Source organism: Adiantum capillus-veneris, chromosome 30, assembly GCF_014529385.1.
Source record: "Adiantum capillus-veneris isolate H3 chromosome 30, ASM1452938v2, whole genome shotgun sequence".
NCBI classification, from domain to species: Eukaryota; Viridiplantae; Streptophyta; class Polypodiopsida; order Polypodiales; family Pteridaceae; genus Adiantum; species Adiantum capillus-veneris.
In genome coordinates this window covers 11,650,634-11,794,812 of record NC_140960.1, presented here as the reverse complement: position 1 = coordinate 11,794,812, position 144,179 = coordinate 11,650,634, and the positions used below count along the sequence as shown (strand labels likewise).

Here is a 144,179-nt window from a genome sequence, read left to right as displayed (position 1 = left end):
CCCTCTCAAAGTATAAAGAAATACCGAAAGGGACGCCAATTTGGGGCCTATAGGTTGTCGGCGTCTGCTTGGGGCATTCTAGCTTCCGAGCCATGTGTGTACTTAAGTGTTAATCCCCGTTGCAGGTTACATTTGCAAAGTGCTCTGTGTGTGTGTCTAAAGTAAAGAATTTTGGATGAAAGCCAACGCCTACCACCCCACGGGCCGGTTTCACGTTATTTGGTGACGTTCAAGAACTATCCATCTTTGGATGCTAAATGGATGGAAGAGTCTGAATTGGTTGATTCACCTTAGCTATTGCAACTATATCTTGAAGCCTTTTAGATGGAACCCACAGTGACTTGACTTGATGTAGCTCTGTGGAGCAAGGTGAGAGCATGGTTCATGATGCTTAAAGGAGTAGTTAAGCAATTGTATCTACTCTTTCCATACAAAATTTGGCTAGAGAAGTTTGTGCTTGAGAGTACAACAGAAGACTTCTATGCGTGATATATATGTGGTAGCCAGGTTGATGGGATTGTCTACGCTACATTTCCGGAAGCACGTATATCTTGGATTTCCATCATAGAATATATGTGATATCAGGAGATATCAGTATGTATTATTGGCATGCAAGTGAGGTTGCTTGCAGTATTTCAAGGGTGGGGTATGTCACTAGGAGGTGTATTTTTTCTGTTGCCTTCTTTAAATATGTACTACATAGTTTTATTTATTTTATTTTTACTTGTATTCCCCGGAACCCTTGCATGGCTAGTGTGAAATGGCTGCGGTCGAACGGGTTTCCCACATCAAGAATCTAGGTCGGTCAGTCTGGGAGTGGTCGGGCCAATTAGCACCGAATTCTGATCAATATGGAAGCCTATGTGCGCCAAATGGAATTTGGGCCACTCGACAAGTCACAACTTTATAAGTTGGTGGGAACTAGGAAATTAAACCAAGGGGGCAAACTGGACACTTGGCAGGGCAACTTGCAGGACACGTCAACAAGAGGGGGCGCTCAAATCAGAGTGGAGACTGATTTTTGGATCAATGTGCATTTATAGTATGTGTGTGTGAGTAGTGGGTGCAAGTTCACAGTTTTAATGGAAAGCTTGCCTTCTCCTTTGTCTAATGTACTTGATGATTTGCTCTCGTGCAACTCTCTCCCCCCTCTGCACATATGGTAATGCCCCACTAGTTGGGTTGCTTAGCTGATCATGTACAGTTCTGGGGTTTTATGCACGTTTGCCAAGGCAAGAGCCTTCTGAATAAAAACCAAATTAGCTAATTGCTAATCCTCCACAGGTACGCACAATTCCATTGCGAAAGATTGCGAATTTGGAGAGTTTTCTCACGTGAACAGCAAGTTCAGCCCTTGACAGGTTTGGACAGCGTGGTGAGAGTTTGATTCAAGTTTTCGGATCGTCTATTTTCAATTAAATAAAGAAATACTGAAAGGGGCGCCAGTCCTTGGGGCCTATAGGGTGTCCGTCTTCGTGTGCACAATGATGATCTAGTCGTGGACGCATCTGTGCTCTCTTTTCCTTCTCTATGCTAGAGGAAGAGGAGCCATCGAAACTCTCTAAAGATGAAGAAAAATGGGGTTCATCCTCAAAACTAACAAATTTCTTGGATCCACTATAGCCTCCTCGAAAGCCGATTTCCGGCCTAGATAACTAGGGTAATGGTCTGATTTTCTTTTCTTCCGGGAGTGCTTTTTGCTTTCATCAATTGACTAATCTTTTGTTTGTTCTAGAGCTTCGTCAATCTCTTCTTGTGAGTACAATTTTTTCTTTTCTACACCTGGCTGTGCTTTTGTCTTCGACCTGAGAGGTGAATAGACGGCTTCTCACCATCTAGAGTGAACCTCGTCAGGTGGATAGTTACTTCACATAAAAGCTCAACTCCAAAAGTTGGCGTGCCATATGCGTCCCCTAATTTATAGAAAATCCGTACAGCTGCCACACCAGCAAATTTATCCGCAATTAACACTGATCTGTAGAGCCAGCCGCATCAGCATGTCACCGGATTTTTTGGAATTACTGCCACGTCATCCTTTTTGCAGTTTTTAGGGTTTTTCGGTTTTCGGCCCAACTGTCCAAGGTTGGGTTTTGAAACCCTAATGCCCTCTGAGGCCTTGCCACGTCACCAACTTGTGACACTCTTCGCATCAGCAAGGGGAGAGGAGGAAATTTCTATAAGGAGAGATTGACAATGCTGAAATTTACTGAATTTCCTGTTTTTTATGGTCAATAAATTAGTTGTAGAAATCAGCAAGTTTAATGCTTAGAATTTTGATTTTTTATACAAAATCAGCAAAAACAGTCCATCAAATTCTGATGTTCATTAGGAAATCAGTAAATTCAACGATTTATCACCTGCACATGTACGTAAGAAAAGAAATCAATAAATAAATGACGTTTCATCAACAATTGCATAAAATTAAGGCTAACCCATAGGTGTGCACATAGTCCATCATGTAGCCAAGCTGGCTTTGATACCATGAAACGAATACGAGAGAGAATCTCCTGGCTACCTAGACCGCCTATGGACATGTGTCAAACTAACCACCCGACCACAACGACCATCCGACAGCACCCCCTAGCTGGGGCCAATGTCCAAGGACATATGCACACCCATAAGACCGAGCATCCCATACCAGCCACCCTCACCTCCTTGAGGCTATCGTGGCGGGCTAACCATCGGCACTCTTGCCAGTGGACATTGTCGTCCCTTACAGATGATGCCTTGGCCTCCTTTTATAAGTGATAGATTACACTGGCCAAGTTCGCACCACGTCTGCCCTACACCCGCTTTTGTGTGATGGGGGCATAACATGCACCCTCTCACAGCCCGTGCCCTGCTTGTCATAGTGGTGCTGCATGCCACACTCCTTCAGCCCGTGCAGTGTCCTCGCTTTTGCGTAGCGCTATGAACTCCCCACTGCACCCAGGCCCCACAGGTCACACAGCCCTCCACTAGTGCTGCAAATCGTCGTACACAGCCTTCTACTTCCAGCTCCTTTCAGCAAGTCTTTAAGGTAGAGGTGCAGGTTTGTCGAGTCTGAGGCCTAATGTGTCCATGCATCAGTGATGTATTCGCTGAGTATACCTCGAGGGTTAGGGAATTTGCTGAGGTCTTCAAAACCCCTCTCTACTTTCGGATGCTTCTGGTTTAGATGTGACCCTGTCATTAGTGCCAGAGGCCTCTTATCAGACATGACATATCTGCGGTGGTGATATTCAGTGGTGTCAGGTTGGTGTTGGAACCTTACAAGTTCCACAAGCCACTACTTGGCAAGGAATTCCACTGGATCCCCATCTCCAGCTTTTGGGTTGCCTTTGGTGTGTGCATCGGAGGTGAGATAGCTCTGTAGCATGCATTCTGATGGATTATCCATTGAGATCAGGCTGTGTAGATACTTGGATTGATTCTTCACCCCTCTCTTGTTATCTTGTAAGTTGTCTGTAAGGTGGTGCACCACATCTTGGTTGTTTCTTAGACTGGTGATTCAGGATTCTTTTGAAGCTTGTTTGGCAAGGAGCTCCTCCAAGCATGGGGTGGCCAGCACTGCTCTTGATGGTCTTGCTAGACAGCTCAAAGTTGATGTCGCAAAGATCGTGCTATTTTGGAATGGCACTGGCTTGTGAAGCCCCTCTTGTCTCGTTGATGGTCATCTCAACAGCTATCATACAGCTGTATATGCCTTGGCACTGTTGATTTTACTAAACATAGTGGCAGGCTTTTCAAAATGGGCCTTTTCTGTCGCTGGTGGTCCTAGGGCCTTTCTTTCAAATCTTGAAGTACTATCCTTGTTTTAAAGGTTTGCTGGGACACTCCTGACATTCTCAGTTCGTATTTATTTTTCCCTGGCCATGCAGCTGTGGCTACTTGCCTATCCACTGGTTGTAGTTTCATATCATGTCTCTTTTGGGATTTACTTGTTGGTTGTACTGACTGACACCCCAACCCTACTTTTATGGCATAGGTGGTTCTATCCAAAGCTTTTGTCTATTGCTACGCTTACATCATGGTCGATCCTGCCCTGCATCTCAGGAGCCAGTGCAAATTCTATTGATTATGGTTTGTGTGCGTGCGCATGCACACACATGGCAGGGCACTGGTTTTTTTATTAAAGGAATTTAAGCTGTGTAGTTGTCCATAGAAATCTGTGAAGTAAAATGGCAAGGCAACTGTTGAGTCACTTTATGGATATTATATTGATCATGTTTGATATATTCCTGTCCTCTAAATGTGGTACTGATGGTTTTTGTTTTCATGTATCTCTTTTAGGTCTTGCAGCGGTGCCGCCTTCTGAAACGAAGAATTTCATGGTTTAAGAGCCTAAGAGTTTTTAAGTAGGACGTACTCTCATTTCTTGTGGCAACTATGAGTTTTAGCTGGTTAATAGGAGTTGTGTAGATAGTATCCTGAAAACTAATCTATGAGGTCCTGTAAGAAAATGTTTCGTCTCTACACAACCAATCCTAATCAAATAACGATTATTCACATTTGATACATTGGCCGAAGTAGGTACTGTTGGGCAAATATTAGCTTTTGCTGATTTTTCGGTTACATGCTTAAAATTGCACATGATGGCTCTATAGCAGGTGCAGATTTAGTTTTTGAAACTTATGGGGTCTCTTCTTTTCTGGGTGGCCCATATGCGGGAGAGGTGGATGCATGAGCTTGCAGGGAGTAATGTGTAAAATTTTGGGTGTTGAACTTTACTTTCTGCAAGTGTACGTGATGTTTAAAATCACCGTAATGCAGCAGGGACTCTATGAAGTGTGCTTTTTAATGGATCTCTGAGGTGCTGAAGAAGGATCTAAATCTCATGTGAACCACCCCCCTGCTCCCCCCCCCCCCTCAAAACACACACACATACACATACACATGAGTCCCTTCCCCTCACATACATCCTTGACTACATAAGGAAAAGGCCCCTTATAGAAGGACCTCAAGCACATACACACGAGTCCCTTCCCCTCACATACATCCTTGACTACATAACGAAAAGGCCCCTTATAGAAGGACCCTTGAGGTCACTTAAGGTTTAAACGGATTCCCCTTTATCTCCCTTTGCCCACAATTCGAACACCAAGGAAAACACCCACGGTGCCAGGAGAAATGAAGGTAAGGGAGTTCACTGGGGAGGAACTATACTACATTAAGGTTGTGGGGCAAGATAGGTCCACCTCTAGGCTACTATGAAAGCTTTTGGGCCCAAACACTCCCTCCACCCCCCTCCTACCTCCAATGGAACACAACCGCCGAGGTTTGATGCTCACATTGGTGGTGTGAGCACACTTAACGTGCCTCTCATCTCTCATCTTAAAGATCTTACCTCTTGCTTGTACACAGATTGCTGAAGTATGGGATGAGACCCTTGCAAGGTTTGTTGCCGGCTTGCTATTGTCCCCACCTATCATAGTAGACGACCAGATACAATTCAAAGCCTTCATTCAATGTACAAGAGGCTATCACACTTGGCTATCAACCACATGTTGTTACAATTGCATGGAGCCATTTATGGACAAAGCAATGCCATTCATATTGGCTTGGCTTGCTCCCCTGTATGGTGTAGCTTATATCTACATTCCCTTGAGTTTGATTACAATGGGAATCTCCTACACACCATTGAAGGAAGAAAACACCTTGCCCTTCTTGGCAACCTCAATACAGGTATTTTGAAGATGTCCCTTTGTGCTACCTACTTTTGGTCGAATTATTTTGTTAAACCACCCCCTTCTTTGTGTGTTCTACGGTCATAAACATTGCAAATTGAGGCAATGTTTCCGTTGTATATAAAAAATATCAATCAGCAATTCATGCTTAAATTCCACCTTTCCATTGTTGTAAAAACACTCTCAGCATATGGCATGCCAAGTGTCTATATACCTTTGCAACAGAAAGTTTTGTTGTCGCTTATGTCTACCTCAACCAATAAAAACCATAATAGCTTCTGCTTTATATTTTTAGAATGAAATTTATGTTTAAAAGATCTCTTGATTAATGGCCTTTTCATGCTTTCTTACCCTGTAAAGAGCAAAATATCTTGTTTTTTGAAAACCCCTTTTATTTACAAAGTCATAGAAAACCAACTCTCACTATTTCTAGAAAAGAGAGTCCCATTGCCATTGATGTCTTCACTTCATGTCTTACATCCTTTAGTCTAATTGATGTCTAACATAGTCCCGACTTAGATTTTTACTTCTCTTCTCTTTCTTGTATTGTTAATATACTCCACTTTATCAACAAATTAGCATCAAAATCTTACTTGCATCCAAATCAATCCATCACAACAATCTCTATCAAGAGGGTAGATAGGCTGGCATTAGCAAACCATGCAACTTGCATATAGCTCAAATTTGTGATTGACTTCAAAAGGTGCCAGGATCACAACCACCAAGCATTGGTTGTAGCCATAACCACAATCGCTAACATCAACCATAAACAAACATAAATGTACATGGTAGTATCCACAAGACCGTATACACACTGCACACAACCATGCAGATTCTCATAGTCAAGATATCAAAGCAATCAATAGAGACCTTTATAAAGAGCACATATCCAATCCCAAAATATTGCTCACAGCCTTTGACCAATGCAATGCCCATGCCTAATATGTACTACTGTGTTCTAGCTCATTGTCCCACTTGTCAATGGTATATAGCTACCTGTATCAATCACAACCTGTAACAACATGTGTGGGTCTTACGTTGCAATCCTGGTAGGTAGCTCTACTAAGTGGATGCCTTAGAGACCTCCATGTAGTGTGTGCGGTGCATGCGAAGTATGAGGGAGAAGAAGAGCAGCCCCACAGAGTGAGTGGAGCGTAGTGAGCGTAAACCTCACGGCTCCTTACTCTATTAGGCTTAAAGAATAAGGTTAGTGATGTGTTAGTTAACATAGTGGACATTCGGCCAGTTGGCCTGAACCCCAATAATCTCCCACTTGAAGGCCAACGTGGCCCAAGTGGCCTATATATACAACTTGTACAATCGTGAAACAAAATTGTGGAGGTAAGTTTTCCACAGACAACATGGTTGTGACTCTCTCTTGGATTGTTATTTCATATACTCACCAATACCATCTTGAGAAGGTGTGTATGGCGTAGTAAACTACCATCTAGTGCCTCTTTTGCCATATAAATTCTTGAACTTGTTGGAGACATACTCTCCACCGAGTGTACAAAGCCTTCAATTTCTTGCCTGACTCGCTTCGCTAATGTTACAAGGAATTTCTAAAACATAGCAAAAACTTCATCTTTCCTCTTCAAGCTGTAGACCCACACCTTTCGAGTAGAGCCATCTATGAATTTTAGGAAATATAATGCCCCCCTAGAGATGTATACAACATAGGTCCACATAGATCACTATGTACCAAGTCTAGAGGATTATAGTGTGTGATTGGGAAAGCGTGCTATGGTAGAGAGCTATTGTCTCCTTATTGAGCTTCCTAATGTAATGGCCCAAACTCTGATCCCTCTTCAAATCCAAAGGCCTGGATCCCTTCCCTCTCTCTAGAAAATTTTTAGGGTCCACAATATCCAATCTGTGAAAAAAATTTCTCAAATTAGTTGAAGGAAACAAATTTTCATCGGCCTAAACTTTGTGCTTCTAAAAAAACTGTTTTCCCTTAGGGTTTTCATCATCTTCAAAAGGATTCTAAATTAGAAAGAACCTCAAACTAATATGTACGTATCCAAAAAATATGCATTGGATTTTTCCCACAAGGTTCAACATAATTCCCTCTAGGCTGAAAGCAAGGGATGGTGGTACAAAATTGGTTGTCCTTGACATTACCTTTGAAAAATATTTGCAATGCTATTTATTGAATTCCCAAAAGAAATCATTTATCATATTGTATATCATTGGGTACATCTTGGAAAGAACATAAAAAAACAAACCCCGACATGGTTTGACACAAACTACAAAAAATTTATCGGTCCACACTTTTTCATTAGTACCAATAAGGTGGAAAAAAAATTGGTCCTTTTTTGTACCATCAAAACCTGTTTTCAACCTCTATTTTGGGTACTCTAGACTTTGTTTATACGGCATCAATTAGTTGCAAAAAAGGATAACACAAGCCATGTAGTGCCCTTCATGTTCTACGTAGCAGAAAAACAAGAAGACACAAGCCACCATCATATACTGAATTTCTAAAAAAAGAAATACAATATTAGAAGACCAATTACAACTCATTCGATACAATTACATGAGTGGACCAAGAGATTTGAGGGATACATCTCGATGTCACTCCTTGTTTAAGTCGTACAACGACAGTTGAACATAGAAAGCAGATCTTCATTTGTTAGCTTGCTCTGATGGATAAACATATTGTGGTTTGAATCTAAGCCAAAGTAGCAAAGGAAGATGACTTAAATATGCTTGCAGGCCATATAATACGGTTTGCTTTGTGCCACTCGATTTGCGAAGTCTCCACATGTACACATTGGGCTACTTGCGATACTCTCGCCTTGGACTTATGAAGCAAATGTTTCCATCATGAATTTCTCAAGCATGTTTGTGTTTCCAACAATGTGTTGCACAATCCGAGCTTCCATGGTTACTGCCGAGTCAATTCCATAGTTTCCTTAAGTGCAATTTTCTTTACTATGAAGCCTCCTGACTCCTTTTTCTACAACTCGGCAAACAACAGTCATGTTTGTTCCCTTTCCACTGGCCATATATTAGGCACTCTAGCTGGGCATTGAGTGATTGTGTTACAGATATCCTATGTGTGAGGCACACTATCATTGCAGAACCACATGAATTGTGCCTTTGAACTGCTACCATGAGCTCTTTCCCAAGTTCGAATACCCCAAAAGAATGGTGCAACAACACTTGCACCTGTGCTCTTCATATTCTTTTTCCATTTACCGAGATCCCAACCACCCTTGACATTGAATCCTACAATCTGTGATCCACACTATCATTGCAGAACCACACAAATTACGCCTGAAGACAGCAAGGAAAGAACCACAAGAAATGTCTCCATCTTCTAGTGTCTTGCTTTCCAAGAGCAGGTTAGTTAGCATTGTGCCATCACCACATGTTGCGACATCAAAAACTACAACTAAAAAGGGTGCGAAAGGAAAATAAAAACTGTAGGAGAGAGCCTCTTCTGAAGTTGTTGCTGATGTGAAGACTCTGAAGAAGAGGTCAATGACATGGAAATGGAGGCATACATGTCAACAGGGTGAATTTCCAATTAACAAAGATGTTACAGTTCGCCAAGATATGTTATCAAAACATCTTAAAAACTTGAAGGTACATAAGAGCATTTGAATGTAATGGAGCAATAATGGTTGCAAAGTGTGGGTCTTTTTAACATGTTTTGGACCATGCAAGAGGAGCATGAGAGTGTATTACCTTAGGTTCCACTCTGTCGATTGACTAAGTTGGAGAAATCAAGACTTGTTAGCTAGGACCCTAAGCGCCTAAAACCATTGGTCGGTACAATCTTGTTGGAGGGGTATTATGAGCCTAAGGGATGCTTTATATGATCTCTTCATGCACCAGATCATCCTTCTGTTTTGATGTAGACGATGACATCTTGCAAACATGGGATCCCTTGTGGCAAGCAACTAGCAATGAGTTCGAGGCCAAAATCAAAGACACTTGCTCGGCTGACTTGCCCGACAAAATGTTGTACACTTGGGATGGAAATCATAGGTTGGCTGCATGGATGGGAGTTTTGAAAGAGAGTAAGTTATATTGTTAATGGTATTGCATATGTGTTCATTGCCCTTATCATGTTCCTTTTCTTTGGTTTTAGGTGCTGCTTAGAGAGAGACATCAATCTACACCCAAGAGTTTGAGTTAAACTGGTGACAGTAGACTCTTCGAACGAGGCTAATCTGTTGAGCATTGTCATGCGTATATTGTCTATAGCTGGATGTAGGTAGATATTGATAAGAGATTTGAAAAGAAATCATGGTACAATGTTTCTATCGCTCTGATGTCACAAATTCTTCATCCTGTAAGTTGCATCAAAGTGTTACAATTTATAATTATACCATTTTATTTCTATCAAAGATTTGAAACAAGATTAGCACCATATGTGTGTAGAACAAGTATGCCCTTGCCCTAAAAAGATTATTGCAAAGAAGGATACAATTCTATCATCAGAGTTTCATGCCCAATACAAAAAGGCATTCTTTGAAACTAACGGGCCTTCCAAAAGAGTGACAAAACATGCATTGGCCATCGTTGATCTGGCCTTGGGAGATGACTGGTGGAGGTTAGTTGCATCCAATTCAATAATGGTATAAGAGAATATGCATGGGAATATAAATCAATATTGATCCATACGGGCGTCCATGCAAGACATTGTGCACAATCGAGTTGACCGACCCATCCAAAGTGGATGCATGAAGAACGATTGTACAGGTGGCTTGTGTAGACCTCCCCACAAGGAAAAAGATCTACTTTCTTCGGGCGATGGCTTCAAGTGATCCAGCAAACGTGGAGAGTTTAGACATTTCTCAAACTGGTAACTTGACTATCTTGCTGCCTTCCTGTTTTTTCACTAGTATGAAAATATTTGAAATATACAATGTGTAATTGAAACAGGAGAATTCACTCTCTTTCAAGATTGGTTGCGGATCGAGGTTTTGTGGTCGTCCATTGAAAAAGAGGCTAAAAATGTACATAGCTCTATCAAGAGTCTACATTTGAAAGCGATAACTAGTTTAGACCTTGACTCGTTCTTCAAGGATGCCAAAGATCAACACAGGGGCAATGCCTTTGCTTATGATCTTGGTCTAATGAAGAGTGGACCACAATCAGAGGTGAGCAAGGCATTGGCAAACATAGGAAAAAGATGTTTGTGCAGGTATGTACATAACATAGTTACATTAAGAATGTACACATTATTTTTTGGTGCTTAATATGCGTTACATTATGTCAGATGGTTATTTATATCCCAATTTGTATCCACATAGTACAAAACTAAAGCACGACATCAATGGTATTTAATTTTTCAAGGTAGAAATGAAGATGTGCATATTTAATGGCTAGTAGTTGAATGTGACAGTTCCAAAAATGATCAATGTTAGCCATGGAAAATTAAAGCGTAAGTACATATTAGGGTTACCACTTTAGATTGGTGTTGAGATATGTTTGAGGCAGATTCAATACCTAAATAACTTGGATCTTAATGCGGAGAAGAAGAAAGGTGGGCATCAATCCCAGACTAATCAGCCTAATGACATTAATTGTAACCAAAAAAGTTCTTTCTCTCCTAACTTTGACAGGAATAGGATTCAAAGTCAAACTTTCTTCAAGAGATGGATATTTGACAATTTTGTCATACCTTCTTAGTCCCATCGGAGCAACAATAGAAACAAATAGCAACATGTCAATCAAAATCATCCAACAAGTCAATGTTCTGTTCAACTTCCCAACGATAATAAAAAGGTGGTGCTTTAATTTTTTCCAGTTTGGTCACAATGTAGATAAGTGTCCAAACAACATTGCTAAGAACAATGGCCAACCCAATAGAGTAACATGTAATCCCAACTAGAGACCCTTCAACAACAGCCTCCCCAATGGTACAATAGTTAACCTCATTGAAGATGCTTTCCCTGATGAAAATGAGGTTGAAGCCAACTATAGTGAGGGATATGATCTCAAGTATGATGCCAATGAAAACCCTTCTTCAAGTATTTTTATATCTCCACACACTTTTCTTAAAGTGAAGGGCACATTCTAGAAGGAAGATTTCACAATTCTCTTAGATGATGGTAGTAGTCATGATTTCATTTTTGTACAATTGGCACATCAGCTCTCTCTTTTTTAATTCTCTTCTCTCCACAAAGTCAAGATTGTTTTTAATAATCAACATCTTAATTGTAAGACTCAAATTTGCATTGGTGAATTTTCTTGCACTTACATTTTTGGTAGCACCATTGCATGGTATTAGTATGAATTTGGGAATTTCTTTCTAGCATGAGTTTAACCCCCAAATAAACTACAAAACATGCACATTGAGGTCATCTCACACATGGCAAAATAGAACTTTCTCTATTCAAGCAATACTTACACTTTAAAAAAATTCACTTCTTACTCACACACAAGTCAAACGAACCATTAGAAAGCAAGGGAAAACATATCTAGTGCTTCTAAAATAACTCTCTACTAAAATTGAAACTCTACATCATTATTCTCATGATGTATTTCTCTAACAGTTTAAGAACTATTTCATGCATGATTTGCATCCTAAAATTCCACCTTCACACTTTGAAGATGATAAAATTGGCATTATCATGCGTAGTGAACCTCCCTGGAGCACTTTATTGCAGAAACCCAACTACACAAAGGAGATGCAAAACCAAATCATCAACTTACTTACTTGAGGACTTATAAGACCTAGTAGTTCACCATACAAGCTCTAGTACTTCTTGTTAAGAAGAAAAATAGAGCCTTTCATATGTGTATCCGCTACAAGGCCTTAAATAAAATCACCATTAAGAATAGATTTCCTATTCCCAGAGTCGATGATCTCCAAGAAAAGCTGAAAGAATAAACATTTTCACTAAAATTGGCCTATGATATGGGTATCATCAAGTCAAAATATTTAAAGAAGATGTTTACAAACATTGCATTTAGGACACAAAGTGAGCATTACAAATTTCTTATCATGTTGTTCGATTTGACAAATGCACCAGTGATACTTTTACATGTATGATGAACAAGAGCTTTATTGACCATCAAAATTTTGTCATTGTCGTTTTTTATGATACTCTCAGTTTTAGTGAATCTAAACAAGAGCATAAAAAACATTTAGTATGGGTATTTGAATTCCAAAAAATGATATTCTTCCAATTTAAATTTTAGTTTTGATATTCTTAGTTTTATTGAATCTAAACAAGATTATAAAAACAACAGTTTTATTGAACCTAAACAAGATTATAAAAAACATTTAGTATGGGTATTTGAATTCCAAAAAATGTTCATTCTTCCAATTTAAATTTCATTTTGTATTTGAATCCCAAAAGAAGTTCATTCTTCCAATTTAAAATTGAATATTTGTGACAAATTGTATAAGAAAGGGAATCCATGTTGACCTAGAGAAAATTGAAGCTATTCAATCATGGCCTAGACCCAAAAAGTATTTTCAGTTATTATAGGAATTTTGTTCATAATTTTGCTTATAAATCTCATTATTTGACTCTAATATTGAACAAAAACACTCCTTATGCATGGAATAATTTCCTATGCATCTTTGATTCATTAAAGATCACGTGTGAGATGTGTTTAACTCTTCAAGCTTTAGAGTGGTGTCAGAGATGATAAACCATCTCTTATTTGCACCATAGCCAATGAAGATTCATTTGTGTGACTTGGGGTCTAGCTTCTTTCTAAGCTTTATAGGCACATGTGAACAGTGAGAACGCCTCACACCCAAACACACATAATCTTTCATAATTAAGCCTCTTGCCTATCCAAAACACCTTCGGAATCTTATAGGAGGTCAATGGTGTACTAGGCGATCTATTGATTATATGCACCAATGTCATAATATCCACTACCCAAATCTATTCAGGTAAATTTTCCATAAATATCATGGAAGTGACTCTTTCTTGAATAACTCTATCACATGCACTCAAAAACTTTATTGTGACCAGGTGTGTACAGTATAGTAAATGGTCTTTTAATGCCTTGTTTGCTACAAAAATCCTTAAACTCAGTGGATACGTACTCTCCCCCATTTTCAATGTGCAAAGCTTTCAACTTATTCCATGATTGGTTCTCAACCATAGCTAGGAACTTTTGGAAGAAATTAAAGACTTAGTCATTCCTCTTCAAGAGGTGGACCCACACCTTTCAACTAGAGTCATCTATTGAAAGTCAGGAGTTATGATGGCCCCCTTCAAGGGCAAAGTGGTATGCCTACTCTATTTCTCGTAAATGCAATGCTCACATAATTTAAGATCAGCAAAGTTTAGCATAAGGATATAGCCCAAAGTTTCAAGCAAAAGAAAGGCGTGGACTTTGATGAGATTTTTTCTCCACTAGTTGAGATGACTACATTGTGTCTTGTGCTTGAACTAGTAGCCATTGAGGACATGAATTTGTCCTAAAGATAGCTTTCCTTTACGGGGATCTTGATGAGGATATCTACATGCAATAGCCAGAGGTTTTGAAGTCAAACTTGAGAAGCCTACAAGGGTACTTTTTGATGAAATATGAAGAAATTTTTGTTGAGGACCACACAATAGTGGTTTTAGAGATTTGAAAATTCTCTTGATAGTGTATAGAAGCAAAAAACAGTGCTTCTTGTGTGTGGGAAAATCAAATGAATTTTGGCTTGAAGGCTCTCAAGATTGTTATCACTATTATTACTTTAGGACATTTTATCAATTTTACTTATGTTTTATTTTTAAAAACCATTCAAAAGAAAAAATGCAAATAGAACTTCTCTTTATGATATTTTGAGAGTTTAAGTGAAAAGAAATCGCTTCGATTTTGGCTGTATGCAAGTAATAAAGAGAGAAATAGAATCCCATAATCATGTTTTCATACGCACTACCCTTTCTCAACAAGAATCACCTTCTTGACCCTCCATGAGGAAGATGATTTCTCTAGGAGTATCCTAAGCAGGTGACTGCTATTTTACCTCCCTTTCAAAATCAACGGAGCCATCAAAATCTCCATCAGAGCCAAGCTGCAAAAGATACATTTTCTCCCTTTTATGCTATTTTTCTCTCTTAATTATGGCACTGACTCTCTTGCTTACGTAGCTCATGCTCTCTTATCTTTCATATATATATCTTATTGTAATTCATGCTCCATGAGATGAATAAAGAGGCAGAAGGAAAATACTCAATCATATTGATTGAGGGAGATGGTTGGTACCCAATATTTTGTCTTCTGTTTTGATTCTTGTTTATGTTGTTCTCTTTATATGTTGAGATTATTCAATCAATTTTTTGTTGAATTTATTTTGATTAAATGAATTGAAGTTTTGTTGAAAGTGTTGGGAAGATATCAAGAAGCCAACATATCTAAAGCTCAAGAAAATGTAGAGAAAAGATTTGGATCTTCATTGCATGATTAGAGAAAATTAGTTGTAGAAGGAGATAAAGGAGATGAAGGCCTAGCATCAAAAGGCCAAAGATGATCTCAAGAGCAAGGGTGTAGCTATAGATGAAGATGTGTCACAAAATCCTCTAAAGGGTAGAGAGGGCATAGACATTCTTGAACTTAATACTCTCACTATTGACGATACATTAGATGAGCCTAAAGAACAATCAACTAAAGTAGAAACCAATACGGGTGCCATGGTCCCCACATTGAGCATTGAATATAAAAAGGATTTGTAGCAACCAACCCTCAAAAGAAGAGGATGAATAGTGGAAAGGAGCCATGGATTGGGAGCATAGATTCTACACTCGGTCAGTGTCCACATAGTCGCTCCAAAGCAAATTGAAAATTCATGGTGTAGTCCTCATTAACCTTTCCATTGATGAAATTTGAATATCTTAGTCCCAAGTATAGAATTGATCAAAAAATTGCAAGAGGGAAGAGCCAAAGCTAAGGATCCCAACAAAAATATCAAACCAAACCTAAGAGTGAGCCAGATCAAAAAACACCCCATGTACTATCTTCTTCTCATGCCCATATATTATGTATTTACCATCCTCTTTGGTGCATACATTTGAGAAAAGATTCTACATTGGATTCTTCACTTTGAGGACAGATGTATTGGGACTAGTGCTAAAGAATGTAAATACCACATTTGTGGCATACAACCATCATGCTCCCAAATCCCATAGCCAAAGAGTTCATGTCACTAAAGGATAAAAAGCTTCAAATTAAGTACCATGAAGTTCTAGAAAAGATACAAAGGAGAGAGAAGGCCCAAGATCCTTACCATTGGCTTGCTCCATGACCATCATCTAGCTGGACAACATGGACAAGGAGGCAAAACGGGTTAGTAGAAAAGCTAATAGATGTTTCCTAGTAAAAAGTTATGTGGCACCCTTTATACCTTTTGTGATTTTCCAATTAATTCATGATGACAACCAACCTTTAGTTTCCCACCCAACTTGTAAATTTTGCTTACTATTGATATAGTTATGAGCTATTGTCATTGAGTCAAGGATACAAGCTTTTAGATTGTATCTATCACTATAAGTGCTCTTGATCATCATGTTACCATATACATGTGGTAGTGATGTGTGTGAACACACTAGGACCGTCGGGGCATTTTTTCCCTCTTCAGGAGGTTTTTTCCCATGTGCATTGTATATACGCCCATCACTCTAGGGCTATCTATCATTCCATTGCACACTAAGTAACATACTCTCAGCTGTGTGTCTTGAGCTTCCTTTGTCTTCTCCAAGCTGTGTGCGTTTCTTTGCAACCCTAATTCCAAATCAGAGGAGGTTGCATCCTCCCAGGCTTAGTCGCCAACAGCTCCAGCACACGCTTGCTCACTTACTCTGATTTTAGTGAGCTTTGGCGAGCGTTCACAGGTTGATAAAATTTCGGGAGAGCTGTAGAGCTTAGTCTGCTCAAATTTTTTATTCGGGCTCATTTCGGCCTCCATTTCCACTACAGCCAGGTCTGCACGGGCAATTTCTTCATTATGTGCAAAATTTTTGTCAGCACCAATTACTGCATAACAGATCCCATACAGTTTGCTACGGGTTGTGCTATATAGCACGTGCTGATCTCACTCAATTTCTCCTCATTTTGGACAGTTTTTACATCAGGTGCATACATTTTCCATGGCTAACAACAACATAGATGTGTTCAAGATGTTTGCTATTGAGGACAGGTTTAATGGGGACAATTACCCTATGTGGGCTTACATGATGCAACATGTTCTTGTGTCAAAGGGCGTTTGGAATATTGTGCAGGGCATTGATGTACGTCCTGGTTTTAAGGATGTAGGAGATCTTAAGGATGTTGCAGGTCTTGCTGTAAGGCTTGTTGCTGTTAGAGTTGTTTGGCCTACCGCAGAACAAGCTCGTTGGGACATAAAGGATGCACGGGCGCATGTGTTGATTGTGTTGTTTGTAAAGTGCACCATTACTCCTCACATTCGTTCATTGAAATCTGCAAAACAGGCTTGGGATTTCTAGCAGGTCTTTACGCAAGCCGCGATGAGGCTAAAATTGCTTTGCTACGTAAAGAGCTGGAATCGAAGATTATGCATGAGGAAGATGATATGGAGACTTTCCTTGCTGGTGTCAAGGATATCAATGAGCAACTTATTTTTGCAGGTGAAGTTATTTCAGACAATTCCCTTGTGCAGACTGTTCTTGATGCCTTACCAAATTCTTACCAGACTTTTGCTAGTACTTGGAGACTTATGATCCAAGGAAATCCTGAAGTTGTCAAGTTTGATGCATTATGCACATTGCTATTGCAAGAGTCACTTTCCAAAAAAAACAGGACTAGGCTGCCGCATGCAGTTGAACAGGCTTTTATTGTTTCTCAAAGAAAGGGTGGTAACAACAATGCAGCCACTTCGTATGGTTCTGCTGCAAGTGGCAAAACTTCTGTTCTTAATGCTTCTGCAAGCAGCAATTTGTCTGGAAATTCTGGTAATAAGAGCAAAAGGAAGATGCGTTACCATTATTGTAAAGCTAATGATCACTTGATCAAGCAGTGTCCTAAGTTAAAGACCAAAGAGGCTAAGAAGAAAGAGGGTGGTTCCACTGCAAATGTTGCTTCCACTACAAATGCAGCCATTGTTGAGTCTTCTGTGAAAGGAGACTGTGATGTTGATATTGATGCAGAATGGGCTTTTAGTGCAGAGTGCACTTACAATCCTGTTATCCATGATGCATGCATGTCAGCTACTACAGATTCACATGTGTGGTATTTCGATAGTGGTGCTACAAAGCAATAACCTCACATCGTGGATTGTTCACCTCTGTTGAGTATGTCCCTCATGGGAATTCAGTCACTTGTGCCAACAATGCCTCTTATCCGGTTCAGGGAGTTGGAAAGATTGTGCGTATTGCTGCAAATGGCAGTTCTTTCACACTTGTTGATGCACTTCATGTAGCTAGGATCAAGAAGAATCTTTTGTCTGTATCTGCACTTGCTAGACTTGTATCTACACTTGCTAGACTTGGACTTGTAGTAAAGTTTGTGGATGACAGATGTACAGTTCATGATCTCAATTTTGGTGATGAAATCGTTGCATCTGGCCTTTTGTGTCGTGGGCTGTATAGGCTCACTTTGTATGACAAGTGTGGAAAAAATTTTGCAAATGCAGTTGCAGATTCAAGGGCTATTTCAGATGCAAAAGTGTGGCACGCATGTTTTGGGCATCTGAATTTTGCCAGCTTACTACGTTTGCAGAAATCTGATATGGTTGCTTATTTGCCACCTCTTGAAGCACCTGTAAAACATGTTTGTGAAGGTTGTATTTTGGGTAAGATGCAGCGTTCGAAGTTTCCAAAGGATGGTTCAGTTACGGCCACATGCAGGTTGTAGCTTGTGCATAGTGATGTTTGTGGGCCCATGCAAACTCCGTCCTTGGGCAATTACCTATACTTTTTGACTTTCATTGATGATTACTCCAAGCATGCATGGGTATTTTCTCTTAAAGCAAAGTCCGAAGTTTTTATGTGCTTCAAACAATTTTTGGCTATGGCTAAAAATGTATCGAAATGTACTGTGGGCACCCTCCATTCCGATCGAGGGGGGGATTCCATTCCAATCGAGGGGGGGAGTATATGTCTCATGAATTTAATGCATCTTTGGCTTGTGGAATAAGACACCAATGTACAGTGCCTTATACACCTCAACAAAATGGTGTTGCTGAGAGGAAAAACAGGTCACTTACGGAAATGGCATGATGTATGGTCAAAAGTTAAGCTTTGCCGCATTCTTTTTGGCTTGATGCCATCATGTGTGCCACTTATGTACTTAACAGGTGTCCTACAAAAGCTTTGCAATCTATTACTCCATATGAAAAGACCATATTAGGTAAAGTGGGAAAATCCCAATTCCCAGGTTGGACAACTTTCAATATATCATGTATAAAATATAGAGATTTTGTCAAAAATTTGAGTTTTCTTAAGGTCTCATTCCACTTTATGCACATACAATACACAATGAAAACAACTAAAATATCATGGTTTCAATCAATTGGATTATTAGGAGAGGAGTATATTGCATCCATTATCGTTGTCTATGTTCTAATGTCCTACCTACAACTTATCTCAACATGGAGAGCTTGGTTTCTAGGTCCACCACTTGTCCAAGTTAATGTAAAAGTGACTCAAGGTTCACAACTTGTGAAAGCAAGGATCCATTGAGGAATACAATCCACTTGGCTATTTTTCCTTAATTTATTGCATGTGACATTTAAGCAAGGTCCACTTCTAATCTATAACTTCTTAATTTGAGGCATGGGGCATACATAAAATATGTAGCATATGCTCTATTGCCTCATAGGAAGGTTGGTTTCAAGGTGCACTTATCCATGCTAGCCTATCTTGGAGAAATGATGGAGCTTTCTTCTCTCCTTGTTTCAATGGAGACTAGCTTGGACAAGTGGTGGACCTTTGCTTCTCTCTATGTTTCAATAGAGTTAGCTTGGACAAGTGGTGATCTTGGAACAAAACCCCCATGTAAAACATATCATGGGTATTCCAAGTGATTAGAAAGATTACCATTTAAGATATAACCTTATAGGTTGGACAACTAGATCTTGGCTTGGAGAAATGGTGGACCTTTGATTCTCTCCATGTTTCAATGGAGTCTATCTTGGAGAAATGGTGGAGCTTGCTTCTGTCCATGTTTCAATGGAGCCTAGCATGAACAGTTGGTGGACCTTTGCTTCTCTCTATGTTTCAATAGAGTTAGCTTAGACACGTGGTGGATCTTCAAAATAAACCAACTACTATCAATGTTGCCTAGCTTGGACAAGTGGTGGAGTGTTTCTCTACTCCATGTTTCAATGGATCTTAGCTTGGACAAGTGTTGGACCTTAAAACAAAAACCCCATGTACAACATAGAATGGATTTTCTAGATTTCAATGGAGTCTAGCTTTAACAAATGGTGGAGCTTGTCTTCATCCATGTTTCAATGAAACTAGCTTGGACAAGTGGTGGACCTTGTAACAAACCCTCCCATGTACAACATATCATTGGTTTTCTAAGTGATGGGAAGGAATACCATTCAAGATATAAACTTATAGCTTGGATAAGTAGTTGACTTTAAAACCAAATTCATCATAATACAATGAAATACAGGTCAGCCAATTCCTAAATCTTGAGACCAAACCTCCCATGCTATTAGAGATAATATATTGGATAAGTGGTGGACCTTCTATTATTTTCCCATGCCTAGTTTAGACAACCGGTACACTTTGCAGCTATAAAGGTTGGACAAGTTGTGGAGCCTTGTTTCTATCCATGTTTTAATGGATCCTAGCTTGGACAAGTGGTGGACCTTGGAAAAAAGCTTCCATGTACAACATATATGAGGTTTTCCATGTTTTAATGGAGCCTATCTTGGACAAATGGTGAAGCTTTCTTCTCTCCATGTTGATTTTGGAACTACCTTAGACAAGTGGTGGAGCTTTTCTTTTCTACTCTTCATAATACAATGAAGTATATGTTGGTTACATGGTGAATCTTAAGGCCAAACCTCCCATTTTACTAGAGATGATAGGTTGGACAAGTGGATCAACCTTCTATCATTTCTCCATGACTATATTGGACAATTAGTAGACATAACATCTCTCTATGTTGTCTAGAGATGAGCTTGGACAAGTGATGGACCCTGCTTCTCTCTCCCCTTGGTTTACTAGTTTGAAGACTCAGTATATATACTTTCTTAGATCTAGCTTGAACAAGTGGTGGACCTTGCATCCACAATCTTAATTCAGTATAAAAAAGTATATGAAAAAATAACATAGGAATCTTGGTTTGAAGGTCAAGCAATTAGGTTCCAAATGCACATAATAATATATTTTCCACCCATATTAAAAGAAAGTTAAATATGCAAATAATAATATATTTTCCAAATGCACATAATAATATATTTTCCACCCATATTAAAAGAAAGTTAAATATGTTATTACCAAATTGACAAAGGTAACGTCCAAGAATTATATCTTTCCATCTTGTCAGATCTAAATCTTCATCAAGGCGACATGCATGTATACATCAACTTTCAAGCCATTCAAGAATACATGCACTTAGATTCCATAGTTTTGTTTTCAAAGTCTTTTAGATTCTAAAACTCTTTCACATAAAGTATGTAATGACAAAATTCTTGAAGCAAACATTTGTGCCCAAGAAAAAGATCCCTCTCACATATTTAAAGTCCATGAATTCTCTGATCCACACTTACAAGTTTTATTTTGACATCAAACATCAATTCTTTCATAGTTCCAAATAAATGCAACCTCGATATGAATTGACAAAAAATGAATTTCTTTTACTATATGACCCAACATAGGCCCCAATCAAATAAAAAATGAGTCCCCAAAAATTTGGGTGCACTCTAGCAATACATCAGAGTCCCCTTACAATAGGATGCACTCCAATAGTACATTGAAGTCCCCTTAGAGTAGGGTGCACTCCATTCAAGTGTTCATAAAATTGACACACCTTTTATAAAAAAAAAAAAGACTATATCAAATTATACAAATGTTGAAAGATACACACTAGAATAAAAAAAGCATCTTATAGCCATATTTATTCAATGCTTTCGTGTTGACAAGTACACACCAAGGACATAATTTGTCTCAGAATCACTATACTGATTTACAATTGTGTTATATGTATAGACTCTCTTATCTCTTGCATACAACCATCCTACCAACCATGGAATTATGGTTCTCTGCAAGAAGTTTTGAAGTTGCTCGGAAGTTTGCCTCCACATCTTTGGAAATATAAGATATGTCCCTGGCATGTTCCACATCACCCTATATGGAGTGTCATCAAAAATTAAGGTATTGTTTGCATCCAAATCCTCAAATATCTTCCAAATATCACTCAGATTTTTGTGATAAACCCTTGTAAATCCTAACATGATATTTGGATTTTGGCAATTTTTGTTACTCATAAACACCTTGAACTTGGTATACTGCTCAGGAAAACACTTTTGTGTGATGCGTTGCACCCTTGTTAAGTTATAGCAACTCCATATCCATAGCTCAAAGTATTCAGCACAAAAATCCAAAAAACTTTGTGCGTCTGGTCGCACCACATGATAAACTTCATCTTTGTCCTCCACAAGTCGCATGTGTTGAGCCCAAGATGGCATAGAATCTCCATGTTTCATTTCAACTGTCTTGAGAAGTAACCCCTCTAGATCCAAGATAAGTACTCTTTTGATGTCCTTGAAAGCAAGTGGTAGGTGATAAGGAGGTGATTCATTCCTTGGACAAGGTCTTGGAGGAGGTTGGATGGGTAATTCAATAGTTTTCTTCAATTTATGCCAGCATATAGCCAATCCATTTTTCTGTAATGGTTCTGAAATTAAAGAACAAGAACACTTAATGCAAACACAACAATAGACATGATTTTTACATTGTCTACCCTAAGGTTTTATTAGATACCAAAATCCATCTATGATCTACTCATTAATAGAAAGAAAGTCAAATTAAAATCCTGACTCTTTTTTATGCTACACTCTCTCTTAGTCTCAATACCATGGAGTTCAACTAGATTTAAGTCAACTAATAACTACTACTTGTTGTTAAAGGTATGCTTGAAGTGTATAAGGCTTAACCAATGCTCTAGTGTAGAATGGGTATTTAGGTCTCAAGGTCTACCACTTATCCAAGCAAAGATCCATTTAGATATGGAAACCCAATTTTTCTTAATATAATGATATAGAGTGGACAAGTGGTGAATCCTGAGACCAAGCCACTCATGCTACTAGGGATAATAGGTTGGACAAGTGGTGGACCTTGAATGTAAACCCCCCATGTACAAAGTATTAGGGGTTTTGGGTATTTCAATGGACTCTAGCATCTTGGAAACATGGTGGAGCTTACTTCTCTCCATGTTTCAATGGAGTCTATCTTGGATAAATGGTGGAGCATCATTCTCTCCATGTTTCAATGGAGCCTACCTTGGACAAGTGGTGCATGTTTGTTTCTCTCTATGTTTGAACATATCTAGCTTGGACAAGTGGTGGACCTTGGAACAAAATCCCCATGTAAAACATATCATGGACATTACAAGTGGTGAGAAAAAATACCATTCAATATATAACCTTATAGGTTGGAAAAGTGGTGGACCTTAACACCCAATTATTATTAATATAATGACATAGAGTGGACAAGTGGTGAATCTTGCGACCAAACCTACTAGGAAAAGTTACGTTGGACAAGTGGTGGACCTTGAATGCAAACCCCCCATGTACAAAATATTACTAATGCTACTAGGAATAATTTGGTAATTAAGGTCCATGTTTCAATGGAGCCTAGCTTGGAAAAGTGGTGGACCTTTGTTTCTCTCTATGTTTCAATAGAATTTTCTTGGACAAGTGGTGAACCTTGGAACAAAAACCCCATGTAAAGCATGTCATGGGCATTACAAGTGGTGAGAAAAAATACCTTTCAAGGTATAACCTTATAGGCTGGACAAGTGGTGGACCTTAGCACCCAATTCCTCTTATTATAATGACATATAGTGGAAAAGTGGTGAATTGTGAGACCAAACCTACTAGGGATAATAGGTTGGAGAAATGGTTGACCTTGAATGTAAATCACCCATGTACAAAATATCATGGGTTTTGCGTATTTCAATGGAGCCTAGCATCTTGGAGACATGGTGGAACTTACTTCTCTCCATGTTTTAATGGAGCCTATCTAGGAGAAATGGTGGAGGTTCCTTCTCTCCATGTTTCAATGGAGCCTAGCTTGGACAAGTCGTGGACCTTTGTTTCTCTCTATGTTTGAATATGGTTAGCTTGGACAAGTGGTGGATCTTGGAATGAAACTCCCATGTAAAACATATCATGGGCATTTCAAGTGGCGAGAAAGGATACCATTTAAGATATAACCTTATAGGTTGGACAAGTGGTGGACTTTAACACAATATAATGACATAGAGTGTACAAGTGGTGAATCTTGAAACCAAACCACTCATGCTACTAGGGATAATAGGTTAAACAAGTGGTGGGCCTTGAAATAAAACCCCCTAGAGTGTTTCAATGGATCCTAGCTTGGAAACATGGTAAAGCTTGCTTCTCTCCATGTTTCAATGCAGCCTATCTTGGATAAATGGTGCAGCATCATTCTCTCCATGTTTCAATGGAGCCTAGCTTGGACAAGTGGTGGACCTTTGTTTCTCTCTATGTTTAAATAGAGTTATCTTGGAAAAGTGGTGGACCTTGGAACAAAAACCCCATGTAAAACATATCATGGGCATTACAAGTGGTGAGAAAAAATACCATTCAATATATAACCTTATAGGTTGGACAAGTGGTGGACCTTAACACCCAATTATTCTTAATATAATGACATAGAGTGGATAAGTGGTGAAATTGGGACCAAACCTACTAGGGAAATAGGTTGGACAAGTGGTGGACCTTGAATGTAAACGCCCCATGTACAAAATATCACTCATGCTACTAGAAATAATTTGGTATTAAGGTCCATGTTTCAATGCAGCCTAGCTTGGAAAAGTGGTGGACCTTTGTTTCTCTCTATGTTTCAATAGATTTATCTTGGATAAGTGGTGTACCTTGGAACAAAACCCCCATGTAAATCATGTCATGGGCATTACAAGTGGTGAGAAAAAATACCATTCAAGCTATAACATTATAGGTTGGACAAGTGGTGGACCTTAACACCTAATTCCTCTTAATATAATGACATAGAGTGGACAAGTGGTGAATCATGAGACCAAACCTACTAGGGATAATAGGTTGGACAAGTGGTGAACCTTGAATGTAACCCCCCATGTACAAAAAATTATGGGTATTGGGTATTTCAATGGAGCCTAGCAACTTGGAGACATGGTGGAGCTTATTTCTCTCCATGTTTCAATGGAGCCTATCTAGGAGAAACAGTGGAGGTTCCTTCTCTCCATGTTTCAATGAGCCTAGCTTGGACAAGTGGTGGACCTTTCTTTCTCTATATGTTTTAATAGAGTTAGCTTGGACAAGTGGTGGACCTTGGAATGAAACCCCCATGTAAAACATATCATGGGCATTTCAAGTGGTGAGAAAGGATACTATTTAAAATATAACCTTATAGGCTGGACAAGTGGTGGACTTTAACACATATTTCTTCTTAATATAATGACATAGAGTGTACAAGTGGTGAATCTTGAGACCAAACCACTCTTGCTACTAGGGATAATAGGTTGGACAAGTGGTGGACCTTGAATGTAAACCCCTCATGTACAAAATTATGGGTTTAGGGTATTTCAATGGAGCCTAGCTTGGAGACATGGTGGAGATTGCTTCTCTCAATGTTTCAATGGAACCTATCTTGGAGAAATGGTGGATCATCCTTCTCTCCATGTTTCAATGGAGCCTATCTTGGACAAGTGGTGGATGGAGTTAGCTTGGACAAGTGGTGGGTCTTGGAACAAAACCCCTTTGTAAAACATAGCATGGACATTACAAGTGATGAGGAAAAATATCATTCAAGATATAACCTTATAGGTTGGAAAAGTGGTGATGGACCTTGATAAGTGGTGAAGGATACCATTTAAGATATACCCTTATAGGTTGGACAAGTGGTGGACCTTAACACCCAGTTATTCTTAATATAATGACATAGAGTGGATAAGTGGTGAATCTTAAGACCAAATCACTCATGCTACTAGGTATAATACGTTAGAGAAGTGGTAGACCTTGAATGTAAACACCCCATGTACAAAATATCATGGTTTTAGGGTGTTTCAATGGAGCCTAGAATCTCGGAGACATGGTAGATCTTGATTCTTTCCATGTTTGAATGGCACCTATCTTGGAAAAATGATGGAGGTTACTTCTCTCCATACTTCAACGGAGCCTAGCTTTGACAAGTGGTGAACTTTGCTTCTCTCTATGTTTGAATAGAGTTAGCTTGGACAAGTGGTGGACCTTTGCTTCTCTCTATGTTTGAATAGAGTTAGCTTGGACAAGTGGTGGACCTTGGAATGAAACCCCCGTGTAAAACATATCATGGGCATTTCAAGTGGTGAGAAAGGATACCATTTAAGATATAACCTTATAGGTTGGACAAGTGGTGGACCTTAATACATAGTTCTTCTTAATATAATGACATAGAGTGTACAAGTGGTGTATCTTGAGACCAAACCACTCGTGCTACTAGGGATCCTAGCTTGGACAAGTGGTGGACCTTGGAAAAAAGTCCCCCTGTACAACATAGATGAGTTTTTTCATGTTTTAATGGAAGAGAGATTCGACAAATGGTGGAGCTTGCTTATCTCCATGTGGATTTTAGAACTAGCTTGGACAAGTGGTGGAGCTTTGCTTTTTTACTCTTCATAATACAATGATGTATAGGTTGGTTACATGGTGAATCTTAAGGCCAAACCTCCCATCTTACTAGAGATGATAGGTTGGACAAGTGGTCAACCTTCTATCATTTCTCCATGCCTATAATTAGACAATTAGTAGAACTAGCATCTTTCTATGTTGTCTAGAGCTGAGCTTGGACAAGTAGTGGACCTTGCTACTCTCTTCCCTTGGATTATTAGTTTGAAGACTCATTATATATACTTGCTTAGATCTATATAATTACTCATTAGTTAGGTTACAAGTGGGTATGTAATTTGTTAGCCTCAAGGGACTTTGAATATTGAATAGTAAGACCAAGTGCTGGTTTGAAGATCTTTTGCTTATCTAAACTAGACTCTAACTCAATAATAAGTTTCATAAGTTCCACGAATTGTCCTATCTAGGCTCCAAAAGAGTCTTAATTGGTTTGTGCTAGATTATAACTTCCTTGATGGGGTAGAATCCTAGAAAAATGAGGCACTATAAGTTTTACCTTAGCTCAAATGGATTTTTCACTTAAACTCGACTGCAATTTGGCTATCTAGTCTTTGTCTCGATGGAGTTTAACACTAGATACATAGTAGTGATATTTAAGCTTCATGTCTCTTCACTTGATCGAGATATGAGACCATACTTTCAAGGTCACCACTTGTCTTACCTAAAGACCAATGTGAGACATGGGAGCAAGAAAGCCATCCGATATTGTTTTAAGGACTATTACATAGGCAATCAATAACTTAAGTAAAGAAAAAAAACTTGGATCTTTCACAATTAATAACTTAAGTAAAGCCAAAAAGACTTGGATCTTTGACAGTTTTTTTCAAACTAAAAAAGCACAATCTCATGCTAACAAAACTATAAATCACAATTGAAAGGTTTGAACAAGAAAAAGATCAACAATCTTAATAAGAAGGATACTTTTCATTTCATTTGATGATTACAAACTAAAATAAAGTCTCTCAAGAAATTGATAAACAAAAAATGTAGGTGACTGCTTCATTATTTTGAGCAAAAATATCAAAATCTCTATTGATTGAGCTCCATCTAGTAGTATCCTTTGTAAGATCCTGCAAGAAGGAATAAAAAGAAAGATTTGTTAGATACCATGCACATGAGTGTTCAAGCATGTGTATCAAGAATATATGACATGTCACTAGTACCTTAGGGTTGCTTTCTATCCAGCCTTAGAAGATTGTTCTCAGCTTTCACCTTATTTATATAAGCCTTTGCTGTGGTTGCCTTCAAAACTCCTTTTGTGTTACAACCCAATTGCCTAGCTAAAGTGGTCAATTGTGACGCCTTCATGCTTTCAATGGGTGTACGCTCCTTTGCCAAGATCTCTTGTATTTGGGCTCTTCTCATTTCATTGCGGTGGCTTGTGTCACTTGCATCTTCAATGATAGTTTCATCTCTGTCACCTTTTGCAGGTGGTATTCTTCTTGTAAAGAACACCTTAGCTGACCAAACATCATTTTTCTGCTTCCAATACTCCATGATTTGTTTGTATTCACTATCATTTGTCACTATAGGTTGTCCATAACGATTAGAAGCAATTAAATCACGCACATCCCTTCTCTCATCAAGCTGAATCAAGTATGGCAGTAGCTCCTCCAAGAGCATATTGTCAACCATCTTCTCAGCATCAAATTGTGGTGGAAAAATGCAATTGTTTGCTGGTGAAATACATCCCTTGTAAGGAGAGTCATCAATAAGCACTGTTCTTTGTGGATCACATTCAAACCCCATGGCAATTTTGGCTAGAGGCTTGAACATTGCCTCAACGTTTGGATTGTCGGGTCTAAACAATTTTTGAGTTTGAGCGGTGTAGCAAACATCTTGCGACCAAATTGCAAAGAAAGGCAATGTATCCTCAGCTAAGTTGTTTAGTGCTGCAAGGATTTGATACACATTATTCCTAGTAGCTGTCGACCAAATTGCAACATTAAACCTTTGTAAAATAGTCTTCAAGAATTGGATGCAACCTGGCCTGAGTATAATATATCTTTTTGAATCCATTTGCACTGAGTTGTGGTGTGAGGATGGTTGAGGGGAACGTTTCAACAATAGACCATTTAAATCCAATATAATTGTAAGCATGGATTTCTCAACATCTACGCTACATGACGTAGTACCAATTGGCAATAGCTCGTGAGTGGACTTTTCAGTCTCTTTTGATGTATGTTGCATTTTTGAAGCATCGATTTCTTGGTTCTCATTATTGGAAGCTTGCTCAAGTTGCACAACACTAGACTCTAGTATAGAAATATCATCCATCTTGGGCACTTTAGAAACCATAGAATCTATGGATTCTATAGTTGTTGACTGAACCATAGGAGCGTTATCCATCCCAGTTTGTGAATCTAAGAAAACACACACACAAATGGTATCTCAAAACCACTAGAATTTTATTCACCATATTTATATGTAGAACTCCTAGTAAGAAATTTATTTAAGGTAAAGTCGTTGTTAGAATCCTTGCAACCATTTTCAGCATTCGTACACCAAACACCACTTGTCTAAAATACAATCTACTAACTCAACATTTTCCATCCTACACTTTATTAAAGATGAGTACTTAAAGTGAAAACTAAAAGCCACCCTTGTTGAGGAAACATGGATACAAGGTCCACCAAATGTCCAACCTAGACTACAAGAAAATAATTAGAGATTTGGCTTAGATTTGGATTCAAAGGCCACCACTTATTCAAGTAAGATAACTCCACTTGTTTAAGACAGTAATGTTTGAAGCCCCACCACTTGTCCAACCTAGACATTGATTAAATTTTGGTAAGATTTATCACAAATCTAGAGTAGAATCAAGATTCTATGGCCAAGGTAGTCAAATATGTTAGACAACACACAAAGCATAAGAGCACTCTAGATTCTCGTTGAGCATAAACTAAACAATAATCAAATGTTATATTCACTTGAGATTTCATCCATGAAAAATGAAAATGATGCATGTACTTGAGATTTCCATCCATGTACAATACTTTACAATGTCAAGTAAAGTTATAGTCAGCAAACAACTCTTCTCCTGCTTCAACTTGACAAATAGTCTCAATGCATACATGGCCATATTCTTCTGACTTGATGTGTGAAGAGGTGCATTTATGCCAAGGTGGCAAATTTGGATCAAATGTATAGCGTACGTTGGGACAGACATTTGTACTGTGAGAACTATTTATATAGCCCGACACGTTTCCTTCTTCTACACAACCAATAATGTATGATTGATCTTCCTCTTCTTCTATGTTTGGATCCTCTAGAAGAGAATATTTATAAGCTCTTGGAAATATTTTGCATATCTTTTTCCAGTCTTGAAATCTATACTTATGCCCTCCATAGTTTAGAATAGTCAAACCACTTTCCAGGGTAGTATGCACAAATAGCCCATAACCAGCTCCTTCAATACATGAAAGTCGCACTTCAAAATCCACACCGTTAATATGGAAAATTACATCTTTGGGAATAGGAAAAGTTGGTGTCCCAAAAGGATCTTCATGCCAATCATAGTGTGAAATACATCTAGATTTTATATCACTTAACTCCTTTGTGTCTGCAAAAAGAAGAAAATATTATGCATAAAATAATGACAATATCAAAGAAAGATATCATTATTTTATAGTCCAATAGGTCCATTGTATGGAAGACTTAGAGTGCCTCTTACATGGTGCCTCCAAGGTTTCCAAAAAATAAAATCATTGGAAAAAAAAGGCCACTGTGTCTCCAATCTATTGCCCATTTGAAGCATAGAGAGAACCAAGGTCCACCACTTGTCCAAGCTAGACATGGAGCATTGACACAAGATCCAACACTTATCCAAGAACCCTATAGTATATGTGGTAACATGGGATGCATTGATGCAACAAAAGTAGTCTAGCCTCCTCATCCATCTCTTTTTTCTTGTAGCCTAGAGGGATTAGTTTCAAGGTCTATCACTAGTCAAAAACTACACATAGAACATTGATACAAGGTTCCACCACATGTGAAACCTATCATCTCTAGTAGCATGGATGGTTTGATATCAAGGTTCATCGCGTGTCCTACCTATACTCTATTGTAGCATATAGATTCTGGTTTGGTGGTACTACACTTGTCCAAACTTGGCTTGTTGTTGATATCTGGAGGTAATCAAGGGTCCTCCACTTGTCCAAGTTAGGCATATAAAACAATTGCAAGGTCCACCATGTGTACAACATATGATTGATTATAGCATGCATGGTCTTATTTCATGGGCAACCATCTTCTCTCCAACATGTGTCCAACCTCGGCTCCATTGAAGCATGGAGAGAAGCAAGGTCCACCACTTATCAAAGCTATTATTTTCTCCCAGTGCTTTCAAAACCCATAATACGTTGTACATGGGGGGGGGGGATTCTTGTTTCAAGGTCCACCCCTTGGCTAAGATTGGATCCATTGAAACATAAAGAGAAGCAAGCTCTACCATTTGTCCAAGCTAGGAGCCATTGAAACATGAAAACCCCATAATATGTTGTATACGAGGGGTGTTTTTCAAGGTCTACCACTTGTCTAAGCTATGGTCCATTGGAACATGGAGAGAAGCAAAGCTCCACCACTTTTCTAAGCTAGGATCCATTGAAACATGGAGAGAAGCAAGCTCCATTGTTTGTCTAAGCTAGGCTCCATTGGAACAAGGAGAAAACAAGCTCCACCACTTGCCTATTATTGCATAGAGATTCTGGTTTGAAGGTCCACCACTTGTCCAACCTTGCCTTCATGTATGGAGATAATCAAGAGTGCAATGCTTCTCTAAGCTAGGGACATAAAAGAGTTTCAAGGTCCACTACATATACGATCTATGATGGGTTGTAGCATGGGAGGTTTCATTTTAAGGTTGACCACTTCTCCAGCTCCGCTTGTCCAACCTCAGATCCATTGAAGAATGGAGAATAAAGGTGTACCAACTCTCCAAAATAGGCAGGACAATCTCTATAAAACCCATGAATTGTTAATATATGCTATGCTGTGGAGTTTTGTTTGAAGTTCCACTCCTTATCCAAGCTACAATCCATTGAAGCATGGAACTAAGTAAGATATATCTCTAGTCCAAGATAGGATCCATTGAAACATAGAGAGAATCAAGGTCCACCACTTGTCCAAGCTATGCATGGGTAATTGATATAAGGACCACTACGTTTTCACCTATACTATGCTCTATCATGGATGGTTTCATATCCTACCAATTTTCCAACCTATTTAGTAGGTTGTATTATGGGGGTTTGGTTTCAAGGTACTTCACTTGTCTGAGGTGGGTTCCATTGAACCATGGAGAGAAACTATGTCTACCACTTGTCCGAAATATGCTCCTTTAAAACATAAAAACAAGGTCCACCACTTGTCCAAGCTAAAGTTTCTCTCCATTGAAGCATGGAGAGAAACAAGGTCTACCACCTGTCCAAAATATGCTCCATTGAAACATAAAAGCAAGGTCCACCACTTGTCCAAGCTAATATAACAAATGGGTGTTGGTTACAAGGTGTACCACACTTGTCTAAACTAGTCTTCATGCAAGGTCTACCACATGTCCAAGCTATATGAGCTTGTTTTGAAGGTCTACCACACCTCTTGAAATTAGGATCCATGTAAGGTCCACCTTTTGTCAAGCTATGCATTTAATGAGTACTAAAACTAAGTAAATTGCAGTACTTAAATACCTTTCCAAGCTCATTAAGATTTTGGTCTCTAAGGCCGGCCACCACCACATGTCTAATCTATGCTCTAATTGATTACTTATGCTATTTCTCTCAAAGTCCAAACATAAGCTCCCTTCTAGCAAGGTTAGTTTAAATTTAGGCTCCAGCACCTGTCTAAGCTAGGTTCAATTTATGAAGCATCACCATTTAACCATGCTACGATCTAATGTATCATATCAAGGGGGTATTGATAAAAGGTCCAAAACTTATTGAGTTCAAGCTCTTAAGTAATTAAGTCTTTGTGAGTATTAAATGTTTTAGTTTTAGTCTACAGATCCACCATTCAAAAACTCAAGTAATTTACTATTTACATTCAAACCTTGAATGCTTGAGATAAAAAATACAAGCTCAATCAATACTATATAAAGCAAAATCTAACATTAAGAGTATCAAATCAGTAACAAGAAACACTAACATGCACAAGAAACTCAAAACATACGTGTCTCCATTTCCAAAAAGTCCTCCATTGACAGAGGATGGTGTTGTTGTTGTTCTTCTTCTCTTTGTGGAGAGCACTCCTCTGTAACAGGCACAATGTCGCCTGATTGCGAAGTGGATTGTTGAAGTCCAGCCCATTTTTCTATATCTTCATGAGACTTAACAAAGTCTAGCAGCATGGTCTCCATGCTTTTTGCCTCCTCCACACTATCAATTAAGCAGATGACTTCTTTTTTCTGTTGTATTCCTTCTTGTGCAACCAAGGAGCCATCACCAAAAACATCAACAAGCTTGCGGTCTTCAAAACAATATGTACGAATGTAGTGCTTGACCAAAGCTCTTTTTTTGGCCTCCAAATATTGCAAATCTGACATATCGTTATCTGCTACTTGAAGAAGAGAACAATCAATTGGCATGGGATGTTCCTCTGATCTTCTTCTCAGGTCTTCAAATGCATTGCCTTGTCCCAAGAAGGCAATAACTGTTAGGAATTGAATTGCTCCTTTGCAAGGAGCTGATGGAAAGTGATGCAATGCACCACAACAATGGTAGCTCAAATTATCTCCCATGGCGTGAAAGGCACATTGCAATTTTGTGAAGTTAGTGAAATCCACAAATGCAAGAAAGACAAATCCAGGATCTGTTGACCCTCCAGCAATAGCCAAGATCCCATCCAAAGCATTGTTAAATGTCTCCTCACTCCACTTCAAATTGCCTCCAACGTTTTTTGTCATATCTAAAACACATAAGCCAATAGGCACTTTATTATTGAAGTGGCGCATCAAGTAGAGATTGCCTTCCATTTGTAGGCTCACCACATAGATTGACCATGGCAAATCTCTAGGCTCAGTTTTCTCCTTTTGAAGGTGAATTGCCCATTGCATGTATTTTATTGCTCCATCTGGAAAAGCCATTTTCTTTGTTCCACGCGTCAAACTAGATCTGATCCATTCCTCGCATAGCATTAAAATTGTTTTATAAACAACATCATTGATGTTATACATTTTGACCACCTCCTCCCAGTCTTTACATGGTGAAGACTCATTCAAATTGTTGAAGCCTTCAAGAAGTGCATCTTGAATCAATTTGTCTTGCTTCAACTGCTTGATTCGATCATACATGTCAGTTGCATCACCATCCTTTGCACTCTTTGACAGTAAAATCTTCTCATCTCTAATCTCTTCTTGAATAGTCTTTACCTCTGATTCCTCAAGGCCACAAAGATATCTAAATACAGTTGTTGGGGGTTTCTTATTCTCCTCTTCTAGATTTTCAATGATTTCTATCCAGCAATCATAAACTAAATCAGAGTAGGTGACCATGTGTGCCTGTTTAGCAATCCAACTTGCTGCTGCACTCATTCTTGCCAATCGAAGAAAACCCTGAAAAGAAATAGAGAAATAATTAAACTATTGAGCAAGATTTGTTAATTAAACACTATCAAAAAGACAAAGAAAATAACTTACATCCCATCCGGCACGAGATGCATGTCCCTCTGCAATTCCACTTGCTGCCTTTGGTGGTCGTCCTGAGAAGATCCATTGACTCCGTAAATGTCTCAATATTTGGCTGTAAGGTTGCTTGACATACAATGCCTGAGCCTCCTCATTTGCAATGGCAGATATAGCAGTTGCAACAAATGGAGGAGCATTCACAACAATGCGAGCCTTTCTAAATTTATACACGCTAATCAGTCTTTCAAAGATCTCTTTGTTGTTTTGTTCATTGTGAAGCAAAACTTTTGCAGCATAGATTGAATGCTGCCCATCAAGAATCCAATAATGATAATCTTTAATTTTTTGCTCCTCTACCTCTTCTACTGCCAAAGGAGTCCCCTTCTTTGATTTTGCATTTCGAACAGGCATCAAATATGCACATGCTGCAGGCTTGGTCGTACTCCGTGAAAATCCAAATAACACACTTTCAGCGTGTTTTTTATCCATAATACGTGCATTATAGTGATCAGGAGCAAGCCAACAATTTTGAATAGGGATATCAAATTCCCTATATTGGAAAGGAAAATAATTTATGTACTTATTCATTCCACCTGTATCTTTTTCTTGTCCTTTCATGGCCTCAGCTTCTAAAACATCTGGATCCACAATTCTCATCTTTGACATTGAACCCTCTGTTGATGAGGATGCCAAAGATGCCTTGTCTACATCCAAAATGGAGCTAGTTCGCTTAGCTTCTACTTTCTGCACTTTTGCTTGCTTCTTTGTGGATGGTGGTCGTGAAGCTTTCACCTTTTTTCGTTGTAGTGTGGCAATGATGGAGCTTTGAAGTTGATCTGCTGTGATATTTGGATTTGATTCTGCAAACTTCCATCCTCGAGAAAACATTGTCTCTTCTTTGTTTCTAGACATGCGCTCCAATGCATATGCTCCTGGAGATAGTTGAAATTCTAGATTCATTGGAACTAGAATGTCAATGCATTCCACCTCTGGATGACTATCAACTACAGAGACAGATGCTTCCACAACTTGTCCAACATCTTCAAACAAGCTGTCATTATCCTTTTTGGCAATAAATAGATGCACCTTATGAAATTGTGCACCCTCTATACCATGTATGTCCAAATACCATTTCCTAAGATCATTGCAAGTATAGTCAACTGAGACAGCAACCCTTGCAACCTGTTTTTTTGGAGCCATCTTTCCTGAAACAAAAAAAACCAAATGTTATTTTAACATATACTTTTTTGTAATGGATTAAGTTTGTGTGAATACAAGTTCCACCACTTGTTCAAGCTAGATCTAAGCAAGTATACATAGTGATCATTTAAGCTAGTAAACTAAGGGAAGGGAGAAGTAAGGTCCACCACTTGTCCAAGCTTAGCTCTAGACAACATGGAGAGATTGGAGGTCTACTAATTGTCTAATATAGGCTAACTATATTGAAACATAGAGAGAAGCAAAGGTCCACCACTTGTCCAATCTAGGGTCCATTGAAACATGGAGAGAAGGATGCTCCACCATTTGTCCAAAATAGGCTCCATTGAAACATGAAGAGAAACAAGATGCACCATGTCTTTGAGATGCTAGGCTCCATTGAAATACCTTAAACCCATGATATTTTGTATATGTGGGGTTTAAATTCAAGGTCCACCACTTGTCCAACCTATTATCCCTAGTAGCATGAGTGGTTTGGTCTCAAGATTCACCACTTTTCCACTCTATGTCATTATATTAAGAAGATCTGGGTGTTAAGGTCCACCACTTGTCCAACCTATAAGGCTATATCTTAAATGGTATTATTTACCACCACTTGGAATGCACATGATGGGTTTTACATAGGGGTACGGTTCCAAGGTCCACCACTTGTCCAAGCTAACTCTATTGAAACATAGAGAGAATCAAAGGTCCACCACTTGTCCAAGCTAGGCTCCATTGAAACATGGAGAGAAGGATGCTCCACCATTTGTCCAAGCCAGGTTTGATTGAAACATGAAGAGAAGCAAGCTGCACCATGTCTCCAAAATGCTAGGCTCCATTGAAATATCTTAAACCCATGATATTTCGTACATGGGGGGTTTACATTCAAGGTCCACCACTTGTCCAACCTATTATCACTAGTAGCATGAGTGGTTTGATGTCAAGATTCACCACTTTTCTACTCTATGTCATTATATTAAGAAGATCTGGGTGTTAAGGTCCACCACTTGTCCAACCTATAAGGCTATATCTTAAAGGGTATTCTTTCTCACCACTTGGAATGACCATGATAGGTTTTACATGGGGGTTTGGTTCCAAGTTCCACCACTTGTCCAAGCTAACTCTATTGAAACATAGAGAGAAGCAAAGGTCCACCACTTGTCTAAGCTAGGGTCCATTGAAACATGGAGAGAAGGATGCTCCACCATTTGTCCAAGATAGGCTCCATTGAAACATGAAGAGAAGCAAGCTGCACCATGTCTCCAAGATGCTAAGATCCATTGAAATACCTTAAACCCATGATATTTTGTACATGGGGAGTTTACATTCAAGGTCCACCACTTGTCCAACCTATTATCTCTAGTAGCATGAGTGGTTTGGTCTGAAGATTCACCACTTTTCCACTCTATGTCATTACGTTAAGAAGATCTGGGTGTTAAGGTCGACCACTTGTCCAACCTATAAGGGTATATCTTAAAGGGTATTCTTTCTCACCACTTGAAATGTCCATGATATGTTTTACATGGGGGTTTGGCTCCAAGGTCCACCACCTGTCCAAGCTAACTCTATTGAAACATAGAGAGAAACAAAGGTCCACCACTTGTCCAAGCTAGGCTCCATTGAAACATGGAGAGAAGGATCCTCTACCATTTGTCGAAGCTAACTCTATTGAAACATGGGGGGTTTACATTCAAGGTCCACCACTTGTCCAACCTATTAACGCTAGTAGCATGAGTGGTTTGGTCTCAAGATTCACCACTTTTTCACTCTGTCATTATATTAAGAATATTTGGGTGTTAAGGTCCACCACTTGTCCAACCTATAAGGCTATATCTTAAGGGTTATTCTTTCTCACCACTTGGAGTGACCAGCATAGGTTTTACATGGGGGTTTTGTTTCAAGGTCCACCACTTGTCCAAGCTAACTCTATTGAAACATAGAGAGAATCAAAGGTCCACCACTTGTCCAAGCTAGGGTCCATTGAAACATGGAGAGAAGGATGCTCCACCATTTGTCCAAGATACGCTCCATTGAAACATGAAGAGAAGCAAGCTACACCATGTCTCCAAGATGCTAGGCTCCATTGAAATACCTCAAACCCATGATATTTTGTACATGGGGGGTTTACATTCAAGGTCCACCACTTGTCCAACCTATTATCTCTAGTAGCATGAGTGGTTTGGTCTCAAGATTCACCATTTTTCCACTCTATGTCATTCTATTAAGAATATATGGGTGCTAAGGTCCACCACTTGTCCAACCTATAAGGCCATATCTTAAACTTTATTCTTTCTCACCACTTGGAGTTACCAAGATAGGTTTTACATGGGAGTTTGGTTCCAAGGCCCACCACTTGTCCAAGCTAACTCTATTGAAACATAGAGAGAAGCAAAGGTCCACCACTTGTCCAAGCTAGGCTCCATTGAAACATGGAGAGAAGGATGCTCCACCATTTGTCCAAGATAGGCTCCATTGAAACATGAAGGGAAGCAATCTGCACCATGTCTCCAAGATTCTAGGATCCATTGAAATACCTTAAACCCACGATATTGTTTACATGTGGGGTTTAACGTCAAGGTCAGTCACTTTTCCAAGCTATTATCCTAGTAGCATAGTGGTTGGGTCTCAAGATTTACCACTTTTCCACTCTATGTCGTTATATTATGAAGATCTAGGTTCTAAGGTCGACCACTTGTCCAACCTATAAGGCTAGATCTTAAAGGGTATTATTTCTCACCACTTGGAATGACCATGATATGTTTTACATGGGGGTTTGGTTTCAAGGTCCACCACTTGTCCAAGCTAACTCTATGGAAACATAGAGAGAAGCAAAGGTCCACCACTTGTCCAAGCTAGGCTCCACTGAGACATTTAGAGAAGGATGATCCCCCATTGGTGGAAGATAGGCTTCATTGAAACATGAAAAGAAGCAAGTTGCACCATGTCTCCAAGATTCTAGCATCCATTGAAATACCTTAAACCCACGATATTGTTTACATGTGGGGTTTAACGTCAAGGTCAGTCACTTTTCCAAGCTATTATCCCTAGTAGCATGAGTGGTTTGGTCTCAAGATTCACCACTTTTCCACTCTATGTCATTATATAAAGAAGATCTAGGTGTTAAGGTCGACCACTTGTCCAACCTATAAGCGTATATCTTAAAGGGTATTCTTTCTCACCACTTGAAATGTCCATGATATGTTTTACATAGGGGTTTGGTTCCAAGGTCCACCACTTATCCAAGCTAACTTTATTCTTCTCATAGAGAGAAGCAAAAGGTCCACCACTTGTCCAAGCTAGGCTCCATTGAAACATGGAGAGAAGGATGCTCCACCATTTGTCGAAGCTAACTCTATTGAAACATGGAAGGTTTACATTCAAGGTCCACCAGTTGTCCAACCTATTAACGCTAGTAGCATGAGGGGTTTGGTCTCAAGATTCACCACTTTTTCACTCTGTGTTATTATATTAAGAATATTTGGGTATTAAGGTCCACCACTTGTCCAACCTATAAGACTATATCTTAATGGTTATTCTTTCTGACCACTTGGAGTGACCATGAAAGGTTTTACATGGGGGGTTGGTTCCAAGGTCCACCACTTGTCCAAGCTAACTCTATTCAAACATAGAGAGAAGCAAAGGTCCACCACTTGTCTAAGCTAGGGTCTATTGAAACATGGAGAGAAGGATGCTCCACCATTTGTCCAAGATAGACTCCATTGAAACATGAAGAGAAGCAAGCTGCACCATATCTCCAAGATTCTAGACTCCATCGAAATACCTTAAACCCACGTTATTTTGTACATGGGGAGTTTACATTCAAGATCAACAATTTGTCCAACCTATTATCGCTAGTAGCATGAGTGGTTTGCTCTCAAGATTCACCACTTTTCCACTCTCTATCATTATATTAAGAATATTTGGGTGTTAAGGTCCACCACTTGTCCAACCTATAAGACTATATCTTAATGGTTATTCTTTCTCACCCCTTGAAAGACTATATCTTAATGGTTATCCCTAGCTATTATTGCTAGTAGCGTGAGTGGTTTGGTCTCAAGATTCACCACTTTTATTAAGAATATGTGGGTGTTAAGGTCCACCACTTGTCCAACCTATAAGGCTACATCTTAAAGGTTATTCTTTCTTACTACTTGGAGTGACCATGATAGGTTTTACATGGGGGTTTGGTTCCAAGGTCCACCACTTGTCCAAGCTAACTCTATTGAAACATAGAGAGAAGCAAAGGTCCACCCCTTGTCTAAGCTAGGGTCCATTGAAACATGGAGAGAAGGATGCTCCACCATTTGTCCAAGGTAGGCTCCATTGAAACATGAGGAGAATCAAGGTGCACCATGTCTCCAAGATGCTAGGCTCCATCGAAAAACATTAAACCCACGATATGTCGTAGATGAGGGGTTTACATTCAAGGTCCAACACTTGTCCAAGCTATTATTGGTAGTAGCCTGAGTGGTTTGGTCTCAAGATTCACCACTTTTTCCACTCTATGTCATTATATTAAGAATATGCGCGTGTTAAGGTCCACCACTTGTCCAACCTATAAGGCTACATCTTAAAGGTTATTCTTTATTACCACTTGGAGTGACCATGATAGGTTTTACATGGGGGTTTGGTTCCAAGGTCCACCACTTGTCCAAGCTAACTCTATTGAAACATAGAGAGAAACAAAGGTCCACCACTTGTCCAAGCTAGGGTCCATTGAAACATGGAGAGAAGGATGCTCCACCATTTGTCCAAGATAGGCTCCATTGAAACATGACGAGAAGCAAGCTGCACCATGTCTCCAAGATGCTAGGCTCCATCGAAATACATTAAACCCACGATATTTCGTAGATGAGGGGTTTACATTCAAGGTCCACCACTTGTCCAAGCTATTATTGCTAGTAGCCTGAGTGGTTTGGTCTCAAGATTCACCACTTTTATTAAGAATATGTGGGTGTTAAGGTCCACCACTTGTCCAACCTATAAGGCTACATCTTAAAGGTTATTCTTTCTTACTACTTGGAGTGACCATGATAGGTTTTACATGGGGGTTTGGTTCCAAGGTCCACCACTTGTCCAAGCTAACTCTATTGAAACATAGAGAGAAGCAAAGGTCCACCCCTTGTCTAAGCTAGGGTCCATTGAAACATGGAGAGAAGGATGCTCCACCATTTGTCCAAGGTAGGCTCCATTGAAACATGAGGAGAAGCAAGGTGCACCATGTCTCCAAGATGCTAGGCTCCATCGAAAAACATTAAACCCACGATATGTCGTAGATGAGGGGTTTACATTCAAGGTCCACCACTTGTCCAAGCTATTATTGCTAGTAGCCTGAGTGGTTTGGTCTCAAGATTCACCACTTTTCCACTCTATGTCATTATATTAAGAATATGCGCGTGTTAAGGTCCACCACTTGTCCAACCTATAAGGCTACATCTTAAAGGTTATTCTTTATTACCACTTGGAGTGACCATGATAGGTTTTACATGGGGGTTTGGTTCCAAGGTCCACCACTTGTCCAAGCTAACTCTATTGAAACATAGAGAGAAACAAAGGTCCACCACTTGTCCAAGCTAGGGTCCATTGAAACATGGAGAGAAGGATGCTCCACCATTTGTCCAAGATAGGCTCCATTGAAACATGACGAGAAGCAAGCTGCACCATGTCTCCAAGATGCTAGGCTCCATCGAAATACATTAAACCCACGATATTTCGTAGATGAGGGGTTTACATTCAAGGTCCACCACTTGTCCAAGCTATTATTGCTAGTAGCCTGAGTGGTTTGGTCTCAAGATTCACCACTTTTATTAAGAATATGTGGGTGTTAAGGTCCACCACTTGTCCAACCTATAAGGCTACATCTTAAAGGTTATTCTTTCTTACTACTTGGAGTGACCATGATAGGTTTTACATGGGGGTTTGGTTCCAAGGTCCACCACTTGTCCAAGCTAACTCTATTGAAACATAGAGAGAAGCAAAGGTCCACCCCTTGTCTAAGCTAGGGTCCATTGAAACATGGAGAGAAGGATGCTCCACCATTTGTCCAAGGTAGGCTCCATTGAAACATGAGGAGAAGCAAGGTGCACCATGTCTCCAAGATGCTAGGCTCCATCGAAAAACATTAAACCCACGATATGTCGTAGATGAGGGGTTTACATTCAAGGTCCACCACTTGTCCAAGCTATTATTGCTAGTAGCCTGAGTGGTTTGGTCTCAAGATTCACCACTTTTCCACTCTATGTCATTATATTAAGAATATGCGCGTGTTAAGGTCCACCACTTGTCCAACCTATAAGGCTACATCTTAAAGGTTATTCTTTATTACCACTTGGAGTGACCATGATAGGTTTTACATGGGGGTTTGGTTCCAAGGTCCACCACTTGTCCAAGCTAACTCTATTGAAACATAGAGAGAAACAAAGGTCCACCACTTGTCCAAGCTAGGGTCCATTGAAACATGGAGAGAAGGATGCTCCACCATTTGTCCAAGATAGGCTCCATTGAAACATGACGAGAAGCAAGCTGCACCATGTCTCCAAGATGCTAGGCTCCATCGAAATACATTAAACCCACGATATTTCGTAGATGAGGGGTTTACATTCAAGGTCCACCACTTGTCCAAGCTATTATTGCTAGTAGCCTGAGTGGTTTGGTCTCAAGATTCACCACTTTTATTAAGAATATGTGGGTGTTAAGGTCCACCACTTGTCCAACCTATAAGGCTACATCTTAAAGGTTATTCTTTCTTACTACTTGGAGTGACCATGATAGGTTTTACATGGGGGTTTGGTTCCAAGGTCCACCACTTGTCCAAGCTAACTCTATTGAAACATAGAGAGAAGCAAAGGTCCACCCCTTGTCTAAGCTAGGGTCCATTGAAACATGGAGAGAAGGATGCTCCACCATTTGTCCAAGGTAGGCTCCATTGAAACATGAGGAGAAGCAAGGTGCACCATGTCTCCAAGATGCTAGGCTCCATCGAAAAACATTAAACCCACGATATGTCGTAGATGAGGGGTTTACATTCAAGGTCCACCACTTGTCCAAGCTATTATTGCTAGTAGCCTGAGTGGTTTGGTCTCAAGATTCACCACTTTTCCACTCTATGTCATTATATTAAGAATATGCGCGTGTTAAGGTCCACCACTTGTCCAACCTATAAGGCTACATCTTTAAGGTTATTCTTTATTACCACTTGGAGTGACCATGATAGGTTTTACATGGGGGTTTGGTTCCAAGGTCCACCACTTGTCCAAGCTAACTCTATTGAAACATAGAGAGAAACAAAGGTCCACCACTTGTCCAAGCTAGGGTCCATTGAAACATGGAGAGAAGGATGCTCCACCATTTGTCCAAGATAGGCTCCATTGAAACATGACGAGAAGCAAGCTGCACCATGTCTCCAAGATGCTAGGCTCCATCGAAATACATTAAACCCACGATATTTCGTAGATGAGGGGTTTACATTCAAGGTCCACCACTTGTCCAAGCTATTATTGCTAGTAGCCTGAGTGGTTTGGTCTCAAGATTCACCACTTTTATTAAGAATATGTGGGTGTTAAGGTCCACCACTTGTCCAACCTATAAGGCTACATCTTAAAGGTTATTCTTTCTTACTACTTGGAGTGACCATGATAGGTTTTACATGGGGGTTTGGTTCCAAGGTCCACCACTTGTCCAAGCTAACTCTATTGAAACATAGAGAGAAGCAAAGGTCCACCCCTTGTCTAAGCTAGGGTCCATTGAAACATGGAGAGAAGGATGCTCCACCATTTGTCCAAGGTAGGCTCCATTGAAACATGAGGAGAATCAAGGTGCACCATGTCTCCAAGATGCTAGGCTCCATCGAAAAACATTAAACCCACGATATGTCGTAGATGAGGGGTTTACATTCAAGGTCCACCACTTGTCCAAGCTATTATTGCTAGTAGCCTGAGTGGTTTGGTCTCAAGATTCACCACTTTTCCACTCTATGTCATTAAATTAAGAATATGCGCGTGTTAAGGTCCACCACTTGTCCAACCTATAAGGCTATATCTTAAAGGTTATTCTTTCTCACCACTTGGAGTGACCATGATAGGTTTTAATGGGGGTTTGGTTCCAAGGTCCACCACTTGTCCAAGCTAACTCTATTGAAACATAGAGAGAAGCAAAGGTCCACCCCTTGTCTAAGCTAGGGTCCATTGAAACATGGAGAGAAGGATGCTCCACCATTTGTCCAAGGTAGGCTCCATTGAAACATGAGGAGAAGCAAGGTGCACCATGTCTCCAAGATGCTAGGCTCCATCGAAAAACATTAAACCCACGATATGTCGTAGATGAGGGGTTTACATTCAAGGTCCACCACTTGTCCAAGCTATTATTGCTAGTAGCCTGAGTGGTTTGGTCTCAAGATTCACCACTTTTCCACTCTATGTCATTAAATTAAGAATATGCGCGTGTTAAGGTCCACCACTTGTCCAACCTATAAGGCTATATCTTAAAGGTTATTCTTTCTCACCACTTGGAGTGACCATGATAGGTTTTACATGGGGGTTTGGTTCCAAGGTCCACCACTTGTCCAAGCTAACTCTATTGAAAATAGAGAGAAGCAAAGGTCCACCACTTGTCCAAGCTAGGGTCCATTGAAACATGGAGAGAAGGATGCTCCACCATTTGTCCAAGATAGGCTCCATTGAAACATGACGAGAAGCAAGCTGCACCATGTCTCCAAGATGCTAGGCTCCATCAAAATACATTAAACCCACGATATTTCGTAGATGAGGGGTTTACATTCAAGGTCCACCACTTGTCCAAGCTATTATTGCTAGTAGCCTGAGTGGTTTGGTCTCAAGATTCACCACTTTTATTAAGAATATGTGGGTGTTAAGGTCCACCACTTGTCCAACCTATAAGGCTACATCTTAAAGGTTATTCTTTCTTACTACTTGGAGTGACCATGATAGGTTTTACATGGGGGTTTGGTTCCAAGGTCCACCACTTGTCCAAGCTAACTCTATTGAAACATAGAGAGAAGCAAAGGTCCACCACTTGTCTAAGCTAGGGTCCATTGAAACATGGAGAGAAGGACGCTCCACCATTTGTGCAAGGTAGGCTCCATTGAAACATGAGGAGAATCAAGGTGCACCATGTCTCCAAGATGCTAGGCTCCATCGAAAAACATTAAACCCACGATATGTCGTAGATGAGGGGTTTACAGTCAAGGTCCACCACTTGTCCAAGCTATTATTGCTAGTAGCCTGAGTGGTTTGGTCTCAAGATTCACCACTTTTCCACTCTATGTCATTAAATTAAGAATATGTGGGTGTTAAGGTCCACCACTTGTCCAACCTATAAGGCTACATCTTAAAGGTTATTCTTTCTTACTACTTGGAGTGACCATGATAGGTTTTACATGGGGGTTTGGTTCCAAGGTCCACCACTTGTCCAAGCTAACTCTATTGAATAATAGAGAGAAGTAAAGGTCCACCACTTGTCCAAGCTAGGGTCCATTGAAACATGGAGAGAAGGATGCTCCACCATTTGTCCAAGATAGGCTCCATTGAAACATGAAGAGAAGCAAGATGCACGATGTCTCCAAGATGCTAGGCTCCATCGAAATACCTTAAACCCACGATATTTCGTAGATGGGGGGTTTACTTTCAAGGTCCACCACTTGTCCAAGCTATTATCGCTAGTAGCATGGTTTGGTCTCAAGATTCACCAGTTTTCCACTCTATGTCATTATATGAAGAATATCTGGGTGTTAAGGTCCACCACTTGTCCAACCTATAAGGCTATATTCTAAATGATATTTTTTTTGACCACTTGGAATGTGCATGATATGTTTTACATGGGGTTTTATTCCAAGGTCCACCACTTGTCCAAGCTAGATCTATTACATATATATTATACATACAATATTCAACTAGATTCCCTACCTATCATGTCCAGTAGCATGGATGCTCTAGCTTGAAGGTCCACCACTTGTCCAACCTATACTCTCTTATGTAAGGGAGATCTCGCTATAAATTCAAAACCTTCCCGCCTAAATTTAAAATATCCCTCCCAAATCTTAAATATCCCGCCTAAATTTTAAACTATCCCGCCCAAATTTTAAAATTCAAACTTTTTTATAAAAATTTAAATTTTACTACTTAAATTTAAAATATTCTACGCAAAATTGATTTTAAATTCAAGTTTACCACAAAAAGATATCATTATACCACCTAAATTCAAATATGCAAACCTCAAATCATTATATTGTACATAAATTCAAACAAATTCAAATTAACAAGCCTAAACTGATATTAGTTTGCATAGATATGAATTTATCACACCTAAATTATGTCACCATGTTAGAGAGAGTGGTTAGAGAATTTGAACAAGGTCCACCACTTGTCCAACCTAGATACCAAGAAGGATTGAGTGTACAAGGTATTGTTTGGAGGTCCTTATAGTCCATTGGTCTTAAGGTCCACCACTTGTGGTAAGGGTCACCAAAAAGTGTATATATTCATCCAAAGAAATACACGTATTTTTGGTCTACATGTCCTAGTTTAAACCATTTATGTCCATTAGGTGTATCACTAAACAACACTACTATTTTTGAGAAACAGAAGTTACAATCATATCTACAAATGGATTAGAGGAAAATCAGCTCAGCATACATCCAGAACTCGCTACAAGAATCGACTTTAACAGATCACGCAAGTAAGTCTTCCATTCAATTTTACTAGTATTACAATGTGTTAGTTATTTGTGATATTTATGTATGTATATATACTATGTGTGCATATCGTAATTAAGTGTAATTGTGTATCTGCATTATGTATGAGTATTACAATGAAATAACACAAATATACATACATACACATAGATAACACAGACGCACACATACATGAGCATGTATTTTCAAGAGAGAGATAGCAAATACAGAGATAGATAGATAGAGAGAGAGAGAGAGATAAATAACTGTTTTTTAGAGAGAGGAGAGAGAAAGATAACAGATTTCACTGTGTTTATGTATGTGGAAGAGAGGAAGACGATGTATGGGAATATGTGCACGTATTTTCAAGAGAGAGACAACAAGATAACAGATTTCATTGTGGTTATGTATGTGGAAGTGAGGAAGACGATGTGTGGGAATATGTGCATGTATTTTCAAGAGAGAGACAGCAAGATAACAGATTTCACTGTGGTTATGTATGTGGAAGAGAGGAAGACGATGTGTGGGAATATGTGTATGTGTGCGGGGATACGTTTAAACTATGTATCTCTGTCTTTTGACGAGAGAGTGTGTGTGCAAGAAGAGTTACAGAGAACCATCTTCTCTATATGGAGAAAGACAGAGAGTGAGAGAGAGAGAAATACCTGTTTTTTCTCTATTCGTGAGGTGTGCAATGTCTCCTGAGAAGACTGCCCGATCCTGCCCTTCTGGAAAGCGTTGTGTACGCTGCTGTTTCTTTGTCTTGTGCGCGAACTTTCAATCCTGTGCACTCCACCTGTGTGTTGTGTACGATGCCGAGCTTGCTCCTCTACGCGCGCGTATACTCCAACTGTGTGCGATCCGTGTGCGCTTTCTGTGTTTTTGCTGCTCGCCTGCTTTCTCTGTGTGCGTTTCTCGTGCGCTCTCTGTGTGCCTAATCTTGATAGGGTTTATTAGAATGCCACGTATGCTACAAGTCCATGTTTTATCATAGGATTAAAAAAAACAAAAGCAATATAAAAAATTAACCAATTCACACGGCCAAAATTAAAGAAATCATGGTTAAAATAAATCATGGTTAAATCATGGTTAAAATTAAAGAAATCATGGTTAAATCATGGTTAAAATTAAAGAAATCATGGTTAAAATAAAAATTCACACGGCCAAAATTAAAGAAATTCCCAGGACCCCGCTCAGAACAATATCCCAAAATCAACCTCCCAAGCCCGCCATCGAGAGCGCTATATTCCACATCCCCATCAAGAGCGCTACCCCCAAACCTCACGTGGAAGCGCTGCCTTGTCACCCCATTGTGGCATTGCCCTAAGACCCCGCATCTGGAGTGCTAAATGGGAACATTCTTCATTAGTGAAATTTTGAACATAAATTATATTAGCATATACTTAAATATAATACAAATATTAACATATTAGCTATACTACTAATTTACTATAGCAGTTCTAGATTATGTCCCATACTATATTTAAGGTGCCAAAGGTTTGGCCTTATGGTCCTAGATTTAGCCAAGTGGTCAACACATATAGGACCAAGTGCACACTGTGCCACAAAACTTGGCCACCACTTCACTTGCCAAAGTTTAGGCCACATGGTCAATCCTAACTTTCCAATGTTCTTATTATGTCACCTTTTGCCTCGTGGAAAACCTAGGCTTGTTTTCACATACTCAGGCACTTCAAGCCACAATAAATTGTCATTACTCTTCAACAACCCTTTTGTTCAAGTCTTTGAAAAAACATTGTTTAAGGCCACCCTAAACCATTTTCATTTAGGGGTGTCTAAAACTAGCTTTTTGGCAATTCGAGAAGAAAATGGTCAAAGTTTTATACTTAGTTTTAACCACTTGACCAATTCAAATATTGGAAAGCAAGGTCTTGTAATACTTTTCTTTGGACATCACACATTAAAACTAGGTCCCTCACTTGTCCAAGCTATGCTCTAATACAATAAAGGGCTTTTGGTTTCAAGATGCACCACTTTCCCAACCTTGATTCCATTAAAGAAGCTAGCTCTACTTAGACATTTAATAGCAAGGTCTTGCAGCAGTTCAGATTGAACATTTTCCATGGCAGCTAGGTCCACCACTTATCTAAGCTATGCTCTAATAGAGTAAGGGGGTTTTGGTTTCAAGATCCACCACTTGTCCAAACTTGATTTGGGAAGCAAGGTCCTATAATAGTTTGCTTTGGACATTCACCATTACAACTAAGTCCACCACTTCTCCAAGCTATGTTCTAATACACTAAGGAGGTTTTGGTTTCAAGGAGAACCACTTGTACGACTCTGTTTTTGGAAGTAAGGTCTTTACATAGTTCACCTTGGACCTTGGACATTGGATACTACAACTAAGCCCACCACTTGTCCAAGATATCCTCTATATATAGCCAAAGGGTTTGGGTTTCAAGATTCACCACTTTTCCAACCTTTCTTCCATTAAAGAAAGGAGGGGCTTTATAACTAGGTCCACCACTTGTCCAAGCTATGCTCTGATATGGAAAGGGGATTTTGGTTTCAAGGTCCACCACGTGTTCAACCTTGCAAGACTCAAGGGATACTTGGACATTGGAAAGCATAGTCCTATAGTAGTTGATAGGTGGCAGTGGGTATTACAACTAGGTCCAACCTATGCTCTCATATCGCAAAGAGGCTTTTCTTTCAAGGTCCACCACTTGTCCAACCTTGCTTCCATTAAAGAAATGAGGGGCTACGTAAACATTGGCAAGCAAGGTAGCAAGGTTCTAAGGTGTTTCACCTTGGATATTGGGCATTATAACTAGGTCCACCACTTGTCCAAGCTATGCTCTGATAAAGAAAGGGGATTTTCGTTTAAAGGTCCACCATGTGTTCAACCTTTCTAATATAGAAAGGGGATTTTGGTTTCAAGGTCCACCACGTGTTCAACCTTGCAAGACTCAAGGGATACTTGGACATTGGAAAGCATAGTCCTATAGTAGTTGATAGGTGGCAGTGGGTATTACAACTAGGTCCAACCTATGCTCTCATATCGCAAAGAGGCTTTGCTTTCAAGGTCCACCAATTGTCCAACCTTGCTTCCATTAAAGAAATGAGGGGCTACGTAAACATTGGCAAGCAAGGTAGCAAGGTTCTAAGGTGTTTCACCTTGGATATTGGGCATTATAACTAGGTCCACCACTTGTCCAAGCTATGCTCTGATAAAGAAAGGGGATTTTCGTTTAAAGGTCCACCATGTGTTCAACCTTTCTAATATAGAAAGGGGATTTTTGTTTCAAGGTCCACCACGTGTTCAACCTTGAAAGACTCAAGGGATACTTGGACATTGGAAAGCATAGTCTTATAGTAGTTGATAGGTGGCAGTGGGTATTAAAACTAGGTCCAACCTATGCTCTTATATAGCAAAGAGGCTTTAGTTTCAAGGTCCACCACTTGTCCAACCTTACTTCCATTAAAGAAATGAGGGGCTACGTAAACATTGGCAAGCAAGGTAGCAAAGTCCTAAGGTATTTCACCTTGGATATTGGGCATTATAACTAGGTCCACCACTTGTCCAAGCTATGCTCTGATATAGAAAGGGGATTTTTGTTTCAAGGTCCACCACGTGTTCAACCTTGAAAGACTCAAGGGATACTTGGACATTGGAAAGCATAGTCCTATAGTAGTTGATAGGTGGCAGTGGGTATTACAACTAGGTCCACCACTTGTCCAACCTATGCTCTCATATAGCAAAGAGGCTTTGGTTTCAAGGTCCACCACTTGTCCAACCTTGCTTCCATTAATATAGCAAGGAGGATTTGGTCTCAAGGTTCACCACTTGTCCAACCTATGCAAACCTTTTTCATGTTGTAGCATGATTTTTGGTTTGAAGAGTATTTTTCTATAACTATGGATTTAACAATGTAATCTTTTTACTTACAGGATGGACTTTGAATCTGGGGAGAAAGTACATATGATACTTGACAATGAAATCGTTGGTATTGGTTGTGTGTGTAGAACAGATCCAGATTCCACTTGTGGTGGTACAAAGATAGGGCTGGGAAATGTCTCCATACTAGTGGAGGAATGCTTGAAGGATGTGGTCCTACCTTTTCCTACAATGGATACTTCATCTCTCCAAGGCTCATTATGGAGTGTTGTTCGATGGTCAAAGCTTCTTTTGCAATCTTTTGTATTAAATGGGAACTTAATTGATCCACACGAAAGCTACAATGGTGATGAAGAACATGATCATTCTGATCCTCTAGTTACAGATGCAATACCTATGACAAGCCCAGAATTTGAAGCAATGATTCGAGAGTCTTGGAGAAATCAGAGGGTCCTTTTAAAAGATGACACAATGATGCAAACCATGAATGAAGGGACCATCTTATATGTATTTCCACATGATTATGTCAACTTTCAGGAACTTGGTCCTGATTGTGTGGGTGTGGGTATTGAAAGAGAAAATGCAAGCATTCATGATGTGGTTGAAGTGGGTAGCATCACTTTGCTAAAGTGGCCCATCAAGCAGACAACAATGTTGAATGGGAGCCCATTACAACGCTTTGTTCCTGTTGATGGCATGCATGCTACATATGAGGATGTATCCAACGATGGCAATGTTGGAAAAAAACTTGATGGGAGTAATGTTGTCCAGTTGTCAAGGAAGAGACGATACACTTTCATGAACAGGACTCAAAAATCAAAAGCAGCACCAGCTTCGACTTTTTACCTTTCAAACAAATCAATTCAAAGGGTATCATGCATTGATTGTTGTGCACAAAAATGCTGCCAATTTGCAGATCGTGATATGGTGACAAGGTTACGACAACAATTTTGGGGAGAGTCTCAAAAATCACGCACTAATTATGTTTATGATGTTCTTTCTATATGTTATCAGAAAGATGAGAAGTCACGATACCAATTCAGGCTAAATGGCTCTATTGTTTGTTGTAGAGCATGGTATGAGCTACATGGAATACCAAAGACATCATTTTATCGATACAAGGAGAACTTTGAAAATGGTGTGCGCCAATATGTACATGGGAACACATGTACATTGAGAAGGGGACTTCAACATACTAGTTTAGCAAGAGCACTACTAAACGAGTTTGTGGAAAATAACTCTGAGAAAATGCCACATAGAAGTAGAACACTGCTAGATGGCTCAAGAGAGACTCAATTGGTGATTCCATCAACATACAAACAAGTGGATATTTTATGTGAAATCAACACGACACTTGACCAAATGGGCTATGAGAAGAAGCTATCCCAATCTTCTTTTGGTAGAATTTGGAACAAAGAGTACCCACATGTCACTTTAACAAAGACGAGTGAGTTCTCTAAGTGCAATATTTGTAGCTCAATCAAGGCAAGGTTAGAAGCTAAACCTTCTCTTGAAGAGAGAGCTCTTCTCTTGAGGGAGAGAGAAGTTCACATGGCACAACAAAAGAGTTGCAGAAGCCTATATTATGCATGGCGCACGTATTCAGAAACTCAACCACAAAAATATGTATGCATAATCCATGATAAGATGGATCAAAAGAAGACTGCCATTCCTAGATTACGCATTGTTCCCAAGGGTGTGGATTCAGGATATAATCTGCAGGTGGCATTGATTGGCATGATCACTCATGGACATGGAGAAGGTCATTACGGACACTTTGTCTTGAATGGTTTGTGGCCAGCTGATCCAAATCTTACAATTGGCTCAATTGCTAATTGTTTACATAACCTCGAGAGGATAGATAAGCATCCTCTTGGTGATCTAGTAACAAATGGACTTCCAAGGAGCAATATTTCACTACTACATGCTTTGAACTCAAGGGATGCTTTGGACTACCATAACTTGAGTGATGGAAAAGAGCCCATTGTGCAGTCGTCAGAAATTGCAGAAGAGGAATTGGGGTCAACATTTCGCAGATTGCCAGAGAACTTGTTGCTACAATTGGATAATTGTGCAGGGGAAAACAAAAATCGATACTTATTTGCCTATTTGTCAATGCTTGTTGCAAGGGGTGTTTTCAAAACCATCCAGCTGGGATTTTTAATGGTTGGGCATACACATGAGGACATAGACGCCATGTTTAGTAGGTTTTCAGAGAAGTTGAGAGTTACACAAACCTATACTTTGCCACATTTGATGGATACATTACGAAACAGCTCATCTTCATCTCCAGCTCCATTTTTTCTCACAAAGATCCCTGATTTCAAGCAATATTGTGATGGCTATCTTTGTGATGGACAAGACATACTTGTTGGACATTCCAAACCGCTTCAGTTCAGGTTCTTTATGCAAGATGAGACACCAATGATGCAATATAAGGCACATGTAGGTGTATCAAGTTGGAGTGGAAGTATTCGCCTTTGGAAAACAGACACAGAAGGCAAGCCAATGTTACCACATGGAGATCCACCTCTAGTACAAATGGCGGAGTATGTCAAGGCCCACGAAGAAGTCATTTTGGGGCTAAAGAACTATATAAAATTTTGGAAAAATTTAGGGAATGGTTCAAGTATTCCGCGATATTATAGACCCGTGATAGATTATTGGAGTAAGGTAATTGAAGAGATTGGAAAAGCAATCATATCAGAGGGAGTCTTGTATGAAATGTTTTGGCCAAAAACTCAAGAATATTCTCATCTACAAAGCACTACAATGAATTTGCAACAAGGAGCAGAAAGATTCCTAGGCCTTGAAGAGTTGAATGATCATTTTTGTGGGCCTCAACGAGATAGGCCAAGGGAAGAGTTTGACCCTATGTCTGATGTGCACCAAGGTGACTTTCTTATGCTTGTTCCGAGTGACACAGAAATCTATCCAGTGTGGCTTGCAATGGCTTTATCTGACATTGATAATGAGCCTACATCACCAAACTACAGAAAACTCTTGATTCAATATTGGGCACCTTGCGCGAGAAAAAGTGGGATGACAGATACTCAAGCTTACAGTAATTGTTGGAAGGGTTATTGGGCTGTCAACTATAAGGACCCACAAGTGTGGGAAACTATAGATGCAATTGTTTGGTCCTGGAGACCCAACAAAGAAGGACCATTTTCTAGAATAAAGATTCCAGAAAGACATGCTCTAAAAGCCAAAGAAGGCCTCACTCGTGCACATCAGCCACACTTGGATCAAAGTTCAGATATGGTATCAAATGTGGAGTAGAATTATGTGGAGCTTCTATTGTGACTATACTAGTCAATTTGTAAACAAAATCTTTTTTGTATCTTCCTTTGTTTTATGTAATTTATAGTTATTATTCAAATCCATGTGTTGTACATCCTCTTGACTTTTGGTGTTTATCAACACCACAATCCTATGAGATTTTCACTTTATTTACTAGCCACACACCTCAATTTTTCCCACTTTAAGTGGAAAATTCCCAAATTACATGAATTCGGTCGATTTGGAGATTCCCATAATGTGAGATTTTTACCAAAATACCTAATATGGTCTTTGAAGCATAGCATGATAGAAAGCCTTCTATTGAGCACATGCGTGTTTTTGACTGTTTGGCATATGCTTTGGTGCCACAAACACAGCATAAAAAATTGGATGATAAGGCTGTCAAATGTATTTTTTGTTGGTTATAGTGCTGGAAGCAAAGGTTATAGGTTGTTTCATCCGCAATCAAAGTGTATTTTGGTTTCACGGGATGTAGTGTTTTTGGAAAATTCTATTCAGCCTTTGTTGTCATGTACTAGAGACAGTAACGTAAGCTCACATGACATTTATGACACTTTCTTGCCTCTTTTCAGTGGTGGAAGTTCGAATGTAAATTCCAATGAGGCAAATATACAGCCTATAGGGGTTTTTTTAGAAAATGTTACAAATCAGCCTATTACTGAGATGTACATGATGTATTTGATGAGGAAAGGGCTGAAAATGAGCATGCTAGAGGTATGCCAAAATGGTTGGTGCATACATTGCGTGACAGTAAATTGGATGCACCTTTGTCTAGTCGTACTCGTTCAGGCTCTTGCCATGCATCGTATGCATCAGAATAAATCAGGCTGCCACCATAAAAGATATGAATGTAATCCCAAAACTATACAAGATAAATGGAGGAATTGTAGCATGTCCTCCTTTGCTTGGTGCAGAATTGATGCAGCATGTGTTAGTTCTTGCTCACAAGTATACAATTATTTTTGTATTTTTTTTGAAACCCCATCTTTGGTACTCAAAGTTTCATTGATCCTTGCATGGCGATGCTTGCAAGTTGTGGTTCCTTCTGTGGTTATAGCAGAGGTTCTTCAACTTGTTGCTTGTAGAGAAAGTCACTTGGACAAAATGGTATGGTCCTAAATCTGGAGCATAGCTTTGTACGTTTTGATCCAAAGTGTCCCCTGTATTATCTCTTCCCCAAACTTCACATCTAGAAGCACATAAAATAGGCATTTACAAGCAACTCCATCTATTGTTAATCCATATAAAATTTATCTATTTTCTAGAATATGGAATTTTTGGTAGTCTTCATATTTATTCAAAATGGTTACTTTTCTTACGTAGTCATTTTAAAATAGGTAGTGTGGCATCCTCTCTACCTCCAATATCAACTAGTGCTCTTTTTGTATAGCTTGTAGATGAGATCACTATAATTTAGACATCCATTCATCATATAAGTATGCATCTAGCTGGATTTGGCACACGTTTGTAATTGATAGGAATTCTTGTTGTTGCAATTATTTTCACTTCAACATCTACAACATGTTACTTCTTTGAATTTGGCTCTCTAGATACATATAATCTATTTAGCATCTCATTAATTAGTGAAAAATGGAATTTTCATTTTTTGTCCTCTACATTCACTAATCAAGTTGGCCACGATATCCCCATCTAATGTGGCAAGCTTTATAGCCCCACTCGACAACATATTTTTGATTGCAAATGGTTCATTCCCCTTCTTTTTAAATTTTGGGATGTGCTACTTTAAGAAGTATACTAAACCTAGATCCTCTTTTTTGAACTCTTATGTAATCAAGTAAGAATTGAAAAATTTTGTTTTTGTTTCCAATTTTTAGTGTATATGTGAGCTATGGTTTCCACCCATTGCTCATCCAATTTTTCTAACTCTTCTAAAATGTTTGACAATTCATGCCCCATCCATTCCAATTGCTTTGCCACTCTCAAGGTTGGCCAAAAAAAAAATCCATTAGCAATATAACATCTAGTCAGTATACTAAATTTAATGGAGTCATGTTTGAATCAATCTTATATGCTACATTGTAAGCTCACAGTGAAAATTGCAACATCATGAATTGACTAATTTTAGTTAGGCTTAAGCTTAGTATTTTGCTGGTACGCTTGGCTTGACCATTAGTTTGTGTGCGATAGTGTGCCAACTTGATATGAATGACCATGAACTCATTTACCTTGTAAGTTATAAGAATCCAACTTGCTAATAAGTGACAAGGGAAGCCTTTTTACTTACTAGCTTGATTGGTAAGTCGTATCTGGTAAAGACACACTCATACAAAACCAAAGTTAGCAGGTGCATCATTCTTTCTCATGGATAATTCTTCAATACACTTCATCAAATAGTCCATGGATACGCTAATTTATTGAGCATGGATCTTGTATGATGGTGATTGAATGGGTCTCACAAAATCAATACTGTATTTGGAAAATTCTCTTGCCCCCATCATTGGTCTAAATGACATGTTATCTATTTCTTTGTGGGTTTTTTCCCTTTGGCACGTATCATAGCATTTAACATACTCTTTTGCATCTACAAAAAGATGAGGCCACCAAATTCTACATATCACGAGTGATTTAGCTATTGTATCATTTGAAAAGTGCCTTCATGCTAATCTAGCATGTGTTTGCTCTTAGATAGGAATATATCCTTAACTTGCCTATACATTATCTATAATCAAATAACATAACATTTTTTATCCTTAGTCTCAAAAGATCTCTATCTACATTTGCTCATTTCCTCAAAAAAGGTTTTACTTAAAAGGTATTCTACCAGATACTATTCCCATTTTGGTATCACTATGACTTGAAATAGTGTGGTAGGTGTGACTGGAGCTACCTCACGACATTGTTCACAATTCTCTACGTATTAAAGACATCATTGTTCATGGATGGGCAATACACACTACCATTTGAGTCTCTTACTAGTCTGATCTTTTGTAACATACAAACCTATCATAGTCTTATGATCTTGGTTCAAGTAGCAGCTTTGTTCCTATAGTTCTATACATAAGTGCAATATTCCATCGGGATTCTTCTTATACAATCTTCCTGTTAGCAGCTTGTACATTTTTTATTGCCCAACGATCTTAGGGTTCAATGGAATAAGGATTTCCAATATCAAATTGATTGAGCTATGGTCATGAGAGTCACAATGTTTTTTTATCATCTTGGTATCATCTCCATAGAGAATAGATAGGCATGGAGTACATCATCATCTATCCCTTTGGTGCTTCACCTAATGCAATCCAAAATAGGTGATTGGCTATAATATGTATAGATACCCTTCTTTACCACAATAGTAAATTCATGTTCCAACAATAGTATATACCATCTCACTATCTTGCTAGTATTACATGGTTTGTTTACTAAGTAGAGTAGAGCATGGTGGTCAGCAAAGAATGTAAACTTGTTTGCCAAAATGAATAGTTCCAAAAATTTATGCCCAAAACCTTCTCTCTCAAAGGTGGCATAATTTTTCTATGTCTCGAGGTTGAGCTAATGCACAACCAATGGCAAAGCTAGATGCATCTATATGCACAAAAGAGATTTTTTTCAATCTAGGGTCTTCAGTATTGGTGCTTGTCATAATAACTAATATCTAATTCTCCTGAATGATTTTCTCATGTTAAACTGATGATTCAATATGGGGAAGTGCCAGGGGAGAAAAGGCTAGAATATTGGTTAAGCTGGCAGACCGGCCATAGTAGGGATCCAAAGGAGGGAAAATAGGGATCCAAAGGGGGGGCCATTTGCAAAAGAGAAATGTGCAACAATGGGCTCCAAAGACCTTAGGGTTCAGCCCATTAAGACTTCCAAAATGCTAAGGTTCCAAAATTCAAAGGTAAGTCCAAATGGTCAAGTTTAGTGGAATTGGATGCTTTATGTGTGTAAAAAAAGTTCATGACTCCTACATAGGAGGGGGTGAGCCATGTAAGTAGGGGCTGAGAGAGAAACACACACACACACACACTCATAGGCTCCCTTTTACACAAAGGGAATGAGGGACACATGTCAACTCCCTAGCCCTAATGCCCACAAGGTGCACTCAAATCCTATTGGATGACCATGGAGGTGGACCAATGAGAATTAGGCTAGAGTAAACCTAGTTTAATTAATTTAAAAACACTTAAGAAAAAAAACAATAAGAATTAAGCTCTCTAGAAGACTATTGGACAGTCTCCCAAGGGGTCCAATGAGCATTCAGCAACCCAATGGCTTGCCTAATTCCTATTGGCAAGAAGGTCCAATGAGAGTTTAGTTGCATTAATTAATTACCTAAAGCTCTCACAAAAGGGGAAAGGGAGACACATGTCATAAGACTATCACTTATGCTTCTTAAATCCTATTCGCTAAGCATGCAGGGGTCCAATGGGAAGCCAGCAAGAGGAATTAGCAAGAGGGGTCGACCGAGAGAGAGAGAGAGAGAGAGGGGGGGGGGGGCTGATTTTTCAAAAGCATCATTCCACACACACTCACACAAGCTCATGTGTGAAGCAAGAAGACTCTCTCTCTCCTTCTCAAGCTTTAATGGAAAGCTCATCATCTACTCCAAGCTTGTGAGAAGGGAGGCCTACACCAACAACTCTTGGCTTTGTGATGCAAATCCAACCAAGAGCCAAGCTTCAATGCATGCTCATCTCCTCTACCTTGCTAATTACTAAGCTATGCTATGCTAATATGAGTGATTATGTGAGGATGTACTTCTTTCTCATAAGACTACTCCTTCTTCCTGTCAATCTACTCTCATACCCCGCTAGCTCTCACCATCTTCAAAGGTGCGTGAGGTCTTGGGTCTGAGACCATGAGGGAATCGATGTTGTGTTTTATAAGTGTTTTCTTAGTGCTTGAAGCTTCTATCTTCATTGCACTAGCTAGTTATTGAAGGAACACAAAGAATTGTATTGTAAAATTTCTCCCTTGATGGGGGAAACCTATAATACAAAGCCTTTTGGAGGGGGGACCGGCTCCATGTAAATCTAGTCCTCAACTGTTGTCAATAGCTTAATTTCTCTCTCTTTTTAAGTATTGTTCATGCCTATCGAACTAGGTGTTATGCTTTTTGTTGCTCTCTCCACCCAAGCACTCTTGTCATGCTCATTAGGAACATATTCTAATGAAATGCTCATTATGTTCATGTTATTTTCCGCTACACACAACTTACTAGGACATTAAATGTTACATTGGTATCAGAGCACAAGGTTTCTCTTTTCTTGCTCAAGAAGGGAGGTCCTCAAGCTAGTTATAAATGGTTGTTATTATTAATTGCAATTGAGTAAGTAGAATAGGGATTTTTCAGCCTTGCAGTGCGTTTGTCTTCGTGCAGATAACAAGGCATCGCCGTCGAGAGCTATGGTCTTAATAGTGAAGTCCTACAGGGCTTGCCTACATCTTAACCACTATTGAGCTATTAGAAGCTTGACAGGAGCTGGTGTTGTTTTGGTGTTGAAAGACCCTCTCTTCTATTCATTGCAATCAATGGTATTCGAGCCAAGGGTACAGTAGCTTGAGTGCTTTTCTAAAGGGGTAAAGAGGAGTAGCGACTAGGGCTTGAAGTGCCAAAGTACACCTAAATAATTTTACACCTAAAAGTTGTTAGAATGGTTGACAAAAGTAAAGATAGTGAAATTAATGTTGATAGTTTTGATTTTGCTAATGAGCAGGCTACTAATGATGCCCCTATGCTTGTTAACTCCCTTGTTTCTAGGCTTCAACAAGCCATGGGCAATCCATCCCTCCAAAGTGAAGTGCAACGGAAGCTTCATGCTCATGGGATTCTCTAAACTCCCCACCATGACAAGAGAGTACCTAGGAAGCCTCCTTGCGAGACTCCCAAAAGAGGCCTCTCTCTGATTCGGGAAGAAGAAGAGAATCCATACAAAGGGGTCAAAAATTTTCTTCTTGATGATGCATCTCCTTCCCAAAGGAGAACTCAAGAGCCCCCACCCAAGGAACAAGAAAGAAGTGAGTCTCCTGCCACCTCGGTGGAGATGGCTCCATGAAGACGGCGGGCTAAACGCTCTCCATCACCTCCTAAACGGAGAAGACCATCACACACTTCTCCACATCATAATTCAAAGAGGGATGACAAAAACCAAGAGAAGAAAAAGGCGAGAAAGAGGTCACCCTCTTCTCCATCTTCTTCATACTCTTCCTCTTATGAAGAAAGTGACGGTGCAAACAAGGAGGACCAAGGCAAGAAAAAGGCGAGAAAGAGGTCACCCTCTTCTCCATCTTCCTCAAATTCTTCATCTTTTGAAGAAAGCGATGGTGCAACTTTTGAACCATCAAAAAGAAGAGGCCATAGGAAATCCTATGCTGCATGGAAGAGGTCATCCAAGCTCAAGAAGTTCAAAGAGGGAGGAAAGAGTATCTCTTTCCTTACCTATGATGGCACCTTTGGTGCTAGGACAAAGTCTTGGCCTTTATCCAACAATTTGATGCGGCGTTTGGAGATGAGGGCTTCACGGAGTCCTCTAAGCTACGCCATGTAGCTATGCACTTTCAAAAGTCTGCCAGGCAATGGTGGTCTAGTAGCCTACGGGCCAACTGTGAAGCTCCACAAACATGGAAAGCTTTAAGAGCTTCCATCATGAAGCAGTTTTTGGCCACCAATGCCAAAGAAAAAGTACTCACCAAATGGCGAAGCGCGAAGCTTGAATCTCTCTCCCTACGGATCCATTCACAAATATGTAGACAAGTTTTGGGATTTACATCTCAAAGCCACTGTCTTCAAAAAGATGGATTTTGGAGAGAGAAAACAGTAATTTTGTGCAGGCTTAACTGAAGAAATGGCGGAGTATGTCAACTCCCAAAGGCCACACACCATATCTGTGGTTATACACCAGACTATGGTGGCTTCTCGAATCAATTTCCAAACAGGGGCTAAGAGAAATCCTAAGCCCACGGAAAACAAGGGTTCCAATGAGCCTAAGGGGAAGGACAATGTCCAAAAGTCTCCTAAGGGCAATTCCAATAACAACAAAGCTAAGGAGAAGGGAGTTTACAAAAGCAAAAATGAACTCTCTTTTGAAGAGCTTGAGCGTTATCGCAAGGATAACCACTGTTTCAAGTGTGGCGAGCAAGGGCATGCGTACCGCGCTTGTCCCCAAAAGAACACCCGCCATGAGCCTCCTAGAGCTACCTTGGCCGAAATCCAAGAAGAGGAAGCTCACCACAAAGGATCTCCTCTATGCCATGCTTGGGGAAAGGTAAGAGAACATGATGCTTTTATTCTCTTTGACCCTGGTTCTACTCACAATTTCATATCCACAAACTTGGCCACCAAGTTAGGTATCCAAGCCTATGAGATGGGAGATGTCCTACCCGTAGATGGTGCTTTCAAGGGGCAAAAAGCTTTAGTCAATCCCTTAATTGGGAAATTGAGGCTCCATGTCCAAATCTATGTGGACAAAGAGGGCTTCTTTATCTCTCCTCTCAAAAGCACAAGGATGTAATCCTAGGGGCACCATGGTTTGATCGCATGGCTGCCAATGTTAAATTCCCTGAAAGGAAAATCTACTTTAAGTACAGGGAAAAGGATGTGTACATAGATGCTAAGGAAATGGGTAACACCATACCCATTGTATATACGCAAGCTTTCAATAAGTCAATAAAGAGCTCTATTTCTGTGTACATAATTTTTGTTAAAGATTCTCAAAATGAACCTAATGCTTTAGCAAAAGAAAATACAAACAATCACAAGGAACTAGAGTTCTCTAATTTTCTCAAGGTATTTCAAGATGTTTATATTGATGACATCCCTTGTGAACTACCTCCTAAATGAGGCAATGATGACCAGGAAATTGAACTTCTTCCAGGAAGTTCACTGCCTAATAAACCTCCTTATAGAGTTTCTCAAGCTCAAGAAGAGGAGATTATGCGGCAAGTGCATGAGTTAGTTGAGAAGGGTATGGTTAGGCCTAGCTCATCTCCATTTTGCTTACCCGTGTTATTAGTGCAAAAGAAAGACGGCACATATCGTATGTGTGTCGACTATAGAGCACTAAATAGGATCACTATCAAGAATAGGTTTATCGTTCCACGGGTAGAAGACCTATTTGATAAGCTACAAGGGTCCACCTACTTCAGTAGGATTGACCTAAAAAGTGGCTATCATCAAATAAGGATAGTTGATCAAGATATTGTAAAGACTGCATTTTGCACTACGTTTGGTCTTTACAAATATATTGTCATGCCTTTTGGCTTGACCAATGCACCAGCCACATTCAACCGCTTGATGGAGAAGCTATTCATGCCTCACCGAACCTTTATTGGAGTGTTCTTTGATGATATTATCATCTACTCTAATTCACTAGACAAGCACAAGCAACACCTCCAGTAATATTTCAAGTCATAAGAGAGAATAAGCATTATGTTAATCAAAAGAGAAGTGAATTTTTTTGCAAGAGATTCAATATTTAGGTCACATTATCTCTCAAGATGGCATCCAAATGGATCCATCAAAGTTAGAGGTAATAAAAGGATGGCCTAAACAAGGGAATCTTCATGAACTAAGAAGCTTTATAGACACTTCATAGAAAAGTTATCACCAATAGTAGGACCATTACATGACCTAACAAAGAAAAACGTTAGGTATACATGGTCTGCCAAGGAGAACAATGCTTTTGAAAAGCTCAAAGAAAAGCTTATCTCTCAACCTGTGCTTACACTGTCGGATCTCTCAAAGCCATTTGAGGTCCAATGTGACGCTTGTGGTGATTGCCTTGGAGTTGTCTGCTCCAAGAAGGGCACGCCATAGCCTATGAAAGTTGAAGGCTCGAGCCTGTTGAGCAAGCTCTAGGCATATATGAAAAGGAACTCCTCACAATTCTACATGCCTTAAACTCATGGAAGCACTATTTATTGGGGACTCCTTTCATTTTGCGCGGACGGATCACCAAAGCATTAAGTACCTCATGACGCAGACCAAGCTCTCCAACAAACAAATGAGGTGGACAAATTTCTTTTTGCAATTTCATTTTCATATTGCTTACATTGCTGGCAAGCATAATCAAGTAGCCGATGCACTCTCAAGATGGCCGAGAGTGACCGCGGTTTTTATAGCAACTCACAATGATCTATATTCTATGATAGATGAGTATGCTATTGATCCCGATTTTAGAGATGTGATTTTAACCATTGCATTAGGGAAGAAAGAGGAACCATTTACTTTACAAGATGGTTATTTTCTCTATGGCAATAGACTATGTGTTACTAACTCACTACATGAGAAAGTAATGTATGAATCTCATGCTCCTCCTTATGCGGGGCATAGAGGGATTTAGTCTATCCTAAAGGGGATTGAAACATATTTCTATTGGCCTACCATTAAAGCAAACATACAAGAGTATGTTTCTAAATATGTGGTATGCCAAAGCACGAAGTTTGATAAAGGGAAGAAACCTGGATTGCTTCAACCTTTGCCAATCCCTAATTCACCATGGGAGAGCATATCCATGGATTTTTTCTTTGGATTGCCTAAGTTTATCCATGAAAATACGTGAATATGGATGATAGTAGACACATTTAGTAATGGCCAAAAATAGCCACATTTTGCAAACAATTGGTATGCTATTTTTATTCAAGTGCCCCCAATTATAGGCCATGGAGCCTCATTCTATCTCATAGAGAGTCCGTCAAAAGGCATTTCAGGCCCAATCAGGAGATGTGATGCAAGCTTGATCTCCACCATCAGATCGCCAGACAAAGTAGGGATAAACTAGGTATCAACGAGCATAGTGTACACCCACCATGCCATGTGATGCACGGTAGCACACTTGTAAGGCTTTGGCGTGGGTATTATGAGGTCATAGTAGGTTCACCCCATAGGAGACAAAGGTGATAAAATAGGGGCGAACTAGGGTAAAGTAGGGGTGCCATTTTTTCCCCGCTTGGAGAATTGGGACATTCCATATCAACTAGTGGTGATATGGGGTCATTGATCCCCCCTTAGACATCTTGTATGAGATAGTGGACTTTGATCATGGAGGAGGAGCAGACAGAGACACTAATAGTCGAGTTAGAAAGTGCAGCTCTCAAAGGCTAGATACACACCCCATCGCTTTTGAGGATGTATGAACAAGCACTACACGTAAATCATATATTTTTATAAGCTAGATAAGTTGCCATCAATAAATATGCATCTCTTGATGGCTTCTTTTTAAAAAAAATAAGTAGCAACTCTTAAGATAAGAAAACACTAACGGGAAAGGTCAACGAGGAAAGGAAGACTAAACGCACCCATAATGTGGAGGCTATTCTTTATTTTGTTTATACGTGACATGCAAAATCTTTTGTCTTTCCACTTTCACTAGGCTTTTCATTTCCTAGACTTACCCTTCATTTCTTCCATTTATGCATGGGAGATGGTTTGAAGGGCTTTTCCTTTTTTGGCTTTCTAAAAGAAGCATTAGAGTAGAGGTGAGTTGGGCATACTTTCAATATTTTCGGTGATTATTCACTTAGCTGAAATATTTAATATACTAAATTGGTGTTTTTGTATGCTCAAAAAGACCTTAAAGAACAAGAAATTAAGGAGTGAATTCATAGGGAATTGATATTCGTTTAAATACTGATGTGAACTATTTGACTCGATGAATTTTTTATAATATTTTTATTTGTGAAAGAGTGTTTTAATTAAGAGCCTTATAAAGATCTATTGTATCATATTATTTTATTATTTTTTATTCTTGTAGATTTACCTTTTCTTCTGCACTCAATTAAATGTTCTTTTATCTTAGTTTATGAATAGGTCATTTTATTTTGTTATTTTTATTTGATTTTTTTTCATTCTACTTTGTTTTACAATGTCAATGTGCATATTTCTTGTTGTACCTTTGTAATATATAAGACATTTTCTATTATGTGTATATAATGGACAATATAATTTTATATAAATGCACAACAGGTATTAATTTTAACACTCACTCCATAAATCTCTTTCCCTCTTAACTTCAGCAGCCTGCATGACTCTAGTAGCCTTGTTATTTCACCTTTCATTTCCAACTTGTAATGGCTTGATCTTTTTTGCATTCTATTATTTTAGAATGCCAAAGTGAAGCTTCACCTTGTTCCAAATTATGATCCAGCGGTCACATACTCCTATTGGCTTTATTAAAATTAAAAGGTATTACTGATGGTTTCAAAAAAATTAAAAGATATTCCTAATTCAAAGATTCCCTCAACAACAACAACGAATGATGCGTTAATCTATAGCCCATAGCCACGGACAATGACGAAACACTTAGATTTGCAACAGTGTTAACTATAAAAGACAGATGCAACATTGAGAGAGAGTAACTTTGAAGAGAAAAAAATCCTAAAGAGAAAATAAAAGAGAAAAAAAACACCTGTTTATATGGACACAAACATCTTTTGATTTTCTATCCTCATGCGTCTTTTAACTTTCCACTTTCATATGTCTGTTGACTTTCCACTTTCATCTTTCCACCTTCGTATGTCTATTGACTTTCCACTCTCATCTGTCTTTTCATTTCCTAAACTCATCCTTCACTTATGCACTTACTTATGCATTTAATATGTTTTGAGAGAATTTTTATTTTTTCTGAGATTGGAAAGACATAAGGGTCTTCTCTTGCGGAATCTATAAAATTCAAAAGCAAAATAGTTGTGCATGCTGACATGACAACCCCTTGTTTGCGCAGCTCTGCTTTGTGTCTCCATGCTCCGACCATCGTCTCGCAACTTCCTTGCCCTCTCCCTGGACACACAATGATGCCCACAATTGGCATGCCGCCTCTCTCTTCCTCTGCGCGAGGCTTCTCCCACGGTCCCCTCGCACTTGCCTTCCCCACTCCTGTCGGTCTGTTTGTTGCAAGCCCCTCACCGATGACACCAACCATTGGCCACTCCCTTGTCGGTTTGTCAATGTAAACATCCACCATTGGCCTGTGAATTTGCACGCTCTTGTTGAGTGACGCATGTGCAGCAGAGAGACATAGAGAGAGAAGAAAAAAACTCTGGACTACAAATTAGCTGCTCCGCAAGCTTGCAAGTGAAGTGGTTGCATCCACTCTCGAGTCTCTGCCTCACACCCTCCATGCACAACCCTTCTTGCACTATATTTATGCTTCGCTTCACTCTCTCCTCCCTTGCACAAATAGATGTAGGTATGTATCAGGGTCCTGCCTGAGAAACGCGAGAGAGAGAGAGAGAGAGAGAGAGAGAGAGAGAGAGAGAGAGAATGCATCCAGTAGGCCTGCCTGTCCTCCTCTATAGCACCCCATCTGCTACCCTGCCACAGTCTGCAGACAAATGTTGTCCCTCATGGTCTGTGCAGGCTTGCATCTCCGATATAACGGCACCCTCAACACAGGCACTTCTGGGCAATGGCATCCCGAGAGGCAACGATAGAGCAGCACCATAAGACCATCTCAATCCATGCCTGCACAGAGGGGGAGAGAGGCAAATGGTGCTACTCCAGGCCGGGCCTCTGTTGCAGACAAGCGACATGCAGAGAGAGAGAGAGAGAGAGAGAGAGAGAGAGAGAGACATGGTGTGGCTCGAGAGAGAGAGAGAGAGAGAGAGAGAGAGACATGGTGTGGCTCTAGTTCGCTTTCCGGGCCTCCTAGCGCCACACTATATATATATATATATATATATATATCTTCCATGACATTTTCCATATGAAGAAGATATTTCCCTTTCTTTTCATCTCTTTCCTCCACGTGCCGTCTCGGCCCTTTTATGCCTTCAAAGCCATGGAAGGTATCTACACGGATTCCACTTGATGGAGCACCTCAAAAAAGATTTGGCACACCTACTTTACTTACTAAAATTCATAACTTCAAAGATTCTCTCTAAGAAAATTGTACAAGGATGAGGCACAAGGAAACCTCGATGCCATGAGAGAGAGAGAGAGAGAGAGAGAGAGAGAGAGTGAGTGTGTGTGTGTGTGTGTGTGTGTGTGTGTGTGTGTTGTGTCACGGGCTCTCTATTGAGAGTGAGACGGGTGAACGTGCTCAACTGATCAACAGCTTGCACACATGCAACACAGACGGGCGTGTGTGTGTGGTGCATTTCTCGTGCTCTTAGAGGGCCTCATGATAAATAGTAAGCTGGTGTGCTTGTCGCTTTGCACACGTCAGCATAGAGCTCCCGTTTTTACGCAGACCTGTGGTCAAAAATATGCAAGGCCCACTCCCCTCCCGCTTTTTGTTGCCCTCCCATGAAATATCTCTTCTTCTCTCCTCCTCTCATGCTGAGGAATTGAGAGAGATTCGCAAAGCTGCTCCAAATCTCGTGACAATTGGAGTACTAATGGTGGAAGGATTGTTGGTTGTTTCCATGAATGCCAGGAACATCAAGAGAATCACACATGTTTTGAGTAGAGGCAGACAAAGTCCCTCTCGCATGAGATAATCTCAGCTCCTTCCATGTTGGGAAGCCTTGTCACGAAAACTTTTCCACCACTATCAAACTTTTCAATAGTAGCCTTGGTGAAACTTTGCTTGTAAAAAACTTCTCCAAAATCTTTCCCTCTATTTGGAATCTTGTCAACAAGAGAATTGAAAATCCCTAATTAATTATGTGGCATTTTCAGTTTTCGTAACTATTGTTACATTTTTAGCCAAAGTAAGCAAAAAGATTGATGAAAAAATAGTTAGTCAATACCGTCACTTAGACGCTAATGACACATTTAGAGGATAGTATAAACATAATCAAAGCATACATTATCTCACAACACAATTTAGCTGATGGGCACACAGGGTATCAAAGATCAAGGATAGGCAGGTATGAAGAGTGGGTACTCTCCTTTCGATCATTTACTCACACTCAAAAGGAGGATGGATGCATGGGCGCTAGTTGATTGCGAATGGTGGCGACGGCCCTGTCAGGTGCTGTCGACGGCAATGTCACAAAGTGATGACCTGGCATGTCCAATCGGACAAACCCAACAAAAAACTAACAAATTAAATGAATTTTAAAATTTGTTCCAACTTATGGGGTCCTATCCGATGGGGCCCAGGGGACACAAGAATTCTAAAGTAAAGCGAGCACACTTATTGCGTGGAGACTGTTGACATGGCAGGTAGTACAATTTTTTGCGATTCGCTCTGACGTGGCTGGTTGTACGGACGTCCGCGATTGGCAGTGCAATCTGCGCTAGCAGCGCTGGTGCTTTTGGAACTTGAAGCTTTTCATGAATTGCTTTGAGGCCTGAGAGCCTATATAAGAATTATGAGGGTCTCTCTTCCTCATATTGGCTTGGGAGCGTACTTCTCTCTCTTCTGAGTAGACAGAGGACCCTCGGAAATTGTACTTTGCTCAAAAATTGATATAAAAAGAAATACCAAAAGGGGCACCAGAATTTCGAAACAATACCTCTTAGAACGGAACAACGCCACGTCGTATCGTCTCTCTCAATTGTGATTAAGTCATTTTTAGTTTCTCTCACGTGTCTTGCAAGTTGCATCAGATTCTTCACTTGGGGTGTCCAAGTCTGTTACAATGGTATCAGAGCTCAAAAAGATTCTTCTTCTACAGAGGATCCAATCTTTTTTGTAGCACACACAACTTTCTGTGAAAGAATCTTCATGTTCCGACCCCGGATTTATTAGCCACTCCTACCCTTCATCCATCGCGCATCAGGCCCGCTCACGTCTTCATCGCTCTGTCTTAAAGGGTATCCACAATGAACCCTAGAATACACATGGGTTCTCGCGAAGAATCTAAAAGCGATAACACCTCTTAGGGAGGCGAAGAAAAGTTGAAATCCAGCACGGGAACAAAAGAAAAGAATGAAGATTTGGGCAAACTTTTGACAAAGAAGTTTTCCAAAGCGGAGTACATGCGTCAATTGTAGGTTAACATGTGTGTGAAAAGATGGATCAAGTACTTCAGAGACCCGAGATTTGTGAAATACAGGAAGAATTACCCAATTGATGAGATTCACTCGAGATGGCGTGATGCCATTGATTCTCCTCTCAGATCGAGAAAAAAGCTGAAAGGACAGAAAAGTGAAAGCTATACTTCCACGAAGGGCTAGACAAAGCTATTGATCAGAAGATGAATCAGATAATGAAAGGCTTGAATCTCTCTTGGATCTACCCTATTCTTACACAAAGATGTGCATGCGACGTCAACTTAATACGAAAGAGATGTCATCACAGATTGGCATCACTTGAGAATGACTAAGAAAGATACATTGGATGACTATTGCCAGAGGTTTTGGAATGCTTATTTGCCAGTATACTCGTTTCGAAAGATTAATTTGAGAAACCAGATTGAGCGGTTTTATTGTGGATTGCCAAAAGAGCTTCGAGAGTATTGTCTAAGCTAGAAGTCTCACTCTATTCAGAGACTTATAGGACATGATAAGCAAAGATTTGGAATGCATGCTGGCTTATTGACTTATCTTACAAACAGGATAGTATCCACCTCAACAAGGCAAGAGTCTGCCAGTGAAGAGAATGAATAACGGGGACCGGATGACAGCTCATCATAGGTTTCTCGAGAATCCGATGGTAGCACATCTGAAGGTTCCGATGAACTAAGGGAACCTGATGCAAGTTCATCAGAGGATTCCGGAGAACAAAGGGGATCATATGATTGTGCGCCTCAGGGTTCTAATGATTGAGACAGACGTGCCAATGGATAGGGAAGGCTAGCTACCCACAGGTTCGGGGACACAAGGAAAGATAGGAAAAGGGAATCAACTAGTAGATCAGAGAATTCCCTAGATCCATGTGAGGTGCCAAGAGCCTGAGGGGACACATGAAGCGAAAGAGAACAAGGAGATTCTTGTTCCAAAACAGATACTGGCTCACATGGAAAGGAAAGTGAAAGTTAAAGTGAACGGCAGTTCTTAGCTAAATTCAAGAACTATCTGGCATTGGATGCCAAGTGCATAGAGAGGGAGGACCTCGAAAATACTCCTCGGATACTGAATCTTTACCTTCAGGATTTCGGTCTAGCTTCGACTATTCTAAGAGATCCTGGAGATCAGCAAGGTTAAATCTGGTGCATACGAGACTGCAAAAGAGAAGTCACTACGCTCCTTTGTCACAGGTTACCCATATGGAATAAAGTCACTAATTTTCCTTTGGATTTCAAGGATACTAATGGACTGATAGTATTATTATGTATGACTTTATAAAAGAAGCAATTCGAGCAGGGAATTCCTGAAATGAATCTGATATATGTGTGTTGTCTTATGTAAGTATTGTTTGAGTGCATGTTTGAAAGACGTAATGATTGCAACATTTTGGTCTTTTGTTTCCAGAGAGAAGAGATAGACATGATAGTAACAAAATTTCGACAATCGAAACATCTCTCAAGATCTAGGATAGATCCAAATGTTATTGCTTAATACGTTATTGATTGATCATGATCCAATATCTCGATGGACGTAATGATGTGAATGTGATTTCAATGTTCATTGATTGTAGCAAGTGTTGGATATGTGTTGTTTAGTGCATCAATGCTTAGAGTCAATATCTATTGAGTTGGTTTCTGGCTTGTGTTTGATTTTGCAAGTGTAATCGAGGGCAATTAAAATTCCTTCAAGAGGGCCGTATGTCAAAATTTAAAATATCGACATACATAATCTCCTTACATGATGCTAGCGAATTTGGAGTCAATGAAAATTCCTCAACCACCCAAGCAGCTTCATGAGCCCCTCGATCATTGAACTTCAAGGAGTATTGCCTAGCTTGTTTCAATGTTCCATGCTTGAATCGATGCAAAACAATCTCTTTTGGATTTGTTACTTCAGTTTTATCAATTATCTTCACTTGCTCCTCGTTTGGAATGCTTCTTGGAGGATCACGCTAAAAAGTTTAAGCCAAACTACATGCCAACCATTATGCATTGTCTAAGAAGGTGGTAAACATAATTGCATAGGAACATTTTTCTTTCTGACGACAAAAAACGGGCCATACTTGAGAAATGTAAGTTTAAGATACCTCTTACCAACTTGCTTAATTTGCTACTTCATGATCCTTAAAACATCCAATCACCTTCCTTGAAAGAAACACCTTGTCGTTGGTTATTAGAATGCTTAGAATAGGATTCTTGAGCTTTGATAAGCTAAAGTTTAACACTCTCAAGTACATCCACTGGGATTTAACTTACAAAATTAGCAACATGAACTTTGAAAAGACCTTATCAACAGACTAAAATAATCGGCTAAAAGCTGCCTCATATGGAATCCGATCGATTGTACTTCGAAATGTATCATTTAAGATGACCTGAACCAACAGCCGATATTGTTTCCACTTAGATTGTCTATCATGAGCATATGACTTGACAGTATCAAATGTCAAAAGTTGTATTTTTCAGATTGCCAATAAGATTATGGACGAAATTCATGAAGCAAACAAATCAATTGTGTCAACATTAAGCAAGCCAAAAATGAATGAACTTTGTATCATAGTCAGACAATTGATTTGGGCAGACCACACAATAGATTCCAATGAGCCTTTCTTCATACTTTCAAAGACATCTATGCTTCAAAAATGGAATCCAACCTACTCCTAGGCTTTAAAGCTTATAGTAACTAAGAAAATTTTTTCCCATGTAAAGGATAAAAAGTAACCATAAGGAAAGCATAGGTATTGATATAGTTTAGTTGATAACTATATGAGAAGCTCCTTGATGATTGAATCATGGGAGACTCGGGGCTTGAAGCAACAAAACCATAACTTAAAGGTGTATAAAATTCCAATAACAATGTAGAATCCTCCCGATCAATTTCAAAGCCTCAAAATAATTGTTGTTAATTAAAGAGAAAAAAGCTTACAAACAGTGTAGCTAATACGGCTCTCTTAACATATGTTGGTGGTCATGGTTGGGGAGAAGACAAATTTTCAACCAACACCCCAGAAAAAGTGGTTGATTGAGGTAACACTACACATTGCTTAAGTCATAGCACGGTTACAATGCAAATGTAGGTGCAGGTCTATGCAAACCTTCTAAACAATGGCAAGAAAGCCCAATACACGTGCCAAGAAGTAGCTATGTCAAGTGTGAAGCAAGCGGTGTGTTTGACTGTAGGCGGAGAGGGCGCTCTGTGCCCATAGGGAATTCCTTTGAAAATTGATTATGAATATGAAGCCATGCCTCATGTTATCACCAAGAAGGCATACACCCCTTTGCCAAGTCAATCTAGTCTTTCTATGCACAACCAAGGCCATAGGTAAATTCGTGTAAATGGCCAAATCTGATGTGAGAATGCCTTGCTGTACACCATCAATTGCCAAAAAACTTGATACTGCCATTAGAGTTTGACAATTGCCAATTACGAAGATAAGATATGCAAAATGCTTTCAAAGAGAGATCAAAAAGATTTGAAGCACCCAAGTAGATTGGGTAAAGGTCTAATAAATACCTTGAAAATGTAACGGAGACAACTTCAAAATGTATCCACAAAGAATGAAGAGATTTAGCCACTCTTAACAATATAGAGCACATGCATACAGTCAAAATGAAATACAGGAACAATGCACACCTGCCTGTTGATTGTTTTCATTAACATCTCACCCAAACTTCTACACTCCATAGTGCATACAATAGTCCTCTACAAAAATCCGGTCACCACTTCAATTTGCGCAAAACTAACTTCATCTCTGATGCCTCACAGGCAAGGTGCACTGCTGTGGAATTAGGTCCCCCTTTAGTCCTAAGTAAACTGTCCAGGCATGAGTAGAGCAAGCAATCCTAACAGATTGCTTGATTAAGTAGTCAAACCCTTTCACCCACTGATCATACCGTGGTCCTCTCCACAACACAAGAGACTTTGGCTTACTCATGTGCAAAATCTCATCCCCACTCACAGAAGAACAACCCACTGTTAATGCCTCAAACACAAGATACACTCATGTAGAATATGAACCCCTTTTGGATCTAAAAGTGATAAAAGTGATAGAGCCATTGGATCATTTGATGAGATAAAACTCCAAGGTGACTGCATTACAAGACGCACAAAGTGGCTACCCTCTTTGTCCTTCCTTTCACACAAATGCAGACTTATCGGCTGTAACCTTGAGTAGCTGCAGCTGCAGCAACAACACCATTCGCTAGCATGTAGCTCCGAACAGAAAGTTGCTTAGTTGTCTCAATAATTTGCTCGTACCTGCAGAGTCGACATATCGACAGATATCTTTAGCTTGGAACCTGGGCAGCTTTTCTGAAAAGCTGGAACCTTACGAATTGACAGACCACCAAAAATGATTCACAGATGTAACTAATCAGACAGTACATAAGTAGAGTGACGTAGTACAAATAGAGTGATTTGGTAGTACAAATAGAGTGATGTGGTGCTTACACGTTGGTATGCTGAGTACCCATTACAACAGTCCCCATCTTAGAGTCGATCATGGCATCGAGACGGGCATTCCTAATCAGGTTGACAATCCACCGCTCTGCATCATCATAGTCCATGTTCAATTTTTCTGCAAGCATGCTGCATTTTCCCAGTAGAAAAGTTACAACCGTGATTCTTTGACAGCAATACCTCTTGTATAGAACTCTCACAGAAAAAAAAAAAGGTCAACAGCCATATATAAGACAAACTTTAGTACCAAGAATTTAATGTCACAGAATCAAAAGCTTGAAACAAGGATTTAGGAAAGACTGAGCAACGCTGCTGCCATCGCATGTATGATTTGCATACAGCCAATTGGTAGGTCATGTCCGTAATTCACCAAAGCTAGCACAGATTGTGTGACACTGTTCTGCGTATTCAAATGCCCCGGCTCTTTCTTTTCCAGCTAAAAGGAAGGTGGCAGCAATGACCTCTGCTGTTCAAGCCAGAGTCAAAAAAAAGATGCACAGGGGTGGGCAATGTATCTCACAGGTCGCCAAAATGGGTCAGACATTGTATAAACCCCCAGTGACACCGACACTTGGGAGAACTCTCTCTCTCTCTCTCTCTCTCTCTCTCTCTCTCTCTCTCTCTCTCTCTCTCTCTCTCAGTTCAATTGTTATTGAAGTGCTAAAAGTTTATTCGGTCTGTTCTCTTCTATTGGCACGTGGTGCCCGTCTTGTGACAGTGGTATTACAGCATCAGGCGTGTGCTTTTCTGAAAGCATACCTGTCCTACAAAAGAGCAGACAGAGCAAACCAGTGCTTTCAAAGGCTACTGGAATTTTATTTGAAGCATCTCCGTGCTCGAACCCCGAACTTATTAGCCACCCCCACCCTTACTTCATTGCGCATCGGGCGTGCTCCCGTCTTCACCACTCTGTCTTACAGGACATAAGCCATTAAGAACCCAAGACATGGCATGGATTCAGCAGAATATTTGCAATTTCTTTTTGTTTTGTTTTGTTTTCGGAGTCGGGTAGGGCACGCCCGGCCTCTCCCCTCATACACCAAAAAAGTATACAAGAAGAACGACCAAGACTATGCACCCAGAAACCGAAGGCATACGCTTTTGTCACTAGTTTCCTCTAGACTACGAGAGTTCAGAATTATCTACACTCTTAGGGCCATGACTAATCCCTTGAGAGACCCACTTCGACACTTGGATGTGGGCGTGATAACGACCAAGTACCTCTGTTCCGAGGCCCAGGTACTGCGGGACTTGCTTCGGTCTTCCCTTTGGAGTTGCCTCCTCTAGGTAGCTTATCGCTCACCTCACTAAACTGCCTTTGAAACCCGACAGTTTTCCCCTAGGAAATACCATACCCGCTTGGAAGGGCATCGGCTCACAAGTGGCGTCCGTTGAGGTTGGTGATGTCTCCCGTTTGCACCTCCCAACCCCTTTTAGGTGAAGTTGACCCCCCTGGGAGGGAATGGCACTTGGGCGCTCTTGTAGCTCATCTGGCTTCGCTTGGGGAGAATTACGTCATTTCCCCCGAAAGGGATCGGATTCAAAATAACAGCATAGGAAGGGGAGCATTATCTCCCCATCCGCCAATGCAGAGCACCCAAATACTGGGGTACAACTTCACCGAGGAACTTCGCCACAGACACATGCCCTGCGGTTCCGTCCCTCGAGTGCGGATCACGGCGTACCGAGAAGAGCATCCGCTTCCTGCGAGCCTCCCCACCAAGGAGGATAACGGTCCTTTCTTCAGGGTCCAACGAAGGGTCGATTACGTTGAAGGTGGAGTTGAATCAGTTTAGCCAGCGACCCCTAGCTTCATCTACCGCCGAAAAAGTCATCAGCAAATGCGAAAGCGAGCGACCCTCTAACTGGGAGCTTCGCGACATTCTTTCGCGGCATCCTCAGCAAAATCTTATGATGCGGCAAAGTTTTCAACAATTTTCCAATTACATGTTACCCCTCTGATGCCCCAGGTTATACCTACTCATCCGCCACCAGAAAGTACAAGAGCTTCCAACAGGCAACCTTCTCAACCGTCTGTTTCGATCAGGGGAGTCTTCAAGTATATGTTGCAGCCATCTGACCTTGATCCGGTGCAACCGTCGTTGCCCCCACCACCACCGCCACCAGGCTACAATGGTTGGAGTCCATATGGATACCCTTATTATCCGTACCCGAGATACACGCGTGACCAACCCGAAGATTTCAAGGATGGCGGCACAACAGTCAAATTTTACACTTTTTCCGGGGTGAAAGATCCGAAGAGAGCGTTGCAGTTCTTACAGCAATTCGACAACATCTATGCTTTGGGAAACTATACAGAAGAATCCAAGATTTCTCGAGCAGCAGGATTTCTTAAAGATAATGCTAATCAATGATGGAATTCAATCGCGACACAATAGCATGCTCCAAGGACCTGGCAAGCTTTCAAGATAGTATTTGCACACAGTTATATGACTTCTATGTTTGAAGTCTGGCAATTTCAAAATGCTTGCCACAGAGACCATGGACGACTATAACCAAAGGTTCTCGACATATACCCTTCCGGTATCCTTCTTTAGGTTCGTTCACTTGGAGGCCTAATGCGAGCGATACACAATGCATTGGACTACCATCACCATTGCAAGAATAATCTCTCTCCAAGCAAGTCTCCATCAGGCAAGAGCTTATGGACCATGCCGCGGTCGGCTACAAACTGATGAAGGGAAAGCTCGAGTTTTCCACAGAAGAACCTCCGGCCACTAACCACAACTCTCGGCAACAACGAACAAATTCTCAAGAGTCTCATGAAAGTCAACCGCAAAGGCCTCGTTTGACGCCTCAACAATGAGACACCTTATCACAAGAAGGCCGATACTTTGGATGCGTTTAAACACGGCATAACCATTCTAGTTGTCCCCATCGCACTGATATACCAACGGAGCAAACTCCCACACCGATGGTCGACAGAACCCCAGTGCCACCTCCAGCTAAGAGCTAGACCCTGCCACGTGACACATCCAACCCTACGTGTACGTGGACAAGCTACAACATGACTAGGTTCAGTTCAGTCAAGTCAGTTTAGAATAGGAAGTGATCTGGCACTTTTATGAGTCTATTCGCAGACCGTGCATGACCAATCACTTAGATTAGATGCATATCCTCCGGTTGTACACAGCATGAACATAAGCATTCCCACCAAAATCCATCAAAATCCATCAGGGGAATTTTCCTGTGTATTAAACCTATTTTCCCTATTTTTGATATTTTTCACTTATTATTTTTAAGTGACTTTTGTTCGAAAGTAGATAGGGCAAATTTGCTAAGTTTGTATATAAGCAAACCTAGCGTTAGCACTTTCTGGTAGAAGAGGCGGCAGGAACAGTTTGTTCAATAGGCAATTTCTCACCAATACTTCCCCCCGCGACAACTCTAGCGTTTTCACTCACGAGAAGGCCTAGCGTTTTTGCGTCAGATCAGCCAACGTTTTTGCACTTGCAGATTCCCGGCATAGGCAGACAACAGATCAGCCCTAGCCTTAGCAGATTCCCCAGAAGACAGCAGATTCCCAGCACTAGCGAATTTCCACCGCGTGAAGCAGAATTCAGCCTAGCGTTTTTAGTTGCACATCAGCCTCAGCGTTTTGCAATTCCATCGCAACAGATTCAACCCATAGACCAACGTCTTCAGTTTTCAGCAGTTAGAACCCGCAGAAGAACCACCGAACCTCGCAAATCTCACCTTCCCGCAGTAGATCCTCGCCGCACGGACACATCTTGCGAAGTTTCCAGATTCAGCCCGGAAAACGCAGATTTCAGCATCTGCGTTTTCAGCGCGTCGTCGTCGTACCTCGTCATCGACATCGTCACCGACAGAGTCAGAATTCAGCAGATAAAGATTTGCAGATTTCAGCCCTCAGCATTTTCAGTTTTCAGCCCGTCTCGTCGTCGTCCTCATCGTCGGCAAGTCCAAGCATTGTAGAGATTTGTGCAATCATAAGTAGACCGCTCTCGCCATAGAGAGTGGGGCCTTCGAAGGAGGGTTTGACAACATTCTGGTGTCGTATTCTTCTCTCTCTATCTCTCAATCTCAGCACCTTCATTCACAGTGTTCACCACTTTGTTTGTGTTCATTGCACTCTCTCACTAAAGGAACGGAAGGCTCTCCCTTCCGTAAGTAAAAGGAACCCTTGAGCACGGTTCGGAGCACTCATCTTGAGCAAAGTTCAACATTCACTTCCGTTGCACCTTACAGACCCACTCTTGGACTAGTACCTGATATCTATGGCATACGCCTTGAGAGTACAAATGAATTGTGTCAAGCATATGGCTTCAAAGCCCTAATTTTCTTTGACCCAGGAGCTACAGAGAACTTCATCCATCCAGAATTCTTGAAGTAGATGCACTTTGATTATGATGCAGAGGGTCGAGAAATTGAAGCCAAGCTAGCCACGGGGCAAACTCACAAAGTGGTACCGCTCATTGGTGCTCTTCCAGTGACTATTCAAGATTATCATGGAAAAGCCGATTAAAATCTTATCTTGAAAATCTCGGAAAACATCACGTGACACATCCAACCCTATGTGTCCGTGGACAAGCTACAGCATGATCAGGGTTCAGTCACTCCAGTCAGTGTAGATTAGAAGTGATATGGCACTTTTGTGAGTCTATTCATAGACCGTGCATGCCCAGTCACGTAGTGTAGATGCATATCCTCTGGTCGCACATAGCATGATCATCAGTATTCCCATAAGAATCCATTAGAATCAGTAAGGGGATTTTTCCAGTGCATTTAGCCTATTTTCCCTATTTTTCACATTTTCACTTATTATTTTTAAGTGACTTCCCAACAAAAGTAGGTAGGGCAATTTCGCTAAGTTAATATATAAGCAAACCCAAGTTAGCACTAACTGGCAGAAGAGGCAACAGGAGCTCCCGCTCAACAGGCACCTTCTCAGCAAGAACCTCATCAGTACCCTTGGCATTTTGGTTTTCCTCATCGCCCACACCCTCATTACCCTAGCGTTTTCTGTCCTAGCAGATTTCCACCGCATCAAGCAACAAGCCTTGGCGATCTCAGCATTTGCAGCGTCGCCGTCATTCCCAGATAGCCCAGCGTTTTACTAACGCTACAGCAGCCAGCCAGCGTTTTTGGTTTTCAGCCCTTTTGCAGCAGAAGGCTCGGCGTTTTCAGCATGCATTAGAAGCAGCAGATTCAGCCCCAGTCCCATGCAGAAGAACCTCATTTTCAGCCATTAAAAACGCAGCCAAAACAGTCATTTTCAGCCACCGAAACAGCCCCGAAATTCAGCAGTTAGAAAACCACAGATTTCAGCCCTAAGTCATCATCATCATCGCCGTCGTCATCACCGACATAGTCACAGGTTACATCAGTCTCATGCATCATCATTGTACCACTTTGTGCAATCATAAGTAGACTACTCTCGCTGACAAAAGTGGGGCCTTCGGAGGAGGGTTTTACAACGTCTCTGGTGTCGTATCTCTCTTCTCTCTATCTCTCTTTTAGTTGGTTAGGAGTGAATCCCGGGTACGGATAATAAGGGTATCCATATGGGCTCCAACCATTGTAGCTGAGTCGCGGGGTGGTGGGGGAGGTGGGGGCAAAGGCAGTTGAACACGGTCAGGGTCAAATGGTGCTGCACCATATACCTGAAGACTCCCCCGATCGGAACAGACGGCTAGGAAGGTTGCCGGTTGAAAGCTCTCATACTTTTTAATGTTGGAGGAAGAGGTATCACCTTGGGCATCAGAGGGCGTAACATGTAATTCCAAAACTGTTGAAAACTTTGAAGCATCGGAAGATTCTGCTAAGGATGCCGCGATAGAATGTCGCGAAGCTCGCCCAGGAGAAACTGCAAGTATTTTGTTGAATCATGAACGCCATGCCTTGGGTTCTTTATGGCTTATGCCCTGTAAGACAGAGCGGTGCAGACGGGAGCGCGCCCGATGCACGATGAAGTAAGGGTGGGAGTGGCTAATAAGTCCAAGGTCGGGACACGAAGATACTTCAAATAAAATTCCAATAGACTTTGAAAGCGTTGGTTTGCTCTATCTGCTCTTGGTGGGACCGGTATGCTTTCAGAAAAGCACACGCCAGAAGCTCTGATACAAATCTCAGACCATGATTGCCAACAACGTATTCACTAATCACATCTAGATCCATCCCTGGCCTCACTGATGTCAAATTGACTAATCCTTATTGCGATCATGTCTACAGAGATTTTTAAGACCAAAATGTTGCAGTCATTTCGTCAATCATTCCACTCAAGCAGTGTCATGTGCGAGTAATCATTTCCGAGGATCCCATTTCGAAGTACTTATTTCATAAAGTCATCCAGTAGAATACTCTGAGCACATCAGTATCCTTGAAGTCCAAAGGAAAATCAGTGACTTTATTCCATCCAGGTAATCTGTGACCAAGGAGAGCAGTAGCTCCCCTCTTGTGCAGTCCCACCTGCACCAAATTCAACCCGCTAACTTCCGCGAACTCTTAAAATAGCCAATGCTAGACCAAAAGCGTCATGGTAAAATTCCAAATTTGAGGAGTATCTACTAGGTCCTTGTCACAAGACGGGCACCACGTGCCAATAGAAAAGAACAAACAGAACAGACTTTAGCACTTCAATAACAATTGAAACTGAAAGAGAGAGCACACGCGACACGGAGTGGCGGAATTTGTCACAAGGCGGGCACCACGTGCCAATAGAAAAGAACAAACTGAACAGACTTTTAGCACTTCAATAACAACTGAACTGAAAGAGAGAGATGACACACGACACGGAGTGCCGGAATTCCACCCCAAAGAGTATTGGCCCCAAACCTTGGCACCCCTTTCGGTATTTCTTTATATTATTGCCGATTCACAAAGTACAACAGCCGAGGAGCACCGGCTCTGCAATCTGCGCGCTAAAAAGTGCCACAGAGGGCCCCCAAGGCTCGTATTTAAAGGCCCAAAGCCTAAAAGCAACAAATATGAAAAGCTGACCCCAAAAAATCACTTTCCTAAATTTTTGGGATTTCCCTAAAAATCCGCTGCGAATTCCAAGATGTCCGTACAGGTGCCACATCATCATATTTTGATGTGCAAAGTCTTTTGAGTGTGTTCTGCTTTACTTTTAATGCCTTTATGTCACTTGGGGCCCCATCGGACGGGGTCCCCATAAGTTGGTAGGACTTCTTCTTCTGTTGCTTGTTCTTCTTAGGGTTTCTAGAATTAGGGTTTGCAGGTTTTAGGGTTAGGGTTTACAGGTTTTAGGGTTAGGGTTTCCAAAATTAGGGTTTCAACAATTAGGGTTTCTAGTAGCAATTAGGGTTAGGGTTTTTGCTCTCGGGCAGCCACATCATCTATAAGTTGGCTCCATTCTTTAGGCTTTGACACGTCAGCAGTTTGTTACATATCCCCTTCTTGAAAGAGAGTAATCGTCCGCGATTACAGCATATCTGCATAACAACTCAAGTTAGCTCCGAGGGACAATCAGTTTGCTCTTTTAATTAAGGAGTTAGCTTCTCCTTTCTGCTCTTTTGATCAAGGAGTTAGCTGCTCCTATTGGTTGTTTTGATCAAGGAATTAGCTTCTCCTTTCGTCGAGATCGAAACTCTTGATATCCCTGCGTAGTAAAATTAGCCATCACACCCAGACCGTATTGATCTTCCTCGGGTGTCTTGATGCACTAAAATTACATACCCAGGAAATCTCATCCAATTAGGAATATTCAGTGGTTGGCACATCACAATGCAACACAAATGCTCACATATGCATGTTACAAGACATAGAAACATAAAGCCACCGATGAACACTCCTCCCGCATAACCTAACAAGGTCCGGGCCGGGAGATATTCAACGACTCCCTCATCACTCCTCCCGCATAACCTAAAAAGGTCCGGGCCAGCAAATATAGAGGCCTTTTACAACCAAACGTCCCCCAGACCGCAGCTTGCGTCGTTTGGAGGTGCTGAGAGTAACCACTGCTCAGACTTCTTAATACTCCTCCCGCATAACCATCTAGGTCCAGGCCGGGAAGTCACAACAACAATTATTTTACAAGCATACAACCAAACGCTCCCCAGGCATCGGCCTGCATCGTTCGGAGGTTTTCAAACATACAACGAAACGCTCCCCAGGCATCGGCCTACGTCGTTCCGAGGTTCAAACAATACCAAACAGCATTTCTCACTTCTCCACCCGGGAGTAAAATCACCAATCATTGAAACTAGTATCAAACCAAAGTCAAACAATTCAAATCGGCACCAAAACAGGTTCAAAACAGATACCATCCATTTCAAACAAATTCCAAACAGGATCACCAAACAAGATCAAACAAAACTCAAACTTAAAAAGCAATCTCGACATTAGTCGAGCTCAAAAAGTCAACTGACTTTCCATCTTGAAACCTGCACCAAAAATTAGGGTTAGGTTCCTTCCATGAGGTCGTAGCCGAGCACGGCATGGTCCATCAGCTCTTGGACAGACAGTGTTTCTTTGGCGGCGATGGTAGTCCCAAGAGATAGCAATCACACTAAACCTCCAAGGTCATCTGCTCATGAAGAGACATCTAATGGGAGATGTCGAGAAACTTCAAGTTATAATCTGCTAGGGTTTCCATGGCAAGCATTTCAGGATATCCCACTCTGCCAGAAGTGGCACTCCGAAGGAAGATGTCAGAAACCATATAGCTTCGGGCAAAAATTTTCTTGAAAGCTTGCCAAGTCCTTGGAAGTGTGCAGCTTGGTAGCTATAGACATCAACATCTGCATGGCACTGCTTCTGAGAAAAACAGTGACTGGAAACAAATCTGGGATCCTTCTTTTGCAAGTGATCTTAATGGCTTATGCCCTGTAAGACATGAGCGGTGAAGAAGGGAGGGCGCCCGATGCGCGATGATGTAAGGGTGGGAGTGGTTGATAAGTCCGGGTTGGAGGACAAAGATACCTCAAGTCAAAATCCAATAGCTTTGTCTGCTCTTTTGTAAGACCGGTATGCTTTCAGAAAAGCACATGCTTGATGTTCTGATACCACTGTCACAAGGCGGGCACCATGTGCCAATAGAAAAGAACAGACTGAACAGACTTTTAGCACTTCAATAACAACTGAACTGAAAGAGAGAGATGACACGCGACACGGAGTGGCGGAATTCCACCCCAGAGAGTATTGGCCCCAACCCTTGGCGCCCCTTTCGGTATTTCTTTATATTATTGCCGATTAACAAAGTACAACAGCTGAGGAGCACTAGCTCTGCAATCTACGCGCTAAAAAGTGCCACAGAGGGCCCCCAAGGCTCATATTTAAAGGCCCAAAGCCTAAAAGCATCAAATATGAAAAGCTAACCCCAAAAAATCACTTTCCAAAATTTTCGGGATTTCCCTAAAAATCCGCCGCAAAATCCGGGACGTCCATACAAGTGCCACATCATCATATTTTGATGTGCAAAGTCTTTTGAGTGTGTTCTGCTTTATTTTTAATGCCTTTATGTCACTTGGGACCCCATCGGACGGGGTCCCCATAAGTTGGTAGGACTTCTTCTGTTGCTTGTTCTTCTTAGGGTTTCTAGAATTAGGGTTTGCAGGTTTTAGGGTTAGGGTTTCTAGAATTAGGGTTTTTAAGTTTTAGGGTTAGGGTTTCCAAAATTAGGGTTTCAACAGTTAGGATTTTTGGCAGCAATTAGGGTTAGGGTTTTTGCTCTCGGGCAGCCACATCATCTGTAGTTGGCTCCATTCTTTAGGCTTTGACACGTCAGCAGTTTGTTACAGAATTCCACCCTAGAGAGTATTGGCCCCAAATCTTGGCACCCCTTTTGGTATTTCTTTATGTTATTTGAACTCGGTACAATGCCGGTACTTGCGCTCTGCACCTTCTCACTAAAGTGTGTCAACTGAGCCCTCTGCACTTATTTAAAGGTCCTTGGCCTTGAAAAGCAGTTTACATGAAAAGCTTGAAACTCAAAAGCAACTGGCTCAAAAGCACTAGCGCCAAAAGTTTCCAGTGCGTTTTGCGAAAATCCGTACTCCTGCCACGTCAGCACTGTCAGCACAAAATCTCGAAATCCGTATTGTTGCTACCACGTCATCAACTCCACGCAAATCTTTGTGTGTATGTGTGTGTCTTGCTTTATTTACTCTTTAAGTCCAATGGGCCTCATTGGACGAGGTCCCAAAAGTTGGTTGGAACTCTTCTTTAAAAATAGGCCACTCGGCAAGACTTTGTAAGTTGGTAAAACTTCTTTTCTTATGTTGCTTCACCTTCTTAGGGTTTAGCGAGATCTACAAGTTGGCTCCGTTCTTCAATGGCTTGACATGTCAGCAGTTTGTGACATCCCCCCTTCTTGAAAGAAAGTAATCGTCCGCGATTACAGCACATCTACAAAACAACTCAAGTTAGCTATAAAAAATTTTGAGGGACGATCAATAGGCTCTTATTGTTAAGGAGTTGGCTTCTTCTTTCAGCTCTTTTGTTAAAGAGTTGGCTTCTCCTTTCGTCCGGATCGGAACTCTTGATATTCCGACGTAGTAAAATTAGCCATCGCACCCAGACTGCACTGATCTTCCACGGGTGTCTCGATGCACTAAAATTACTACCAAGAATCTCATCCAATTACGAATATTCAATGGTTGGCACATCACAATGCAACATAAATGCTTGGTAACGACTGCTCAGACTTCTTAATACTCCCCTCGTAAATAACCCTCCAAGTCCGGGCTATGAGTAAAAACAACATTTTTCAATCATTCAATATTCCCCCACAGAGTGCCTAAGTGCCCTGCTCTTTGATATGACCGATATGCTTTTAGAAAAGCACACGCCTGATGCTCCGATACCATTGTCACAAGCTTGGGCACCCCAAGTCTAGAATCTGTCACGACACACGAGAGAGATTCACTTAAAATGCTTCACAACTTTAAAATCACAGTTCAATTTGGTCGACACGGCCCGACGTAGTTCCATGCCTCGAGAGAATGGCCCCAAAGACTGGTGCCCCTTTCGGTATTTCTTTTATATTGATCTTTGAGCAAAGTACAATTCCCGAAGGGTCCTCTGCTCTCACACTCTACGTCCAAAAGCTTTAAAAGGGGAGGCCCTTGGGCTCCTTTTATTATTACAAAGGGATGCCAAGCCGAGCCCCAAAAGCAGTAAACTCAAAAGCAATTGGTTCCCAAAAGCAACTAGCTCCAAACTCTGCCATAAAAAGACACCAACGCAAAAAGCGGATTTTCGTAAGTTTTACCACGTCAACATATTGTCAATGCGTTCTCCGTGCTGCCACGTCATCAGCCTGTCAGCGCCATTTGCGAATGTCCCTCTTGCTGCCACGTCATTATACTGCCCGTACTGTCTATCCACCACGTCAACAGCTCTGCCGCAAGTGGTCATCTACTGTTGTCTGGACAGGATTGCCACGTCATCATTTTGTGACAAACTCTGATGGTCTATAAAGACTAGTAAAGTTGGCTCCAAGTAGAAAATGTCGCCACTGTGTAAGAGCATGGGTAACTGCCAACACCTCTTTCTCATAGATCTGTGCAGCCAATTCAAGACGTGAAAACATCCTGCTCTTGTAAGCAATGACATGGCCTTCTTGCATTAAGACTGCTCCTAGGCTACGATCACAAGCATCACAATAAACTTCAAATGGCTTTTGCAAGTCTGGCAAGGCCAAAACTAGTCATGTTGTCAACTTTTCCTTGAGAGTCTGAAAGGCTGCAATCTCTTGGTCTCCAAGTAAAAGGAACTCTTTTCTAAGTCAGCATATGCAAGAGAGAAGTTATCTTTGCAAATTTCAGAATGAACCAAATATTCGTACAAACCAAAAGTTGTCCTGAAAGCTGTCTTGTAGACGTCTCTAAGAGCAATTCGGACCTGATGATATCCACTCTTCATATTAATTATGTTGATATAAGAGAACCCCTAAAGTCTCTCGAGCATATCATTGATCCTTGAGATAGGAAATTTATCCTTGATGGTGATTTTATTGAGAGCTCTATAGTCAATGCACATTCTCAAAGATCCATTTTTCTTTAGTACCAACAGCACCAGCGAACAAAAAGGTGAAGTGCTAGGTTGGATAAAACCCTTTTCAAGACCTTCTTTTACCTGGTTCATTATTTCTTCATTTTTTGCTCGGCTAACTCAATAAGGTGGCCAGTTTGGATGCGCGTTTGCCAAGGCAAGAGCCTTCTGAACAGGAACCGGATTAGCTAATTGCTAATCCCCCACAGGTACGCACAGTTCCATCACGAAAGATTGCGAGTTTGGAGAGTTTTCTCGTGTGAAAACTCGTCCAATTCACAAGGGAACTGTCCCATTGCGTGCGGGAGCCCTTGGGACACGCGTAGGCGTGTTCGCTCCGCTAAAAACGATCCGAAACAGGGAATTACAGCCTGCTGTGTTTTTCTGCAGGTTTAGGGTTTTGCACCTAAACTGCAAGGGAACATCGGGGGAGCCTCGTGAGAGCCTTGGGATGCGTGTACAGGCTTTTGGGCTCCCGCCAGTGAAAAACAGAGAATTACAGCCCGCTGAATTTCTGTGACAGCTCACCAGAAAGCTTCCAGATATCGAGGGAATCCGTCCTACACAGGTGTTTTTGACCTACAGGGGTTTTTGCGCCGTTATGCTGTCGAAATCCAGTCGAAAACCTGCGTTTTCAGCCCTCGCCAGGTTTGGACAGCTTTGTGAAAGCTTGTGCTAAGTGGTCGGATCGTCTACCTTAATTTGAATAAAGAAATACCGAAGGGGGCGCCAGTCTTTGGGGCCTACAGGGTGTCGGTCTCGTGTGCGCAGTGACATTCTAGTCGTTGGACGCAACTGTGTTCTCTTTCCTTCTCAGTGCTCTGTGTAAAGTTAACAGGTAATTGAAATAGTACCGCCCTCTACGTTGTATAGGCCAGTTAAATGGTTCCATCGACGGGATAGTCACTTTTTCTTCAAAAAGTGCAGCGTGGATTGTTGTGGGTGAAAGCAACACAGAGCTTGTCGATATGGCAGAGAAGAGAGACCAAGTACCTGAAGAGGGATCTTCCTCACATGGCACAGAGAAAATTCCTTCAACTCTTCAAGAAGAGGACAGGTTGTTTAGAACTCAACTGCGTTGTTGCATGGACATGTTTCAGCAGTTGGCTAACAACCCAAGGATGCAGGAATTCTTAAAGGCTCCGACACAGGGTTTTCAGCCTCCTACACAGGGCATGACTGAGCCGTTGCAAGAAAAGGAGATTTCCAATGCGCAGAGGACTCATGATGCTCGAGGGAAAGCCCATGTGGTTGAGCAACTAGCGGTGTCCAATGATCCAAAGCAACTTGCTTTAGCTGGACAGGAACCGTTTGTGAATGGTCAAGGGAGCAATGATTAGGCTATGCGTCAAACCCTTCCATCACCTAATACTTATCCTGGTTATTTTGGAGGTGGTTCAGTGTTTCAAGCTATGGCTGGACCTTCCACAGGTTATATGTCAAGGAATGTGTTCGGGACAATGCAAACAGGCATGGGTAACCCTATGTACTCGAACATGGGTGTCCAACCAGGTTTTCAGGGTGCCTATGGCCAGTTTCGAGTGCCTGGAACACAAATTGGTATGGCTGGTTTTTCGCAGCCATACGTACAAAATGCAGATATGACAGGGAAAACAGTTGATGCGAGTGTTGGAATGAACACTCATGGAGCACCACTGTTACAGGCACCTGTTTATGATAATGTGGCTCCTTTGAGTCAGCCTAAGGATTACAAGGAAGGTGGGCACGGAGTGAAGTTTGAAACTTTCAGAGGAACTGAGGACCAATTGAAGGCTTTGACCTTCATACAGCAGTTCGATGCACCTTATGTTGGAGGAAACTTCACGGAATCTTCAAAGATACGCAAGGCTGCCACTTTCTTGAAAGGGAATGCGCTCCAATGGTGGACCGCATTGTTGAACCAGGGTCAAGCCCCAACAACGTGGGTCCAATTCAAACAACTTTTTGCGCCTGCATGGTTGACAAACACTTTTGAAGTGGATGTGATGACGGAATGGCACGAGTTGAATGCTATGGTGGATACTTACAACAAAAAGATTACCCTTGTACATAGAGGAAAGACTCATGTCCTTGATGTAAAGCTTAAAGGCGAGTCTGTTCCAATTGTTTCTGCTTCTGCTATTTCATCTGTAATAAAGAATCATCTTTCTGTGTATGTGATCTTTGCAAAAGAAGTACCTCAAGTTGTATCTAATTTGTCTACCTTAGATAAAGACAGGTCAACTTTTTTGTGATTGTTTTTCGGACTCTTTGCCAGGGGAGTTACCTCCTGAGAGACCTGAGGATCATACTATAGATCTTGTGTCAGGTTCTAGTCCACCGAATAGACCACCATACAGGGTTAGTGCAGCCCAGCAGAAAGAGGTTATGGGTCAGGTCAACGAGCTTTTAGAGAAGGGGCTGATTCAGCCCAGTTCATCCCCTTTTTGTTCGCCTGTACTCTTAGTGCAAAAGAAGGATGGTTCATGGCGCATGTGCATTGACTATCGCGCCTTGAATAAGAATACCATCAAGAACAGGTTCCCCATACCGAGGATAGATGACATTCTTGATCGGCTTGAGGGAGCGTCATTGTTTACAAGAATAGACCTAAAGAGCGGGTATCATCAAATACGCATTAGACCAGAAGATGTCCATAGGACTGCGTTCAGGACAACATTTGGTCTCTATGAGTTTCTTGTCATGCCATTTGGTCTCACAAATGCTCCTGCCACATTTAATAGAATGACGGACATAATTTTTAGACCACATAAAAACAACATGGGTACCTTTTTGATGACATGATTGTCTACTCAAAGTCTGAAGAGGAGCATAGGGATCACTTGACCGCAGTTTTCAATGAGCTACGCAAGAATAGGCTACTCATTAATGCGAAGAAAAGTGAATTCTTTTTGCAAGAAATTCACTTCCTTGGGCACATTGTTTCAAAGGATGGGGTACGCATGGATCCCGCTAAAGTGGAACCAATTAGGTCATGGCCAGACTTGAAGTCCGTACATGACATTCGAAGCTTTCTAGGCTTATGTTCCTATTACAGGAGGTTCATCCGAAATTTTGCTGAGATTGCTTCTCCACTCCATGCACTGCAAGGAAAAGGAGTTACTTTCAAGTGGACAGCCAAGGAAATTTTAGCGTTCAAACACTTGAAAGAGAAGCTGACTTCAGATCCGGTAATTATTTTGCCAGATCTTTCTAAACCTTTTGTGGTTCAATGTGATGCGTGTGGCCATAGTCTTGGTGCAGTTCCATTTTCAGATTGTGCATGTGCAAGGGAAAAAGAACGTGGTGGCTGATGCGTTGTCACGAAAGCCCCAAATTTCAGCAGTGTCAATTCCGTACCATTGTGAACTAGACGAAATGAAGACACAATATGCTGAAGATTCAGATTTTGCAAGGATCTATGACCAGCTTGTTGATGGGCAACATCATGAGCACTATATGCTTAAGAATGACTTTCTCATGATGCATGGAAAGTTAAGCGTTACTAAACAAATACGGCCAAAGATTTTGATGGAAAGTCATGCTCCACCTTATGCTGGGCATCTTGGAATTGATGCGACAGTGAAAGGGGTTGAGGCATTCTTCTATTGGCCAGCTTTCCGTCAAGATGTTGACACATTTGCAAGATCATGCTTAGTATGCCAAAAAGTCAAATTTGACAGACAAAAGCAACCGAGATTGTTGCAGCCATTGCCAATCCCTGATAGGCCATGGGAAAGTATAGCAATGGACTTTATCTTTCATCTTCCAAGGACGCAAACAGGAAATGATGGGATTTGGACTATCATTTGTAGGTTCAGTAAGCAAGCCCATTTCATTCCTGTTAGGAAGAAGATAAAGCCAGAACACATGGTCAAGATATTCATGAGCAATATCTTTAAATATCATGGGATGCCTCAGTCAATTGTCAGTGACAGAGATCCACGTATGACGAGTCTTTTCTGGAAGGCATTGATTGAGAACATGAGCACTACGCTCAAGTTCTCTTCTTCGTTTCATCCGCAAACTGATGGACAGTCAGAAAAGGCAAATTCTATTGTCTTGGACCTGCTCAAATGTTATGTGTCAGAGCACAAGGCAACTTGGGAACACCATCTTCCATTGGTTGAATATGCTTACAATAACACTATGCATACATCAACAGGTAAGGCACCATTTGAGATAGTGCAAGGAGGGAAGAAAGTCCCGCCCATTTTGCAGACTAAGGACAAGATATTTGAGGCAGACAAGTATGTGCAAGATATGGATGAAACATACAGGAAGATAAAGATTGCTCTTGAGAAGACTCAGGCTAAGCAAAAGAAAGCTGCTGACCGTCACCGTCGTGAACTTGTATTTTCACTTGGTGATTGGGTACTTTTGCGCTTTGAAAAGGCCAGGTTAAGGAAAAGGAAAGGCAAGGAACGCTTGTTTCCTAAGCTCAGTATGCGATATTATGGTCCTTTTCAGATTTCAGAAAAGATCAGCCATGTAGCTTACAGGTTAAAGCTACCATAAGGCTGGAAAATACATAATGCTTTTCATGTCAGCCTTCTAAAGCCCTTGTTGGTGATGTGCCAGAGAATATGCTTGATGAGGAACAACCCTAAGTGGAAGAATTGGATGAAATCCTTGTTCCTGAACAGATATTGGCACATAAAGAAAGAAAGGTTAGAGGAAAGGTTGCAAGACGCTATTTGGTGAAGTTCAAGAACTATCCATCATTAGATGCCAAATGGATGGAAGAGTCTGAATTGCTTGATTCACCTCAGCTATTGCAATTGTATCTTGAAGCCTTTCAAATGGAACCCACAGTGACTTGATGCAGCCTTTTTGGAGCAAGGCAAGAGCATGGTTCATGATGCTCAAGAGAGTAGTTAAGCAATTGTATCTACTCTTTCCATACAGAATTTAGCTAGAGAAGTTTGTGCTCAAGAGTACACTAGAAGACTTCTATGCTTGATATATGTGTCGTAGCCAGGTTGGTGGGATTGTTTAATCGTCCAACGCTACATTTCCGGAAGCATGTATATCTTGGATGCCCATCATAGAATATATGTGATATCAGGAGATATCTGCATGTATTATTGGCATGCAAGCGAGGTCGCTTGCAGTATTTCAAGGGTGGCGTGTGTCAATAAGAGGTGTATTTTTCCTGTTGCCTTCCGTAAATAAGTATTAGATATATTTATTTTATTTTTACTTGTTTGTCCCAAAACCCTTGAAAAGGTGCAAGTGGAGATTGCATGGCCAGTGTGAAACGGCTGCAACCAAATGGGTTTCTCACATCGGGGATCTAGGTCGGTCAGACAGGGACTGCCCGGGCCAGTTAGCACTGAATTCTGATGAGTATGGAAGCTCGCGTGCGCCAAACTAGAATCTGGGCCACTCGTCAAGTCACTGCAACTTTATAAGTTGAAAGGGGCCAGTAAATTAACCCACATTGTAGATGTTGGTCGAATGGTAGTCTTCAATGATGGTCAGGAGACCGATACGGACGCCATGGAAGCATCTCCTAAAATTTAGGGAACTGCTATTTTTGACCGGAAAATGTGTTCGCGTCATTAGCTCTGGAATGACAAGGGGAACATTCTATTGCTCTGCTGCCAAGTCAACTGACGCACCAGTTGAGATATTTTTAGCAGGGAAAGCCCAAACTCGGAAACTGGGCGACGTGTCAGCCTGTGAGCGATTCTGCCACTCAGGGAGGCAAAAACGAGCTGCATATCAACAAAGCGGGCGCCATTTTCAGCCTCAGGTGGATTGTAGCAGGTACAGAAGCTATGGAATGCTTACCTTGCCCTCTATGCACAGTATGGTGACGGGAGTGATGCCCCGCACGCTACATACTGCTCTCTTTCTCCCCTATGTACAGTATGTTATGCCCCACTAGTGGGCTTCTCATTTGACCTATGTACAGATCTGGGGGTTTATGCGCGTTTGCCAAGGCAAGAGCCTTCTGAACAGGAACCGGATTAGCTAATTGCTAATCTCCCACAGGTACGCACAGTTCCATCACGAAAGATTGCGAGTTTGGAGAGTTTTCTCGCGTGAAAACTCGTCCAATTCACAAGGGAACTGTCCCATTGTGTGCGGGAGCCCTTGGGACACGCGTAGGCGTGTTCGCTCCGCTAAAAACGATCCGAAACAGGGAATTACAGCCTGCTGTGTTTTTCTGCAGGTTTAGGGTTTCGCACCTAAACTGCAAGGGAACATGGGGGGAGCCTCGTGAGAGCCTTGGGATGCGTGTACAAGCTTTTGGGCTCCCGGCAGTGAAAAACAGAGAATTACAGCCCGCTGAATTTCTGTGACAGCTCACCAGAAAGCTTCTAGATATCGAGGGAATCCGTCCTAGACAGGTGTTTTTGACCTACAGGGGTTTTTGCGTCGTTATGCTGTCGAAATCCTGTCGAAAACCTGCGTTTTCAGCCCTCGCCAGGTTTGGACAGCTTTGTGAAAGCTTGTGCTAAGTGGTCGGATCGTCTACCTTAATTTGAATAAAGAAATACCGAAAGGGGCGCCAGTCTTTGGGGCCTACAGGGAGTCGGTCTCGTGTGCGCATTGACATTCTAGTCGCTGGACGCAACTGTGTTCTCTTTCCTTCTCAGTGCTCTGTGTAAAGTTAACAGGTAATTGAAATAGTACCGCCCTCTACGTTGTATAGGCCGGTTAAAGATTTCAACAATGCGCCAGCTTCATCTGATAGCACCACAGGACATTCTCACATGTTAAGCATAGAATTGCAAGCTTGGACGGATCTTGTGGCATGTACATGGATGTTGGACCTGTGGGCCCTCTTGCATCCTGATGTTTCAGGGTATACATTTCAACATAATGCTTTTTCTGCATATCGTGCAAGATTAGATTGGTGGTATGTCTCTGGCATGCAACAATTTGACGAGTTTGTGTGCGAAATAAGCATAGACCGTTCTTTGCTTTTATCTGATCATGCTCCTATTGTGATGCTGTTGCACTTTGGGCAACAGCATTATGATCAACCTCTTTCTAAGAAGCGTCTGTTGCACATATCTTTCTCACGAGGCATTTCGTGAGATGATCTATGAGGTTATTCCCCCTTTGGTTGCTCAAATGCATCTTTATCCTGATGTTGCCTGGGTTCACTTTGTTGTGCGTGTGCAAAGTGTAATTTCACGACTATGGCAAGCATTACATGTTTCAATTACGTGGCGATGTTGAGGATGCGAAGCATATGTATCAACAGCTCCAACTCTTAGCTGACACACGTCTGTTGTCGAAAATTGAATCCACGACCCTTTGTCAGGCCCGGGTTTGTCTGCTGCATAAATATAAACGAAAATTGGATAAATGGCAAACTCGTGCTCGTCATCGAGCGTTTGTAGACAAGGGATGTGCCTCAAAGCATTTTGTTAAGCACTTGCATCATTCGAGGGAAATAGTCACTTCAAAACAGTTCACAGTTCACAATTGATTCGACATTGGCTCGGCGGAATTCCGTGCCTAGAGGTATTGGCCCCAAAGACTGGCGCACCTTTCGGTATTTCTTTCGATATTAATCTGCAACTCAAAGTACAAGCGAGTCTTCGGGACTCGCTCTCAGACTCTACGTCCAGATGCTCTGCAGAGTGAGGGCCCAAAGACTAATTAAAGAATTTACAAGGGATGCTAAAAGGAGAACACAAAAGCTGAAAATCAAAAGCTCTTCTGGAAAATCAAGCAGAAGAGGTTTCTCTCTTCTAGGCTAAGTGAAAATAAAGCAACTAATAAAAACTCTCCTTGCGTAGAGTTTTATGTAAGCCAAAAGCTGGAAATTACGTAGCCAAAAAAAAAAAAACCCCTTTTCTGTACGCTACTGCCCTGTAAGCTTTCCGCACACTGAAGCCATTGCGGGCCTGTCCATACATTGCAGCCACGTCACCACTTTTGCCGTTCGCGGGACTGTCCAAGCTTGAAGGAGTGTGTATGTGTGTGTATTGGACAGCAGCCAACAACCACGTCACCAATTTGTGACATACCCCCCTCTTGAAAGTATTGTAATCGCCCTCGATTACGCTTGCAAAACAGACAGAGGCCATAAATTGTCCTAGCAGACATTGATTGTTAGTACCAACGCACTAGGAACACACATCTAGCACATGTACCAATCGACAATCACATCACATGACATCACAGGACATCACTAGATATCACAGAACATCAGATGACAAATCACATTCAACATTCATTCGGATCTCAGACCATGATTTATCGGCATGCAATTAGCAATCGCATCTAGATCCACTCAGGACCTCATAGATGCCCGATTGACTAATCCCTATTGCAACCATGTCTATCAAGATCATTCAGACCGAAATGCTGCAGTCATTTCGTCTATCAGTTCCTGCACTTAAACAAGTCAAGAACAAGTCAGTATCATGTTCGGGAATTCCAGTTCGTAAAGTCATATAGCAGAATTCTGTCAGCTCTCAGTACCCCTGAAGCTCAGAGAGACATCAGTGACTCTAGTATCAAAATCGAGGCATCTGTTGGCAAAGGAGCGGAGTAACTCCCCTCTTGTGCAAACCCACTGCACCAGATCTCTGACCAAGCTAAATTCGGGGTTCCATTTGGAGTAAACTATGCTAAACCAAAAGCTTCAAGGTAAAGTTTCACAATCTAAGGAGTATCTGCTAGGTTCTCCTCCTCCATCCACTTCGCATCCAATGCATGATAGTTCTTGAATTTAACCAAGAACCGCCTTATCACTTTACCCTTAATCCTTTCTTCTGTGCCAATTTCTGTTCTGGAACGAGTATCTGCTCGTTTCCGTCCAATTCGGGTTGCACATCTGGCTTCCCATCTTCAGGCACATCACCTTTGAAAGGTTTCAAGAGACTCACATGGAATGCATTGTGAATCCTCCAAGTGTCAAGCAGTTTCAGTCCGAAGGAGACATCATTTATCTTTTCAAAGATTTGGAAAGGTCTGTAGTATCGCATACTAAGCTCTGGAAAAAGCCTCTCCTTTCCCTTCTTCTTTCTCCGGCGTGCCTTCTCAAAACGTAAGAGCACCCAATCATCCTCCTTCAATATCAAATCGCGACGATAGCGATCCGTTGCCTTTTTCTGTCTCTCCTTAGACTTCTGCAAAGCCTCGCGGACCTTGGCAAAAGTCGTGTCTAAGTCGCGCGTATACTCATCAGCTTCAAAAATCTTATCTTTCGTGCTTAGGAAGGGTGGAACCTTCGCAGCACCTTCAACAATCTTAAATGGCGCCTTCCCCGTCGATGAGTGTATCGTGTTCTTGTAGGCAAATTCCACCAAAGGTAGATACTTTTCCCATTGAGTCTTTTGATCCAAGATATAAGACTTCAATAAATCTAAAATCACTGAATTGGCAATCTCAGATTGTCCGTAAGTCTGCGGGTGGAAAGATGACGAGAACTGCAACCGCGTGCCAATGTTCTCCCAAATTGCCTTCCAAAACAAACTCGTAAATCTCGAGTCCCTGTCGGAGACAATCGTCTCGGGCATGCCATGTAATCTGAAAATCTGGGCCACAAACAGTCTCGCTAAGTGATCCGGCTTGATTGTTTTCTTCACTGGAATGAAATGAACCTGCTTGCTAAATCTGTCAATGAATAGTCCAGATACCATCGTGACCACTCTGTGTTCTCGAGAGATCAAAAATGAAATCCATTGTAATACTTTTCCACGGGCGGGTGGGTATGGGTAAAGGCTATAACAATCCCTGTGTTTTATGCCTGTCAAAACTTGACTTTCGGGCATACCAAGCAACTGCGTACAAACTCACCCACATCCTTCTTGAGTCTCGGCCAAAAGAAGTATCTCTCCACACCTCTCAAGGTGGTAGCAATGCCATGGTGACCCGTAAAAAGTGGATAGTGGCATTCGGTTAGAACCTTTTCCCCCAACGGCTGTGTAACGCACAACATGCTTTTCTTCACCTAGTAGCCATCCCGAATGGAATAGTCCGCTACTACCTCCCCATTTTGTATTCAATTGAATATGTCTGCAAAATCTACATATGTGGCGTACTGACCGACCATATCCTCGAAGCTTCTAGGATGTATCGCGGAAATAGCCAGAACCAACGGCTTCCAGGGTAAAGTATCTGCCACCAATTACTTCTATCTCTGCACGTGGACAATCCGGAAGTAAAAAATGTGACAAGATGTTTGCCCACGGCATCTGCTTTTTTCGATAGCTGCTTCTGTGACAAGAAGTAGCGTAAACTCCAACCATCTGTGAAAAAACCGTAAAATCGGCTCCGAGTAGGTAATGTCGCCACTGAGGAAGAGCGTGGATAACCGCCAAAAGCTTTTTCTCACATAACTGTACTGTCAATTCCGGCCTTGAAAACAATCGGCTTTCGTAGTCAATGACATTGGCCTTCTTGTACTAAGACCGCATCCAGACTACGACCACGAGTATCACAATATACTGCAAACGACTTCTGTAAATCCGGCAAAGTCAACAACTGGTTCTATAGTCAAGTTCTGTTTCAATTCCTGAAGGGCAATCACTTCTGTGGATCCCCACGAGAAAAGGACTCCTTTCTATGTCGACAAATGCAAAGGGGTAAGCAACCTTTGCAAACTTTTTGATGAACCGCCTGTAGTAAGAACATAAGCCGAAGAAGCTTTCAACTTGATGCACATTCTTCAAATCGGGCCAATCACGGATACTCTCTATCTTGGCCGGGTGCATCTGCACTCTTACTGCTAAGACAAAGTGTCCCAAACAAGTGTCTCTGGGCTCGGCTCACACGGTAAGGTGACCGGTTCGATGGTGTAGTTCCAGGTAACAGATCAATGGTATGATCCTCAGGACGAGCTGGTGACAACTCGCCTGACAAGCCCTCTAAAAAGCTATCGACATGAGTGTGGAGAAAAATCGTGGCGTTCTTCATTCAAGTCAAAACATATTCGGCCTTCAATCATCAGTCAGTTCTTTCCAAAAAAGTTAGTAAAGAAACTGAAGTTCATCAAGTACAATCTTTGAGCCCTTCATTTGTCAATGTCACTTTCTCGGCCCCGTAGTCAACCACGGCGTAGTTCTTGTGGTACCAAGAGATTTCAAGTAGGACATCACAACCTCCCAAGGGAATTATGTAGAAGTCCTCGTGTCCTAAACACCCCTGACATTGCAAACGAAGTTTGCCAATGATCAGTGTAATGGCAACATCCCGTCCGGGTGCCGCTAGAAATACCTCCGCTTGTGGCCTCAGCATGTCGAGAGTAATTCCATATCGAGCTGCCAATTCAAGTGAAAAGAAGTTGGCCTTGGCTCCGTCAAAAGAGCTTCATGATCTTTCCCTTTGCCCTAAAAGCGGCAAAGTTTGCACTTCCATTCATTTAATTCGGTTCGGGTCCCACGCAATGTGATACCAATTCTCCTTTTTATCTGCCTTTTCTGCCACGTCCCTCTGCTGCTTTGGAACTTTCTGGCCTTTCTTCATCATGTTCATTCGGTGCATTGTTAGGGCACTTCGCGAAGATATACCCAGTTTCCCCGCATTCAAAACACTTCCCCTCTTTGATATAGCTGATCCTCTCTCGCCGAGTGAGCTGGGGTCGTGCATCCTTTTCTTTCGTTTCAGGGGTGCTCTTCTTTCTACTTTCATTTCCCGGAGTCTGTTCAGTTCTCTACGTCATGATCTCATCCGTGGGGTAGGTCAAACTGCAGGAGTGAAAGGCAAAACCCCGTTTCGCATGACTCATCAGCTCCTCAATGGAAGGTGACTTTTGTTCTGAGCAGTGATCCCGGATCTCTGTAGGAAGACCCAATGTAAACCGCTCAATCTGTTCTTTGAACGAGATCTTCTTAAATGAAGAGGTGGGTAGAAAAGAGCTCCAGAATCTCTCGCAATATGAGTCCACTGTATCCTTCTTGGTCATCTGAAGATGGTTCCAAGCAGTTCTTATGTCACGTTCATACCCTCGATCAGCCATGAAGAAATAAAAAGCCTGTTGAATTTCAACCATTTAACTGGCGCTGTCTTGTTTAATAGAAGCGTGCACCACCAAGTTCGAGCATTCCTCTTAAAGTAAGAGGCAGCTCTCCGAATCTTAGAGTGCTCTGAGTAACGCCCTCCAGAGAAGGCTATGTCAAACTGTTGCACAAAAGACAGCCTTCGAAGCATCTCAATAACCAAAAAATGTGTCAAAATTTAATTAACTGTCTACCTTCCTTAAATTCTCGGACTTTCTTGCTTTTGTCTTCCAGAAAGTCATACTAGTTGGCTTTATAAAAATTCTTCTTCTTTGTGTAAAAGCTGATGTCATCAGAGCCCAAAATATCTGAAGACGAGTCCTCTGTAGAACTGTCAACCACGGGGCGAGATTTAGGATTCTTTGGCTTTTCCTTGCCCTTTCCGAAGCTTTGCTTTTGCTTCGCGTTTTGCCTTTTCGGTCTTCTTCGCTCGAGGTAGAAGAGCTAAAGAACTGTCAGAAGAAGAAGAAGAAGAAGAACAACTCGGTACTCCTTCAAACCAAACACGCTTCTTCTGCTTTCTTGCCGATTCAAATGTCGACTGACGACCCAAATAACCTAGGAAGTCACCACCTTTCTTCTGCTTTTTGTCGTGCTTTTTAGCTTTGTTCTGCGCGTCAAAAAGCTGAGGAGTTCATGCATCAACCACCTCTTCTAATTCTTGCTCTGTGTACATCCTGGGAGTAGGAGGTTTCTTGAGTGCCGGTTTGGGTGGTTCAGTGGTCTGCCGCCATAGTGCATGAACCTCGTCAAAGGAGGTCTGGCTCATAAATTTGCAAATTTCAAGTCTTCGCAAAATTTAGCATCATCTGTTTTGCGTCGCCGATCAAACGTTGACACTTCATCTCTTCGAGCTCCGACTGAGTAGGCCGAGACGGGCCGTACTCCTCGCATGAATCTTCGTTGTGATCCCTTCTCGCATCTCCGGATGCAGAGGGAGTCGATTGATCTTTGCCTGAAGCCATAGGTGCCGCAGGAAAAAAATTGGGATCGGATTTTCCGTAGAAGAGAAATCGGCTGTGCTCTGATACCACTGTAACAGACTTGGACATTCCAACTCGAGGATATACCACGACGCCACAAATAATCACATCAAAACAGTTCACAGTTCACGATTGATTCGACATTGGCCCGGCGGAGTTCCGTGCCTAGAGGCATTGCCCCAGAGACTGGCGCCCCTTTTGGCATTTCTTTTTGTATTAATCTGCAACTCAAAGTACAAGCGAGTCTTCGGGACTCACTCTCAGACTCTACGTGCAGATGCTTTGCAGAGTGAGGGCCCAAAGGCTAATTTAAAGAATTTACAAGGGATGCTAAAAGCAGAGCCCAAAAGCTGAAAATCAAAAGCTCTTCTGGAAAATAAAGCAAAAGAGGTTTCTCTCTCATAGGCTAAGTGAAAATAAAGAAACTAATAAAAACTCTCTCCTTGCGTAGAGTTTTACGTAAGCCAAAAACTGAAAATTACGTAGCCAAAAAAAAAAAAGCCCCTTTTCCGTACGCTGCTGCCCTGTCAGCTTTCCGCACACTGCAGCCACTGCGGACCTGTCCGTACACTGCAGCCACGTCATCACTTTTGCCGTTCGCTGGACTGTCCAAGCTTGAAGGAGTGTGTGTGTACTGGACATCAGCCAGCAACCACGTCACCAGTTTGTGACAAGATGGTCAGTAATATTCCTGGTTGTTTGATCACCTCTGGCTTGCTCTCCGTGTCACAAAGTGATGACGTGGCGGACAGCAGAAACCCTAATTTCTGCCAGAAACCCTAAAATTCCTGCAAACCCTAATTTTTGCCTAAAACCCTAAATTCCGGAAATCGCGGAGGCGGATTATTAAAAAGAAAAAAAAATGGAAAATGATGAGCGACGCGAATTTTGCTTTTGCTTTTTTTTATAAAAAAACCAGAAAAGACTCTCTAAGAGAGAGAGAGAACTGATGCTTTTGATTTCAAAAGCTTTTCGGGCTCTGCTTTTGGGCATCCCTTGTAACCTTTAAATTAGTGGTGAGGGCCTCACTTCTCAGAGCATCTGGACGCAGAGTCTGAGAGTGAAACCCTAACCGCTCTCTTGTACTTTGATGATTGATTAATATAAAAAGAAATACCGAAAGGGGCGCCAGTCTTTGGGGCCAATATCTCTAGGCACAGAACTCCGCCGGGCCAGTGCAAATCTATTGTGATCTGTGAATTGTTTTGAAGTGGTTATTTGGTGCTGTCGCGGTTGATTCTTGACTTGGAGTGTCCAAGTTTGTTACAGTGGTATCAGAGCACGGCCGATTTCTCTTCTATGGGAAATCCGATCCCCGAATTTTTTTCCGCGGCACCTATGGCTTCAGGCAATGATCAGTCGACTCCCTCTGCATCTGGAGATGCGGGCTGGGATCACAACGAAGATTCAGGCAGAGTATGGCCCGCCTTGGCCTACTTAGGCGAAGCGACAAGAGAGAGCAAAATATATGAACCAGACCTCTTTGAAAGAGGTACAGATGGAGTGGCAGAGAACCACAACACCACTCCCGAAACCTGCTCTCAAGAAACCTTCTACCTCCAAGAAATATACGGAGAAGGAACTGGAGAACGTGGTTGATGCACGGATTGCTCAGCTTTTTGACACGCAAAAGAAAGCCAAAAAGCACGGCAAAAAGCAGAAGAAAGGCACTGACTTCCCGGGATATTTGGGTCGTCGGTTGACATTTGACAAGGCAAAGAAACGGAAGAAGCGTGTTCGATTTGAAGGAGTACCCAGTTCTTCTTCTTCTTCTTCTGACAGTTCTTCTAGCTCCTCGGATTAGAGCGAAGAAGACAGAAAAAAGCAAAAAGCGAAGCAAGACACAAAGCTTCGGAACGGGCAAGAAAAAGGCAAAGAAGGCTACATCTCGCCCAGAGACTGACAGTTCTACTGAGGACTCGTCTACAAACAGCTCAGATTCCGATGACGGAAAGTTTTATGCGAACAAGAAGAGTTTTGACAAAGCCAACCAGTATGACTTTCTCGAAGATAAAAGCGAGAAAGTCCGAGAGTTTAAGGAAGGTGGCCACTCGATCAAGTTTGATACTTTTCAGGATACTCAGATGCTTCGAAGGCTTTGTCTTCTATACAGCAGTTTGACATCGCTTTCGCGGGAGGACGCTATTTAGAGCACTCCAAGATTCGGAGAGCTGCCTCTTACTTTAAGGGGAATGCTCATACTTGGTGGTCCACGTTTCTATTAAGCAAGACTGTGCCAGTTACATGGCTGAAATTCAAGAGGCTTTTTATTTCTTCTTGGTTGACTCAAGAGTTTGAGCGAGATATACGAGCTGCTTGGAACCATCTCCGGATGACCTAGAGCGATACAGTGAATTCTTATTGTGAAAGATTCTGGAGCTCTTTTCTACCCGCCTCTTCATTCAAGAAGATCTCGTTCTGAGAACATATTGAGCGGTTTACCTTGGGTCTACCTACAGAGATCCGAGATCACTGCTTGGAACAGAAGTCGGCTTCTATTCAGGAGTTGATGAGTCATGCAAAGCGGGGCTTTGCCATTCACTATGGCAATCTGACCTACCCCACAGATGAGGCCATGACACAACGAGCCGAACAGACTTCTGGGAATGAAAGTAGAATGAAAAAGAGCAACCCAGAGAAAAAAAAAGAATGCACGACCCAAGCTTACTCCTGAGGAGAGAGCTCGCTTCATCAGAGAGGGGAAGTGCTTTGGATGCGGGGAACATGGACATATTTCCGCGAAGTGCCCTGATACGGCACAGAAAAAACAACATGATAAAAACGACGACAGGCCTAAGAATTCGAGAGCAGCTGAGGAATGTGGCAGAAAAGGCAGATAGAAAAGCAGAACTGATACCACATGGCGTGGGACCTGCACCGAATCTAATGAATGAAAGTACAAACTTTGCCACTTTCGGGGCAAAGCGAAGGATCAGGAAGCTCTTTTGAAGGAGCCAAGGCCAACTTCTTTTCACTTGGAATTGGCGGCTCGATTTGGAACTACGCCCGACAGACTGACGCCACAGGCGGAGGTAGTTTGACTGGCACCCGGATGGGATGTTGCCATTACACCGAGCATTGGCAAACTTTGTTTGCAATGACAGGGGTGTTCAGGGCACGTGAGTGACGTTCTACTCGAGATCCCTTGGTACCACAAGAACTACGCCGTGGTTGACTACCGGGCCGAGAAAGCGACTGATAAATGAAGGGCTTAGAGATTGTACTTGATGAACTTCAGTTTTCTTACTCATTCTTTTGGGAGAACTGAACGATGGATAAAGGTTGAATATGTTTTGACCTGAAGAAAAGAACGCCAAGATTTTTTTTCTCCACGCTCATGCCGATTGCTTTTGAGAGGGCCTGAAGATCATACCATTGATCTGATATCTGGAAGCACGCCACCGAATCGGCCACCTTATCGTGTGAGCCGAGTACAGAATGAAAAGATTATGAACTCAGTGAAAGACCTCTTGGAAAAGGGTCTTGTCCAGCCTAGTACTTCACCGTATTGCTCTCCAGTGTTGTTGGTTTTGAAGAAAGACGGATCTTGGAGAATGTGCATCCATTATAGCACTCTCAACGAAATCACCATCAAGAACAGATTTCCGATTCCTAGGATCGATGATATACTCGACAGGTTACAGGGATCCTCGTGCTTTAGCAGGATTGACTTGAAGAGTGGATATCATCAGATCAGGATAACACCAGGAGATGTCTACAAGACAGTCTTTCGGACGACTTTTGGGTTATTTGAGTTTTTGGTGATGCCTTTTGGCTTAACCAATGCTCCTGCGACATTTAACCGGATGATGGACAGGATTTTTCGAGAGTACAGGCTATTTGTTGGCACTTTCTTTGACGACATCATTGTTTTCTCCAAGAATGAGGCAAAACACAGAGATCATCTGCTTCAAGTCTTTCAGGCATTACGAGATCACACGTTAGTGATTAATGCAAAGAAAAGTGAATTTTTCCTACTAGAGATACACTTTTTGGGACACATTGTGTCAGCAGCAGGAGTGCGAATGGACCCTGCCAAGATAGAGACTATCCGTGATTGGCCCGATTTGAGGAATGTCCATGAAGTTAGAAGCTTCTTGGGACTGTGTTCGTACTACAGGCGGTTCATACGAAAGTTTGCAGAGGTTGCTTCCCCTTTGCATACCTTGACACAAAAAGGAGTACCTTTTTCGTGGGGACCCCCAGAGGTGGCTGCCTTTCAGACGTTGAAAGAGAAATTGACTACGGGACCTATTTTGACTTTGCCGGACTTGCAGAAATCATTTGAAGTATTTTGTGATGCTTGTGGTCGTAGTCTGGGTGCGGTCTTGATGCAAGAAGGCCATGTCATAGCTTACGAGAGCCGTTTGTTCTCTAGGCCGGAGATGACAGCACAGATCTATGGGAAAGAGCTTTTGGCGGTTATCCATGCTCTTACTCAATGGCGGCATTACCTACTCGGAGCGGATTTTACTGTCTTTACAGACCATCAGAGTTTGCGCTACTTCTTGTCACAGAAGCAGCTTTCGGAAAAGCAGATTCGGTGGGTGAACATCTTGTCACAGTTCCACTTCCAGATTGTCCATGTGCAGGGACAGAAGAATGTGGTGGCAAATGCTTTGTCTCAGAAACCGTTGGTTCTGGCTATTTCCGCGATACATCATAGGAGCTTCGAGGATATGGTCGATCAGTATGCCACAGTTACAGGTTTTGCAGATATTTTCACACAGATACGGGATGGGGAGACAGTAGCTGGATACTCCCTTCGGGAAGGCTACTTGATGAAAAAGACTATGTTGTGAGTTACACAGCCGTTGAGGGAAAAGAATATGACTGATTGCCACTGTCCACCTTTTACGGGTCACCGTGGCATTGCTACCACCATGAAAGGGGTAGAGAGAGATTTCTTTTGGCGGAGACTGAAGAAGGATGTGGAAGAGTTTGTGCGCAGTTGCTTGGTATGCCAGAAGGTCAAGTTTGACAGGCATAAGGCACAGGGATTGTTACAGCCTTTACCCATACCCACCCGCCCCTGGGAAAATATTGAAATGGATTTCATTTTTTTTCATCTCTCGAGAATACAGAATGATCACGATGATTTTCCGATTACATGGCACGCCTGAGACGATTGTCTCCGACAGAGACCCCAGATTTATGAGTTTGTTTTGGAAAGCAATTTGGGAGAACATTGGCACGCAGTTGCAGTTCTCGTCATCGTTCCACTTGCAGACTGACGGGCAATTTGAGATTGCCAATTCAGTGATTTTAGATTTATTGAAGTCTTGTATCTCGGATCAGAAGACTCAATGGGAAAAGAACTTACCTTTGGTGGAATTTGCCTACAATAACACGATACACTCTTCGACGGGGAAGACGCCATGTGAGATTGTTGAAACTGCTGCGAAGGTTCCATCCTTCCTGAGCACGAAAGATTAGAAATTTGAAGCGGATGAATATTCGCGAGATTTGGATACGGCTTTTGCCAAGGTTCGCGAGACTTTACAGAAGTCTCAAGAACGACAGAAAAAGGCAGCGGATCGCCATCGTCGCGACTGGAAACTGAAGGAGGATGATTGGGTGCTCTTACTTTTGAGAAGGCACGCCTAAGAAAGAAACAGGGAAAGGAGAGGCTTTTTCCAAAGCTTAGTATGTGATACTACGGACCTTTCCAGATTACTAACAAGATAAATGATGTCTCCTTCCGATTGAAACTGCCAGATACTTGGAGGATTCACAATGCATTGCATGTGAGTCTCTTGAACCCTGTTAAGGGTGATGTGCCTGATGATGGGGAGCCTGATGAGCAATCCAAAGTGGAAGAAAACGAGGAGATCCTTGTCCTGAACAGATTTTGGCACATAATGATACGAAGAAAGGTAAAGTCCGAAGGCGGTTCTTGGTTAAGTTCAAGAACTTTCCTGCATTTGATGCGAAGTGGATAGAGGAGGACGACCTAGCAGATACTCCTCGGATTGTGAAACTTTACCTCGATGTTTTGGTTTAGCATAGTCTACTCCAAACGGAACCCAGAATTCAGCTTGGCCGAAGATCTGGTGCAGTGGGATGCACAAGAGGGGGGTCACTCCGCTCCCTTGTCAACAGATGCCTCGATTTTGATACTAAAGTCACTGATGTCTCTTTGAGCTTCAGGGATACTGAGAGCTGACAGTATTCTGCTGGATGACTTTATGAAATGGAATTCCTGATTATGATACTGATTTGTTCTTGACTTCTTGTGAGTGCAGGAACTGATAGCCGAAATGACTGCAGCATTTTGGTTTGATTGATCTCGAATAGACATGGTTGCAATAGGGGTTAGTCAATCGGACATCGATAAGGTCCCGATTGGACCTAGATGTGATTGCTAGCTACATTGCCGATAAATCATGGTCTAAGATCCGAATGAATGTTGAATGTCATGTGATGTCCTCTGATGTCTGGTGATGTCCTGTGATGTCGTGTGATGTGACTGTCGATTTTGTACATGTGCTAGATGTGCGTTCCTAGTACGTAGGTACTAACAGTCAGTGTCTGCTAAGACGGTTTATGGCTTTTGTCGGTTTTGCAGGCGTAATCGCGGTCGATTACAATGCTTTCAAGAGGGGGGTATGTCACAAAGTGATGACGTGGCGGACAACAAAAACCCTAATTTCTGCCAAAAACCCTAAAATTCCTGCAAACCCTAATTTTTGCCAAAAACCCTAAATTCCGGAAATCACGGAGGCGGATTATTATAAAAAAAAAAAATTTTGGAAAATGATGAGCGACGCGAATTTTGCTTTTGCTTTTTTTTATAAAAAAAAAAGAAAAGACTCTCTAAGAGAGAGAGAGAACTGATGCTTTTGATTTTAAAAGCTTTTGGGGCTCTGCTTTTGGGCATCCCTTGTAACCTTTAAATTAGTGGTGAGGGCCTCACTTCTCAGAGGATCTGGACGCAGAGTCTGAGAGTGAAACCCTAACCGCTCTCTTGTACTTTGATGATTGATTAATATAAAAAGAAATACCGAAAGGGGCGCCAGTCTTTGGGGCCAATATCTCTAGGCACGGAACTCCGCCGGGCCAGTGCAAATCTATTGTGATCTATGAATTGTTTTGAAGTGGTTATTTGGTGCTGTCGCGGTTGATTCTTGACTTGGAGTGTCCAAGTTTGTTACACTCCGCTTGGAAAGTTGTTACAGATCATCTCCCTTGGCATGGCAGGCAACAAGCAGATCGGAATTCGTTGCGTTTATAAAGCATTCATTGGAGCAGGGCGTTTTCTTTTACCGTAGTTGATCAGTCGCCTCGTCAAGCCTACTTCCTCTCTGGTAGTGGCATACGCACGGTGGATGATGTGGTGGATTCGTCTGGGAATTTGCTTACCGTTTCTCAAGCGGCAGCACGCTTTGGGTTGGGCCTACATTATCGTCAGATTTGGAGCTTGCTTTGGCATATGCTGGATGTTTTTCTCCCTATTCCGCCGGTGGATGCCGTAAGCAGGATTGGAAATTATGGGGCTCTTCTTTGGATGCGATTTCTGCTCGACATATCTATGCTTCTCTCATGCAAGACTCTTGGCTGGCTGATCATTGTAATGTGCTCTGGGATTTACACAAATCCGATCAATGGTGGAGGCGGGCGGGCTCTTACTACGATCTAGAAGTCTCGCTTGCCTCTCAAGGAGTGTTTGTTTCTTTGGCGTTGTTTGTTGGGAGTTCTTCCAGTTGGTACACTCCTTGCGGCGCGTCTCCTCTCGTTGCGTGGGTTGCTCCGCTGCTGATGCGACTGCCAGACATCTGCTTTGGGAGTGTCATTGCACCAGGGCTTTCCTTCGCCGCGTTTCTGCTTGTATGCACCTTCGATTTCCCTTGGCGGTCTTCCACAAACGATTCTAGCTTTTTGGCATTCTCCCGAATTCCCTCCAACAATTTGCCATTTTCTTCGCATGGGTCAGATTTTGGTCGTTATGGTCCTTGTGGCACCGCCGCAATCTCCGCATGTTTCATCAACATAATGCACATCCTTTTCCATCGTTCAAGTTTTTGTTGAGGCAATCACTAACCTTTTGCATTTGACATTGGGGACATATCCCTGGAAATCTTGCAGCTCTTCTATGTTTGCTTTTAGCGCTTTTGTATCGCAAAGCACTTCAGTGTTCTTCCCTTTGTATAGATCTTTTTGGTGGGTTTTCCTCGCCTTGAGGTTTCCCACAGGTAAATTAATCAAAACAAATTTACAAAAAAGTGTGTGTGGATACGATGTGCTATTGGCAAGATACGCACATCTTCACACCAGCTTTGGGTCGAGACTGGGAGATACAGCGGAGTGCCAGCAGAGGCCAGGACATGCCCCCTGTGTCACATGGAGTCTGAGACAGAGTTGCCCAGTCTACTATGAGATACGAGGCCGCTTCCACTGCCTGCTCAAAGAGGGCTTTGGACAACTCTCTAGAGTCATGGGGTATGAGGACCAAAGAAGCCTGGGATTGTTTTTGCTAGAGCTGCGCACACAGAGAAAGCCTGATGAGAGGAGAGGCTAGCCAGTCCCAAAGACGAATCACGAACTTCTTTAGAGCAGACACTGGACACCCGGAGGAGCTACTACCACAACAGAGCCCACATTCTCCTCGCACCAAAGGCACGTTGTTTGACCGAGCCACCAAGCTAGGGAAATCTGGGCACCCACAATTGCGGAAGACTACACAACATCGACGGAGCTTGCATCAGAGAATTCGGATCACTTTGGCCCGACATGCAAGAAGCCCAATCAGACTACTGACCATGGAGGAGATTGATGAGATTCGCCAGCGACCGATGCTGGATCTCTGGTGATTTAGCTCTTTCTGAGGATACACCTACATTGTGTTGTCTTAGCCCCCACTCACTCCCAGCTCATATCCTACACAAGCCCAGCTAGCTGCTTATCTCACATCTAGCACCTTAGGATTCTATAGTATTTTTATTTTGTTACTCGGACCTTGTATCAGATCCACCACATTGTAACTTTTTGGTCTCATAGGTCACTTTGGCCTTTTGAAGACGTTAATACAACATTTCAAATCATTTCATCCCCCCCCCCCCCCCCCCCCCTCTTTATGCTGAAAATTCTATTTTGCTGTCATTCACCGCCTGGGCAGTAGCACCAGCCCGTTACATGCGGCTCCACATAAACTCTGTCCCCTCTCCTGAGGTCGGGAGTCTGCATGCTAAGTGTGACAACAATTGATTTCTTCAATGAGGGGGCCCCCTCTCCTGAGGTCGGGAGTCTGCATGCTAAGTGTGACAACAATTGATTTCTTCAAAGAGGGGGTAATGACCACATGCAGCCGGGTAGCAGGAAAAGCAGCAAATGGCTGCTATGAAGCATGTGCAAGGAAGGGAGAAAACATGGCACGGGGAGAAACAGACTAAATGCAAAGCCAGTGTAGACTTGTTTTCATAAGCGAAATACTTAGGTCTGAGAGTGGTTTCGCTGTAGGTCTGGATCCCTCTCAGAGGTCAATCCTTGAGCCGATCCCGGATTTGGAGTTTACTAAAAGATTCTTCTAGAGTACAGAAGACCAATAAAAAGGGCCAGTTACGACGGAGCTTTTTCTGAGCCTGACGTAACAACACCCCTTGTGCCAACTAATCAATCAGAAAAATATTACAAGAAGACAATTGTGCCCCTTGTGTCCCCATTTTGGGCTCCGTGCTTCTCTTCAGAGACACTCCAATCTCCTTGTGCAGTTATTTCCCTTTATGCAATACAGCGGAGAATTCCTCAATCCAATTTAACTGGTACAAAGAAATTATATACTAACTAAATACGCTTGAAATAACCAAAATTCTTTCTGAATTACTGACTCATTATTTTGGCTTTATCATAAAGCTACTACCCCACAATCAGCCAGACGAAACTGAGGATAAATGTACCGTATGTCAATACACTGGTGAATCCGGCAATAAGTTTCAAAAATAAAGAGCCTTGCATTCTCCAAGAACTCATCCCGCAAAGGGACTGTTACAAAAGAACCTTCCTGAGCCTGCTTGCCCAAAAAGAAATCATTCGCAATAACCTGCAAAAAATTAGACTCCTTCAGTGTCACTGGTGGCACTCAAAGTAAGCTGTCAATCTGTGTCTTCCCCTTTCAAACTCGGAAATCTATGCCCCTATTGTCAGATAAGGGAAAAAATGAAAAAGCACGCCTCAAATTGCTCCCCTCTTCAAAGCAACTCCGTGTAACAAGAGATTGAAATTCTTTTCCATAAAGCAAAAAAAAAGTGTCTCAACATTTATTTGCAAAAAAATATGAAGCTCAGTTGAGGGTTGCAAAATGGAAAACAGAGTGTCTTTTCTACATTATGCATAACTGGAGGCTCAACGCTTTTCATAAGCGACACAATGCAACATACGTAACGCGAAGAATTAAGAATATTCTATTCAAAAGCACACATGTAAAACCCCTACCTTATCATACAATTACAGTTCCGTGGCAACGAAAATCTTGGGTGCAACATTGAGCACTTTCATTCTACATTTTTACAATCTAGATAAACTCATAAATATCTGCTCAGACTAAAACAACTTCTCTCTTTGGTATTAAATACATTATGCTCAGTCCTATCTTCCAAGCATTTCTAGCCTGAAGGTTGAGACTACTTTTGTGAAAACTAACCCCCTTTACCAGTAAGGAGGACACAAAAGCATTTCCGATTGGTCAAAAGTAATTAAAATCCTAAGAGCAGACTTCGCAACAAGTAAAATCACAAACGCGACAACTCATTTCCATAAAATCCATTGATAACAGACATCTTCTCACCTCTCCACACTCAAATAACTTCTGCTGAGCTTTTTCAAAATCATAATTGACAAATAAGCATTCCAAAAACTCTGTAACGGGATCCCTGTAAGTATACTGTTCCTGCTGAATGACTTTTACCAAGTCTTTAAGCGAATTCCTCCTCCTTTTATTAATGATTACTGCGATGGCAAGATATCTCAACAAATGATGGGCATTTGTCTGTATGGCATTCAGGTACCTGTTGTCATGCACAGGTAAAACAGATTCAACCCCATTAGTGTCAATGAATTGCAAAAGATGAAGTCACTTCTGTGATCATTGACAGTCCACCAAGTTCCAAGAAAGAAAGGGCAATCCCTTTTAGTATTTTAATGATAAACAAAAGTAACTTCTCCACCAACTAAAGCCCTCACCTTTCTTGGAAAAACAATTCGATTATGGAATTCCTGCCATTTTCATGGTTGAAATACACAAAGAGACTCCAGTGCATGAGCCATGTCCTGTTCTGCAGCTGGCTTAGAGGCGATGAGAAGTTCTGCGACAAAAATGATAGCATGAGGTAATTTAAGAATAAAAACATATAATACTTTGGTTGTGGACTTCTAAACACTTACTTTAGAATCAATGACTTCTTTCAACCGGTTCAATTCTTCCAATGCCACATCCCAATTCTGCATCAAAATTTCCGCAGCTAGCTTTCCCCATAAAGCACTTAAGCTCCGATCACTGTTCGTACAAAGAGTTCGATATTGATAGAGATAATCAGCAGCTCCCGAATAATTTCCACATTCAAATTGAAACTTGGCAAACTGGTAAAGTGCTTCAATTTGATTTGGGCCAATCTGTATAATCACATAAAGTACATGTCAAGTGGCAAATTCAGATTAAAAAGATTCCTAGAAGAATTTACTACAACCTGATGATTATCATTCAGCATCTGAAGGTTTGTTTGCTTGTCAGACTTAAGCTCTTGGACAAGGGAAGGGTTTTGTAAAAAGTTTATGAGGGGAGCTGCTGACTCCTCCAGCATTTTCATCCTACCCACAACTTCAGCACGCCTTTCCACCATCTCTGCAATGCAAAGAAATCGATATAACTAACACATAAGAAAACCAATGTTGCTCCAATGAACTATATCCAAACTAGAATGTTAGCCAAACAATGCTAGCCTAAAAAGGCCCGACACCTTGAGAGCCATATCAGTACCAAGGAAAGAAATAGTGCCAAAGATGCACATGCCACATATACATCTGAGCCATACCAACCCTAGGCATCAAGGGAAATTTAGAAAAAGTAGAAGCTCAACACTCCTAGCATCAAGGCAAAGTATTCCAGAGCTATGTTAAGGTGGGAAGAATGACCCAAATGAATTTTTTTTCATTTATTCTAACTGTTTACATGTTCAATGTCTGCATAAATTGCATTTCTGTTTGACTGGTGCAATGATACCATCTGTATAAGTCTAATGTGAAATATTCAGACCAAAATGTGGTGCCTAGATGTGACATGCAGGTGGTTGTAATGTGAAATGTTGCACTTGAATGTTGTTCCTCATCCATCTTGTGGTCGGAGCATCACTATCAGCCAGATAGCTGTAAGCATTCATGCCTCAAACCAGTGCCTATTGATATAATATCTTGAGTTTGGTAGTTTGGGCAAGAGTAATAAAGCACGATTACTCTCTTCAGCAGGTGGGTGTGTCACAAAGTGATGATGTGGCATGTCTGCCTACAAAAACACACACACAATGCAACGAGAATCCCAGGCAGCAGTACGTAAAAAGTAACACACGAACAGAAAGTAAAAAATCCTTGAACTTGACGAGAGAGAGAGAGAGAGAGAGAGTGTTGACACAGCACGGAGGAGTTCCGCACCCAGATGCACTAGTCCCAAAGACTGGCGCCCCTTTCGATATTTCTCTATTACTACTCGCTGCAACAGTACAACTCCTGAGGGTCCTCAGCTCCCAAACTCTGCCTCTAGATGCCCTGCTGAGCAAGGCCCCAAGGGCTCTTATAAAGAGTACAAGGGTTTCCCAAAAGTAAATCCCCAAAAGCTCTTTTAACCAAAAGCACTAAACCCCAAAAGCATCTGCTCCCAAAAGCTAGCGCCAAAAACTCCAAAAGCTGCCAACGAAATCTCTATAGCCTACCACGTGGCACAGCCAGCACAATTCGGGAAAATTCCATACGACAGCTCTCACGTCAGCATCTGTACCATATGCCACGTCAACATGTCAACGCGTTTTACGAAAATCATCCTCAGAGTTCAAGCATTGGGTTTTTAGGATTTTAGGCCCCACGGCCAGTGCTCATAAGTTTTTAGGTTGATAGGCATCTTCTCGGTTCAGTTCCACTTGTCCACTCGGCAATTTATCTTCCAGTTGGACATGCCACGTCATCATTTTGTGACATTGCCCCCTCTCGAAAGAATTGCAATTGCCCTCGATTACGCCAGCAAAAACAGCCAAAGGACAGAAACTTTTTGACACAGGGACGCGCACCACGTGCCAACAGAAAAGCGCAGACTGAACAACTTTAAGCACTTCAAATAACGCCTGAACTCCGTTCTTCAGTGGCTTGACACGTCAGCAATTTGTGACATAGTCACTGACTCTATGTAGTCATGCACCAGACTCCATTAATCCGGCACTTCTACAAAGACATCAATCATTGAGCAATTTGTGACATAGTCACTGACTCTATGTAGTCATGCACCAGACTCCATTAATCCGGCACTTCTACAAAGACATCAATCATTGAGCAATCACATTTCTGTCAAGTGTCTCAGATACAAATTATGATCATTGTAACCTATTTAGCAATCACATCCAGACCGTGCTGATCTTTTCAGAGGTATCTTGATCTACTATATCTTGTTACTATCGGATTCATATCTTTTCATTTCACATTTCAATCACGCAAACCATGCCCATGACTATCCTCACAAGATTGTACATCCACATAGCGTGTAGTTCAACAAATCACACTTAGTTCACGTTGAACACCGTGTTACAATAGTTCAATCTAGCCATCTCATTCCGTCCATAACTGTTGATGCACCTAGATCACGATTTACTGAGTAGTCATCTCATCCTTCCGAAACTCTTGATGCACTCATGCCAATATCCTATCATCTCATCCAGATAGAAATATTGATGCACTAGAACCTCATTCAGTTCTCATTTAATTAGCCATCGAATCCGGATCTCGCTGATCTCTAACGAATGTCTAGATGCACTAAGTTCAAGTCATTTATCAAAACAAAATGCTACAAACATTTCATCTTTCTCTACATGTCTCTACCAATACACACATGAAAGAGCACACGTTTTCAGTTCAATCAAGGAAATTTCCGATTCAATGCACATCTGTTCATAAAGTAATTCCAGGAAATACTAACAGCTCGTAAGTATCCCTAAAATCTCAAAGAGAAATTAGTGACTTAATTCAATCCAAGCAATCTATGACAAAGGAGGGGAGTGGGTCCTACCAGATTCAACCTACTGATTCAGAGGTAACTTTTGGTATAGACAATGGCTAGATCAATGTAGCCATCTCATCCCGACGAACTCTTGATGCGCTCACCATAGTATCCCGTCATCTGATTCATATGGGAATCTTGATGTACTAGAATCATTCATCATCATTATTCATTCAAATTTCAAACAAAATTCATCATTTTTATCTTGAATCGACGGATTCATTCATGAGTTGCCGATTGCTTTCAAATGCAAATTCCTTGCCATGTCATCCTCGATTTCACCTGCAAAACAGACAAAATTTTAAGCAAATGGTTCATCTCCTTGCAAAAGAGTTGATGTCCGGCTCCATGCTTCCAAATGCTTTCATATGTATGTTTCTCGTTCCTAGTAGTTATCTGCACACAGATAACAAGAGCTTCCAAAAACATTAATTCCACATACTGGAATTTTCTGCAGAAACCCTAATTTTCCAAAGTTGTTGGATATAAGATTTGTTCGTATCAATGTGTAGAGCTTGTTGAGAGGATCAACGTTACCTTTTGTCGCATATCCAAATTTTCAACCATTAAAGAGATTTTTAAAGGTCTTCTGGCAAACTTTCCTGCCAAAATTTTTCGTTTTCTTCATTCTTTTCTTCAATTCCCACACCGGATTTTACTTTTCTTTGGCTGCCCACCGAGAGGTGTTATCTCTGTCAGATTCTTAACAAACCCATGTGTAATCTGGGATTCTTTATGGCTTATGCCCTTTAAGACAGAACGATGAAAACGAGAGCCGAGAGCGCACCTGATGCGCAATGAAGTAAGGGTGGGAGTGGCTAATAAGTCCGGGGTCGAGACAAGAAGGTTCTTTAATAACAATTTCCAAAGTGCCGAAGTGCTCTATCTCCTCTTTGGTAGGACCAATATGCTTTGAGAAAAGCACACGCCTGAAGCTCTGCTACCACTATAATAGAATTGGCACCCCAAGTCGAAAATCGGGCACGATACACGAGAGAGAATCGCTTAAAATACTTCAAACACTTGATCACAATTTACTCGAGTCAACAAGGCCCAACATAGTTTTGATAGCAAATATTCGATTGGTCTAGCAGAAAATCCAAACTAGAAAAAGGAATATGCATAAAGACACAAGCACAAGAATAAAGATGGATTCTGAAAAGCTTTTTCTAAAAAGCAAAATTTTAAGTGTTTTCCGAGAAAAGCAGATGCTTCCCCGCGAGGAATTTGTGTCTGCATAACATCTATGCATGAGAACTGCATTGGGGACGCCTAGAATGTGTATGTAACATCAATTTTCAGCTCACTGAGTTTTATTGAGCTTTTACACACGTTCATATGCCCATTTAATAAGTGGGCAGCACATGCTTAAAATAAAGCAAGGCCCCTGCAAAAATAGCCAACGCTGGCTATTGGGCTAAAATAAACACTGCTCTCTCTCTCTCTCTCTCTCTCTCTCTCTCTCTCTCTCTCTCTCTCTCTCTCTCTCTCTCCCCCCCCAAAACTGCCGCCAGTGTAACAAACTGCTGACATGTCAAAGCCTAAAGAATGGAACCATCTCCTTGGCCTAAACCCTAAGCAGAACAAGTAAGAGAAGAAGTCCTACCAACTTATGGGGACCCCGTTCGATGGGACCCAAAGTGACGTATAGGGATTAAAATAAAGCAGGACCCGCACGCAAAAACTGATGATGTGGCAGATTTCCGAAAATTGCGTTGACATGATGACGTGGCAGGCTGTACGGATTTTCGTAAATTGCAATGGCAGCTTTTTGGCTTTGCTTTTGGACCAAAAGCTTTTGAGTTTTAAAGGCTTTTTAATGTAACTGCTTTTCATGCCAAGGGCCTTTAAATATGAGGCTAGGACTCATTCTCTGGCATGCTTCCTGGAGAAGGTGCAGAGTCTGGAGTACCGGCTTGTACTGTGTTGATGCAATATAAAGAAATGCCGATTGGGGTGCCAAGGTTTGGGGCCAATACTCTCTGGGGTGGAATTCCGCCACTCCGTGTTGAGTGTTGTCTCTCTCTCTTTCAGTTCAGTTGTTATTTGAAGTGCTTAAAGTTGTTCAATCTGTTCTTTTCTATTGGCATGTGGTGCCCGTCTTGTGACAGCCAGCCTCTCTCCTCCTCTAGCACTACCTTCTACAACTTTTTTTGGCCGGCACCGCACCGGCTATTCTTGTCATGTGCAAGTGCCTATAAATTCAGCCCGCCCTCTCTCTCACCCTCCCAATTTTGCCAGTGCTAGAGCAAAGGGGTGTTATCGCCAGAAATCTGCAAATGTTCATAGGAAGACAAAGCACAAAGTTCGCAATTTTCGTGCAAGGAGCGACAGGTACCGATTGTGAATACGCTCTCTAAGTGGTTGCGTTGTGTTTGCTGTTTGCAAGTACTCCATCGCGAAGGAGAAGCAAGAAGGCCTTCGTCTACGCACAAGGATTCCGGGAACGAAATTCAGACTAGTCTACCTAGTCTACGGAGCCTCGTGCTCTGAGTATAGACAGGAATGGAATTGAGAGCTTGTCTCTTGGATTTCCCTAACAGAAAGGAACGACCATCGAGTCTAAGATTTAGAACAGAGGGGTTACTCTGGTTCTTGTGCTTGTAAAAAGATTCTCCCAAATAAAGCTGGGGGACCAGCCAATCTTCTAGACCCCAGAATACTCTGTCGATCTTCTCCCTTATCTCTTTTGATTGAAAGTTTATTTATTTTCACCTTGTTGATTATTCATGTGCGCTCCCGTTTGTGACATCGGCTACTTGGGTCACAAATCTACCTTTCGACCGCCAATAAACCAAAGAAGCATGTTCGCGTCGAGGATGATCCCAGTTCATCATCGTACTCTTATGACTGTTCGCAAAGTTCTTCTTCCTCTGACACTAGTAATGAGAGCAAAAAAGACAGGAAGCGGAGCAAGACTCGGAGAAACAACAAAGGCAAGAACAAGGCAAAGAAAAGTAGATCTCAAAAAAAGTCTCGGAAGCATTTTGATAGTTCAGATGAGGACTCCTTGTCCTCTGAGAGTTCCAATTCCAATAAGCCGATGTACACAACGAAGAGAAAAAACGTATACCGAGCCAACCAGAATGACTATCTCCAGGATAAGGGCAAGAAGGCCAAGGATTTTAAGGAGGGTGGGCACGCTTTATAGTTTGATATGTTCTCAGGCTTTCGGGATACCCATAGAGCCCTCGCTTTTATCCCACAGTTTGTCATTGCTTTTTTGGGAGGGCGTTACTTAGAGCACTCGTTTGCCCTATTATTATGCAGGGAAGCACCGACTAAGTAGTTGTTCAAGCGAGTTTTCACCTCTTTGTGGCTCACTTGGGAATACAAACAAGATGTGATCGCCGCTTGGAATCATCGAAGGATAACCAAGGATTACACATTGGATGCCTAATGCCAAAGATTTTGGGATACTTTTCTACCTGCTTCTTCCTTTAAGAAGATAACCTTCAAGCAACAAGTTGAGCGGTTATGTTGTGGACTTCCCAAAGAGAGATGGAGTTATTGTTTGCAAAAAGAAGTCCGAGTCCATGCACCGGCTCATGGGACATGCCAAACAAGGGTTTGCTATGCATGCTAGCACACTTATCTACCCTACATATAGACTTGTTGCAGTCCAAACCGGCCAAGAACCGAGAAAAGGGAAAAATAGATGTTACAGATGCGGGGAACAAGGGCATGTGCTTGCCAAGTGGCGTGACAAAGCATCCAATGATGAAACCGAGGACAAGCCGGAGACTTCCAAAGCGGCGGAGGAGCGCGCAAAGAAAGGAAAGACCAAGGCAGGACTGGTTGTCACGAGGACGTGGCAACTGCTAACCTTAATTGTTGGTTTCTTTCCAAGGATTTTTATTTAATTTTTGGGACCCCCTTTTTGAAGTTGCAAATGGCCCGACATTCCGTGGCCAGTGTGAAACGGCCGATGGTCGAGAGTTTCACCCGCAGACGGGAAGGCCTTGTCGCCACGAGTTGGTCGGGTCGACCGGCACTGGAATCCGAGCAGTAAAAGGGTGTTTAGGCTCAGTTCAAGTCATTTAGGCCCCCTTGCTACACTTATGAGTCGGTGGATACTACAAATTAACTCAAAAGAGGCATAGTGGACACTTGGCAGCACAAGAGCCTGCAAAAAGTAAAACTCTGCCACATCAGCTGAGAATTGGCGCAAAAAGCCATCGGGAGCTACCTTTCTCTCTCATTGTGACCTACAGTCTGTGTGTGAGTAGTTGGTGCACGTGTTGAAGCTTTAACGAAAAGCTTGCCTTCTCTCTTGCACTATGTAGCGCGATGATTCTGCTCTCGCGCACCTCTCTCTCCTCCTTCGAATACAGAAATGTGATGCCCCGCTCGAGGGCCTTTCATTTGTATGTACAATTGTGTGGGTTCATGCGCGATTGCCGAGGCAATAGCCTCTTGCACAAGTACTGGATTAGCTAGTTGCTAATCCCCCGAAGGTACAAGTGAATTCGGAGAGATTTCACGTGAGAAATCTCGTCCGATTCAAAGGACAAGTAGCCCTACAAGTGCGGAAGCCAGAGGACTTGCTACGGAGGCGACCGGCTTGAGAAACGATGCCCAAAACAGAGAAATACAGCCTCCTGTGTATTTTTGCAGGTTTAGAGTTTCGTCCCTAAACGGTCCCTAATACCCCCAGGAGGTCCAGGGACGCCAGGGAACTGCTGTGCGGGTGATCTAGCGCATTTACGGGGCAGAAAACAGAGAATTCAGCGTGCAGCAGATTCTCGCCAGGTTTTGCAAAGTGTCCATATGTGTCGGGAAAGTCACTTTTAGCATGGGGATACTATTTGTGAAGCGTCCTAGTACAGTTATGCTGCCAAAATCGGGCCAGAACAAGTCATTTTCAGCCCGGATTATGCAAGGCACCTCGTAGGAAATCACAGGTTTTATTCCCTCTTTGAATACAATAAAGAAATACCGAAAGGGGCGCCAATCTTTGGGGCCAACAGGTGTCCGCGTCTGCTTAGTAGCGCTCTAGCTTCCAAACCGTGTGCATTTGAAGTGTCAATTCCCGAGTTTTTAATTGCAAAGTTTCTCTATGTCCTAAAGTCTAAAGTTAAGTTTCGGGTGAAAGCCTACATCTACCGCCAGTTACATGGTTCCGTCGCTGAATCACTTTTTTCTCAAGAAATAAGCCTCGGTTGGTTTTAGGTGAAGACACAGAGTACATGAACGCGGGATTACACTATGGCCAACAAAGGGAAAGGCATCATGGAAGAGGGTTCCTCTTCACAGCACAAGCAACTAATTCCTACAGTGTTTTGAGGTTGGCAAGAGTTCATGGCCACGTCTGTCTATACCTCTTGTTGATGTGAATGCTCCACCAATGCAGGGCTTTATGACTAGGCAACTTAAAGATGAAGCGTTCAGGACTCAGTTAGTTGCCGTTGTAAATGTGTTTTCTCGACTAGTGCAGAACCCAAGGTTTATGGAGTTTTTGCAAGCGCCACCAATGCCACAACAGACAAGGCAACTCAACAACCAGTAGAGCCCGATGAGGCTCAAGCCCAGGTACTCCATGCATCCCAACAACATAGGGAGCACTGCACGTTGCAGAGTAAGGGGCTCCAAGATAGGTTCCTTTCGTCCATGAACAGGTGGTTAGGATGCCAATTCCACAAGTTTTGTCAGTTCAGCCCGCCACCTTGCAGTCTCCTCATGTTGCATTAAATGGACACGAAACCAGTTTCCAGGCAATGCATCAGGTTTTTCCACCACCCACGGTACGTCCTGGGTATTTCGGGGGTGGATCTATGTTCCAAAGTATGGCTGGTTATGCGACAGTGTTTGGGGGTATACAAGGTATGATGCCAAACCCCCTGTATGGTAATATCAACATGCAGCAAGGCTTTCAGCGCAATCAGGGCCTGTGTAGGGCATAGGGCAATTTTGGCATGCTTGGTTTTTCTGGACAACAGCCAAATATGGGACTTACGACGCAAAATGTCAATGGCCAAGGAATGCGGATGATCCCTACTACAGTGCCCATGTTGCAGACAATTCCTTATGACAAATTGGGGGCACTGGAAAAGCCAAAAGCTTACAAAGAAGGTGGTGCAGCTGTAAAGTTTAGCACTTTCAGCGGCTTTGAGGATAAGGCCTTACTTTCCTAGAGCAATTTGATACAGCTTAAGCAGGAGGGAATTTTACAGAGGCCTCTAAGGTCAGAAAAGATGCCACATTCTTGAAAGACAATGCGCTTACATGGTGGACGACATTGTTGATGCAAGCACAGACACCTGCCACATGGGTATACTTCAAGCAAATGTTTGCATCTACGTGGCTGTCAAATGAATTTGAAGCCGATGTCATGACAGATTGGCACCAACTCACTGCGGCTACTTGCAAGAGCCTACAGGAGTACAATCGGAGATTTTGCAAAGCGTTGCTCTCAATAACCTCCTACAGGTTTGTGCCACTGACAGAGCACCTTGAGAAGTATTGTTGTGGGCTACCTAAAGGGCTTCGAGATTATTGTACAAAGAACAGAGTGGCTACCGTCACTCAGCTTATGGAAGTTGCCAACACTAGTCTTGCCTTGTTGAAGGGAGAGGACAGTGGGTTTCCGGGCAACGTTGGTGGGGGGGGGGGGGGGGGGCAAAAGAAAAATTCAGCAAAGAAGCCCTTTGTGAAAACGGCTCCTAAAGCGTCACAGCGGTCTAAAAACTTAAAAGGTCAACAAGAACAAGGACTCACCGGGACTTCTGGAGCGCAGGCAAAGAAACAAAAAAGGAAGCCTATTGTGCGTAAGTCGCTCGAGGAAAAGAAGGTCTTGATGGCTGAAAATATGTCACAAATTGCTGACGTGTCAACGGAGCCGGCTTGCAGATTCCAACCAAGGGGCCTAAACCCTAAGTGAAGAAGCAAAAGCAGCAAAAGAAGTTTTACCAACTTGCAAAGTCTTGCCAAGTGAACTATTTTTTAAAGAGAAGTTTCCGTCAACTTATGGGACCCCGTCTGATGGGGCCCAAGTAACCCAAAGACATTAAAATAAAGCAGCTGATGACATGGAAACAATACGGACGCTCCAAATTGCACTGACATGCTGACATGGCAGCCTGTACGGATTTCCGCGATTTGAGCTGCTGACGTGGCAATTGTACGGATTTTCATAAAACACGCTGGTAGCATTGTTGCTTTTGGACTAGATGTCTTTGTGTTGAAGGCTTTTCATGTAAACTGCTTTTCATAAGCCAAGGGCCTTTAAATAAGTGAAGAGGGCTCAATCTCTGGCACGATTCAATGAGAAGGTGCAGAGCGCGAGTACCGGCATTGTACTCAGTTCAAGTAATATAAAGAAATACCGAAAGGGGCGCCAAGGTTTCGGGCTAATACTCTCTGGGGTGGAATTCAGCTACTCCGTGTCGCGTGCCGTCTCTCTCTTTCAGTTCAGTAGTCATTGAAGTGCTAAATTTATGTTCAGTCTGTTCCTTTCTATTGGCACGTGGTGCCCGTCTTGTGTCAGAGTAAGCGCTTTATATGCGAGCAGCCTGGTCACTTTGCTGCAGATTGTCCACAAATGAAAAGACCACCTGACTCTGATAATAAAGAGGACAAGAAAAGAAAGAAGCCCAAACCTACGGCAGGTTTAGTGCCAAACAAGGCGGGTGACGGGCCAAGCACGGATGCCAATGAGTTATACAGAGCATGGGATAAAGTTAAAGATCATACAACACTTATTTTCTTTGATCCAGGTGCCAAAGCGAACTTTATCTCACCAGAGTTAGCCATGAAGCTCGGTATCAGAGCTGAAGAGATGGAGTACACGGTGGAGGCAGGGTCGGCATGTCCTGGCCACTCAGAGTGTGTTACTCCCATCATTGGAAAGTTAAGTCTGAATATTCAGTCGTATGTGGACACGAAAGAGTTTTATATCATGCCATTGGAAGGGTGTGATGCACTACTGGGAATTCCGTTTGATGTTCAAGATACATGGCGTGCTGGATGTCTTCGGCAATTCCCCCTTCAGTATAGGGACAAAACTCATGTTTTGGATCTAAATCTCAAAGGGGATTCTGTCTCTATTGTATCTGCTTCCGCTATCACTTCTGTAATTAAGAGTCATCTTTCTGTGTACTTAATTTTTGCACGTGATGTTTCACATAATTGTCAGTCAAATTTATTTGTTTAGATAAAGAAAGGTCAGCATTTTTGCGAGAGTTTAATGACTAATTCTCTGATTCATTACAGTCACAATTGCCGCCGAAGAGGCCTGAGGACCATGCAATAAATTTGATGCCAGGGGTAGCCCACCAAACGGACCTCCCTACAGGGTCAGTGCGGCTTAGCAGAAAGAGATTATGAGCCAGGTTAAGGAGCTTTTAGAGAAGGGGCTGATTCAGCCTAGTTCTTCGCCTTTTTGCTCCCCAATGCTCCTAGTGCAAAAGAAGGATGGCTATTGGCACATGTGTATTGATTACCGTGCGTTGAATAAGACTACCATCAAGAACAGGTCTCCTATTCCAAGGATTGATGATATTCTTGACCTTTTAGAAAGTGCTGCAATTTTCAGTAGGATAAACCTTAAGAGTGGGTACCATCAGATTCGTATAAGGCCAAAGGATGTGCACCAGACTGCGTTTCAGGACAACATTTGGTCTCTGAGTTTTATGTGATGCCATTTGATTTTACAAATGGTCCTGCTACGTTCATTAGGATGATGGACTGGATTTTCCGCTCGCATCAAAATTCTGTTGGCACATTCTTTGATGACATGATAGTCTATTCGAAGAATGATAGGCGTCACTTGACCATTGTGTTCGAAGAGCTGCGCAATCACAAGTTACTTGTCAATCCTAAGAAAAGTGCATTCTTCTTGCAAGATATCCACTTTCTTGGCCACATAGTGTCAAAAGATGGTGTCCAAATGGATCCCGCAAAGATTGAAGCTATTAAGACATGGCCAGACTTAAAGACTCTGCACAATGATCAAAGCTTATTGGGATTGTGCTCATACTATAGAAGGTTTATCAAGAATTTTGCAGAGATAGCTTCACCTCTTCACGCTTTGCAAAAGAAAGAGGTTACTTTCATATGGACCCAAAGAGAGATTTCAGCTTTCAATCTCTTAAAGGAAAAATTGACTTCAGATCCTGCGATTGTTTTACCAGACCTTAGGAAGTCATTTGTGGTCCAATGTGACGCGTGCAAATAGCATCAGAGCATTGCTAATGCAAGATGGTCGGGTGGTAGCTTACGAGAGCAGAATCTTACAAGGGCCAGAAAAGACTATGCAAATCTACAAGAAAGAGCTTTTGATTTTGTCATCCAGACAGACCATCAGACCTTGCGATACTTCTTGACACAGACAAACCTATCCGAAAAGCATATGCAATGGGCAAACATTCTTTCTATGTTCCACTTCCAGATTATGCATATGGAAGGCAAGAAGAATGTTGCGGCTGATGCGTTATCAAGGAAGCCACAAAGTTCAGCTGTGTCAATTCCATATCATCGTGAGCTTGATGACATGAAGGAACAGTATGCTATTGATGAAGATTTTGCAAGGATCTTTGAACAGTTGCAAGATGGGCAACGTCATGAGCACTACCTCCTTAGAGACGGTTTTATGATGATGCATGGGAGACTTTGTCACTAGGCCATTGCGACATAAGGTCAAGGTAGAAAGTCATGTCCCACCGTATGCAGGGCAAATAAAGCGGTAGAGACAAACATTGGCCTACTTTGAGGAGAGATGTGAATGCCTTTGTGCGAGCATGCGTGATTTGCCAAAAGGTCAAGTTTGACAAGCAAAAGGCACCAAGGTTATTACAACCACTACCGATTCCGGATAAGCCATGGGAAAGCATTGCTATGGATTTTATCTTTGATCTTCCAAGAACGCCGACAGGGAATGATGGTATATGGATCATGATTTGCATGTTCAGCAAGCAAGCCCATTTTATTCATGTCAGGAAGAAGATAAAATCTGACCAGAATCCAGATGACACGGTTGTTCATCTACAATGTGTTTAAGTTCCATGGTATGCCACAATCAATTGTTAGTGATCGGTATCCTCGCATGACAAGTTTGTTTTGGAGAGGATTGTTTGAGAACATGGGCACTACACTCAAGTTCTCATCTTCGTTTCATCCACAAACAGATGGACAGTCAGAAGAGGCTAATTCTACTGTCTTGGATCTGCTGAAATATTATGTGTCGGATAATAAGGGCAAGTGGGAATAGTATTTGCCTATGCTTCAGTATGCGTACAACAATACAGTGCATTCGTTCACAAACAAGGCACCTTTTGAGATTGTTGAAGGTGGCAAAAAGGTTCCTCCCATTTCCATACAAAGGACAAGATCTTTGAGGCAGATCGATATATTGAGAACATGGATGAAATGTATAAGAAAATCAAAGTTGCCTTGGAGAAGACTGAGGCAAAGCAGAAAAGGGCTGTTGATTGTCACCGTCGTGAATTACTGTTTTCACCTGGTGATTGGGTACTTTTACGGTTTAAAAAGGCAAGGTTAAAGAAGATGAAGGGCAAGGAAAGGTTATTTCCGAAGCTCAACATCCATTACTATGGGCCTTTTCAAGTGCTTGATAAGATCAGCGATGTTGCTTCTAGGCTGAAATTGCCTAACACTTGGAAGATTCATAATGCGTTTCACGTGAGTCTTCTAAGACCCTTTGTGGGTGATGTGCCAAAAGATATGCCACAGGAACATCACCCAGAAGTTGAAGAACTTCATGACATCTTGGTACCTGAGCAAATTTTGGCACAAAAAGAAAGAAAAGTTAAGGGACAAGTTGCAAGACACTATTTGGTGAAGTTCAAGAACTATCCACCTATGGATGCAAAGTAGATGGAAGAGTGTGACTGTCAAAGTCACCAAATGTATTGCGGCTTTATCTTGAGGCCTTTGGGTTACAGCCTAGGTATGCCCCAACCCAACGTGTGCAAAGGAAAGTTAATGATAGAGCTAGCATAACAAATGTACATACGGATTCAGTGCAATAGAATTGTTAAAGGTATTATGCTCACTTCTATTATAGATGGAAATGACAAAAGTATGAAGGTCTCATTAAGTGATTTGAATCTATGTGTTATGACCTTTCTTGCGAGTACATGCGATGATAAAAGCGTGCTAACACAAGATCATCAAAGACATGTATATATGGCATGCAATCGAGGACGTTTGGGATTTTACGAGGAAGTTAAGTCACGAGGATGTGGCAACTGCTAACCTTAATTGTTGGTTTCTTTCCAATGATTTTTATTTAATTTTTGGGACCCTCTTTTTGAAGTTGCAAATGGCCGGACATTGTGTGGCCAGTGTGAAATAGCCGATGGCCGAGAGTTTCAGCCGCAGACGAGAAGGCCTTGTCGCCACAAGTTGGTCGGACCGACCGGCACTAGAATTCGAGCAGTAAAAGGGTGTCTAAGCTCAGTTCAGAGTCATTTATGCCCCCTCGCTACACTTATAAGTCGGTGGATACTAGGAATTAACTCCAAAAGAGGCATAGTGGACACTTGGCAGCACCAGAGCCTGCAGAAAGTAAAACTTTGCCACGTCAGCTGGGAATTGGCGCAAAAATCCATTTGGGACTGCCTTTCTCTCTCATTGTGATTTACAGTGTATGTGTGAGTAGTTAGTGCACATGTTGAAGCTTTAATGAAAAGCTTGCCTTCTCTCTTGCACTATGTAGCACGATGATTCTGCTCTCACGCACCTCTCTCTCCCTTCAAATACAGGAACGTGATGCCCCCCTCGAGGGCTTTTCATCAGTATGTACAGTTGTGTGGGTTCATGCGTGATTGACCACGCAAGAGCCTCTTGCAGAGGTATTGGATTAGCTGTTTGCTAATCCTCCGCAGGTACAGGTGAATTCGGAGAGATTTCACGTGAGAAATCTTGTCCGATTCAAAGGGCAAGTAGCCCTACAGGTGCGGGAGCTCGAGGACTTGCTACGGATGCGACCGGCTCGCGAAACAAAGCCCAAAACAGAGAAATACATCCTGCTGTGTATTTTTGCAGGTTTAGGGCTTCGGCCCTAAACGGTCCCTAATACCCTCAGGAGGTCCAGGGACGCGAGGGGACCGCTGTGCAGGTGATCTGGCGCATTTACAGGGCAGAAAACAGAGGATTCTGCTGCAAATTCTCGCCAGGTTTTGAAAGTGTCAGTATGCGTCGGGAAAGTCACTTTTTGCGTGGGGATATGGTATGTGAAGCGTCATAGTACAGTTATGATTCCGAAATCGGGTCATAACAGGTCATTTTCAGCCCGGATTATGCGGGGGCCGGGGCAGCTCATAGAAAATCACAGGTTTTACACCCTCTTTGAATACAATAAGGAAATACCAAAACAAATGGATGAAAGTACGCAGCTCTATAGAGCGTGGGGCAAGTGCGAGATCAAGAATCCCTTTGTCAGGTGCAGTAGAATTGAAATGGTGAAGATCTTGGTTTTACACTTCTACAAATCCTTACTTCTTTCCTTGCGTCAATGATTTGCTTTAGCATGAATGATGATTACTTTTACTTTTCCTTGAAGAGAGGGAAAGAGTGAGAGAGAGAGAAAGAGAGGTAGACATGTGTAGAGAGAGAGAGAGAGAGAGAGAGAGAGAGAGAGAGAGAGACACCATATGAGGCCCCAACCAACCTTCTCAAGGGCCCCAACACCGTTGCCAATGTGGTATTTGCTTTTGATTGCGAAAATGAGATTTCCATCACAAAGAATCACCTCTTCCCTATCAGCGTTTTTTTTGGGATCTAGCGTTTTTGTTGCATCCATGCATTTTTTGGTCATAAGCCATCTCTTCTGCATTCCTGTGCTAGCGCCCTCCCTCCGTCTACCTATCAACGCCTTTTCCCAGGCATTTGCCATGTCAGCAGTTGTGTGTGTTTGTCTGGGGGCCTGCCACGTCACCAGTTTGTGACATACCCCCCTTCCTTGGCCCTAGTCTGCGTTTTTCAGCCCTATACCCTAGCGTTTTTGGGCAGGACAGCAGCCAGCAATTCTTGCATTTTTTGTGGCAGCCAGGACACCATTGGACCAGGCGTTTTTTAACCTTCACTTCAGCGTTTCCTTCTTGCCGATCTTGGACAGCCGGAGCCCCGCTCCTTGCCCCTTGGTCTTCTCACTTGGAAGTTGAACCATCACGTGACTTTGCCGGTGATTTCCTGACCACCTATCTGCTGATTTTCAGCCTGTTTTGGTGCATTTACAGCCCTCACCTTACCTTCTCGGCATCCGGTGTTCATCACTTGGCGTTTTGCTAAAACCCCTGCATTCTCGTGGTGTTTCCAGCTCCCTTTTGCTGCGATTTCAAGTTTGAACAGCACCTCGACTTTGCTTCATTGGCATCCCTTCGGGTTTCCCTTGCCTTTCCCGTCACGTGCCCCCTATTTCGCGGTCTTTTGACATTCAATCCGGTGTGGTTTTCCGATCCTATCATCGCCTTTGCTTCTAATTTTACATACGAGACTTCTCTCCTAATTTTTTTGTTTGTACCTATGGCGACACTTCCAGCCATGCCCATCTTTCCTCTCGACAAAAAGTTTGACAGCTCCAACCGGAAGATGAAGATCATGGTGATGCTTATGCAGTTTGACCTTTGGGACTGCCTTACCGATCCTACCAATGCCGTGTGTCTGACCTTGCTCCTACATCGACATCATCAGCTACCACTTCTTCTGTAGTTACACGTGCTGGCTCCTCATCTACTTCTCTCATGGTACTGCTTCTTGCGGATCAGGTCCTGTGGTTACACAGGCTATGGTAAATCAGTGGAATCTGAACCATCGCAGGGTTTACTCTTTCTTACTCATCAACTGTGCGGATAGCGTGTTGACGTCTTTACGCTCTCACACCACTACACATGAGGTATGGGGTTTCCTTTGCAACATGTACGAGGCGAAGACACTCGGAAGGATCCTCGCTCTAGAGAAGACTTTGATGGACTTACAGGTCTTGTCATTTCCGACTATCCAGGACTTCATATCCCGCATGCTTTTGCTTCATGATGAGCTACCAGCTTGTGGTCACCAGATCTCTTTCGAGGCATGGCAACTTGGTTGTTGCTCTCAAGCTTCCCGACACTTATGATTCCTTGTTCCAGTCACTTACTACCTCCACGCGCCTTGCTCCTATCAATTGGGAGGAGCTCTTACCCACTGTGCAGCAGAATCCAGATAACTTCGCGCATTTAGGACAAAGCCACCTCAGAGGCCTCTATGAAGGCTACTGCATTGATCCAGTAGGGGTGGTAGTGCTCCCGAACAGTCTGGACTTGGTTGTACACCTTCTCGCCTTGACATTACTTGTACCTATTGTGGAAAGAAAGGTCATTTTGCAACAAAATGACATAAACAATGACGGGACCGTAAGAAGGATTCAGATCCTAAGGATGGGACGGCTTCTCAACAGACGTCTACCACCGCCACCTCTAGCCCTTCACAGGCCGATGGCTTCACCCTCTAGTTTCATCCGCCTCCTTCTTCCCTCTTATGATCGAGATCACTTTTTGGCTCGGAGTTTGCCAGTTACCACCTTGGCCTTCTATCCTTTTGTGTCAGAGTGCTCTGCTTCAAGGAGGGGATCCCTCTCTTCAGTCTCTCTCTGCTGCTGACCTCCACCGATGAACTCCCTGCTCGTCTTCCGTCTTTCCCTCATGTATATCCTCTTCAACGACTTGTTCTGTTGATAGCCTCCATCAACTTCCTTGTGCGACTTGATCAGCCTGACCTAGCTTCGGTCATCATCACATTGGTGCTAGACGGTTCGTCGTTTTTGTTTGGCTTGCGCTTCTTTGCACACTCCAGATCTGCCAAGCGTGTTGCATCTTCTTCCTCAGCGACTCTGCATCTGTCGTTGAGGGGGGTGTTAGATTCTTCACCTCCAGATGCTTCGCACCCTGCCTACAGGCTTCACACACATCACGTGCACTGGCCCTTGGTTGTGGGTTGGCCACCCGTATACCTTGTGGACAGGGTTCTTCAGGCACATTTAGGGTTTTGCTCAACACTTTGCCCGGCCGAACCTATTTTGGTCCTTTTCCATTATTTCTATATTCATGGGTATTTTTGGTGCATGGTCGTTGGGGTTTTTGGTCTACCCTACCTAGTCCCTATTCTCCTATATATAGGAGGGGGGGATGCACTCTCTCATTCATCTTGCCATCTTGTCTTGTACACAGCAGCTTTGCCAGCTAAAGTTATTGGGGCTTGCCAACCTTTTCCATTTGTCTCTTCAGTGCCTATCGCCTCCCCCCCCCCCTCTCTCTCTCTCTCTCTCTCTCTCTCTCTCTCTCTCTCTCTCTCTCTCTCTCTCTCTCTCTCTCTCTCTCTCTCTCTCTCTCTCTCTCTGCTCACTCTGACAATTGTCGCCGTGGTAACTCCTCAAGACGAGGCACCTCCGAGGCTGATTTGATGCACCTTTGGATCGGCATTCTGATGTGATCATAGGCAGATCGGTTTCCTTTACAGGCCAGGCTTTGAGCTTATAATTCAATTCAGGGCTAGGTGGGGCAAATTGTCCACCATCCCAACAAATAAATCATAAAATAATTTAATTTATAAGTTTTTGACCGGGGCTAAGTTTCGAGTGAAACTGTCGTACATCTGCCCACTCGGGAATCCGAACAACGAGGGGAATTTCTCATTGGATTCCTCTAGCCCAAAACTACATGCATGTGATGTCAAATGCCCACCGTAGTGTAATAACATCTGTCAAAACCAGTGTACAAACCATCTATGCAAGAGGGTTCCAAAACTCAAAAATTGGCTCTAGTAGTCGATGAAGCATGTCCACATGGCACATAAAGCCAGTGCACGTGAAACCCTTATCTTCTTTGATGGAGGAGCCAAGGCCACCTTTCATCTCGATTGAATTGGCGACTTGACTTAGGATTACGCCCGAAGAAATGGGACGATCCACTGAGGCAGTTCTAGCGGCACCAGGACCAGATGTTGCCATTAAACTTGTCATACGCAAACTTCGGTTGCATTGTCAAGGGTATGTGGTGCACAAGGACTTCTACATCATGCCTTTAGAAGGGTGTGACGTCCTTTTGGGAATCCCCTGGTTCTATAAGAAAAGGAAAGTCGACTACAGGGCGAGGAAAGCTACATTGAAGAATGATAAGGGTAGAGTTATAGTACTTAATGTAAAATTAAAGGGCAAGTCTATCCCACTTGTATCAACTTCGACCATTCCAAAATTAATGAAATCTGGTTTGCTTATTTAGTCGATCTACTTCAATGAGTTAAATGACAATAAAACATCATTCGACCTCGAGAAGATTTTTTGCAAATTCAAGCAGACTGTTTCTTTGAAGGCTTACCGGGAAAGTTACCTCCTCAGCGACCCAAAGATCACATGATTGATTTGATTCCTGAGAGCAACCACCGAACCGGCCACCTTACAGAGTTAGCAAAGCCCAGAATGAGAAAATTATAAACCAAGTAAAAGAGCTTCTCGAAAACGGTCTAATTCAGCCCAGTACATCACCTTATTGTTCACCATTGTTGTTGGTTTTGAAGAAAGATAGAACTTGGAGAATGTGCATTGACTACAGAGCTCTGAACAAAATCACCATCAAGAACAGGTTTCCAATACCCAAGCCAATGATATACTAGACACGTTACAGGGTTCTACATACTTTAGCAGAGTCGACCTGAAAAGTGGCTATCATCATATCAGGATCACTCATGGAGATGCATACAGGACCGCGTTCGGGACGTCCTTTGGATTGCTCTAGTATTTGGTGATGTCCTTCGATCTCACGAATGCTCTTGCAACGTTCAATAGGATGATGGACAGGATTTTTAGAGAGTACTGATCATTTGTGGGCACCTTTTTCGATGTTATCATCGTATTCTCCAAGAGTGAAGCAGAGCACAAATACCATCTATTACAGGTTTTCCAAGCACTACGGCAACATCAATCAGCGATTAATGGGAAAAAGAACGAGTTTTTCTTGCCAAAGATATACTTTTTCTATGTAAAGATTGACCCAATCAAAGTTGAAACCATTAAATATTAGCTTTTTAGGCTTATGTCTGCACATTGCTTCTCCATTACACTTTTGACACAAAGAGAATTTTCTTTTTCTTGGGGACCATCAGAGATCGCAGCATTCAAGACTCTAAAAGAAAAGTAGATGATTGGTCCAGTGTAGGTACTACCAGATTTGCAAAAGCCATTTGAGGTTTACTGTGATGCATGTGGTTGCAATCTAGGAGCGAACTTTGTCACAAAGTGATGACGTGGTATGACCAGTTGAAAGAGAAACGGCCGCATGGACAAGAGAAACCGAACCGACCAACTTAAAGAACTTCTAACCACCGGCTGTGGGGCCTAAAACCCTAACAACCCAAAGCTTGAGGTTTGAGGCTAAATTTTTTAAAATGCTCTAACATGCTCGCGTGGAAAATTGTACAGATGCTGACATGGCAAGGCTGTACGGATTTTCGCAAATAGCGCTAGCTGTTTTGGGAGCTTTTGGGATCAGGTGCTTTTGGGGTTAGTGCTTTTGAGTTGATTGCTTATGGGGCTCTACAATTGGGCACCCCTTGTACTAATTATAAGAGCCCCTGGGCCTCACTCTGCAGAGCATTTGGACGCAGAGTCCGCGAGCAGAAACCCCCTTGGGAGTTGTACCTTGATGTGAGCAATAATAAAAAAATACCGCCAGGGGCGCGAGTCTTTGGAGCCAGTGCTTCTCATTGTTAGAGGTCTGTTGGGTTCTCTGAGTCGATCTCATCAATGGGGTAAGTCAAATTTCCCAAATGTATCGCGAAACCCCGTTTCGCATGACCCATCAATTCTTGAATAAAATTTGACTTTTGTTCCAGGCAGTAGTCTCGGATCTAAAAAGGGAGTCTGCAGCAAAACCGCTCAATTTGTTCCTTAAAAGAGACCTCCTTAAATGAAGAGGTTGGTAGAAAAGAGTTCCAAAATCTCTCGCAGTAGGCGTCCACAGAATCTTTTTTGGTCACCGAAGATGATTCCAAGCGGTTCGTATATCTCACTCGTACTCTCGAGTCAGCCAAGAAGAAATAGAGAGCCTTTTGAATTTCAACCACTTAACTGGAGCTTCCTTTCTCAGAAGAAGAGTGGACCACCATGTTCGAGCATTCCCTTTGAAGAAGGATGTAGCTCTCCTAATCTTGGAGTGCTCTGAGTAATGCCCTCCAAAGAAGGCTATGTCAAACTGCTGAATGAAGGCCAAAGCCCTCGGAGCATCTCGGAACCCAGAAAAGGATTCAAATTTAATAGATTGTCCACCTTCTTTGAATTCTTCTACTTTGTTGCTTTTGTCTTCGAGGAAGTCATATTGGTTGGCTCTGTAAAAATGCTTCTTCTTTGCATTAAAACATATGGTTATCGAAGTCTCAACTGTCTAGGTTTCTTTGCCTTTTTCTTGCCCTTTCCGAAGCTTTGCTTTTTGCTTCGCTTTTTGCCTTTTCTGTCCTCCTTGCTCGAGTCAGAAGAGCTAGAAGAACTATCATAAGAAGAAGAAGAATTGGGTAGTCCTTCAAATCGTACACGCTTCTTTTGCTTTCTTGCAAATGCAAAAGATTGACGGCCCAAATAACAAGGGTAGTCAATCCCCTTCTTGCGCTTTTTCGCTTGCTTTTTGGATTGATTGTTCGCATCCAAAAGCGGACAGATCTGTGTCTAAACCACCTCCTGTAAATCTTGTTCTGTAAACATCCTCGCAGAAGGAGGTTTCTTGATTGCCTGTTTAATGGGTGGTTCTGTGGCTTTCTGCCACTTGGAGTGCACTTCTGCGATGTCTCTACAACCTACCATGTCATCAGCTTTTTACGTAAATTAGGGTTTCTTCTTTAATTTACAAGGTTTTAGGCCCCTTGGTCGGGGTACCATAAGTTGGTACAACTTATTAAGTTAGTTCTCTTTAACTTGGGCCACTCGGATTGGTTCCATAAGTTGGTTAAACGTCTTCAGCTTCTTCCCCAAAGTTTTTAGGCCCCTTTTGTCCGGGCTCGTCCTGATTCTTTTTGAGCCTCGGCCAATAGAAATACTTATCTACACCTTTCAAAGTGGTGTCAATGCCGCGATGGCCCACAAAAGGTGGACAATGTCACTCTGTCAAAACCTTGTTCCTTAATCTTGTTACTCAAGATAGTCTTCCGCATTAAATAACCTTCTATTAGAGCATAGCCTGCAACTGTGTCACATGCACACCCAACCCTATGTGCATATGGACAAGCTATCTCAGGTTTAGGATTCAGGTCAACCTAGGAAGTGTTATGGCACCTTTGTGAGCCTGTGAGCAGGCCGTGCATGTCTAGTGTCACAAATTGGTGACGTGGCAAGTCCCCCGGATATACACACCCCCTGCTGATGTGGCAGCAGCTCGAAAAACGCGCTGACGTGGCAATGGGCCAGTGGAAAACCTGCTAACAGGCTGACGTGGCAGGCCGTACGGATCTCCGTCATTTCCACTGACATGCTTACGTGGCAATGTACGGACGCCCATAATTTGCGTTGGCTGCCTTTCGCGGGCAGATTTTTTAGTAAAAGCTTTTGGGCATAATGCTTTTGAATTAGAAACTTTTGATTTAAAAGATTTTGGGGCTCTGCTTTTGGGCAACCCTTGTAACAATAAATAGGTCTTTTGGGCCTCATTACTCAGAGCATCTGGACGTAGAGTCTTGAGTGTGAGATCCCGCGGACTCTTGTACTTTGCACACAAATTAATATAAAAAGGAATACCAAAAGGGGCGCCAGTCTTTGGGGCCAATACCTCTTGGCACGGAACTATGCCGGGCCGTGTCGTCTTTTGCGAACTGTTTTAAAGTGAATCTCTACTGTGTCGCGGTAGAATCTAGACTTGGGGTGTCCAAGTTTGTTACAGTGGTAACAGAGCGTGGCCGATTTCACTTCTACCGGGAAATCCGATCCTTTTCTCGTGACACTTATGGATTCCAACAAGAATCATTCAACTTCTTTTGCATCTCCTAATGCGGGAAGAGATTACGAAGAAGATTTTGATGATTTAATAGAGGTAGAGTACGGGCCACCTCGGCCTACTCAGTACGAACTTCAAGAGATGGAACGTCGATAGCAGGTTGACAAGTGCACAAAAGCAGATGATTAAATTTGTGAAGGATCTGCAGTTTGCAAATTTTTTGTCTCAGCAATCCCGCAGCAAATCGCATTGACAGGCTGACGTGGCATGCTGTACAGACAGCCCTTGGAGGGTTCTAGCTTTTGGGGCTGCATATGCTTTTAGAACCTCAGATTTTTACGTAATTGCTTGGCAAAGGGCTTATATAAGATTGTGAGGGCCTCCTCTTCTAGCAGATTTGCTTGGGAGCTGAAAATGGCTTGTAGGGCCGTAGACATTAGCTTTCACACGATCTTTACTTGAACTTTACGACACAAAGGAACTTCACGAATAGCCTATGACTGCTGGAGATTACACGTCAAACAAAAACACGGCTTGGCAGCTAGAGTGCTTCCAAACAAACAGCGACACCATGCTGGTCCCAAAGACTGGCGCCCCTTTCGGTATTTCTTTATTCTTATTACACTTGAGAAAAACTTGTAAGCTTCTACAAGCTGTCCCACTTTTATCAGGCTGAACTTCCCCTACTCTAACCTGATTTCAATAGGCATAACCTTAGTAGAAGTCTCCACGGACAAAATCCCAAGTAAACGGTGACTTTCCATGCACTTCAAAGCACTTTACAAAACCTGGCCAGAAATTACTACACGCTGAAATCCTTGTTTTTTGCCTCCAATTTGCATGATTCTCTAGCTTCCCCAAAGCTCCTGGAACTGTACGCATCAAAACTGGCCAAAACCCTTAACCTGAAAAAAATTACAGCAAGCGATAGTTCTCTGTTTTGCGCTCCGATTCCGCACTTATAGGGTCACTTGCCCTTTGAATTAGACGAGATTCCTCGCGTGAATTCTCTCGAGATTGTCCTGTACAAGCACCCAAGGCTTTCCCGAGGCTCCCCTGGTATTGCCTTGCAGTTTAGGTGAGAAATCCTAAACCTGCAAAAAAACACAGCAGACTGTGATTCCCTGTTTCACATCATTTTGAGCGGAGCAAACACGTCTATGTGTGTCTTAGAACCTCCTGCACGCAATGGGACGGTTCCCATGTAAATCGAACGAGTTTTCACGTGAGAAAACTCTCCGTTTTCGCATTCCTTCGCGATGGAGCTGTGCGTACCTGAAGGGGATTAGCAAGTAGCTAAATCCGGTTCCTGTATAGAAGGCTCTTGCCTTGGCAAACGCGCATAAAACCCCCATGGTCATTTGAGAAGCCCAACTAGAAGGACATTACCATATGTGCAAAGGGGGGAGAGAGATGCGCAAGAGCAAATAATCGTGCTGCACGAGACAAGTGAGAAAGAAAGCTTTCCATTAAAGCTATGATCACCTTCACCCACTACTCACACACACACTGTGGAGCAAAAAGATAAAAATCAACCCCCAACCTCAAATTTGGGCGCCCCCTCTTGGGATGAGCTTCTCGAGAGAGAGTTGACCTGCAGGTTGCTCTCCTATTGACATGTGTCCAGTTTGCTCCTTTTGGTTTACTTCCTAGTACCCACCAACTTATGAAGTCTTGCCAAGGGGCCTATATGAGTTTAACCGAGCCTAGCCACTTCTTTACTAGTCGGATTCCAGTGACGATCGGCCCAACCATCTCATGACTGCCTGGCCTTGAGTCCTTCGGGGGTGAACTCTCGGCCAATGGCCGTTTCACACTGGTCATGCAATGTCCGGGCATTTGTGATTTCAACAAGAGGATCCCAAAAATTAAATAAAAATCAAGGGAAAGAAACCAGCAAATATATATAGTGGTTGTCACAGCCTCGTGACATACCCCCCTCTTGATATCGCAAACGTCCTCCATTGCATGCATCCTCTACATGCCATAGATGATTTAATGTGGTTAGCACCCTTTTATCATCGCATGTATCCGCAAGAACGACTATCAAACATGTGTACAAATGACTAAATGAGACCTTCATACTTTTGTCAAACAATGTACACTTCTATTGCATTGAGACCTTAGGTGCATGTGAAGTGCTAGCTCTAGCACATGCACTAGCTCTAGCATTACCCCTCTCTTGAGCAAGTGTCAAGCCCTTTGACCTATGCTCTACTGAAGTGATCTGAGTTGGAGAATACGTAGGTTGTAAACCAAAAGCTTCAAGGTAAAACTGCAATACATTTGGTGACTCTTATCAATTCACTTTCTTCTATCCACTTTGCATCCATAGGTGGATAGCTTTTGAACTTCAGCAAATAACGTCTTGCAACTTTTGCCTTAACTTTTCTTTGTTTTGGCTTGTCCTCCAGAAGACTCGGCTGAGTCTCTAGCCTTCTCTGTAATTTGTTAGATTTTCTTCATCTCCAGATGCTTCGCACACTGTCACTGTCTACAGGCTTCACACACATCACGTGCACTGGCCCTTGGTTGTCGGTTGGCCACCCGTACACCTTAGACCTGTTTTGGTCACATATTCCCCCATATATATTGGAGGGTCATATTTTTAGGTCATTGGGCTATATTGAGGATTATTGCCCGACCAGCCCCTATTCTCCTATATATAGGAGAGAGGGGGGGGGGCACCCTCTTTCTCATTGTATTCTCACACCATGTAGCCATCTCGAGTTATTGGGTTGCCAACCTTTCCACCATCTGTCTATTGTCATGTCTCTTCTCTCTCTCTCGTGCCATTGTCTCTTTCTCTCCCTCACCTTCCGCTGCACACTCTGACATGGTATCAGAGCACAAGGGTGCTAGATCTGCCATCACCATCAGCAAGGAGGACCTTTCGGAGAGTTCCATCGCGAAGAAAACCTCAACTGCTACCTGCGTTTTTCCCAATGTTTTGGGCAGCCAACAGCGCTTTCTGCTCTCTCTCCATCGCCCTCCTCCTCCACCTCCTAGCGCCTCCTCCTACACCCCTCTGGCTGCCTAACGTTTTTGGCTGGCCTGCGTTTTTATGCCTATCCAGCCAACGTTTTTGCTTCCCCAGCAGAGGGAGTCCTTACACCTGCGTTTTCAGGCTTTGTGTTGCCTGTTGGAGTCCTCTTTCGGCCGGAGTTTTCCCTCCTCGGCCACCCGAGATGTCACGTGACACATCTAACCCTATGCGCAAGACAAGCTACAGCATGGCAAGGGTTCAGTTCAGTCAAGTCAATCTAGAATAGGAAGTGATCTGGCACTTTTGTGAGTCTCTTCGCAGACCGTGCATGTCCAAACACTTAGATTAGATGCATATCCTCTGGTTGCACATAGCATGATCATCAAATTTCCATCAGAACCCATCAGGAGCATTTTTCCAATGCATCGACCTATTTTCCCTATTTTTGACATTTTTCACTTATTATTTTTAAGCGACTTTTGTGGGAAACTAGGTAGGGCAAATTTACTAAGTTTGTATATATAGAAACATAGCGCTAGCACTTTCTGGCAGAAGAGGCAGCACGAGCTCCGATTCAACAAGCACCTTCTCAGCAGGACCCCCCAAGACCAACCTAGCGTTTTTGCCCAACAGCAGAGCCTAGCGTTTTCATTCCCAGATCAACCCTTGGCGTTTTTTGCATTGCAGATCAGCCTCGGCGACCACAAGACACAGCAGATCATCTCTAGCGTTAGTAAATCCCAACAGCAGATAGCAGATTTCCCCGCAAGATCATTTTCAGCCCTAGCGTTTTTGCATCAGCCTGGCAGTCCAGCGTTTTGCAGATTTATCGCGGCAAGACCTCAAGAAGGACCAGCGTTTTCAGTTTTCAGCAGTCAGTTTCCGCAGTAGAAGTCCCGAACCTCGCAGATCTCACCTTCCCGCAACAGTTCCTCGCCGCACGGTGGGATCCATCGAGGTTTACAGTTTCAGCCCGGAAAACGCAGATTTCAGCATCTGCGTTTTCAGCGCGTCGTCGTCGTACCGTCGTCATCGACATCGTCACCGACATAGAGTCAAAATTCAGCAAATAAAGATTTGCAGATTTCAGGCCTTAGCGATTTCAGGTTTCAACCCGTCTCGTAGTACCTTCAAGCACAGTGTTTACCCATCATTTGCACTCTCTCACTAAAGGAACGGAAGGCTCTCCCTTCCGTAAGTAAAAGGAATCCTTGAGCAGAGTTTGGAGCACTCGTCTTGAGCAAAGTTCAACATTCATTCCGCTGCACCTTACATTGGTATTCAGAGCTTTGGCAATGTTCTATATCACTCAAGGAAAGAACCATAGAACAACAAGAATTTTTTTTGCTTGTTGCGGTCGCACGTAACCCAAGATTTCTTGGGCGTGTCGATTCCTAATCGTGTTTTTGAAGAGCGACAGGAAACCCAAGAAAGAAGGGCTTGTCCAGCCTCCCCTTGTGCCTCTTTTCACTCATTGAGAGCGGACAGTGCACTTAGCAGCCGGCCAATCGACGTAAGGTGGGAAAAGCAACCTTGGTGTGAGTGCAAGGCCGTCAAGGGGTGCACCCACAGAAAAGAGCAGAACTCAAGTGAAGAGAAGATTCTTCTCTAACACAGATTGCAAGCAAAAGAAGAACCTCAAGAACCTCAAGACCCTCTAGACCCTCAAGAACCCCAAGAACCAAGACCCCAAGAACCCAAGTTCCTCGTGAACTTAAGAACCTAAGACCACAAGAACCCACGACTTCAATGGATGGTCATCACTCGAAGCGGAATGGACACTTCGCTTGAAGGTGATGAGCATGGGAGTGGCGAAGAAGAATTTTCCCCACCAGGAGGTTTTTCCGACCCTCCGCTTTCTCCATCTACGCCAAGGATTGCACTAACTCCTATGGAGGAGTTGAAGCAGTTGTTTATGGAAAGGAAGTTAGAACGCGAAGAGAGAAAGGCAGCTATTGAGCGTGAGCGTGAGCAAGCGCACTTGGCGGCCGAAGAAAGAATGGCAGCCATAAAGCATGAGCACAACAAAAGGAAAGACGCTTTGTTCCGATTCTTTTCTCAAGTTCAGGCACAGACGCAAGAGATTCGAGAAAAGGACTCTCTCAGTCTCTTCTTCTCCAAAGCATGACACACATGATTTGCATGATTATGATAAGCATGATGATTTGAATGACAATGATAAGCATGATGATTTGAATGATAATGATGAGCATGATGATTTGGATGACAATGACAAGCATGATGATTTGCATGATCAAGATGTGATTTCTCACGAGCATGATGATTTGTATGATCACAATGTGATTGTTCACAAGGATGATGGATTAGTTTATGCTTTTTCTAGTGAAGCTAACCTCATTGCAGATTCGATCAATCATGATGAACCGATCTTGGCTCTCGAGTCAAGGTCTATAGAACCCCCTCAGAAAGAACCGATCTTGGCTCTCGAGACGAGGTCCAAAGAACCCCCATAGGAAGTATTATGTGTTCGAATGATAGTCAGCACGCATTGTTCGAGTGTTTTATTCGTGATCGTTTCCTGTACTTTAGCCAGCGGCTTAATGTGATCCCTTTCCAAAGGCATGTCATATTGTACGTTGAGCACGATTCACTCATGAATGAGCACGGATGTATGCGGATTTTTCATGAAAAGTTGAAAAGTACTCATTTAGGGAAGTCACATTCCATGTCTCTTCCTTGGCACGACACGGTCGTAGAAAGAGGACAAGAAGGATTGAGCATCAAGCATAGGCATTTCCATTGATTTGCCACAGTTGATTGATTTAGATCAGAAAGTCAAGATTCGACCCCATTGTTTGCGTGTGTTTTGATGAACGGTTTGGCACTCCATCACTTTGTTCATCTGCATTGCATGCACAGTTTTTTCGAAGGAATAGAATTTTTCTAGTCACTTTTCATGGAATGGGTATGTTCATGTTTTTGCGTTGGAAGTGGTTTCATGAATTTTCAGCCTCGGAGATTCTTGAAGAAGGTAAACATGACTATAGACGAAGTTGAAGCATTGCAGGAGCCACAGAAGACTGTCGCTTTCGGCGCGGCCCAAAGAAGAAGGCGTTGCAAACCTTTATGAAGTTAGAGTATCGCATGACCCACGCATCAGAGTGGGCCGGCGAAGAGTCCTTTCCAGGATTCCAGACCTTGTTGGCGATCTCCCTCGACACCATACAGTTCGGTACCAGTATGTCACAAACTGCTGACGTGTCAAAGCCTAAAGAATGGAGCCAACTTACAGATGCCGGCCGAGGGGCCTAAACCCTAAGTACCAGAAGAAGAAGTGCTACCAACTTATGGGGACCCCGTCCGATGAAGCCCGAAGTGACATAAAGAATTAAAATAAAGCAGGTCTCACACACACACACACACACAAGAATTGCAAAGCTGGCTGATGACATGGCAAATTTCTGAAAATCACGTTGGCTGATGACGTGGCATGTTGTACAGATCTCCGCGTTTTGCGCTGACTGCTGACGTGGCAGCTGTACGGAATTCCGGATTTTACGCTGGTAACTTTTGAGCATTGCTTTTGGACCGGATGCTTTTGAGTTTTGAAGGCTTTTCACTGTAACTGCTTTTGGGGCCTAGGGCCTTTAAATATGAGCTTAGGGCTCATTCTATGGCATGCGTCCTGGAGAAGGTACAGAGCCTCGAGTACCGGCTTGTACTGTGTTGATGCAATATAAAGAAATACCGAAAGGGGCGCCAAGGTTTGGGGCCAATACTCTCTGGGGTGAAATTCCGCCACTCCGTGTCGCGTGTCATCTCTCTCTTTTAGTTCAGTTGTTATTGAAGTGTTAGAAGTCTGTTCAATCTGCTCTTTTCTATTGGCATGTGGTGCCCGTCTTGTGACAGTACCTCACTTTGAAAAGGAGGGAATATCACGTGACACGTCTATTCCTATGTGCACGTGGACAAGCTACAGCATGACAAGGGTTCAGTTCAGTCGAGTCAGTTTAGAATAGAAAGTGATCTGACACTTTTGTGAGTCTGTTCGCAGACCATGCATGTCCAGACACTTAGATTAGATGCATAACCTCTGGTTGCACATAACATGATCATCAGATTTCCATCAGAACCCATCAAGAGCATTTTTACAGTACATAGACCTATTTTTTCTATTTTTGACATTTTTCACTTATTAATTTTAAGTGACTTTTGTTGGAAACTAGGTAGGGCAAATTTACTAAGTTTGTATATATAAAAACCTAGCACTAGCACTTTCTGGCAGAAGAGGCAACAGGAGCTCCGGTTCAACAGGCACCTTCTCAGCAAGACCCCTCAAGACCAACCTAGCGTTTTTGCCCAGCAGCAAAGCCTAGCGTTTTCATTCCCAGATCAACCCTTGGCGTTTTTTGCATTGCAGATCAGCCTCAGCGACCACAAGACACAACAGATCATCTCTAGCATTAGTAGATCCCCACAGCAGATAGCAGATTTCCCTGTAAGATCGTTTTCAGCCCTAGCGTTTTTGCATCAGCCTGGCAATCCAGCGTTTTGCAGATTTATCGCGGCAAGACCTCAAGAAGGACCAGCGTTTTCAGTTTTCAGCAATTAGTTTCCGCATTAGAAGTCCCGAACCTCGCAGATCTCACCTTCCCGTAGCAATTCCTCGCCGCACGGTGGGATCCATCGAAGTTTACAATTTCAGTCCGGAAAACGCAGATTTCAGCATCTGCGTTTTCAGCGCGTCGTCGTCGTACTGTCGTCATCGACATCATCACCGACATAGAGTCAGAATTCAGCACATAAAGATTTGCAAATTTCAGCCCTTAGCGATTTCGAATTTCAACCTGTCTCGTCGTCGTCGACATCGTCAGTAAGTCCAAGCATTGTAGAGATTTGTGCAATCAATAGTAGACCGCTCTCGCCATAGAGAGTGGGGCCTTCGGAGGAGCGTCTGACAACATTCTGGTGCCGTATTCTTCTCTCTCTATCTCTCAGTCTCAGTACCTTCATGCACAGTGTTTACCGACTTTGTTTGTAATCATTTGCACTCTCTCACTAAAGGAACGGAAGGCTCTCCCTTCTTCAAGTAAAAGGAATCCTTGAGCACAGTTCGGAGCACTCATCTAGAGCAAAGTTCAACATTCATTCCGCTGCACACTAGATTTTCTTCCATTGCTGCCCCAACCGACTCATGGACCTTCCACATTCACATTTGGACTGTTCTTCTTTGATTCTCAGCCGGGACTTTGTGCCCCACCCTTCAACACCTGGTGTCCCCCGACACTCTGAGGAAGGCTCAATGCTTTGTTTACAGCAGTATTCCAATCCCCTCTACTGCGTTTCCGACACTCACAGCACCTTCTTAATTCACAAGTCCCCTACCTGCACCAGTGTGGTGCTTACACGGCGTGTTTTTAGAAGCATTTCAACTTTGCTCCTTCGACATTGAGACGTGGACTCAAATATATGTTCTGGCACAACGGACAGATCTCCCTTGACATTGCAGATCTTCCCATCCTCGAGGTTCTCTTGCCCTCGGGAAGATGCAGGGGATTGGATTGGTACAGGTACTTATGTGGACGTGGCTTGTGTTTTCCACCACTACTTCTTCCTCAATAACCCTCTCGCCCTCTCCCTCGACTGTTGTCTCTCTATTTGGGATTGCCCTATCCACCTCCTTCATTGGTTCTCTGTATGATAGACCCGTGCCTCTTGGCACGTCAGACACTTCTTTTGGACATGTACTCCTAGAAGTGAGTATCCTTTGGCATTTGGATGCCTGCATGGTCTCTTCCGACACACTGCTCCATGGTGGCTCTTTTGCCTTGCCTCTACTTGGTAGAGCTTCTTCCTTGCTTCTGCTTGGTTCACTTGCAGTTTGGATGTACCTATGCACTACTTATGTCACAAGGCGGGCACCACGTGCCAATCGAAAAGAACAGACTAAACAGACTTTTAGCACTTCAATAACAACTCAACTGAAAGAGAGAGACGACATGCGACACGGAGTGGCGGAATTCCATCGTGCCAATAGAAAAGAACAGACTGAACAGACTTTTAGCACTTCAATAACAACTCAACTGAAAGAGAGAGACGACGCGCGACACGGAGTGGCGGAATTCCACCCCAGAGAGTATTGGCCCCAAACCTTGGCGCCCCTTTCGGTATTTCTTTATATTGCATCATCAAAGTACAAGCCGGTACTCCAGACTCTGCATCTTCTCCAGGAAGCATGCCAGAGAATGAGCCCTAGCCTCATATTTAAAGGCCCTTGGCCTAAAAAGCAATTTACATGAAAAGCTTTCAAAATCAAAAGCTTCTAGTCCAAAAAGCAGTTTACATGAAAAGTTTTCAAACTCTGGCCAAAAAGCAATGCCAAAAGCTGCCAGCGTAAATCACGAAAATCCGTACAACCTGCCACGTCATCATGCCAGCGCAATTTTTGGAAATCAGCCACGATGTTGCAGTTTTAGGGTTAGGGTTTCCAGAATTAGGGTTTGCAGGTTTTAGGGTTAGGGTTTTCAGAATTAGGGTTTCAGCAGTTAGGGTTTTTTTTGGAATTAGGGTTTTAGCAGTTAGAGTTTCCAAAATTAGGGTTTCATCAATTAGGGTTTCTGGCAGAAATTAGGTTAGGGTTTTTTGCACTCAGGCAACCACGTCATCACTTTGTGACACTTCTTCTGTTGCTTGTTCTTCTTAGGGTTTAGGCCCCTCGACCGGCATCTGTAAGTTGGCTCCATTCTTTAGGCTTTGACACGTCAGCAGTTTGTTACAACTTACACCGTGAAGACCTCATGGATGTTCCTTGGATAAATTGTTTTATGTACGTAAAAATACGTACCTTTTGTAGAAAACAAGTAAATGAGAGAACTTGCCCTTTGAATTAGACGAGATTCCTTGCGGGAAAAGCACTACAAAAAGAGGACCCTCGGAGATTGTACTTGTTGAAGCATAATAATAAAGAAATACCAAAGAGGGGCGTCAGTCTTTGGGGCCATTGTATCTGGGTGCGGAACTACGCCGTGCCATGTTGTCTCTCTCAATTTTGTTCAATGCTTCTCTCACGTGTTGCATTAGATCTTTGGCTTGGGGTGCCCAAGCTTCTCATTCATACTATGCAAGCTAGTGGGGAGGATATCACGATTGTGACCACAATTGTAACAAAGAAAATAAGTCAATGTATATCCCTAGAAAGGCCCAGATTCACCTCCTATCTTCACTTTAAACCACATTGTGAGCAAAAACTAACTGGCAAACGTAGGGCCTGTCATCTTTGCGCAAGTATTGAATTTCATTTCCATTGAAGAAATCCATTTGGAAGCTGTAGAGAACATACTTGTCTGGTGAACGCCTCCTTTCACCAAACCTTAGAATCCAAATTCTATTGAAGATTGTTTCCTGCCCTTTTTTTTTTGACTGATACCACACGACATTCTCTGGTAAGAGGAGTTTTAAACTCTTTCAAATCTAAAAATTGGGTTCAATCTTTACTCTCTAACCCCATACAAACAAAACCTTGCATTTGGCTCCCCGCTCTATTTCCCACGCAAAAAATACAGAAGTCACGCAAAAGAATAATTCCTAACGGGAAGTCGTTGATTATTGATTCCTATCAGAGAGAGCACCTTCGGGAACATCTTCAGTGTGGTAAAGACTCTTATGAATATCCATAGCATAGTCGACCATGTTGGTCTTCGCCAGGAGCTCGATTTTGGCCTTGAGTATCTGGTCGTCGCTATAGAGGTTCCTCTCCTGCAGAAACTCCAGCAGAGGGAAAACGAGATGCCGTTCCAGAAAAGGAGCTATCTTAGACGTGAGATCGTATTGCGCCATTGCTGCTGGTGCTCCGTCCTGACGAGTGCTCGAGGGAAGTCAATCTTAACCTAAGTGATGAATAAGTCCGGACTCGGAAGAATATGAAAAACAAAAAACGAAAAACAACGAGTAATAAAATCACGTCTAGAAAGAGACTTATTAATAATTAATTAGAAAAAATACACTAAAAATATTTTTCTAACTCAAGAGAGAATTTTCTGCTACAAGTGTGGTGGAGACCACCTTGTTCTTGAGCTAAGTCAATCCTTCACCTCACTTACAGCTTTATAACACTTTACTTGCTCACCATACGTAGGGGAGACCGGTTTGTTCTTGAGCCAAATCCCCATCCTTACTTAACACATAGTTCTATAACACTTCACTTTGGTATGTGCTCACCATGTGACTTGCCCTTCCTTGATGGGCCCTCGTCATGATTAGGTAGGGATAGATCTCTCTTGAGATGCGTTTTGAGAAAACAATAGATTTTGGTTGCAAGGGGGGGGGGGGGAGGAGAGAGAGATCTACTCCATGCCTTGCTCTAGCCAAAGGCCAACCATGCAGACAGAGGGAGACATGGTGGGCACATGAATCAAGTCTATTCGACCAGTTGGAGGTCTTGAGTTCAAGCCTCATTGGATAGATCTTTGGTGTTACTTGGGATTGTTCCTATGACAATAACACTTCTCTTCTCATGGGTGTGTCTATGTGTGTTGGTGGATGTGTGTGAATAGGAGGAGATTGGAAGTAATCATCTTTATTACCCAAGTGTGTTAGAGGGGTTATCTCAATTCCCTCTTAGTAAGAGGTCTTGAGTTCAAGCCTCATCCTTTTGATCTTTGAGGTCACTTGGGATTGTTCCTTGCACGTTGTAACTTCTTTTCTTCTTCTTCTTCTTCTTCTTCTCTCCTCCCTCTCTCTCTCTCTCTCTCTCTCTCTCTCTCTCTCTCTCTCTCTCTCTCTCAATCAAAAGCAAAAGCATAACCGAATAGTTTGGTTGATTACATATAACTCGAAAGGGCCTTAAAAATTTATTGCCACCATTAAAAAGCCTATACTATGAGAAGAAAGTGGCACATGGCCAACTTCACTCATTGTCGCCTACATGGTAAGCCAGTCTATGAGGCCATATCCACACAAATTCTCAGCACCTCAAGTTGGAATGCGGAAGCCTTCATACTCGTATGAGTGTTTGGTCTCAGTCTACAATCGCACTACTTTTAAATTCAAAAATCTCACCTACCAAGCCCCGCCTTTCAAGTGAGAGCTTACATGCACGTCGCTCGGTGCCATGTGCGTGACAGTTGAGTTGGGTGTAAATTTCATTATTTTCGTCATGTATAAAATGTCATCATTGCCTTCAGAGGCTTATCTTTGTAATGAGTACTTTCTCTGAACTCCACCGAATGATAAAATAGCTCTCTTAATAGTTACAAAAAAGATATATTCACTATCTATATTGTGTGTAGTGCAAAGGACACTCTAAAGAGAACAAAACTCTAAAGGAAAAGTAAGCAAAACAAGGTGAGGAGGCACGAAGGCCTGCTAAGGTAAGGGGAGTTGAGGGATAGAAAATATGTGCCTACAATCACATGGAATTTTTATTGTGTTTTAATATAAAATTATATTATCTATTAGGGGACACTCGTTGTTTAAAAAGGAGAATTTCCTTTATTATCTTACAAGATTCTTTAGTTAATACTTTTTTATTGTTAGGTCACTTTGCAAATGGCTTGCCCAAGCCATCAGTAGGGAAGTAGGTAAGAGTGTGCGAAGTGGAAAGCACAATAAAAAGGAGAAGCCGTTTTTGAAGGTCCATTTGCTTTTTTTCTCATGGAAACACAAAGAAACTTTGGAAGTGTCTTGTCCTCTTTCCATTTGTGTTTGTCCCTTTGCATACGACTTGCACAAATCATCAA

The 144,179-nt window shown here is 42.2% G+C and overlaps 2 protein-coding genes across 4 annotated transcripts in view; one reads left to right on the top strand and one right to left on the bottom strand.

The window, feature by feature from the left end:
* Nucleotides 1-4,554, top strand: part of LOC147417546 (uncharacterized) — an 89,630-nt gene extending 85,076 nt beyond the window's left edge. Inside the window, exons 2-3 of one of the 3 annotated variants that reach the window (XM_086507379.1) lie at nucleotides 3,968-4,062; nucleotides 4,273-4,554. In XM_086507379.1, the coding sequence (XP_086363505.1) occupies nucleotides 3,968-4,062; nucleotides 4,273-4,341 (164 nt within the window). In that variant the 3' untranslated portion in view covers nucleotides 4,342-4,554. The remainder of the gene's footprint in view (nucleotides 1-3,967; nucleotides 4,063-4,272) is intronic. The other 2 variants (XM_086507380.1, XM_086507382.1) reach the window with 2 other exon arrangements.
* Nucleotides 4,555-71,566: 67,012 nt separating this feature from the next.
* Nucleotides 71,567-142,346, bottom strand: EIF3E (eukaryotic translation initiation factor 3E). The gene is made up of 8 exons (XM_086506988.1): nucleotides 142,071-142,346; nucleotides 109,019-109,173; nucleotides 108,717-108,944; nucleotides 108,516-108,637; nucleotides 108,121-108,340; nucleotides 107,234-107,376; nucleotides 72,401-72,538; nucleotides 71,567-72,208 (listed from the first exon to the last, which is right to left on the bottom strand). Exons 1-8 carry the CDS (start codon nucleotides 142,276-142,278, stop codon nucleotides 72,103-72,105), a joined length of 1,320 nt encoding a protein of 439 aa, XP_086363114.1. The 5' UTR covers nucleotides 142,279-142,346; the 3' UTR covers nucleotides 71,567-72,102.
* Between the last annotated feature and the right edge of the window lie 1,833 nt (nucleotides 142,347-144,179).

What these genes read in the sequence shown, in the direction of transcription:
- EIF3E (XM_086506988.1), bottom strand. Translation starts at nt 142,278, where the DNA reads ATGGCGCAATACGATCTCACGTCTAAGATAGCTCCTTTTCTGGAACGG. An exon ending in CACCAGTGTATTGACATACG is followed by an intron (nt 72,539 to 107,233) that starts GTACATTTATCC and finishes GGGAAAATGCAG; the next exon opens with CATGCTTGCAGAAAAATTGA. An exon ending in GGTACTCAGCATACCAACGT is followed by an intron (nt 72,209 to 72,400) that starts GTAAGCACCACA and finishes TCGACTCTGCAG; the next exon opens with GTACGAGCAAATTATTGAGA.